The sequence below is a fragment of the Populus trichocarpa genome, chromosome 8, assembly GCF_000002775.5.
Source record: "Populus trichocarpa isolate Nisqually-1 chromosome 8, P.trichocarpa_v4.1, whole genome shotgun sequence".
In the NCBI taxonomy this organism is placed as follows: domain Eukaryota; kingdom Viridiplantae; phylum Streptophyta; class Magnoliopsida; order Malpighiales; family Salicaceae; genus Populus; species Populus trichocarpa.
In genome coordinates this window covers 8166455-8304058 of record NC_037292.2, presented here as the reverse complement: position 1 = coordinate 8304058, position 137604 = coordinate 8166455, and the positions used below count along the sequence as shown (strand labels likewise).

At 35.5% G+C, this 137604-nt stretch overlaps 19 protein-coding genes, 1 long non-coding RNA gene and 1 pseudogene across 38 annotated transcripts; 10 read left to right on the top strand and 11 right to left on the bottom strand.

Moving 5' to 3' along the window:
* The first annotated feature begins 1489 nt into the window (after positions 1 to 1489).
* Positions 1490 to 2959, top strand: LOC7482872 (probable ribose-5-phosphate isomerase 2). Its single transcript, XM_002312392.3, has one exon. The coding sequence runs from the start codon at positions 1901 to 1903 to the stop codon at positions 2693 to 2695; it is 795 nt and encodes a 264-aa protein (XP_002312428.1). The 5' UTR covers positions 1490 to 1900; the 3' UTR covers positions 2696 to 2959.
* A 2809-nt stretch (positions 2960 to 5768) lies between these two features.
* Positions 5769 to 6586, bottom strand: LOC7488387 (putative fasciclin-like arabinogalactan protein 20). The gene is made up of 2 exons (XM_024607007.2): positions 6290 to 6586; positions 5769 to 6191 (listed from the first exon to the last, which is right to left on the bottom strand). Exons 1-2 carry the CDS (start codon positions 6584 to 6586, stop codon positions 5769 to 5771), a joined length of 720 nt encoding a protein of 239 aa, XP_024462775.2.
* Positions 6587 to 7784: 1198 nt separating this feature from the next.
* On the top strand, positions 7785 to 12172 carry LOC7482871 (uncharacterized). 5 transcript variants are annotated; one of them, XM_024607136.2, is made up of 8 exons: positions 7785 to 8201; positions 9115 to 9475; positions 10593 to 10664; positions 10809 to 10873; positions 10980 to 11130; positions 11366 to 11446; positions 11543 to 11632; positions 11759 to 12172. In XM_024607136.2, the coding sequence occupies exons 2-8, from the start codon at positions 9221 to 9223 to the stop codon at positions 11846 to 11848; spliced, it is 804 nt and encodes a 267-aa protein (XP_024462904.1). In that variant the 5' UTR covers positions 7785 to 8201; positions 9115 to 9220; the 3' UTR covers positions 11849 to 12172. The 5 variants fall into 5 exon arrangements, with proteins under 5 accessions (XP_024462904.1, XP_024462901.1, XP_002312427.2 ...); XM_024607133.2 differs by lacking the exon at positions 7785 to 8201 and adding an exon at positions 8346 to 8653; XM_002312391.4 differs by lacking the exon at positions 7785 to 8201 and adding an exon at positions 8346 to 8657.
* A 464-nt stretch (positions 12173 to 12636) lies between these two features.
* Positions 12637 to 20379, bottom strand: LOC7482870 (sulfhydryl oxidase 2). 2 transcript variants are annotated; one of them, XM_002311453.4, is made up of 12 exons: positions 19829 to 20378; positions 17935 to 17959; positions 17769 to 17861; positions 17190 to 17371; positions 16526 to 16589; positions 16359 to 16427; positions 16182 to 16255; positions 15944 to 16097; positions 14711 to 14751; positions 13538 to 13684; positions 13018 to 13461; positions 12637 to 12851 (listed from the first exon to the last, which is right to left on the bottom strand). In XM_002311453.4, the coding sequence occupies exons 1-12, from the start codon at positions 20053 to 20055 to the stop codon at positions 12830 to 12832; spliced, it is 1542 nt and encodes a 513-aa protein (XP_002311489.1). In that variant the 5' UTR covers positions 20056 to 20378; the 3' UTR covers positions 12637 to 12829. The 2 variants fall into 2 exon arrangements, with proteins under 2 accessions (XP_002311489.1, XP_024462899.1); XM_024607131.2 differs by having other exon boundaries at positions 12637 to 13461; positions 19829 to 20379.
* Positions 20380 to 26980: 6601 nt separating this feature from the next.
* Positions 26981 to 27701, bottom strand: LOC7482869 (uncharacterized). The gene has a single exon (XM_002311452.3). The coding sequence runs from the start codon at positions 27555 to 27557 to the stop codon at positions 27018 to 27020; it is 540 nt and encodes a 179-aa protein (XP_002311488.1). The 5' UTR covers positions 27558 to 27701; the 3' UTR covers positions 26981 to 27017.
* Positions 27702 to 29225: 1524 nt separating this feature from the next.
* On the bottom strand, positions 29226 to 31585 carry LOC7482868 (GDSL esterase/lipase 6). The gene is made up of 4 exons (XM_002311451.4): positions 31357 to 31585; positions 30820 to 30965; positions 29851 to 30316; positions 29226 to 29758 (listed from the first exon to the last, which is right to left on the bottom strand). Exons 1-4 carry the CDS (start codon positions 31583 to 31585, stop codon positions 29532 to 29534), a joined length of 1068 nt encoding a protein of 355 aa, XP_002311487.2. The 3' UTR covers positions 29226 to 29531.
* Positions 31586 to 33975: 2390 nt separating this feature from the next.
* LOC7488385 (vacuolar-sorting protein BRO1) lies at positions 33976 to 39978 on the bottom strand. Its single transcript, XM_002311449.4, has 8 exons — positions 39196 to 39978; positions 37819 to 38769; positions 37419 to 37508; positions 36486 to 36554; positions 36143 to 36283; positions 35571 to 35619; positions 35006 to 35109; positions 33976 to 34747 (listed from the first exon to the last, which is right to left on the bottom strand). The coding sequence occupies exons 1-8, from the start codon at positions 39874 to 39876 to the stop codon at positions 34223 to 34225; spliced, it is 2610 nt and encodes an 869-aa protein (XP_002311485.1). The 5' UTR covers positions 39877 to 39978; the 3' UTR covers positions 33976 to 34222.
* A 1750-nt stretch (positions 39979 to 41728) lies between these two features.
* Positions 41729 to 44453, top strand: LOC7482866 (CAX-interacting protein 4). 2 transcript variants are annotated; one of them, XM_024607044.2, is made up of 3 exons: positions 41729 to 41896; positions 42786 to 42858; positions 43258 to 44453. In XM_024607044.2, exon 3 carries the CDS (start codon positions 43283 to 43285, stop codon positions 44246 to 44248), a length of 966 nt encoding a protein of 321 aa, XP_024462812.2. In that variant the 5' UTR covers positions 41729 to 41896; positions 42786 to 42858; positions 43258 to 43282; the 3' UTR covers positions 44249 to 44453. The 2 variants fall into 2 exon arrangements, with proteins under 2 accessions (XP_024462812.2, XP_002312425.4); XM_002312389.4 differs by having other exon boundaries at positions 43224 to 44453.
* An 802-nt stretch (positions 44454 to 45255) lies between these two features.
* LOC7482865 (fruit protein pKIWI502) lies at positions 45256 to 48698 on the bottom strand. Of its 4 annotated transcripts, none has more exons than XR_008059948.1 (6): positions 47834 to 48698; positions 47261 to 47360; positions 47056 to 47151; positions 46894 to 46960; positions 46046 to 46504; positions 45256 to 45569 (listed from the first exon to the last, which is right to left on the bottom strand). XR_008059948.1 is itself a non-coding variant. In XM_024607046.2 (5 exons), exons 1-4 carry the CDS (start codon positions 48319 to 48321, stop codon positions 46943 to 46945), a joined length of 702 nt encoding a protein of 233 aa, XP_024462814.2. In that variant the 5' UTR covers positions 48322 to 48697; the 3' UTR covers positions 45256 to 45569; positions 46894 to 46942. The 4 variants fall into 4 exon arrangements, 2 of the variants coding, with proteins under 2 accessions (XP_024462814.2, XP_002311484.3); XR_008059947.1 differs by having other exon boundaries at positions 46894 to 46974; positions 47834 to 48696; XM_024607046.2 differs by lacking the exon at positions 46046 to 46504 and having other exon boundaries at positions 47834 to 48697.
* Positions 48699 to 50065: 1367 nt separating this feature from the next.
* Positions 50066 to 53752, bottom strand: LOC7488384 (ATP synthase subunit beta, mitochondrial). Its single transcript, XM_024607043.2, has 9 exons — positions 53161 to 53752; positions 52366 to 52441; positions 52186 to 52274; positions 51906 to 52023; positions 51725 to 51828; positions 51475 to 51633; positions 51155 to 51379; positions 50749 to 51060; positions 50066 to 50551 (listed from the first exon to the last, which is right to left on the bottom strand). Exons 1-9 carry the CDS (start codon positions 53638 to 53640, stop codon positions 50435 to 50437), a joined length of 1680 nt encoding a protein of 559 aa, XP_024462811.1. The 5' UTR covers positions 53641 to 53752; the 3' UTR covers positions 50066 to 50434.
* Positions 53753 to 60777: 7025 nt separating this feature from the next.
* LOC7488383 (protein DETOXIFICATION 12) lies at positions 60778 to 70111 on the top strand. 3 transcript variants are annotated; one of them, XM_052454910.1, is made up of 8 exons: positions 60778 to 60815; positions 62080 to 62650; positions 68126 to 68670; positions 68781 to 68867; positions 68975 to 69031; positions 69202 to 69440; positions 69538 to 69743; positions 69836 to 70111. In XM_052454910.1, the coding sequence occupies exons 2-8, from the start codon at positions 62375 to 62377 to the stop codon at positions 69896 to 69898; spliced, it is 1473 nt and encodes a 490-aa protein (XP_052310870.1). In that variant the 5' UTR covers positions 60778 to 60815; positions 62080 to 62374; the 3' UTR covers positions 69899 to 70111. The 3 variants fall into 3 exon arrangements, with proteins under 3 accessions (XP_052310870.1, XP_052310871.1, XP_052310872.1); XM_052454911.1 differs by lacking the exon at positions 60778 to 60815 and adding an exon at positions 61814 to 62079 and having other exon boundaries at positions 62292 to 62650; XM_052454912.1 differs by lacking the exon at positions 60778 to 60815 and adding an exon at positions 61814 to 62079 and having other exon boundaries at positions 62227 to 62650.
* Positions 70112 to 70926: 815 nt separating this feature from the next.
* On the top strand, positions 70927 to 74063 carry LOC7488382 (uncharacterized). 2 transcript variants are annotated; one of them, XM_002312387.4, is made up of 4 exons: positions 70927 to 71092; positions 71172 to 71265; positions 72304 to 72513; positions 73194 to 74063. In XM_002312387.4, the coding sequence occupies exons 1-4, from the start codon at positions 71018 to 71020 to the stop codon at positions 73901 to 73903; spliced, it is 1089 nt and encodes a 362-aa protein (XP_002312423.2). In that variant the 5' UTR covers positions 70927 to 71017; the 3' UTR covers positions 73904 to 74063. The 2 variants fall into 2 exon arrangements, with proteins under 2 accessions (XP_002312423.2, XP_024461948.1); XM_024606180.2 differs by lacking the exon at positions 72304 to 72513.
* Positions 74064 to 76192: 2129 nt separating this feature from the next.
* LOC7488381 (origin of replication complex subunit 4) lies at positions 76193 to 80198 on the top strand. Its single transcript, XM_002312386.4, has 16 exons — positions 76193 to 76373; positions 76446 to 76536; positions 76618 to 76674; positions 76779 to 76826; positions 77104 to 77154; positions 77239 to 77282; positions 77371 to 77434; positions 77652 to 77738; positions 78053 to 78144; positions 78214 to 78295; positions 78398 to 78483; positions 78582 to 78691; positions 79146 to 79238; positions 79318 to 79382; positions 79474 to 79617; positions 79889 to 80198. Exons 1-16 carry the CDS (start codon positions 76264 to 76266, stop codon positions 79916 to 79918), a joined length of 1254 nt encoding a protein of 417 aa, XP_002312422.2. The 5' UTR covers positions 76193 to 76263; the 3' UTR covers positions 79919 to 80198.
* A 142-nt stretch (positions 80199 to 80340) lies between these two features.
* Positions 80341 to 84395, top strand: LOC7482864 (palmitoyl-acyl carrier protein thioesterase, chloroplastic-like; annotated as a pseudogene).
* Positions 82887 to 83841, top strand: LOC127905640 (palmitoyl-acyl carrier protein thioesterase, chloroplastic-like). Its single transcript, XM_052455105.1, has 3 exons — positions 82887 to 83017; positions 83102 to 83270; positions 83518 to 83841. Exons 1-3 carry the CDS (start codon positions 82887 to 82889, stop codon positions 83839 to 83841), a joined length of 624 nt encoding a protein of 207 aa, XP_052311065.1.
* A 709-nt stretch (positions 84396 to 85104) lies between the features above and the next one.
* LOC7482863 (CDP-diacylglycerol--serine O-phosphatidyltransferase 1) lies at positions 85105 to 93444 on the bottom strand. 3 transcript variants are annotated; one of them, XM_002311446.4, is made up of 13 exons: positions 92999 to 93444; positions 90480 to 90673; positions 89319 to 89384; positions 89170 to 89229; positions 88715 to 88805; positions 88475 to 88529; positions 88218 to 88297; positions 87963 to 88079; positions 87790 to 87874; positions 86596 to 86687; positions 85704 to 85957; positions 85509 to 85597; positions 85105 to 85373 (listed from the first exon to the last, which is right to left on the bottom strand). In XM_002311446.4, the coding sequence occupies exons 2-13, from the start codon at positions 90638 to 90640 to the stop codon at positions 85255 to 85257; spliced, it is 1269 nt and encodes a 422-aa protein (XP_002311482.1). In that variant the 5' UTR covers positions 90641 to 90673; positions 92999 to 93444; the 3' UTR covers positions 85105 to 85254. The 3 variants fall into 3 exon arrangements, with proteins under 3 accessions (XP_002311482.1, XP_024463574.1, XP_024463576.1); XM_024607806.2 differs by lacking the exon at positions 92999 to 93444 and adding an exon at positions 91366 to 91561; XM_024607808.2 differs by lacking the exons at positions 89170 to 89229; positions 89319 to 89384.
* An 11409-nt stretch (positions 93445 to 104853) lies between these two features.
* Positions 104854 to 109542, bottom strand: LOC112328397 (uncharacterized). 3 transcript variants are annotated; one of them, XR_008059888.1, is made up of 3 exons: positions 108692 to 108956; positions 106721 to 108542; positions 104854 to 106121 (listed from the first exon to the last, which is right to left on the bottom strand). It is a non-coding gene; the product is annotated as an uncharacterized LOC112328397 (long non-coding RNA). The 3 variants fall into 3 exon arrangements; XR_008059887.1 differs by lacking the exon at positions 108692 to 108956 and adding an exon at positions 108965 to 109542 and having other exon boundaries at positions 104854 to 108542; XR_008059886.1 differs by having other exon boundaries at positions 104854 to 108542.
* A 1351-nt stretch (positions 109543 to 110893) lies between these two features.
* Positions 110894 to 114305, bottom strand: LOC7488380 (fructose-bisphosphate aldolase 3, chloroplastic). The gene is made up of 6 exons (XM_002311444.4): positions 113949 to 114305; positions 113214 to 113483; positions 112983 to 113092; positions 112767 to 112857; positions 111961 to 112230; positions 110894 to 111518 (listed from the first exon to the last, which is right to left on the bottom strand). The coding sequence occupies exons 1-6, from the start codon at positions 114102 to 114104 to the stop codon at positions 111240 to 111242; spliced, it is 1176 nt and encodes a 391-aa protein (XP_002311480.1). The 5' UTR covers positions 114105 to 114305; the 3' UTR covers positions 110894 to 111239.
* A 3050-nt stretch (positions 114306 to 117355) lies between these two features.
* On the top strand, positions 117356 to 122381 carry LOC7488379 (2-oxoglutarate and iron-dependent oxygenase domain-containing protein CP2). 3 transcript variants are annotated; one of them, XR_008059765.1, is made up of 10 exons: positions 117357 to 117884; positions 118769 to 118816; positions 119511 to 119687; positions 119786 to 119936; positions 120043 to 120129; positions 120590 to 120714; positions 121286 to 121404; positions 121585 to 121628; positions 121924 to 122035; positions 122120 to 122139. XR_008059765.1 is itself a non-coding variant. In XM_002312384.4 (9 exons), the coding sequence occupies exons 1-9, from the start codon at positions 117621 to 117623 to the stop codon at positions 122153 to 122155; spliced, it is 1119 nt and encodes a 372-aa protein (XP_002312420.1). In that variant the 5' UTR covers positions 117359 to 117620; the 3' UTR covers positions 122156 to 122381. The 3 variants fall into 3 exon arrangements, 2 of the variants coding, with proteins under 2 accessions (XP_052310765.1, XP_002312420.1); XM_002312384.4 differs by lacking the exon at positions 121585 to 121628 and having other exon boundaries at positions 117359 to 117884; positions 122120 to 122381; XM_052454805.1 differs by lacking the exons at positions 120043 to 120129; positions 121585 to 121628 and having other exon boundaries at positions 117356 to 117884; positions 122120 to 122381.
* Positions 122382 to 130188: 7807 nt separating this feature from the next.
* LOC7482861 (E3 ubiquitin-protein ligase RHA2A) lies at positions 130189 to 131342 on the top strand. The gene has a single exon (XM_002312383.4). It carries the CDS (start codon positions 130439 to 130441, stop codon positions 130943 to 130945), a length of 507 nt encoding a protein of 168 aa, XP_002312419.1. The 5' UTR covers positions 130189 to 130438; the 3' UTR covers positions 130946 to 131342.
* Positions 131343 to 132439: 1097 nt separating this feature from the next.
* Positions 132440 to 133759, bottom strand: LOC7488378 (leucine-rich repeat receptor protein kinase HPCA1-like). The gene is made up of 5 exons (XM_052455081.1): positions 133419 to 133759; positions 133255 to 133329; positions 133101 to 133172; positions 132871 to 133005; positions 132440 to 132771 (listed from the first exon to the last, which is right to left on the bottom strand). Exons 1-5 carry the CDS (start codon positions 133436 to 133438, stop codon positions 132714 to 132716), a joined length of 360 nt encoding a protein of 119 aa, XP_052311041.1. The 5' UTR covers positions 133439 to 133759; the 3' UTR covers positions 132440 to 132713.
* Between the last annotated feature and the right edge of the window lie 3845 nt (positions 133760 to 137604).

Here is a 137604-nt window from a genome sequence, read left to right as displayed (position 1 = left end):
TCTAGACAATATACTCTCCGAAGCAGATGTCTGCCAGAATCAAAATCGTGTTTTTCTTTTTAATCTCTGTAAATATGTATAAGTTGATTTAGACATTTATATTAATAATAATAATAAAAAAAAACATGGATGGTTTTGCGTGATCCATGGGACAATATAGAGCAAAAACAAATGGTAATATTCTATGTACTTATTATTATTAATAATAAAAAAAAAAAACATGGATGGTTTTGCGTGATCCATGGGACAATATAGAGCAAAAAAAAATAAAAAAAAATGGTAATATTCTATGTACTGAAAGGAAGGGAGTCGTGGATGGCTGAGAGATTGTATCCAGTGGTTGGGAATATGCCGAGAATCATAATAAGAGCAAGACCCACGCCTTGTTCACCACTCTGTCTTTAAAAGAAGAAAAGAAAAGGAGAGCTTCATAACCTCCACTGATTGTTTCCTTTTCCTCGGGGCCTAATCCGAGAAGACAGAGAAATCACAAATGAACACCATAGTCCGTAGTGGATTGATACCAGCCATCCTTTTAGTCGAATCAATTCTTTCCCAATGGCAATTTTGCCTGTATTCTGAACTTACCCAGAATTTAAAAGACAATAATTGATATATATATATTAAAACGACAGGAAGAGTGGCTCGTATGATACGCGGTTGTCAACGAGATGAACCGACCATTCAATTAACGGGACTCGTGCAGAGCATCGAGTGTTCCGATTTGGAGATTCCCAATACCATAAGCCCGGGTGGAAATATCATCCGGACACACATGCGATAAAAACCCTCACCATCCTGCGGCTGTGCTTTTCTTCAATTCAGGATACAAAGAAACAAGCATTTCGCAGCCCCAACTTACAAGCTGGTGCATAAAATCGACATCAGCCATGTTCATGCTTGGGATTTAGGAGGCTAAAGTACGGGGGTGTGGACATTACAACAAAATCTAACTCGTGGGGATTAGCTGAAACTAAAAAAAATCAATGAAATCGAGACGACCCATGAATCTCGAGAGATAAATTAAGATTTTATCCTAAATTAAGAAAAAAAACACGTGAGAATCACATGTATTTCTCCCACGTTTGATTTAAAGTCTCGTTTGGGATTGCACCTCATTAAAAACATCTTTTAGTTGTTTTTTTGGAGGGCAGCAGCAGGTTGCCCCTTATTACCAAACCCACCCTACTAGGATTCCGTCGATAGAGATCGACGGTGCAACGAAATTTGAAAGTTATAAAGATTTAATTGAAACAAAAAACAAGATTTTGAATGATATTAACATAAGACAAGAATTGCAGGGGAGAAAATCGAGATTTAAGCTTAAAAAAAAAAGGGTAGGGGGCTGGAGTGCAAATATGATTTGTGTTGGAGAAAAGTAAAGAAGAGAACCTCTTTCCCTCTTACAATTGCGTTTCAGCCACATAATTTTCATTCCCACTCAAAATGCATAATTGCAATTTCAATTTCAAACGGACTTTATTCGTCCGTTAATAAAGAAAATATATTTTATTAAGTATTTTTTTTTTACAAATACAATCAGATATCGTGCTGGAAAAGGAAATTAATAAAATATTCTCTATCAATAGAAAGACGAAATATATCATAATCCCAGTTCCAAACAAGCCCTTTCCTTGCATTTTCCTCCACCAGGACCACCACCACCCGACTATTTCCTTCCTCTATAAAGATCACCACAAGCTATCCCTTCTCTACCACACACACCAATCTCCAAACCCTATATCTCCCCATCCATATATCTCGACTTCTCCTCCTCAGCATTCATCTCCCTCAACAATGATCTTATAGTCCCTTCTCCTTATCCTCTTTATTTATTTTTACACAAGCATTTTTTATTATCTTGTTTCTTATCAAATTACTTTTGAAAAAACAAAACAAAATGGCTATACCTTGTCCACCCTTTATTGGATCAGAAAAGCTATCTATAGAGTCAGGAGCTATGTCTCCTTCATCTCCTTCCCCGTTAATCCTAACCCAAGACGAGCTCAAAAAAATCGCCGCCTATAAAGCCGTCGAGTTTGTCCAATCTGGCATGGTCCTCGGCTTAGGCACTGGCTCTACCGCTAAACACGCCGTCGACCGTATCGCCGATCTCTTACACCAAGGAAAATTAAAGAACATTATAGGAATACCTACCTCCACAAAAACCCACCAACAAGCCGTGTCTCTTGGCATCCCTTTATCCGATCTTGATTCGCATCCCGTCGTTGATCTTGCCATCGACGGTGCTGATGAGGTGGACTCGAATCTCAATTTGGTCAAGGGGCGTGGTGGATCTTTGCTCAGAGAGAAGATGATTGAGAGTGCCTGCAAGAAGTTCATTGTTATTGTTGACCAGTCTAAGTTGGTGGCTCATGTTGGTGCTAGTGGTGCTATGCCCGTTGAAGTTGTGCCGTTTTGTTGGAAATTTTCTCAAGATAGGCTGCAAAATTTGTTCGATTACGCGGGGTGCGTTGCCAAATTGAGGACCGATAATGGGGGCGAAAAGATTTTTGTTACTGATAATGGGAATTATATCGTGGATTTGTTTTTTAAGAAGGATATTGGGGATTTAAAGGTTGCTAGTGATGCTATTTTGAGGCTAGCTGGGGTTGTTGAGCATGGGATGTTTCTTGATATGGCAACCACTGTTATTGTTGCAGGTGAGCTTGGGATCACTATCAAGGATAAGTAGATTGGGATTTAGAAGATGGAGATTTTTTTACAAATTTGAAATTTTTTAATGGGGGCATTAATCAAGTTCGGGAATTCGACTGCTTTGTCATTGTAATAGTATTGATAGAGGTCGAGGGTTCCCTCCTTAATTTTGGCTCAGAATTTTACCAGGAAAGAAGGTTTAGGGGTTTTAGGATTATCTTGGCAGTTGAACAGTCTAAGCTCATCGTATGTCAGCTGTCATCTCCTGTTATTTTCAATATGAAAATGATCTTTCCTTTCACGCTGGATGTTTTGGTTTCTTATTTTATATATTTTAATGTGTTTCAAATGCGCGTATGAGAGTCAATTTGGCTTATGGTTAAAACAAAGGGTTCCTGTTCTGTGCTGCTGGGTATGCATGACTGTTGCTCTGTGATTGCAATTTGGCATCATTATGCTGTACAGAGTGTCTATTCTGTGTCGTAACCCAGCAAGCATTTTTTAGGCCGATCGTTGTCAGGCACTGCATAGTGGATCACAGGACGAGGTCTGCCCTTCTGTTGCTGGAGTGGAGTGCCTTCTGCGCGCTTTGTTTTTCTTGTTAATGGTTGAGGTGAACAGTTTGAAGGAGCTATTTTATTGCTTGTCCTTAGAGGCAGAGGGCCGGGTTTTTATGGTTGCCAACTATTTACTCTTGTTAGTTTGTTTGGTACCTGGATTTCATAGCTAGTTACTTGCAAGTCGCAGCCATTTAAGCTTTGAATCCGGGGCTATTTTCGTTTTGTTTTAAGCATGGATATAATCGGCTATTTCAGGGACCTGTTAAATTCAGGTATGGTTTGCGACCATGTTCCTGGCCCCATGTCACTCTTTTTTTTTTTTTTTCCTGATTTATCCGGGAACTACATGGACGGGCTTCAAATTTTATATAAGATATGAAAACTGAGAATAAGGCTTCTGCTCATCCTACCTGGTTGGACAGAACCTCTGATCCAGTTCGCCTGTATTGACGTCTTGTTGTAACTCTTGCAGCATTGGATCAACAGTTGCTCTGAACGTTTCTGAAAATGTTTATGGGCCTGTATAGCGTCATTGGGCTTAAGAAGTCTTTACAGTACGGACACCCTGAAGGGCCACTGATCTGAAAGAAAGAAAGCATAGCTCACAAAAGCATCCACAAGAGAGTGAATATGACATGGTGGAGTGACTGGGCCTAAGTTCATAAAATGATCATCCTGTCACCAAGTCATATCGAGGCCTGCTTAATGGTCCAGACATGGTGGTGTCATGGCCATGTGACCATGTCTACCAATGGCGTTAAATTTTTATTTATCAAATCGACCAATGGTGGAGGAAAAAGGGATTTACTGATTATTAGGATCTGAATTCGGATACGTCGGTCTATGAGCCAAGAGTTCTTAAAATCAAATTTCTACTATAATCACTGCTCTCGCTTCCTCTGTGCAAAAGAAAGGAGAAAGGGCCACCTTCCAATCGCTAGATGCTTATAATTTTACTGTGGATCAGTTGAAAAAGACACTAATTGGACCAAAAGCAGATCTTGATAATGATATTGATGGAGTGATAGAAGTTACAGAATTTGATAAAGGCAGAAAAATGCCTTTGAACTTCTCTCAATTCGCCAGCACAGTAAGACCCTTGTCGGTCCTTTGTGACACCAAAGGAGCAGCCTTGAAGACAGTGTTCTGGGCATGAGAAAAAGCAAAATTGTGCGCTTAAGGATGCGTGAAGAAAACATCATTATTACACCAGGTTCATGTCTGATGTATATATGCATGTTTAATTCATAGTAATTAATGAAGAAAACCATGAACTAGAAGGGAGAGAGAAAAAAAAATGCCTAAGGAGTTATTGAGGACCCTGAACTGCTAATAAGCACCTTACTATGTTCAAATTCAAGAATTCAGCCCACTTGCTACATAGGGAAAAGGGGATGATCTCATCCTTCATTCCGTGCCATATATCCTTCTATCCTAATAAATTGATGCGACACTGCACATCCACCGGGCACTGCTTAAATTTCATGGATCATCAGAGATTTTAGAGCCCCTACACTCAATGGGTTTTCAAGATCAAGGTATTTTCAGTGAGATTACAACTTATATTGTCACTGAAAACCACAGCCAACTTGATCAAGTGCATCATTAGTAACTCAGACACCAGAGTTTGATCAGGTAAAATGGAGAAATATAATCTAGGTTGGAAAATATCATATCAAAACGGCTAAGCATGTATAGCTTGTTATGATGCTAAGCTGCCGTTCAATACCAGAGAAGCAAGAAAGAAGAGCTATGCACTGTCTTTAGTCAGTTTTCAGCGATAAGTACACTTGAAGTCAAATTTCTCCACCATATTCTAGCAACGACCTCCTAAAATGAGGTAGGCTCAAGACTTGATATCACTTGAAGAAAATGAAACCTGTAAAGGTAAACTGGATGCAAGTTCATGAGCCTCTAAGCATCTGCCCTTCACTTTGTTGAATGCATCGGATATTTAGATGCAACAGAGAAAAAAAAGGAAAAGGCAGCTATGTCTTAATCCTAAGTGGAAAATTCCTACATTTTACATATTGCCGAATGAACTGGCTAGCCTATAGTAATCAATTCAGTCTTCGTTACGCTTTAGGATGTGACTTTACCCGCTATAATCCACCAATTTGAAGCTGCGCCATTGAAAAACACATGCTTGAATTCATGTTATAGATGCTCTGGCAAGCCCAGGACTTTCAATGGCAGTAACAGAAGCATGTCAGTGTAGCTTTCACCTCCCAATTTCATAATTAACAGAAGTAAATAGAAGTCAAATCCTTGGACCATGCCTGCATTTTCTAGTTTATCAACTCAATTCAGATATCATACCACGCATCATGTAGTATCGTCATAATCTGGAAAGGAAACACCAGCAAAGAGTTGAAAATCAAGTCATGTAGATTAGATATCATGAAATGAAGAGGCTTCAATTTCTAACATCACAGCATCATTGGAAGAGAGTGTCTTGAGCTATATCTATATCACATAAAAAAGAGAGTAGAAAACTGCAAAACCAAGAACCTCATGACAACGAAAAAGGCATTCAATATCTTGGCAGCCTTAGAATTCATCACCATCATCCAAGAAACTATATTCACTCTCTGGTTCCTTAAGTATCGATTGGAGGCCATGAATCACAAGCCAGTCATTGTGATACATGTCTGGGAAATTTACTGAGGCTTGATCATTAAGCATCAAATTATCACCAGATGTTGAGACAGTAATCCCAAATCCCTCCAAATAAGTCTCTAAAACAACCCCATCATCAAAATTAACCAAATCGCCCCACATAATCTTGCAAGGAACAGCATGCTTGAGAAACATTGAAGAGTACTCCCTCAAATCCCAGAGAAAAGCCTTTATCACTTCATCAACAGGAGCAAAGATTGTTAACGCAGTCTTGTCCGTAAAGCCCACCATTAATTGCAAATCAAGAAAAGAGGCCATAACAGAGTAGCCTTTTGAATTCAAAACCCTACTAACCTCATTAAACGAGTAATAATCGCCTTAGCAGAACATCCAAGATTTTGATCCGAAGACCCAAAACCCGTATCGAAGAATCTATCAACCCCGAGAATTACCAAAGAACCATCATCATAAACCGGGGAATCTTTAATCTTGACCCCATTTAGTGAAACGTCATCGCCGGTAGAAGTGATGGTAAGTGAATAATTTGGAAAAAGAGATGGGATCTTGGCACCTAGAGAGAGGGACTCGAGGGAATTGAGAGGGAAAGAGAGTGGAGAGAAGTGGAGACGGAGGATAGAAAGAGGGGGTTGGCCTGATTGAGTAAATGCAGTATCAGAGGGAGAGAAGATTGTGAGAGAAGGAGTGTGTGGGATTAAAGAGTTGGAGACTAACGGGAGGGTTAGTGACATCGATAGGTAGCCGGAATTCGAGAGGATTACAGCGGCTTCACGGAGGGTTTCGGTGGGAATGGAGGAGGAGAAGGAGAGGAAGGAGAAGAGGAAGAAGAGAGAGAGGAGAATTTTGGTTGCTGCCATCGATGGCGGTTTCGGAGATTTGTGTTTTCTTGGTCTTGGTGAGAGAGAAGTAAGTGTATATGGAATGGGAAGGAAGGAGTTGGCGGGAAAGAGATGAAACGTGGAGAAATGGGATTTGTTGAGGTGTTGAAGTTAGTTATGGATACTGGAGACAGTTAGGCTGTTCTTAACAGAGTGGCGGGAATGCCCTGAATGGTCCGAGGAATGCCAGCGGCAGTCACTGAGACAGCCGCTAGCTAGCAACACTGGCTACAAGAATAAAACACGTACGTTGACAATAGTAGTTTTTTACGAGAAGCAGCTGAATCTTTTTATTAATGATTCTATTCAAAAGTGAATGCATGATAATAGATGGAAAGAAACATATATATAATAGTTTATGCAGAGAAGGAAGGGAGAGTCGGATTTATGAAACAAATTACTCGTTAAATTAAAAAAATACAAGGTTTTACTGTACTCATAGAGACAAATCACAAATAATAATCTGATGGAATTTCCTCTGGCTCAAAAAATCTTTAAAATAGATATTGGAATCAAGGTGATATTATCATCGCAATACAGTTTGTATTTAATAATTTATACAGGGTTAGGGTTAGGTTAGTAATTTTATCTTTTTATATGGTTAAATTATACATTTAACCCTATAGTAATAAATTAAAATGCCTTAATCAAAGGTGTTATAGTCTTTTTTTTTTTGAAATATAAAAAATATTATCAACTTAACTTTATTATAAAGGTTTTTTTTATCATTTTATATTGGTTTTATTGTTAATATTAATGTTACTCATGAGAATTATTGTATTTGATCATTTAATAAATATTTTTTAAAAAAATATATTAGCTTATGACACGTGCTAGTGAGTGAGCAGCCCCAACACTTCTTGGATGACACGATGACGAGCTATCTTTCACGGCTACATTTGAAAGGTCTTTAAATCACTAATCCTGTCTCAAATGCCTAAGTTGATGATTTGCTTACTCGAAGCATGCTCATAATCATGTGTGACCGATAGGCTTCCAGCCACAATATGCATTTAACAGACATCCAATCTGTCACGGCACAGAGATTTTTGGGCACATAAAAGAAAAGGATAGGATGAGAGGCGGCCACTTTAACGAAGGCCTCTTTTCCAGAGAGAGAACTGTCTAGAATAGGAAACCTAAGCAATGCATCTCATGACGAAGCTATATCCAAAGCTTGCAAACCCCATTTCGAACATGAGACGAGTCCCCAATCCAATCTATTGCTTATATTAAACATCGATATGTGTGCATCATGAGGAGCAGTGTAGTGTGAAGATGGAAACCATCATATTTGCCATTAATTACCCGTCTTTTTCTGTGGATTATGTAAATCATCTTACTAGCAGGTGGTTGGTTAATACATATGCATGCGGTGGCAGAGCTTTTTGCAGGGGCGAGAGCAGGCATTAGGATGAGAGGGCCCTGACAACCAAACATTTAAAAGCTTTACATTTTCATCCTTCAAGTTATGTGTCATTCCCATTGCTTTTTCATTCTTATTTAATTTTCATATGCATCCTAAAATTTGTTTTTGTTATCAATATATTAAAATGATTTAAGAATATATATAAAAAAAATTTCAAAAAAAAATAATTTTTTACCGAATAATATTTGTGCTGCATTTCCGGACACTACCGGCGTGTCAAAGTCGCATAAAGTAATTAATTAGATCAAATGGCAAGAAAAAAGAACAAGCAAATCCAAAAATAGAAGAAGAAAGAAGAGAAATGGGCAACAGGGGAGAAAAGAAAAAAAGAATGAGTACATTGAAGTTTTACACTTTAAGATTATAAAATTATCTGAAAAATCCTGACGAGATGAACCAAAAAACCTAAAGAAAGCTACCACCACAGACCACTTATAAAATTCATTGTAAGACCTATATTCTTAGCTTGAAGAAATTACGATCCCTTTCTTGTACGTAAGTTTCTCCTTTCTTTCCTTTCCTGTCATGTTTTTCGTTATACCGCCTTTTCTTCTGCTGATTCTCATTTTATTTCTTTTACCTGTTGAATTGGTAAAGTTCTTTCCTTTTCGTTGCATCTGAGAGCTTTCTTTCTTTTGATCTTTGTCTTTCCCTTGTCCCTTTTTGGGTTTTCTCTGTTTCTTGTTTGTGGTTTTTTTTTTAATGCTTATAGTTGTGTTCTCCTCATCTGGGTCCTTGCCATTTCTTGTGATTGTTGGTCTCTTTGTGTGATGCTACTTGTTTGGCAGTTTTGTTAAAGCCCTTTTCCACAAAGTTGTATCTCTTTTTTCTGAAGTTGGCCCTCTTTCCGCCTTATATTTATGTCCGTATTCTCTTTTTCTGTAACATTTTTTTGGTTATTTTTGTTAAAGTACTTAACCTTCAAATTTTCCATGTTTTATTCCAACCACAGTGATTATTTATTTTCAAGGGGGCTCACAACAGCTTGGTTCTGGGCTCGGATTTCTTGAACATTAGTTGAGATTCGTCAATTGGTGGTTGTTTTGGAAAATTGAGAGATGGGGGATCATTTTGTGTTGCTGGTGAATCGGCTGTTAACTGAATCCACATTAGAAGCTGCAATTGAGAGCAGAAACCTGTCGATGCAAGCCACAGCATCAACAGTTGATGACACTAAAATTGATAAATCTTTCCAGAAAATGGATTTTGGTGATATATCGACTCCAAGGAAATTGGTGGAGTGCAGGATATGCCAGGATGAGGATGATGATTCCAATATGGAGACACCATGTTCTTGTTGTGGCAGCTTGAAGGTTCGTTGAGCTTTTATTTTTCTTTATCAACCAAAAATAATTTTCATTTATATTGGTGCTTTTTGGAAAATTATGAATTCTTTTCATGCATATGAGAATGAGTGTTAGTCAATTGTCAAAGTATAGTTTCGTTACTTTCTTTTTATCTACTCTGGAATTCAAAGTAAAGTTGCCAATTGGTCTGAAGTCAAAGTCATTAAGTTTGAAACTCAATGCTTCCGTCTTTCTGTACAATTGTTTTGCCTTTTGGAGGGAGAATAACTCACCAGATTGTCTGGAAAAGTTCATCCTCACTGCTATGTTCTAGAAGGCTTCCTTTCTTTCCTCCAAAAAGACCACAGCCGATATTCTCTTTCCTCGTGTAATTGGACCGTTCGATCGTTTGGTTTACTGATAAGCTGATTCATATAGGCTTCCATAGTGAGATTTGCATGAGAAACCCTTGTCATCGCTCTTGCTTAACTGGCATGTACCGTGGATCACATCTTATATGATACAGTCATACAGCAAAAAAAAAGAAAAAATAGTTAATATCATGATCATTATACACTTTCCTTATTTTCCTGGATGGAAAATGGAAAGTTTGGTAGATAGCTAATAGCTGAATGACTCAAGCATCAAGTTGGGTTAGTTGATCTGATTTTGCTTGGTTGAACTTGGAAAAATATACTGAGATTTGCCTAACTCAACCCAGTTGACCAGTTTTCTTGTTTGAAGTTAAAAAATATGCCTAAATAATCTACCACAGGGACATGTTTGTTGGCATGGTCCAGAAGGTGTTGATTTATTAATTTATCCTATTCCTCCCTCGGTCTTTATGTAGTTGCATTGCTTCTTCTTCTTTTTTCCTTTTACTGTTTCGCGGTTTAGAAAAACTGAAGGTGTTTTCCTGTTTCCACTATACAAAGATCAACATCTTAAACATCAAAAGTTGAGTTGATGTTTGTCGTGTTATTAAACCAGCTTGAAATATCAGAATGTCATATAGATAGGGTATGCATTGGTCTCCTAGATGAATTTGCCAACTGTTTTAGTGTAGCTTGACTTAGCCTTCAATACGATCACATGTAGCTTGCCCTTTCTGACAATGTTCATGTCTGATTGTTCATATTCGCAGTATGTTCATCGCAGGTGCGTACAGAGGTGGTGTAATGAGAAGGGTAACACTATATGTGAGATATGCCACCAGGTACATTTTGTTCTTACATTTTCAGCTTCAATCTAGTTACTATCATTGGTTCTGGGGAATCTTTGTAGTTGACATGAGGTTATAGTCTTTGTCACCAACAAATTGGACCATAGCTTTAATGGTACAAAATTTCATTGATTTCAGGAGTTCAAGCCTGGTTATACAGCACCACCTCCCCTGTTCCAAATTGGGTTTCCAGTGAACTTCAGGTGATCTTGCTTGCTTCTTGGTTTTCATTAAACTTTTGTTCTAATTGTATTTCCATTTCACTAGAACTTCACCAATGTGCTGATTGTGCTCCAACACTTTAATCAGGGGAAATTGGGAGACTTCCAGAAGGGAGTTAAATGGTCCTCACTTCATAGCAGTGGTCTCAACTGAACGTAACTTTTTGAACAATGACTATGATGAGTATGCAGCTTCAACTACAAGAAATGCAATCTACTGTCGGTTAATTGCTGTAGTTGTAAGTCTCTCTCCTCTCTCTTTTTTTGGAATAAAATATGAAAGGAGATTTTCCAGGAGAACCTTGAAAGAGATACAACTGTCGTGTTATGGACATTCATTTCTCAGAAGCTAATGTTTCCATTTTATTAGACCGTGTTCTTATAATTTCTTTTCCTTTTATAACTATATTATTCCTTTTTTCACCATGGCGTTGTCCCTTTAACAATCTCATTACTCTATTTGTTCTCTTGCAGTTCATGGTTCTTTTAATTCTAAGGCACTCTCTTCCTCTTGTTCTTAATGGAACCAACAATATCTCATTCCCGGTATTTATGGTATAACAATTTGAAATGCTACTACAACTGGAAAAGACATTGATGAAAATCATGTGTGAAAAGTATAGACCAACACTTTCTTACTTTGTTTGACAGTCGTTATTTCTACGAACTGCTGGGATTATTCTTTCAATCTATGTCATGTTAAAAGCAGTGACTGCCATCCAGCGTTGCTGCCTCCATCAGGTCGGTTCCAGCCACAGTATACGATCTCGTGCTTCTTTTTTTATGTTTACGATATGCTGTTGAACTATAGACTCATGCTCATCAATTTTTCTTTGCCTATTTTTTGGTTTCATTGCTGATCAACAGGAGCCTCCAAATTCATCATTTCATTCATATGATGAAGATGCTGAGCATCCAACCCTGCAGCCTCGGCCACATATAATAAATGTTCATTAGAATCTGCCAGATCTTCAAGTTACTAGTTTGTTTCAAGGTAGATGGAGATAATTTCATTCTCAAATGTGAAAAAAAGATTGAAAAATCAAGTTTCCAAGGTGGCTTCCTCACGGGGCAAAGTTTAATGGGTTCTGATTTCTGAAAGAGCACGGTATCTTGTTTGTTGACAGTGACAAACAAACGACAGTTCCCTGGAAGACAATAGTGATTTAGATTCCTAGATTTGCATTTTCTTTACTTCTCCATCATCTAAATGCTTTGTACAGTTAAAAAAGGTTCCAATGTATATACAAACATTTATACGAAGAACACAAGCTGACCTAACGAGTGCAAGTCTCTATCTTTCCATCCCTAGCTGCTAGAATTTGAAATCTAATCTCATGCAGCAATACCAAATGACTTGTACGCAAAGTAGTCAATCAGCTAGATTGTTTAACAGTCAAGTCTGGAGTATAGAAAAAGGTATTATCCACTGTGAAAAACTTTCCTGTGCAAATGTTTTACACGTTACAGATATCTTCTTTTTTTCACACCATCAAATGCACATAAACAGAGCCAAGATATGGTACTTGCGTTCAAAAAACTGTACACTGAATTAATCTCACATTCCAAGAGTAAAATCCAGCGGATACAAAGGAACAGTCATACCCTCTTAGAACTGCAGCATCCATTCTATCTTAATAAGATCCATGCTCAACTGTGAATCGTTGCAGTTTTTAAAAGTGAGGAGAATAATAATAAAGAAAGAAAGAGAAAGAAAAGGCAAATAAAGAGAGGAGAAACTGATCTCTTGTAAAATTGAAATTCTAATATTAATCTGTAGAATCCAAAAGTGTGCTCAAAAGGAAATGTCCAGAAAAGGGTACAAAGGAGGACCTCAAAGCAGGTCAGTAAGATTGTAATCTGGATTCCTATTGAGAGTCTGATTGAACCCCAACTGGGCACCTTAATGACTGTATGGTTTTGCCCTTTTTAAATATCTTAGTTCCAGCTTCTCCTTGGCCTGAAATGTTGGGGAAGGAAAACAAATAAGAAAATTCACCACAAAATTTTAAGCATCTCACCATCCTGTCAATTTTCTTTTGGTTAATAATTATATCAAATTTGAAAAAGCTCATCATCCTCGTTAATATCAGATGTTCTTTAAAGAGTGTAGTTGGTGGTAATACTTTCGGTTTTTTTGCTGAGAACGCCAGTAGCAAGCAAGCGCTCCAAATGCACAGCTAGAAAGCGCGATTGCCAACGCAGCCCCAACAGGCACCACCACTGCATTCGTTGAGGCCACTAAATCTGCAATAGCCCCATCATTCACTTCATCCCCAAGACGATCTTTTTCCTTGTACAAAGATGCAAGAGTTTTGCCATAATAACCAGTCAAGAACTTGTATACTTCATTCAAGTTCCAATCTATTTGACCAAATCCATTCTCTCTGTGGTTACTAGAGAGATGACATGAAGAGCAGAGCTGTTTTGGAGGCCAAATAATCTTTGGGAACTTGGGGTCACCAGTTCCTACAGAAGCTTCTTCCTTCATTAATCTCTCATTGACTTTATTATGGGCACTCCACAACCAAAGGGCAAAGTCACGGGATGTATTGAAAGGGGCAGTGACACTGCAAATTGGAAAAGCCTATATAAGTAGGAAGGAGCTTGAGAGCCTAAAGGTGACTTATTCTGAGTTGATTTTACCTTGAACACATTTGATAAAAATGTTCACGGCACTCCTCGCATATAAAGAAGTTGTTGATAAAATCACATACTGCAGTGAATGCAAACTGGCTCTCTCCATCCTCAATCCTCACAGAGAGTGAATGCAGTACAACCCATAAACCACAGCTGCAAATGACAAAACAAACAAATGGAACAAGGAAGATGATTGGTTAAACAATTCAACAGTAGAGAAATTTTATAAGGGTTATAGCTGTTCAAAATAAAAGAGTTTGGTTTCCATGGCATGAGAAAACACTACTAGAGATGCCAAGTTTTGTATTACTGTGTAAGCTGGAAACAGATGAGCCATTTTTTTATAAGAGAAAAGATAAGCCTCAAGCGGCAGTAAATACTAGATACCATCTCACAAACATTATAATAGAAGCTATCATAAGATTGCGCATACATATGCATGGATAATGGCATACAAAAAGTAAAAACAATTTATGCTTTCTTTCTGAATCCAAAAGGTTAAACTGCCATGCACTTCAAATTTGCTATTTTCAGAGCAGATAAAGCAAATTACTGCTTATCAGCAGAAGGAAATGATTCTTAAATCTGAAAGAAAACTTAGAGCTTCTCTGGACACTAGCATCTATAACAGTACATGCTATCACTAACAATCATTGCTACCACCTTAGCGATAACTGCATCCACCACTATCACCAAGATGTCTATTATTTCCCTAGTAACCACACCGCCCATGTATTTAACAGTCCCAGAGTGTGGACTGCCACTGTCATTCTTGCAAATCTGCATTTTTTTTAGTCAAAGATCTTGGAAAATGGTCAAAAAAATGAAGCAGTGGATCAGTCCTCAAATTCTGACATACCCAGTGATGGTACAATGGAGATAATGGAGAACATGACAATGTATGAATTCATATTTGTCAACTATACACAGCCTTTCCAAGCAAGCTGAATAACTCATTACAAGAAATGCTCCAATGTGAACAAATACAAGACTAACAAGAGACTATTTTAGGCTTAGTTTGGATGCACCTTGTCATATCAAGTAATGTAGCACCACTACACATGAACTCGCCATCTCTAGTGTATCAATAACTGGGTAGAGCACTATAGCAAAACTTAAAACATACTGAACAAAGTGTTCATCCTGTAAATAATTGGAATAAGGAAAATATGCTGTTACCTAAAGCCCCTGGTATCATTCTTGCTGCCACGGCAAAACATCTGACAAAGAACACACAGCCATTTCAAAATAATATATTAAGAAAATCAATCCAGCAATTTGACAAGTAACAAGATGAAAGCCATAGTTAAACACATGGCACAAACTAGTATTAGCTAAGCTACCACAGGTAAAAGGGCAGTAACAAGTAACATTTTCAACAAAAATAAACCATACATCATTGCTTGATCTCACAAACAAATTTTCGGCTTCTCAAAAAAAATTTAAAAAAATATCTAAAAAATATACAGTGGAAGTCAAATTGGAATGGATATTTTAAAAAATCACAAACTTAGTTCACTCTTATCATATGGATCGGTGGGCGCTTTTGCAAACATTAAAATTACTGAATGGCTCCAGAAATGTTAAGATGCCATTTTCAATATTGAAAGCATTGAAATAATATTATGTTCCACCAATTCTTACTTATTCAAAGCAATGGCTAGATGAAAAAAACAATAGTCCAAACTAGGCACTAACCACACAATAATTTTAGAAAATGAAATTTAATAGAGCAAGTAATAACTCAATAATTGTCAATTATCACACAGAAATTAACTGACATGATACCATTTCAAGAATGGCACACAAAACAGTTCAAAAAATGCTGATATTTGAGTACAGTACCCCACAGATCAATAAATGGCATATATCCCAGAGACACAAATGCTCACGTGCAATCATTAGATGATAGATTTAAGCCTCATACACAAAGAAGCTTCATTAAACTTATGCATTCAAATGCCACTTTATAATTTTACTTCTTAGACAAATCAGCTCAGATTATATCATATAAGGTTAGCGAGTGGCAACATTTTTGCCCAAAATGACAATTTTGCTTCTATTTGTAGAAGAATACAAGTAAAAGGGTGACAATTGCTAAAGAAGAGAGGGGCTCCGTTAAATTTTTGAGTATTTTAGAGGAGCTTATTTCTGCAGTAATCTTAGATTTAATATCAGAACCCATCAACAAAAATTATATATAATTAGCCTCTCTCCAAAATATCAAAATACATCAGTCAAAAATATATACATGCTAACCACTATTAGTAAATGTCAAAACATACCTAAATAGTTCAATTTGACTACACTACACTTCAGTCCTAAATTGGCCAGGGCGGACTAATGCTTGATATTATCAAAATATAAAACCAGCAAACGTTTCCTTCCTTAAGGAAAGAGAAAAACACCTACCCAATATCCTCGAGGAACTTCTTTCCCACAAATCTGGAAATTCCCCAGCATCCCCTTGTTATCACTGACAGCTTCCTGTTTGTCAGGTGACCACATATCTGGTGGGCACAAGTCATCAAAATTCACAAGCACTTCTGCACTTCCCTTTCGGCACCTAATACAAATAATCTGGAGTAGATCAATGAGGTAATTACTGGTTTGGGTATGGAAAATTCCATTCCAAAAAGATGGTGTTTACCTCTTTGAAGGATGATGGGCCACTAACAGTTGAAGAAATTTAATAAGTGAAGCCCGGGTGTGTGGTTTGATCATCTGCAGAGCAAGCATATAAATCATGGGTGGAGAACGAGCAAAGAGAGACAATGCAAATGAGCATGCACCCGCACAAACATAACCAGATGGGGAAAATGTCTACCTTGTGTTCAAGTATGATTTCAAAGGCAAAGAATGTAGCCTCCTCAACATCATACACAGCACGTGCAATCTTTCACAAGTTATGCAACATAGAAGTTAATATCTTAAATTAATGAAAGAATTTATATTGAAAGTAACAAAGCAAGTTTGAACTATGCAAGCAGAAACCTGTCCAAGGTCTGATATGTTTGAAGGAAGATGCTCAAATTTCTCATCATCCAAGCCATATGAACTGCATAAAACCATGAAAGGTTGTAACAGGGCAGCAGACTGAAGCCAAAATCCAGTATCGAAGAAACGAAAAAACATACACTGCCAGAATCAGAAGCCTTCAACAACAGACTTCATTGAAACAAAATAACATAATTCAATGAACAGAAACCCATTTCTCTGAATCCAGAATAACAGAGCCCAAGGAACAAGCGCTTAGCATATCTAGCGCGTGCAGCATCTTCTGATTGCTTAGTCAAGATGCATGCTGTAGTTAAGCACTTATATCACAAAACTGACAAAAGACTTTATCATGTGCATGTCACTAACACAAAAGCAATAAAAATATGAAGTATAATTTTTTTCTACTAATAGTACAATAGAAAAGAAAGAAAGAAATCAACTAACTAAAAGGGAGTACGAGGTACACTATCAAATGATTATGTGAAACATAAAATTTATCCAATTTCTTTCTACTTCTAGAGAAATTTGATACATGATTCTGTTTCGTAGGCACACTATTAACAAATTTTAACATCAACAAGCACATTTGAGGAAAAGGCATGTAAATTACAAGATGAAGATTTCACTTAAACAAGCAGTGGTTAGGAATATCTAATACCTGCCCAATTGCTTGTTGATCCAATTAAGCAATCTTTCAGCTGTCCGCCCATCATCAATGACATGTATTTCACTCTTCTCTTCTTTGGGCTCCCAACCACCAGATGCAAATTTAGAAGGTGGGCCCCAAAATAACATAGGATAATGACTCACGGAAAATTTATCACAGAGTTTATTATTTATCTGTGCTGCCAAACAAGTTAAAGAGGGACTAGTCACCAAGCCACCCATGTATATCAATTGACCGAAACAGAGCTATAAGAGCCGCAACTTTACAAACATCATCACTAATAGGAAAAGGTTAAACAAACAGTTTGATGAGGTTAGAAAACATTTGTGCCAATATGAATAACTACAATCCTTTTCCCTGTTCACCAATCATTTGAAATAGTTGGAAACAATATTTTATCAAGCTTCGTTCTTCTCTTTCAAATCTGTGGAGATGTAAATTTTTGCAAAGAAAGCACAATTTAAGTGCTAATGGAAACAACTAATTTCCTGTACATTGCAAAATAATTTAAAAGGAGTAGAACATGACCACAACGTGTATTAAAAGAAATCAAGAAGACGGTATATATACCTTCAAAGCACAATCCACCCTTGTCATCAATGCAATACCAGGATGCACAGCATCAGGCCCATTGAAAAGTCTTGCAACCTTTTCGTATTGGGGCTGCGTATTTGAAGCTCAAGAAATAAGAAAATAAACAAAAAAAATGTTAATGCAAAAGTGTATCATACAATACCTTATAATTTCTGCAAGCAGGGCACCTGAAAAAGACAGTCATTGCAAGGAGAAACCAAGGTCATATAACTTACTGTTATTGTTAAAATAAAATGAGCAAGAGATGAATCACACAGAAAATGTAACAACCATCATTGCACAAGGCATGATTCAACAAATAATCTGCATGGGAACATGGTGTGCTGTATTCTTTTACAATTTGATAATTTATGAATTTTTCATTGGTTCAGTATAATAGATATTCAATTAATGGTTATGCATACAAGCAGATTAACCTGATTTTGAGAAACCAACAAAAATGCGGTTGTGGACAACATAGAATAGACCAAGTAATAACTTGGTCAGCAGATACATGATTATTTATAGTTTAAGCAATTTCAATCTTAAATTGTTTAATTGGCCCATGAAACTAAGAGGAAGATCCTTTTGACCTTCAGCTCAAAACATCAGTACAAAAGGTGGCTGTCTTAGCTTAAAACCATGAACTGAAGGATCACCCCGCCCCCCGCGTTAGCTTATAACACCAGGGCCAAGGTGGCCTGTGACAGCTAGCTAGCTCAAAAAAATACCATTTAGAAGTGGTTTGAGTCCTAGGAATGATAAACAAGAATAGAAGACAGGTTTTATTATTGTGAAGTTCTTCTATCATTTCAGACCACAAATCTTTTTCTCAGTTTTAGTTTTAGAAAATCAACACAAATATAGGAATAATACAGGCCACATTACCAATTATCATATGCAAAATGGCTCTATTATAACTTAAGATAGAAAACAGGTTATGCAGAGGAAATAATTTACAGGAGAGCATTCAAACAGTGGAGCAAGAGATGATATCAAACTTAATATAAGGTAGTGAGAAATTGAATCTCAGGGGAAAAAAGTTATGAGCACTTGAAACAGTCGCTAAATAAACAAGTATGTTGACCCCAATGTGGCAGCAAGTATCGAAATTAATAATTGTAACAGGCATGGAAACGTTAATTTTATTCATTGCACAACCCCTATACACTTTCCATCATTTACTCAGTCTTAATACCTTTCTCAAGCTCCTGTATATACAATGTTCTATGGTTAATGTATCAAATATAACAAAATGTTATGTGGAAGGTCTAACAGACACAATATGAATCAGACACAAGAAGCTGATTGTCGTGTGATTTAAACAGATCCAGTCCAAATCTCACATTACATGTTTTGTCAAATAGCTGGATTGCAAACTAAAAACTGAATCAGCTTTAGGAGATGAAAACAATATTGGTCATACAGGGGAAATTCTACAATGCTTCCCTAAAAGGGAAGTCATTGCAATTTTTACAGAATTTGGTGTATGTTTTGCAAAATCTTCACTGAATTCTGCAAAAGCTCACTTTTACAGTCACCGAATTTTATTGGATATCATTTGGTGATTGTATTACTGAATTCAGTAACCAATTTTTCGAATAACATAATGCAGTGAGTATTTCGCAGAATTCAGTTGAAAAGGTCGTTGCCTTACTTTATTAAGAAAGGCATTATAGAAGCCACAATCAAAATAAAGACAGCACCAGCACTTTAAAGTAACAACCCTTTTACACTATAGCTGTCTTTCTTTTTCCTCGGCAGACTTATAACTCAGCAAATGATGGAGTCACGTTATCTGATCAAACTAGTGTATGAAAAAACAAATTATATTTACACTAGTCACAATTCAGTTCTTAATCATCCCTCTAAAAAACACAAACAGGAAAATCCATCTATAGTTCTGTGCTAAAAATCACTGCTTTATGAATTTAATACATAAAATGATAAAATAATTTCGTAATCAAGACTAAAAATTTTGAAAATTAAAGCGCTTCATTTAATAGATAAATAGCAGAAAGTAACAGCTAGGTGGTTTGGGATGAAGAGAAACTGACCAGTGAGCAAAGAACTCGACAATGGCGTGAGCAGCGGGAGTGTTACGGAGAACAGCATCGAAATTCGTGCTATTCAAATCAACAGCGTAATCAACCTGCGCTTTGTTTTCGCTGCTTACAGCTCGGAGGATCGAACGCGATCCCGACTGAATCGACGCCGCTTCCTTGGAGCTAATTAGCAAGAGCACGATCACAGTCAAAATCACTGATGCTTTAGACATAGACATGGTAAAATTATTACTGTACAATAAGAAGAAGAAGAAGAAGAAGAAGAAACTCTGGTTGTTTCGATATGGAAACCCTTTCAGTGTTTTTTGGACGAGGTTTAGACAAGGAAGAGGGAGATCTGTTTTTTCCTTTTTATTGTGTGTAAAGTTAGAATTTAAAAGTGGGTAGGCAACAGGGTGGTGTGGTGGGCGTATCCGATAGATGTGGGTCAATTTCCGGCCGAAAGCCGAACGGCTTGCTGCTGCTATGTGTACAGTGCATTTTTGCCCATGGGTGATTTGTTTTTATTTTGGCGAGAAAAACACCCTCACGCCCTTATGGTTGCGGCAAATGTTCCTCTTAAACACCTATTTTTTTGATCGATTCACACCGAAATTCATTAAAATGGCAAGAACTGCCAAATATTATGATGTTAGAAATGTATTGAATTAACTTGAAGGGTGTAGGTAAATTTATCAGGTTCTAAATTTATTTTCTAGATGTTATCTGTTCGAGTTTCACAAATCTCAGGATCATTTAAAGCTTATATGGTTGTTAACTTAAGGGCCTGTAAGTTTAGTTAAAGTACACATGAGTTGATCCAACGCTATATTAATCACCTCGACACTTGGTCTTTGGTGTGAGAATGTGGTGGCTTCCGTTTTAAGATGTTTTTTTGAATATTTATATGCATTGAAAAAATATTGATTTTTTTTAGTTTTTTTTCTATATTTTAACGTGTTAATTATGATTTTAAAAAGTAAATTCAAGAAAAATACTTGTAGTTGTAATTTTAAAAATACTTTATATCACAATCTCAAGTACGAGTTAGGTGACCATAACAGCAATGATGAACTAAGTGTGTGTTTAATATTATGATAATTTATATGGTTATTATTTTAAAAAGTAAATTCAAGAAAAAGTATAGTTACTATTTAAAAAAAATCCAGTTAAAATTACTGTGAGATTGATTTTTAAGTCTCCATTGATAAAAAGCAATTTATTTAAGCTTCTACAAATATAAAATTTAAAATACATTATATACGAAGTCCAATAAAAAAAAACATATAAGTTATTCAACTAATCAAATAATTTTATTTTTTTCAATGCAGTTCAGAAAAAACAGAAACCGTCACGGTAGCTAACTATCAATAGTAAACAAAATGCATAGAGCGGGGAGAAGGGGTTTCGAGAGAATCCAGTAATCCTTTGTATTTAAAAATTGTAAATCCCTTGTGTATTTAAAATTTAATAAATGACAATAAAATAACGTAACAGTAATAATTATTTTAGAAATGAAGTTTTAAGAATTAAAAACCCTTGAACGTGGTTTATTTTTAAGAACATTGACAAGACAAATAATTGATTAAAAAAACACCTGAAATTAAAAGAGAAGAGCAAAACAATAAATATGTGTAAATAAGGGAGTATAAATGCACTCTTGACTTCTAAAAGAGTGGACGGCCACCATAGGAGAAGAGGGAGGGGGATTTTGCCAAAAATTCTTCAAATTTTCCTTTAAAAATTGCAAGAATACACTAGAAAAATAAAGATAAAAGGGAGCTAGGAGAAGTTTAGCTAGGGAATTGAAGAAAAAATCAAATAACAGAAGAACTAGAAGGGGCGGGTTTTGGGAAAAGGAGAGGAAGAGGAATAGAAAGAAGGGGTGAAGGAAAGACTAGTTTCCTTGCCATTGTTCTTTTATAAAAATCACGGTTAAGAGGTAAGGAACACTAATCAAAACTTATTTTTGAGTTTTAGCGTGATTTTAATGTAGTTTTCAAGGGGCGTAGCGTGATGGCAAAAGGTTTGAAATCTGCACAGCAGGTCTCGAGTTCGAGTCAAGGTGTGCATCTCTTGTAAGAGCCTGGGATAATCGAGGTTTTATTCGCTCACCTAAGTCCATAAAATACGTTTTTTAAAAAGTGAAATTTCCTCGAATCTAAAAAAAAAAAAAGTGATTTTAATGTGTTAGGAAATGTTTTGTATCATGGAAAAAAAAGATTAGAGGAGTTGATTGTGTCAGTGGCTTGTTTAATGCTTTAAACATAATTATTATAGTAGCTTAGCACTGAGTAAAGCGTCTATTTGAGATGAAAAGAAAAAAAAAATCATACCCCCACCTTAAGCACAGGACCGATCATGTGTGATGCATGGCATAGGAGAATATTTTTTAAATTTTAAATTTTAATTGCATCGTGGGTTGTGTTAGTGCCCGATGATGATAATTAGTGTGAAAAGTTTAAAAGAAAACAAAAGGGAACTCACGGTTCCCTTTATTGGACATATCGACAAATAGACCATGAAAGGTGAAAGAGGGAAAATTATGCAGATAATGTGTGAAATTATCGTGGAAAATGTGCTAGAACTGATTTGGGTTTAGTCAATATAGAATTTAAAATTTTAAAATGAATATATATATATATATATATATGATTTTGGGAGATAAAATTGAAGAGTGTTATTTAAGAAAATTGTGCAATGATTCGATAGTTCAACGGGAATAGAAAAAAGAATTAATGATAGTGAAATTATCCTGTGATGATAAAAAATACTACTGCAAGCAGCTGGTTTTTTTTTTATAGATTAATATGGATATTCGAGTTAGTTTGTGTGTACCTCAACTAATTTCACGGGCCTTGAAATTAACGACCATGTAAGCCTCCAGTGGTCTCGAAGTTTATAAGTCTCAAACTGGTGATTTTTGGGGAGTAAACCCAGAACCTGACCAGTTGAGCTACACCTCTCAGGTTTAATTGTCTAGTATAGAAGGTGATGAACATGTCGTGTTTTTTTTAATAATCGTAAATGTCTTGATCAGTTTACGCACATTTTAATTAATTCTTGAAGTTTTAAAGTTAATAATCATATAAATTTCTAACTTGAATTAATAATTTTTTAAAAATAAATTTAAAATTTAATCAATTAATTTTTTTTATGTGGTCACGCAGCGGAGATTTAAGATGAATGATACTCGAAGGTAGTAATAGTATCAGTGATACTTACCAGCTAAGTTCGTTGTAATTTTTTATTATTTATATAACTGTCTATCTCATTCCACAGCAATAGATAAGGCAATCGAGTTACCCCTGGCAGGGTCCCTGTCACCCCAACGAACAACAATGACACTGCCAGGTCACATGAATATCTCAGCATTTATGAAGGGATCTAAGGAGTAGATTGCAAAGGTTGGACTTTCAACTAAAAGACAAAAGCATTCATTCATCATATTATATTAAGAAGTAGGTTGAAGGAGGTTGAAGCGTTGCGGTGGTTATGGTTTGATGTATTTTTTTATTTAAAAATATATTAAAATAATATTTTTATTTTTAAAAAGTTATTTTTATATAGTATATTAAAACGATTTAAAAATATATAAAAATTTAATTTTAAATAAAAAATAATTTTTAATTTCTTTGAAAATACAATTTATACTGTGTTCTCAAACATTATTTAAGTTAATTCACTTGATAAATTTAGACCTTTTTTGTTTATTTAAATTTTTTAAATTGTTTTAAAATAATAATATCAAAAATATTTTTTAAAAAATAAAATAAAAATTATTTTATATATTTTTAAATAAAAATCATTTTAAAAAATAACAATTACTACACTTCTAACTTCCAACTCTACACATTTGTGGAGAGTTTTGAAAATTTTGAAATGATTTAGAATTTGTATGACCCTCATTTGAAATTAAAAGTAAAATTACCACACTTTATTCAAATGACGTGGATCACCATTCAGACATTAAATAATTCATCAATTAAAACACGAATAAATGTGAATCGGCAATTTAATATTTTAGGAATGCTGAATTATTTATTGGTCGTGCGGGAGAAGGTTTTTTTTTGCTTATACAAACTAGAAGACTAATCATGATATCTTCCACGTTTTATCAAGAAATGGATGCTCGGGATAAGCTCGTGCTCGGAGAAGAATGCCATTCGGGGTTAGGCCCCTTGTCTAGGCTGGAGAGCAGCCCATCTCCCTCCTCATGCAAAGACCTTATCCGGGTCCGCTTTCAAATCCATTGGTGCTCCAGGCTGTCTCGTACCGGGTGTAAGATTAGGCCATAGGCATCTCGGGTTCGAGACCATCCCGAGCCCATGTGTGAGATATGCGCCCCTGGAGGGGATGCATAAATTCAGGTCTCAGGCGCTTTACGGTTAGATATATTTGAATTCGCTTATTTTATCAAATCACTCCGCAGTACCAAACATAATTTATACTTGAATTCCCGCTAAAACTTAGGGTTCACTCACATAAGCTAGGGCTTTTATTTTTTATATATTTATTTTGTGATTTTATAATAAAAAATCTCCGTGTCCCTTTTCAGACACTAATATAAAATTATTTTCTAAAAGAGACGTAAGACCGATGCATTGTGAAAAAAATACTACTCACGGCTTAATTTGAATTTGAGTCCAAAATAATAGACTTGGAACAATTAATTTACCATGTGAAACAAATGATTTAAGTATCATCTTCATCGTCGCCGCCAATCTATCAATGAATTTTTTTTTAAAATTTTGTCACCGGAAGTATTTTCAGGTCGTTTTTTTTCATATTAAAATTAAATAAATCATTTACTAAAATCATGGGATTTCATGAAAAGTTTTGCTAAAGCATCCTAGACTAATTTTTTAACTATTTTACTCATTACGTATAAGAAAAGGGATATAAAAAGATTTCGAACAATCCACCCACAATTTCTTGAACTATCCAGAATTAATTTCTTTCAACTTTAACTAGAAAAAGGTGGGTTTTCCAAGCATGTATAAAGTATTAGGGTGATCATTTCTTATTCGGTTTGGTTTTTATAAAAAAAAAAACCAAACTGAAATATTTTTTTTTAAAAAAACCGAAACCGGTTTAAACCAACCGGTTTCGGTTCGGTTTTTTAGGATAAAAACCGGTTTAAACCAACCGGTTTCGATTCGGTTTTTTAGGACAAAAACCGGTTCAAACCGGTTTGGCTTGGTTTTTCCGGTTTGGCTTTGTTTTTTTCCGGTTTGGCTCGATTTTTTTTTGGTTTTTTTTTTGTTTGAGTTCAGTTTGGTTTTTTCAGTTTTAGGCTTATAAAACCAAAACCGAACCAGCCAGTTTTTTTCACAATTTGGTTTTTTCGGTTTTCTTGGTTTCCTCAATTTTTTAATTTTTTTACTCATCTCTAAAAGTCATGATCAATCATGATTTTTTTTTCAATTAGGATGGATTGATTACAAAAATCCATATTAATTGTTTTCTTTGCCGTGATGATTTTTTTTTTTAACGTAGGTGTTCGGGTCAGCTTGCACGCATCTCGACTAATCCCACGTACATAATGGGGTTAAGTATACCTTGATATTTATAAATTTTCATATTACACCCATTCTATTGTTGGAACTCGAGGTTTAATAATATATTTAAAAAAAAAAAAAACTAATTGCCTGGCCAGGATAACTAGATATTTAGAAACCAGTTAATGTCTTAAGTCCTCTAACATGTATTTTATACTATGTTAAAAACATAATGGAATTAATTTTTAATTCATGGATATTTTATTTTATGTTTCTATTTGCTAGCTGGATGCTTTTCCTTTTTATTGGAGTTTATTTTACAAATTAAAAGAAAAGTGTGATTTGAATTTGGCCGAGAGGTAATTATTTTTGGTTTGGTTTGGTTTTTACCTATAAAATAATTAAATTGATTTTTTTAAAAATATAATAAATAAAACCAAAATCGAACCGGTTCTAACTGACCGGTTTCGATTTGGTTTGGTTATTTTATATCAAAAACCAAAACCCAACCGACCAGTTTTGGTTTGATTATTTTATATTAAAAATAAAAAACTATATTGTTTTTGAGCTTTTTTTGAACTTTCTTATGAGTTTTGGTTTGGTTTAATTGTTTTTGGTTCGGTTTGATTCAATTTATTTTTAATTAAACCAGTTCAATTTGGTTGAAGTTTTTCAGTTTCAGGTTTATGAAATCAAAACCGAACCAAACTAAATATTTTTTTAAATATTCTAATCAATTTAATCGGTTATTTTTATGATTTGGTTTTTTAAATTATTATTTTTTAGTTTTTTTAATTTAATTAATTTTTTTACTTACCCCTAGGAATAAGTGCTAGATTCACATTTCCTTGACTCGGCTATCTATCTAATCCAAGTACTTAGACTTGCTCTCCTGCCTATATTATATTTTAAAATACATATACTCATCGGTAGAACCGTAGAAATGTATTCTTCTATCCTCGTTGTCCTATAGGCTTCGGACGGAAAGCAACCTAGGAACGTTGCACGTTATCTTTCTTTTCTATTTTTCTCGATTACACAGCCATACACGGTTTCTAGAATGGTCCAATACGCCCCCCCAGCACAACAGAAGAAACTGCAGCCCACCTTCATTGAATGTGTTTTTTCTCTCCTATTCATGCATGTAATTCACAGAATACGCGCATGGCTTCTAACATCGAAAACTAAACTTGCGTACCACCCTTGCCATCCTAGTTAGAAGAATTCCAATCCTAGTAAGAGGAGCTCTGACCAACACCCAAGTTTATTCTGACTGTTGTCTTTCACAGAAGGATAGATAATTAATCATGTAGAATAATGCAATAAACAACCGGCACATAAACGAAATTAATGTTGTGCAATGAAATAATGATAATCATGTTCGGAAGCATGTGCTGTGCATGGATAAATCTTCCCTCAACCTGATTTTAAACTAATCAGATCAAAACCTAGCTAAGTCAAATACGGTTCCTGTGCGTGTGGGTGTGTATTTCTACATTAATTTTGACCACACGGTGTGATCACCGATAAAAATAAAATCAAAACCAAACTCTTGATCTCACCATAGATTATATTCTTTAATATTAATCACCAAATCAAGCTAATCATCCTCTCTGTTGGCTAAAAACTCAGAGATAATATGCAAAGAGACAGGAATTAAGAGTTATCAAACTAAAAAAATTAATTTATTTAGCTACTATTCATCTTGAACGAACAGGTTCTTCATTTATAGTTTCTAACATAGGCTTCCTTGATCTACAACTAGATAGCCTATACTTGTATTCTGGCAACGGAAACCCCTCAACTTCTTCCAGACTCAATCTTGCTGCTCCATTTTCACTTCCCTTTGGGCTTTCTCGAGCGTTCTGATCACCACCGGATTCCGGCAAGACCCTAGTTATATTATTTCCTCCAGATATTCTCCTAGCAGCAGAATTTGCAGTCATGAAGAAAACAGCCATGTCAGCAGCGGTGACAGTAGAAAAAACTCTTTTCATTGGAAACATAAGGTAAACGTTGCCAAATTCCAGCTCCTCATCAGCGCTAAGGGCAGAGAACCTCCTGCCAATGTGAAGAGATTGTGAGTTTGCTAGGAAGAAGTTTGGGCACTCTAACATGAGCTCTGCTGCTTTCACGGGCTCCCTGAACTGCCTAACTTCACCTGCTGGGAAAACAACCCTTGCAGCCTTGGAGCTCTTGATCAAAGGCGTTGCTAAAGTGCATGAAATATAGTTGCCCATATTGAGAAGAGGCGATCAAAGTAATACAAGATAGAGACCAGAGTGATTTCTTTTGGTTTAAGAGAAGAAATGAAATCGGTTAAGAGTTCGTTGAGGAAAAAATGTGAGGGAAATTGTGGGCTTTATAGGTACACAGGGAATAGAAGAGCCAATGGCAGGATAATCACTCTATGGAAAAAATAATAATAATAAGTATGCAAAGGCGTGGAAGTTGTGCTGGATTGTTTTGTAAGAAAGACGAATGCGACGAAAAGATGCGAAGGTTCTAATGGTTCTCCACTCAGTCTTGGCTTGGCTGGTAATTGCGCGTGGGACCTAGATCCCTTCAAAATTGCAAGGATGTGCTTTTGTGACCATGTTTCACCAGCTACAAGGTCAGAATCTTGCATCTGAGATAGCAAAAAATTCTTTCTATATGGCATACTATTTTTTTTTAACTAACAGCGTGATTGATTTTATGTTTTAAAAAAAAATTGAATATTTTTATTTTGTTTTAAATTAAATTTTTTTAGATTTTTTTAATTTTTTGATGTCAAAAATAAATTTTAAAAAATAAAAAAATATTATTTTAATTTATTTTTAAATAAAAAATATTTTAAAAAACAACAACTACAAATATACCTAACAAACTCTAAGCGTACATGTTCGTTCATAACCTACATTTACATTAATGCGCATTTGTCCTCCGTGAAAATAAAATAAAATAAAAAATAATTACAACTATACTTTTAAAAATAATTAATTTAGTTGAAACTCCGTTACATTATATTATATTGACTTCAATCCCTAACTCCTGAACAACGTTAGGTGATTTTCCACTTCTATAGTTTTGTCGGGAAATAGTTGACGCTTAAAACCGCCGTGACAAGTGGATATTATAATTCAATTTTCGGACACCTACGCTATTTGATTTTTACTATGTTCAGCTAAGTTAATAAAAATTTGGAGGCAAAGACACAGCTACTGTTACTGTAGGTCTAGAGAACGGAAATTGAAGTGCATGCATTAAATCTTCACCGAATTTGGTTTTGAAATTTGGCACACTTGCAACAATTTGGCAAGGTTTTTAAACCTGACTGGGTAGCTGATTGGTTGACCTGGTTTAAGATCTGAATCATGAATTTTGCTTAAATTATTGAATTTTAACATGGTCACTCGAGTCAATTTTATTTTTTTAAAAATAAAAACGATGTTATTTTGGTTAAAAAAATAAATAATTAATAAATTAAAATTGAATTTTTAACCAGATCTTACTAAATCAATCATATTAAATTATCAATCTATCAAGTCAGTCGAGTTTTTATTTTTTTTTTTTTTTCTTAAATCTGGTTGGATTTCAGCTTGGATAAGCTAAATCTCGAATCGACGTTAGAAATGGTGCCGACCGTTACAACCAATAAGGACAAGGGGTGCTGTGCACTTTATATATATAAAAGCAATATGTCGTAGACAAAATTAGACCCCCAAATGAATGGTTCGCCCTCTGTGACTGGTTATCGCGAAGTCTGCAGTTAATCAACTTGAATCCTGTCTGGGAATATGCTGGTTTTTTTAAATCTTTTTCGTTTAAAGCTATGGTCTGGACTTTCTTATCAAAACAGTTTTTACTTTTGTGGAAAAAAAATATGTTGTTTTTTTCAAATTTTTTTTATATAGGTAGCCAATTAAATGATAACTGATCAGGTCACATACCATTAATATTCGATGCGTATAGACAGAGACATCTTTGATTTTTTCTTTGAGAAAATCAACAATCTAGAACGTAACCTTGCGGTATTTGACGGCAGAATTTGTGAGTCCATTCCGAAGCATGGAATCAGAAACAATTGATAGATTCAAGGGATATATAAAGAGCTGTACGATGATCACATAATCCAGAGGCGAAATTTCTCAACACATCAAGTAATACTTTCGTGTGCAACTTCATCAAAAAGATTTTTTTTTTATTTTTTCTGTTTTAAAAAGGGACACGTATCAAGGTGTGCTGGCTAGAGTCTTCAAATTGACTGGCCTGATTCTTGAGTTTTTCCCACCCCACAGTGCCTTGGAGATGAGCTTGTAAGTATGTTCGGTTGGATGAAAATAATCCCAGAACAAGAACGCATTAGGGTTTGGACAAATCTTGTAGCCTTCCCTGCCACATTGTAGCAATCCTCCAAGAGTTCCATCACCACAGCATGCATTAGTTACATCAGAGAAGCCTGTGAAATAAAATTAAAAATGAGTCATCACTATTATTTGATTATATATTTATGTTTTTGTTTATGGTTTTGAGAGCCAGCTGATGAATTACGATATTGTGCTGGAATAGCTCGAAATCTCTGTACAATATCATAAACAGCACCAAAGACACCTACTGCACCAGGGTATTTAATGGGCATATCATTGACCAAGCTCTCCAATCCCTTGTTATATTTCTTGACCATCAAATTCATCTTTCCAAAACATTTATCAACCGGTGCGCCTGGCAAGAGGGCCCTTGCTGGAATACACCCAACAGGGCCTAGTGAAAATAGAGCAATGCGGCGAGCACCAAGCTTGTAAATTTGGTCGATCAAATCCCCAACTTCAGTTAACATGGCTTGCACGAAGGCGCCAGGATCAAGAGTTGGGGTGTCATAAGGGAGGAAATAGTTGAAAATGTCATTGGATCCTGATTCCACAAGGAACAAGGATTTTTGGACCAGGTCTTTGTCAATCTGATTTTGCTGTACCAGTGCTTGAAATTGTCGCAGCTGCTGCTGGATTGATATCACTCCCTGTCATCTTATAATCAAAATGTCACCACCATGTAGGATCAACTAGCACTTCAAGTGAATACTAAAAATATTTTTTAATAATTCTAAACTGTTTTCAAAAATATACCTTTGGAATTCAAAAGTGAAAAGACAAGAGCTAAATCACATAGTGTCACGTGTGTCAATTCCGAGTCATGCAACGTGTGGTCATATGCAGTTTTTCATTCGTCATTCGTTATTTTTGCTTCTTTTGTGTGTGTGTGTGTGTGTTAAGGTGATGAGGTCTTGAAACTATGACACAATTCCCATGCTTCGTGTTTGCGTCACAGCTAGAGTTCATTCTAAGCTATTTTTGGCTGCTTTCAAGTTGTTTTGTATGCATAACTTCACACCAAAGGCATGTTCACCATCACTGCTGCCCTCAACGAATGGCAGCAGATAAGCTAGGCCGATAAAATTTACCAGTAAAGATCACACAGGCCACTCAAATTGAGCAGTTGAAGTTTTATATTAGAATTTCTTACCCAGTCCGGGTTTGTTGCCTGCAAAACACCGCTGCCAGCACTTGCAAAGTTGATGCCATTCGATGGATAGTCCTCCCTGCTTCCATTCACAACTGCAAGTTGTGCCTCGAGGAAGGGCTTTTGGAACTCGATCCCCAGAAATTGTGCTTCAATTTCGAGAAAATATATATTAATTGAAAAAATTATTTAAGCGAGAAGAAATAAATTGATACAAAATTATCAGTTAAAAAGCTATGCAGGGGTATGTGCTCAGCATTTTGCAGGCCTGGTTTGAATACTAAGACTCCATCTAAATATATCACCAATTAATAGATGTTGTACTCTTTTAGAAGATACGGAATGAGGTGTTGGATTCTATTGCTGCTACTGAGATCTGAAGAAAATAGCATTTAATTAAGTACTCCTGTCTTATTATTATTATTATTATAACTGCTGCCTATTAATTATTATAATTATCATTATTATTTACAGAAAACTGCCTGTGGGGGAGAAGAAGAAGAAGAAGACGAAGAAGAAAGATTAATACATATAACTCACAAATGAAGTCAGCTACTGTTCTGCCATTAGTGAACCTCCCGGTGGGACGGTGGAAAAAACTTGATCCATAAGGTGGAAAATCGGCCTGAGCGGAGCAGTTCTTGTTGAAGTGATTGTTCCCAGCATCAAAGATGGAGTCTCCAAATATGAAAATTGCAGATACATTGGCGGAGGAGACTAACAAAGAACAAGATGAGAGGAGGAGAAGTATGAGAAATAGCTTCTCCATGTTGCTTGCTAGCTAGCTAGAAAGGAAGTGTTGATCTAGTATTAAAGGTGGCTGCTGCTGGGCTAGCTAGGACTGGAGAAAGCAAAGACAAAATTGATGGAACAGAAAACACGAGCACGGTGCATGATAGTTTTGTCATGGTTGCCTTTATGGATTGCTTTTTGTGGTTTTCATGATTCTTAACATTTTTGGTCCTGTTTTGGCGTGTGATCATTTTGCCCCAAGCTAATGTTTCTTGTTTTCTTGTCCAGTTTTTCTGGATTGTCTTTCCATGACAAACATCTTAGCTGTTATTTTTCTAAGAAAATAAATTATATGTAATCATATGAGATAGGAAGTGTGATGCTCTTATTTCAGTCTCAAAGGAACGCTCAACCTGTTTAATTTTGCATAAATTTAGCTGAGAAGGCTACCAAATTTGCTCGAATTGATCAAAATCATGCTTAGTATGAAATTTATAAAACAATATTGTTGATTGATCCTAACTCCTAATGTTTGGTTTAGAGATTTTTTTCACTTGCATTTATATCCTGTAACTTTCTTCTTCTTTTTCGGCTTTTCAGGAAAGGACCTTTATTAATTGTGCAATGGAGCAATTGGGTCGCCCAAAGCCAACCAGGTCAAACAACAAGAAGTCCACGTTGGATATAAGAGCAGCTCTTGAAGGATCCATCTCGGAACGGTTTGGAAGTGAGATCATCGATGAGCTGTTTGACCGCTACTTGGAGAAATTTGTTGAATCTTGCCTCTTCTCAGATCCTAGCTACCTGCCTATAGAAGACTCGTTTGTTCTTCGAAAGGGCGTCAACATTTGAATATTTTAATGGTAATATGTTGTTAAAAAAGAAGAAAAATGCCTCCGCGGGTTATCTTCGGCAAGTATCTGTGGATTGTGTTATGGTGATATATATATATATATATATATATATATATATATATATATATATATATATATATATATATAAAAGCTTCCGTTTATGAATCCAAAATAGATAATTTGTAAGAGTTGCTTTGAGTTAGTTGATTCAATAAAATAGTTGTTGAGTGAGTATACTGTGAGATACATGATCTTTATTTTCTGTAGCCTGCTGCAGAACCACTCGGTTAGAATGGTCTTTATCTAATACAGAATACGTGGATGTCCCGATGTTCAAACTTGATGGAAAAATTGATTTTGAGTCAAGATTCGGACACCGTCTTTCTTTGAATATCGATCTGATGTGCTAGGAAAAACTAAGATAGCTTGAGTTACCTTAATACAAGACGAACAAAAGCGAGACGGAAAATAGAGAGACTGGAGTTGCAAGCGAAGTGAAGTTGAGTTTAACAATACTGCGAATCTCTAATGCAGTTAAGGTTAAAATGCCCAAGAACAGGAATATTGAACTAAACTGGCAGGTTTTGCCTCCTTGAGTATCTGTGGATTGTTTTTCTACTGTTTTCTGAATTTCTTAGCCTGCCATTTTCTTATCATAGCTGCGAGGGGCAAGGCTGGGCAGGCCTCTGAAAATCAATCCACTGATTCCCCGGGAACATGTATTAAGAACTCTTAGGTAAATAGATACAGGTAACAATGTCTATTCTTAAAGAGTGTATTTGCGCCGTGTTTCTAAAAATTTTAAATTTATATATATATTTTGCTAAAACTAATTTTTTATATATGTTTTTAGGTTGTTTGATGTACTGATATCAAAAATAATTTTAAAAAAATAAAAAACTTCTTTTTAATATATTTCTAAGCAAAAAGCATTTTGAACCGTCACCGCTACCACAATCTCAAACAGTCACATATAGTTCGGTGTAAACATGAGTGTTTTTGTAGTGGCAACTCTAAACACCACATTAAAACTTCTGAGAGAGAGTGAGCTAACTTCTGTTATTGCACAAAGTTCCATATTAGGTATAGAACAAGGAGAAAGAATACAACAGGAAAGTCCCTTAAACTCGTCAAGACCCGCAAGGGGGCATTCCTGAATACACAAGAAACTAGAATTTTTGGAATTCACAGCTCAAATGTTTTAGTGGTTAAATCACAAACTAACATGTTGTGCGTGCTTATATAGATGTATCAGCATGCCATACGAAACAGGAATTCCAAATTAAATGGGAAAGAAAACAAATCCTAATAATCAAACTCCAAGTTACAATAATAACTGCTAAACAATAGAGGAAAGGCTAGTATGCACACTTAACATGTGAATGCTTGTTTAGACATTTGATTGTGTTGAATATCCGACCCCACCTTGTAATATTCAATCTATACTCTTGGTTGTGGAATATTGATGAAATGGCTTAGAAGCACGTTCCCACATCAGCCAACCCAAAAAACAGATCAAGTTCCCAAATTGCATAAAAGTATTGAAAAATGAATTTGTAAAATTACAAACAAATTAATGAAAACTTCTCTTAGTACTGCATCACCTCCATATTTTTAAGTTAAACAAGCTATACATATGCATAACATGAACAAGAACTATGCAACGCACATACAGAGATTATTCAAAGCCAATGGCTATTCACGATTGTTATGCCTTGGAACCAAATGCTGTGACTAAATCCAATCTATTCCACCAAGGATGAGATCAAGCAACAAAAATAACACACAATAGATTATCAAATTATCAAGTCAAAAGAGAACTATTGTTTATAGTAGCCTTGGTGAGGAGGGTATGGACCTGGAATAGTGTAAGGAGGCCGAGGGAGAGATCCAGATTGTTGTCCATGGGCATTGTAATATGGGCCCCGCCACCCTGGATAGGCAGGCTGGCCATACTCCTGGCTTGTTGGTTGTTGAACCTGTGGGGGTGGGTAAGGAGCACCAGGAGCGGGGGGGATATGATAGGGAGGTGGTTGTTGTGGTGTTGTATAAGGGGATGGAGGGTGGGCATAAGCAGGCATTGTAGATTGCTCATGAGGCTGGTAGTACGATGTTTGGGAGCGAGGATGTGGAACATTTTGAGGATCCGATGGAGGCTGCGAACTGGATCTTGGAGTCTGATGGGGCTGGTTTACTGCAGGATAGCTGTACGAGCCTGTGTTTTTACGATCTTGAAAACTTAGTCCAGCCATTTGTCTTTGCACATCTTCAATCATTTCTCGACACTGGATATTTCTGGTCATCACAAAATCACTGCACTGCTGTTTGATATTGGTGATGGCGTCCTGTTTCAACCATTATGTTTCTTATATCAGCCCTAGGCATGTAACCCAGCTAAACTATTTAAATATCCATAAAATATAATACATAGTGTCTGAGTACAAAGGAAAGGCATGGACACAAGGGTGTAAATTCAAAAGCATACAAGGAGAAGGGGAAAAATTGCAGTAGGCACTTAAAAGAAGTGAGCATGTCTACTTGATCATAAGTTCAGGAGTTTACATCCCGAACAGCCCAGATATAAGCAGCAAGGAAGGGTTTACCTGAAGAGTAACATAAAACTTCAATCCCTCGTTGATGTTCTCCTTTATTTCTCGATACTTGGCTATGGCAGCCTGTATTTGCTTATAACACTTCTCACGAGATGCTGAGACAAATTTAGAGGGAGGTTCGTGTCAAAAGAGCATGCATTTCATTTACACTAAGCATGTAAAGGTCAAGCCCAGTACTAGAAAAAGAACATGGTCTCTCAGTTTGAGATAAACTAGCCACCTTCAGAAAAAAAACATATCATCAGAACACCTAGGGATAGAAACTAATCAAGTATTATCAAGAAATTAAAATCTTCATTTCTTTTTCTTAGAAGTCTAGAAATTTTTTTGTAACAATAGTTTGATAGAATATACAAGAAAGTTTTCTAGAATGATTGTGTTCCAATTTTCTACAGGAGCAAAATAAGCAGCATAGTGGAAATATAAACTCTGCAGTATTTAAACACAAAGGAAATCAACATGTGGATCAAATACATGTATAATAAGCATTCCCATTCAAGAAACCTGTTCAGGCAGTATTGAAATAACAGTTATACAAAAAAAAAAAAAACACTACCTTTGTAATCTTCAAGATTGAAGACAGCAGAAAACTCTTCATTTTGAGCCTGTAAACAAGGATAATCTATAATTTTAGGAACCAAAATTTGCTTCATAACAGGCTAAGAATTCACAAAACAGATTGACAAGTGAGTGCTGAATTGTTTTCAGCACATTGAAACCTAAGGTGGTCAACTTCAGTAATAACTGAATGAATTTAAGAAAAACAAGTTTATTTATACATGCTGATTTAAACAGCATCCTATCATTGTTGCCAGCTAATTTAGTCAACTCATTTGTTAAAATTAGCAGCAAAAATAAACAGTCTCAATACATATTGCCCCTCAAAATGCAATCCGTGTTAGCCACTGTTAGGTAAACGTTCAACAGCTTCAGTTACCAGCTTATGCAACAAAGCTTGGGCAAACCGGTCTAAATAAATGACGCACATTCTTGTAGTTGTTGTAAGTTTTTTTAAGTAGGTAGGCTATACTCGTCTTAAAAACATCAAGAAAGATAAAAGAAGATATCCTGATCTCAAAGAGAGACCAGAAACTAGCTCCAAAAGAGTACCGAGTAAAAGAAATACACCTGAATTTGCAGCAACAACTGTTCTTGCGCCTCAATATTTTGTGCAATGTCTTCACGGATGGGATCATATTTTGCTATCTCTTTCCTGAAAAGATCTTCATAGGACCCAGTGGATGTCATCAGCTTTGGCAGGACATCATCCTGAAACCATACATGTAATATAGCCTAATAAACATGCTCACCAGAAGAAGAGAAAGCAAAACACAAAGGGAAAAAAAGAAGAACAGAGTACAAGAGAGTGAGATTCGTGCATCCTCATGTGTCAAAATTATTCTGGTTTTCTCAGATTCTTCCAAAATATAGAAGTAACCAAGGACCAGAATCACTAGATATTTAATCTCACCTTCCGTTTCATCTCTTTGAGCATGTCCTCGAGACCAGCTCGTTGAGCGCCAAGAGTCTCCAATTGCCTCTGCATAGATGAGAAGACATATACACTCACAATTTTTTAGTTGAAAGTAATTCCTATTAAAATTACAAAAATGGAATTCATCAAGGACCTGGTTACAATATTCTTTAGCTTGCTTTGCCAATAATTCAGTCTAAAACTATCTTCTGCAATATGTTGCTCGTATATTGAAGTTTTAACTGTCATTTATGTCTCTAGATTATGTCATATTTAAAATTTGTTTTAAATACAATGGCTAGGATTAAACATGCCAAAATACTAGGAAATTTTTGCTCCACTTGCCAATGACAATGATTAGGCAATTCCACAACCAACTGCCCTTCCTTCTATAGGATCAGGATTCCATTGTCAGTAATGACCTCAAAATTTGTCAAGGTCCTTCAACATTAAGACTAGTAGTTATGTATCCAAACAGGTAAAGGAATGTAAAGCTAACTCTAAGGAATTATAGATGTAAATTGTTTTATGCAATTATTCTTGCCAGCTTGTAAACTAGCCATGCCTAAAGAATCCCTTCTCCGTCAAAGCTTGATAATGTTGATGATGGCACAAAATAACATGTTCTTACCAAACCAGCTGTCAAGAGCATCCCAGCAAAACTGAAATATATATCAGATTACTAAGACCTACTCAAGAAATGTCTAGGGAAACCAACCATAACATAAGCTATGGATGAGGAGTAAAAAAGAAAAACAACTAGAGAAAGAAGATGCAGCAACAGAAAAGCATTCAGTTCATTTTTCTACTTATTTTCATTATTAGAGAGGCAGGGTTGAGTTGAGTTCATCAGGGAAAAGGAAACGCCAACTCAACAATGCAACACCAAATTATTTTGAAAAACAAAAAGTTTAGAAAGAAGATACATACCAAGCTCTGCTTCAAGGCCCCCACTATAGCATCTTCATTAGCATCCAAAGACATTATTGGCCTAGCTAAAGTTGGAAGTGCAGATTCTATCTGATGAGAGCAAAACAGATATAAGATTCCTCCACAGAATAGAGCATCTCTATTCTTCAAAGATCATGACCAAGTTTTTCAGCACAAGAAAAGGTAACAAACAATGAATGCTTTTGATGCATATGGCTCTATTATTCAAATGATTGATTTCCCACCACACAAGTACATGAATGCAACCATTTTCATAAATAACAATGGGAGCATTATTGATACCCAATAAACCCTAGGTCATAGCAAGAGTAAAACTGATACATGTTAAAAAAAAAAATTGTTACACAGGCAAATAACAGATGCAGTTCAAAAGACATACCGGTCGGCGATCAAGAATTGACATGAGCGCAGAATGATCCCTCACTGAGCGCTCAATTCTGGCATCGCTATCTGCAGCTTGCTTTAAGTTGGCTGCAAACCTATTTAATCTATCCTGCAAGTTCTTTGTCAAAGTGCTGGATTGGGGCCTAGTCCACCGTGTCCCAAATTGACTTCTAAATTGGGCATCTTCTGTTGCTTCCTTCTGCAGAAGTTCCTCGGTCTGAACCAGCAATTCATGGTTTACCCTCCTCAAATCCATAAGTTGCTGTAACTCAGCTTCAAGGCCAGCTGGGCCCCCACTAATTTGCACTGCTTCCACATCTTCTTTAAGATCTGTTGGAAGCGTAAAGTTTCCTTCCAAAGAAAGAATTGAATCTGGCAGGTCCATTTCTTTGAGCCTCACTCGAGTTAGCTCACTCCCTTGTTGCAATTTTTCAGCTTGTGTCCTGATAATATCATCGACCATTTCAGTGTACCTTGAAAGAGCTTTTGCACTGCTGTCTGGAACAAGACTAGCAAACATCTTTTCCTTGCTGGCATCAAGTACCTCGTTCATTGGCATGATCTTTACCATGGAAAATGCTGGGAGAGGGGGTAAGGAACTAGGGGAAGGAACCCTCATGAGGTAAACTCTATCATTTTCCTTGACAGCCCTGTCCAGATTGCGGTTGATATTAGCTTCCAGCTTGCTAATTGCATCCAGAATCTGTGCTGCAGCCCCCCTTGAACTTTTCTTCACCTCTGCTAACGTACTAGACGCACTCTTCAACCGTGCAATTTCTTCTGCAATTTCTTCTTTCTCATGAAGCTCCAAACTATACCGGTAACAGGCTTCTGCATAGAATAGAGCTGCTTTTAGTTGGACATGGGCAATCCAACCCTTGTCAAAATGATCTTTTAGAGATGCAACATTCAGTGCTGCTAAAGCTTCCTCGTAGTACAACCCAACCTACATCACAGCCATTATCAAAACAAATGCAAACAATCACCAAAAAAGACCCAGAATAACTAACACACAAACTCACACCATTTACAAGGAAAATACAATCAAACCACCAGAAATCCATAAATGTTCTATTCCCAACTCAATGACATCCACATTTCCAGATAGAAACAGGGTACAGCATCCCGAGCCATGACAAATATAACAAATTCATCATCAATTCATTACAAATCAGCTAGATTTACAAACTTTTCAGTAATCACAAGTCCTCTTAAGTTTACCCTTAGAAACTTCCATGCGAATTCACCACCAGGACACTAAAAAAAATCCAAAATTCTTAGCACTAAACAAGTCGATTACAAAAATTCACTTGCAGTGATCGCACATTTATTTGATCTAACCAATAATAAATAAAAACAAAATTAGACTGACCTGCCGAGAAATCTTGGCACAAACACCCGGCGTACTCCCTTTAGCAATAGTATTCTCAAAAACACACTCCTGCGCTTGTGCAAGCATCAACCTCTCCAACATCCCAACACACTCGACAGACAAATCAACCGTCGTACTCGTCCCCATGGACGCTTTCGTTGCCGCATTATCTCTCAAGAAAGCAAACGATCCAGCGGCAGCAATAAACGCATGAATCGCCTGTCTCCTCCCCTCCACCGTGGCCCGATCAAACGACAACCCCATCTGACTATAAACGGCACCCAAATTAAAAAGCACAGCAGCCTTCTCTAAATGAATATTCTGTTGCGACGCTTTCTGTTTTTGCTTAAACGCATCGTACCAGACAAACGTGACCGTATTGATGTGATCGCTGTCGGGGGAGATTGGGAATCGGGTTTCGATTAAACAGAGGGCTTTAAAGTATTTTTGGAGGAGGTCGCGGCGGGAAGTAGGGGACGGGTCGGGTTGGCGTTCAAGATCGGAACGGTACTGTTTGACGGTTTGGAGATCGTCTTCGAGGTTTTGAGCTTCGCGTTCGGAGTAAAACATGGAGATGTAGTTGCGGAGAGGACGGTAGAGGTCGAGGGAGGTTGTCTTTTTCTCGTGAATTGCTAGCATGATGTTAGTGGCCGTAGATGTGGATGAGGATTGGCCAGCCATGGTGGTGATGGAGCTGCAAATCTGGGGAATTTGTCTGTGCAGTCGAGGAAGGGTGTTTTGAGAGGCGAGTCTAATTCATTGACTCTGCTGATTTTGCTTTTCGTTTTTTTTTTTTCCTTCTTAGCAAAGTAAACTAATTACGTGGACCGTTTCATCGGATGTACACGTTTCTTTTTGTATTTTAAAATTATTTTTTAAAAAAATAAATTTATTTTAATTTTAAATTTATTTTTTTATATTTTCTGATTTTTTTATTTACTAATATAAAAAATAAATTTTAAAAAATAAAAAAATATATTATTTTAATATATTTTTAAACAAAAATTATTTTAAAAATAATTATTATCCCAATATCAAACTAGTTCTTCATGGTTATACACACACATTATGCATAGCAGTTTTATAGTATTTTTAATGTTGTTGTTTGTTTTACTAGGTAAGGTAAAGTGAGTGCAATTTTATCTTTTAGCAAACATTAAAAATTATTTAAATAAAAAAGGATGTTGATACATATTTTGAACAGCACAAGCAGCATTTCACGGTGGTCAAAAATATTTTTTATCATATTATTGAAATTGTTGTCACATTTTTTTCTTATATAAGCAACACGTGTCAATAGCAACGGAACAATTTGTTATCTAAGATATTTTTTTTATTTCTCTCTCTTTCTCTTAAAAAATTTAGAATTGTCATAGTTATTATTGATATTTCAACTTTAGTTATTGTTTGTTTAAATTTCCATTCATCTTATGATTCATTAGTAAAAGTTTTATTTGTTTTTAATCTCATATTATAATATATATTTTTTAATTTGATCCATATTCAAAAGAAACCATAAAAAAACCTAATTCGAAGTAAAAGGAAAATTATTTTTTTTAAGCGTAAAAAACATTATTTAAGTGACCCAGACAAAATGGAAAGGCTAGCCCAAGCAAACTGAAACGAATAATTTGCCTAGGTTGACCAAGCGGGTTGTAGCTTGTTTTTAGTGCCCGTTTGTTTTGTGATTTTATATCTTTTTAATGTGATGATATTAAAAATATATTTTTTAAATATTATCTTATTGTATTTTTAAACAAAAAACACTTTAAAAAATAATCGTTACCGTAATACCAAATAAACACTAAAAAAAAGCTATAACCCGCTTGGCCAACCCAAATAGATTGCTATCTCTAGTTTGCTTGGACTAGCCTCTTTGTATTATTTGGGTCACTTAAATGATATTTTTTTAAAAAATAATTTACTTTTTAGGTTTTTTTATGATTTTAAAAACAAACATGTTATTAATAAGAAACCTTTTTCTTAGAAATTCATCAACATGGATGGCTTGGAATCAAAAGTCTGGAGATAATGTTTTTTTCTTCAAATGCTCCACAACTGAATCTAAATGAATTTGTAAGAAATATATATTTCTAGCAACTACTTTTGTCCAAAGGAAAATACTAGTCAAGCATTGATTGATAGGTGAAAAGGTTGTTGAGGTCGTTTTCTAACCGAAAATATATATTTTTTCAATTCTAGCTTTCTATTTTTTCTGTTTTTCTCGAAAAAATGAATTGTGACATCATCACTGAATACACATTTTATTTTTGTTTTCTATTTTCTATTTTTCTCTGGTCTATTATTCGCTTTGAATTTTAGTGAGTTTTATCATCAATAAAAAATATAGATGGTTAGTATACGGAAAAAAAAAAGATTTGGATCACCGTGTCCGCTGTATCAAACTATCAATTGAAAAATTGAGAGAGTGTCATTGTACGTGTCTGAAAGAGAGGGGCACGCGTCTCACACGAGTGAAGTGGCGTGCGCGTGCCGACTCCACTTTCTATACAGCCCGCACATGTAAGATCATTCTAGAAAGAGAGAGCGCGTTAAATTGGCATGCCGCCTCAGTTGAACTTGAAAGGTCAAGCAAACAGGAAAAAGAAAGAAAGAAGCAGCTAGTTGAGGCGAGGCGGGGAGAAGAAGCTACTACCAATCGGAAAGCGATTCATTCTCTCTGATCTTAATATTTCTCAAGGTACGGATTCAGCGATTCATTTTTCTTTCATTTCTAGGGCTTAGGTTTTGGTCTTGGTTGTTTTATCTTTCCCCATGATCTTTTCCCTTCTCTATTTTTCTTTTATTTGCTAGTTGAACCCATTTGTTTGATCTTGCAAATCTAGTATTATTTGTTCTTTTTGTCGAATTTCTATGATCCAGGGTTCTTACAGCCGATAAAAATGTTAGCTGTCGATCTTGATTACTTAGTTTCTAAAGATTCATGTAGGTTGATGATGAACAATTAATTTAGGCTTCTGAGGTAGTCCCCTGTTGAACAGTCATTTCCTTTGCAGAAAAGTGAACATATGTGTGTAAAAGGGGAAAAGGAGCAGACTGGGTATATGGGAAATAAACTATTGAGCGGACTGGGTGAATGGGAAATGAACTATCGATGGTTGTTTTAACTTGGCCCAGGAATGTATCGTTCTGGCTTCAGCATTTAGTTTTAAGTAATCTATGATGATAGCATTCTTTGTTCCATTTGTAATGGCTATAACCATCACATTTCAGTTTCAAATGTGGTTTTCTTTTTTTTTTATTTAATTTAAATGGATAGGGATCATTAGAACACTTCTTTAATAACTACAATATACAATAATTGGTTTCATTGCTGTAATTTTCTTGATTCGGTCAGAAATGTATTGAAATCTGTTGAAGGTTTATGTTCTTGTGTGTACATGTGTATTTGTGCTCAGGAAATGTCTTTCCATGAAAAAAAGAAATAACTACGTATTGCTAGGATCACTTTTTTTGAATGTTTAAAAATTTGAAACTCTCCCATTCTCTTTCTGCAATTTGAGTCTTAAGTCTGCTTCTAAAGTTTAGTTTTCTGTTACTGATTTAGTTGTTTTTTGGTAACCATGTAGACTTGCTTTTCTTACTGTTGTGGAGAGCTAATAGCTCTGGGTTTGAAGGAGGCATTCCTTTTCTGCGCATAAGGTAAGAAAGTTCAATCAAATTTGCCTGATGGTATACATTGTTTTGGGTTATTATCTTTCATAATTCTTAATATATATTGCTTGTTTCTAAGCACCAATAATCTGCTAACAGCGTATTTTTTTTTTTCTTGAACATGCATTAATTATTGGTCCTTTTCTACAAACATTCAGTTCATATGCTTTTAGTTCTTAACAATTGCATGGGTAACTACAAATTGTTATAATCGCTGTTTCATCGTTTACAGTCTTGTAGCAGCCCTGTACTGAAAACAAAAACAGTCCCATTTGCTTTTCTGGCCATCGCGTTTTCCTTTTAAGCTTATGTTGGTGATGGAAGAACTAACATTGTTTTTTCTCTTCTTTGAGATGTACTTCTGGTCATCATCGTACCGGGATGCAGATATTGAATTGGTTTTTATAAATAAATGGACTGCAAGAAGTTCATGCAGTTGGTTGAGGAAAAAAAGAAGAGAGCTTTGGAAAGGAAAGAAGCCCCTTTGAAATGGGAGCAGAAGTTAGAAGCTGCTGTAAAGGCGAAGGCTGATGCTGAAGCCAAAGTTAGGAAGCAAAAGGCTGCAAAGCATAAAAGAAGATCTGTATCAAACTCGGATACTGATAGCGATAGTGACATCAGTGATGGGAGAAAGAGTAGGAAGAGAACTCACAAGAAGCACCGGAAGCACTTCCACTCCGATTCAGGTGAGAATGAGAAGAGGAGGGAAAAGAAACCCAAGCACAAGTCAAGGAGACAGTCCTTAGTGTCAAGTGATGAATTCCAGTCTGATTCCGAAGAAGAGAGGAGAAAGAGAAAACATAGAAGACACAGACATCATCGCAATTCAAGATCAGATTCTAGTGATAATGATTCTTCAAGCCATGATGATGAAGCTGTCAAGAGGAGAAGCCGATCAAAGCATCACAAACGACGACGGCAATCAGAATCCAGTGCTTCAGATTCTTCAAGCGATGAAGACAATGGTGCTATCAGGAGGAGAGGTCATTCAAAGCACCACAAATGCCACCATCGCCGGTCTGAGTCATATGATTCAGGTTCCTCAGGCGATGAACACTGGACTAGTCATGCAAAGCATAATAAGCGTTGTCAAAGATCACACAGCATGGATTCAAGGTCGTCGGATTCTGATGGGCTTGGGCATGACAGGAGCAGATCTTTAGGAAAGTCATCAGATGACAATGTTGAAGAAGCAGACAAACTATCAAGGCACAAGAAATCTGGTCATCATCGACACAACCATGACAAGCCCAAACACCATCACTCTGATGATGAGAAAAATCACCATTTGCACCGAAAAGATGAAGATCATTCTCACCAGCATGCGGAAGAGAACAATGGAAATCATGCAGGGCAAGCAGATACAATGGTGGTCTAGAACAATTTTAATGTTCGTAGTGTTCAGAATGCCTAGATCATTTTCTGCCAAAAATCCGTTTTTTTTTTTTTTTGTTCAATTTGGAGGAGCACGAAACTTAATCGTGGATAAAAACTTGCTGTAATTTGCACTGAAATTGTTGGACGCCTGCAACTGCCATTTTTTTTTCTTATATTTAACACAATTCAAATTATCTGATCAACAATTCGCGGGCCGGTCTTTCATGCTTCGTCTTTGCCGTGTGTAAATCTTGCTTTGCACTAGCCCGTTAGGCAGCGTCATATTTTCAGGTTTTGTGATGTATGATTCTAGAGGGCCGTTGTGTACAATCTTTTAGGTTTCCAAAGATGGACGCCAAATCGTCTTCGGTTTTCAGTCTCCCATATTACTCTCATCAGCAACTTGTGATAACAATTACATAGTAAAATTGACTGTCCATTAACTAGTTTCAGATAACTTGTTTCTTTTCCTTGAGATCAATTTGTGCATCGTACTGTTTAATTCATCTCGGAACACAACCATATGGTGAATGAAGACTATAAAGTGTGTATGCTTGGAATGGCTTTCCATCCAGCACAGGATGTATTGCAGGTAAGGTTTGTCATTTGTATTCCAATACATAATTGCTAAGAGAACCCAGTCCTTGATGCTCGCAGGCTTCAGGTATCCAGTTCAACTGAAGCATCAGTATGACGCCCATAGGCAAAAAGCAGAAACGGGGTTCATTTGCTTGGCAGATGATCAAGACACCTGAGGAAAACCAAGACTACTGCTCAAGAATTCATCTATGGGATATAGTAAAATATGGGAATGGGTAACTTGGCATCCCTCGTAACGAAGTTGATATTTTAAATCTTAAACATATAAAGGAAAATTTCTCCAGTACATCGGTCTTAAAAAGACAAGTTCCTGGAGTGTATTTGCTTATAAAATTCCCGATCTTTGGAACTGGAAAAAAATTGTACAGGCGGCAGTTTCATAAAAACTCACATCAAAAAGTCCTAATCTGGATCATTCAAGATGACTCGGGATTCTGTCATAAAAAAATAAGGGGTTTAAAAACAAGAGGTGTGGATCCTGTAACTTATCTGCTAGCAGTTACAATTTGTCAATTTCAACAAACAATGAAGATGCTCAAAATTCCAAAATTGGTTTTATTAGCTGAGTGGCACATTTTATCCTCAGCAGTGGGAATAAAGAATCACTATCAATTGTTGCTCCAAAATAAATACAACAGGATGAGCCTCGTCTATAATTTTCAGAAGTTCTTCAGAATTTTCTCACTTGAGACTCCATCTGATACAAGAATTGATGTTATTTCCTGCAAAGTGCAATCAACATTAATGTTATTACTCGCGTAAATCTAGACAATAATGACACTAAAAATGGGATTGACGTTGCATTCACTAGATAAACAAACCACTAGACAACATCAAATTATGCACATCAACAGCATTACTATGTCATTTGAATTAGTGTAGAATGGATATCTCCTCAACAGAACAGTTTGCTTACAATAATAGAAGAAAAAAATTCCCAACTCACCAACAATTACTAGTTTTGCAAGAATAGTATTTCCAGAGGCAATAATCCAAACCCTCATCAAACCCATAGCCATTTATGCAAAATCAATATGCACCATATATTCTTATTGTGACAGAATGATTCTCAAAAAGTATATCAAGCAGCTCCCCTTACCCTAGTAGGCCAAGCTGGGCCTGCAAATTGTCACTCATTCAAAAGCTACGAAAACATTTATCAACAATTTTGCTGCCTTCAACGTCTTATATTACTAACCTTGTCCTTTCAGTTCAAAGCACCGATGCTTTCTAGCCATTTTACTCAATCAATCTCCTCACCATGAATAGCTGTTTTAGTATTAGAACACAGCTAGGCCAGTAGCTAAACCATTGCAAACTCGTTCAGATGATTGATGTCTTATGCAACTGCTCCCTAGCAGAAGGGACAAACAGCTCTAAGTAAATGTCAAAGGCAGGACCTCAGAGCCCAGAACCCCTGCTTGAGGAATGGATAACTACTCATTAACAAACTTAAAAGTGTGCTTCTCACATGGTGACTCTTGGTTTGGGAAGGGAGTCTCCACCCTTGCTAAGTATCAACCTCCCAAAAAATAACAACCATCATCTATGCTTATTGAGATCTACACTTTCATTTTATTTTCCTCGTCGTCTCAACAATTCACTCTCCGTGCAGTTAGTTGAGGTCATCAATTGTTTCAAGTGTCAAGCATAAATGCTTCAAAGAAAGAAAGAGGGGTTGGAGAAAGAGTGTAAATTGTGGGATGGCATGATTAATAAAATGAGAAATCCAATCAAGAAATAAACCCAAAAGAAGTTGCAGCATGCTCTGGCATATAATGAAGATTTTTTCCATACATCATATACCATCTGCATTAATTTGCAATGATTTGATGAAATGAGGAAAAATTCCATGCTGATGCAAGGCAAAGCATGCACTTAATAATCAAGACCACTTTCCTAATTTATAATTTGCAAGTAATGCCCAAAGTTAGATCATGAGTAACATGGCAAATGAATGAACAACGCATTTTTAGGAATTATAAATGCAGGAAACATTATGAGAAAACAAAACCGAAGACAAATAAATGAAGGCTTATAACAAACCTCAGTCATCTGTTTCTGCCCACAGAGAACAACACCAGTGCCTGTAGGACTATAAATTTGCTTGGCCCTGGAAAAAGCAGCCTGAAAAACCAATGATATGAATAGATGTTAATCTGATTTTCCCAGATCAACAATCTTAAAAAGCAAGTCTGCACAATCTACCTGTACATAGTTACTTTCACCCGTCCAATTATCATCTGGTTGTGATAACACTGGCACGATCTTAACACCAGAAGACTCCCAGTCTTTAAACCTATCCTATAGGAGCAAGAATCACAAGCTTCAATCAACTCCACCAAAAGCAACTGGACAAGAAAGAGCAATTCCACAGCAGTATGCCATAAAGAAGAGAAAAAAGCAAACAAACCTGGTAAGCCATTCTCTTTACGTTTCTAGCCCCATAATACAGCCTCACATCAGATCTTTTATCAGCATTAAAACCTGACTCAATAAGAGATCGAATTGGACTGCAGGAGAGAAAAGAACGAAAATAGTACAGAAATTGACAAAGTAAAAGCATTTATTAAGAATACTTAGAGTTCAGATGTTGAAGAAATCAATGGCAAAAGAAATCAATGGCAATGAAGCAAGGTTGCTAAATGCCAAAACAAGAAACATCTAGTACTGGCTAAATGGCACACTCTACTTCTACTTCAGGTTTACTACAAGCCAGGATTTGGCTAAGAAAGTGTAACTTCTTCTTTTGATGGCAAATGATGCTTGTGTTAATATATCGAAATGCAATATATTAATTATCAAATTGCATCATCTGATGTTAGAAATTATCCTATGGAAGGCAAAAGCTCATGAAACTGAATAGCACTAATGTTCCATTCTAAGATTTTGTGTACAATAATTTTTTGGCAGAAATGAGCAAAATTCACAGATTCATTTCTCATCAAGAGAGCATCGAAAACAAAAGGAGAGAAAGAAATCGCACCTGATACCAGATCCAGTGGCGAAAATCAGAACCGTGGGATATTTCTCGGCAGGCTCAATTTGTTCAATGTCGAAACCTCTACCCATAGCTTGGCTCAATTCCACCACATCTCCTCTTTTAAGCCCGCACAACAGCTCTGCCGTCGATCCAGCCACGCTCTTCACCAAAAAGTCAAACGCACCTTTTGAAGCTGCGTCGGACGGCGGCGAGGCGATGGCCAGGAACGATGGCTTCTCCACGTCGGGGACGCGTAGCTGTAAGTACTGTCCAGCACGTGTGTGTGACGCTGCGAGGTCTGGAGAGTCTAAAACGTCGATTCTCACGTGGAAGAGTGATTCGGCTGCTGGTTCGATCCCGGAGAGAGGCGCTTGTGTCCAGACTGTTGTGTCTTGCCATACTGCAGCGGCGACCGTGGCTAGACGCCGCATGCGGTGGTGTCTGAGGTGTGTGGTTAGGTGGTTTGGAGCTAGGCGGCGTAGGACAGTCATGGAAAGGAGGGGAGGGCAATGGTGCGCATGGGGAAGAGGCGATGATAAAGAGAGAAGAGTAGAAGGAGAGATAGAGACTTTACGGTGGTTTATGGGAGAAGCGGTCGGTGCTAGAGGTTGGCGGCGCTAGAGGTGGCAGAGATGGCGTTTGATAAAATGCGCCGTTGGTGAATTGTTTTGAGTGAGTTGCCACTTGTCATGTCCTCGAGTGATCCTGTAAATATATATGCTAAGTAGTGGGCCCGTGAATTTGTTGTCTGCTGCAGTATAGTTTTATAAAGGGAAAGTATACTTTACCCCCTAAAGTATTATTTTAAATATCAATCAAGTCCAAAACCTTCTGACCTTATCAAGTCTGCCCAAATATAATCTAAGTAGAGAGGTAGATGAAATATTTGGTGCAATTAAAAATTTTATGGTTATACTATGGAAGTGATTATTTAAAAATATATATATATATATATATATATTAAAATAATATTTTTTTCAATTGTTTTTAATATAAGTATTAAAATAATCTAAAAATATAAAAAAAATATTTTTTTATAAAATTTTGGTCGAGCAACGTAGCCAAAACAGGTCCTAACAAGCACTTTTATTTCAAACGTTGAAATAAGCTTCAACCGGTCTTTAAGTAGCAACAATTCACAGTGAATTTCAATTAACTAATTTGTATAAAAAGTACAGATAAAGGCTAATAAAGTAGAAGAAATCTATTATGATTCTATATTAAAATTATCATTTATAATAAATTGAATTTTAATTTAGCATCCAAGATAGAAGTATCTAATGAAAACGTGGAAATTGGATGTAACTAACAACTGATAAATAGAGAGGTGACGTTCTCTAGCATCAATTAAATTAAAAAAAATTGAAATTTAATTGATAATAAAATAATGGCGAGGGAAAAAAAACACAAACCATGTATTCAAGTTGAACTTTTATTATAAACACAAACCCACAGGTCATCAAGTGATTTTTTTTTATAAATCTAAAAAGATGTTTGTGTTTTTTTTTAAATAGCTATTTTGATATATAAAAAAAAATCCACAGCACGAACAACATCTAAATCAAGCCCCGAGTTGAGAGGTCACAAGGTTCACCACCCATACCATGTCGTGTAACCCAGGGGTCATAGCTCATAAAGCTGTAACTTGTTTTCTACTTATTTCGTTCAAAGGTTTCATAATCTTTAATCTCTTCTTTCATTTGCCCAATCCTTGCTTTTATTAATAACCAAGCTTCCTCTTGCTGCACATGTAATAAAATCTTAAATAACAGATGCACATTTCAATGATTCTCAAAACACAAACTTTCCATAAACGCAAGGGGTAGAATATATACAAGCCATCTCGTTGCCAGAACCAAAACCTAGACTTTCATAAGACGACGTTTGATGCCAGCGAGTAACATGTACAGGTTTTTTATTTTTCAAATTGAGTTTGCAATGAAAATTAGGTGCGGACACATTTCAAAGGATGCCCTTTCACTGCCTTAACCAAATCATTCCCGTGGTCAACCTGGGCACATGTTGCAGACATATACAGAACTCAGGTCCACGACAAACTACTATACGAGCCTATCATCGTATAGTACTCACCAATAAACTCTAAACTACAGAATAATCAAGATGCAAACAGAATTTCTGATTACCAAAACCAGAAACTATTCCGTTCAAAAGCCCTGTCCAAACAAATTTGTACCAGCCACGCTAGAACAAGTTAACAGACGTGCGGAGCCACACTAGAACAAGTTAACAGACGTGCGTTCAATTGAACCAGTTTTGCAATATTCAAAACAGGATTATCCGTAAACGCTGTCAGAAAGATTCTCAAGAGATAATTGACAGTTGATAAAGGAAAAATATACAAGCCCACCTCCCTCTGTTGCCCCCTCATTCAAGCAACACGGAGAAAGGGGGGCTTGGCTGGACAGGTCTCAGCTCTATTCCTCTTTCACACTCTGCAACAACATTAAAACAGAAATTGCAAATCCTGACAAATTTGATCTCAAAAAATGAACATCTTGTTGCTAGCATCACCAGCACCACCTTAATTATTGATTTTTGCAATTATCAGTTGAAGGGAAGAAAAGGAGAAAAAAGTTGGTCTGTTTAAGCAGTAGCAGATTCCTTGGAAATCTTTTCAGCCTTGGCAATAACCTCCTCAATACCGCCAACCATGTAAAATGACTGCTCTGGAAGGTCATCGTATTTCCCGTCCAACACACCCTGCCATACAAAAAACAGAATTGCCAACGAATTAAATCTATGATTAGTGTAGCAGAACCCAACCAGACAGCAAATGTCATCTAGCCAAGCAAATGCAATATAAGAAAATCTGACAGACAGGACCAACTTGTGGGTTCATGTTTATGCAAGTGTCACAGATAGAGAGGGGCAGAAAGGACAAGGATAAGGAAAAGCACCTGGAAGCTTTCTACACCCTCCTTCAACTCTACGTACTTTCCAGGAGCACCGGTGAAAACTTCTGCAACATGGAAGGGCTGGCTCAAGAACCTCTGAATTTTACGAGCACGGGCAACTGTCAGCTTATCATCTTCACTGAGCTCATCCATTCCCAAAATGGCAATAATATCTTGCAAATTCTTATAGTTCTGAAGAACCTTCTGCACACCACGAGCAGTGTTATAGTGGTCCTCGCCCAAAATATGAGGTGAGAGCATACGAGATGTAGAATCAAGGGGATCCACAGCAGGATAGATACCAAGCTCAGAAATCTGTCCAATAGGAGTGGCAATATAGCAATTAGGATTTATATTAGCACCACAAATGCTGTGACTGCTAGCCTACTTCAAGTAAACACAGCCATACCTGTCGTGACAGCACAGTTGTGGCATCCAAGTGAGCAAAGGTTGTGGCAGGAGCTGGATCTGTCAAATCATCAGCAGGCACATAAATAGCTTGGACAGAAGTAATAGAACCTTTCTTAGTTGTTGTAATCCGCTCTTGAAGACCTCCAAGATCTGTAGCCAAGGTTGGCTGATAACCGACAGCAGATGGGATACGACCAAGCAATGCAGACACCTCTGAGTTAGCCTGCAGGACAAAGAGCAAAATAAAAGATTTGTAACTCAGCAACAGGAAACAAGTTAAGATGTTTCAGCCAGAAATCCATTGGCATTGAATTTTACCTGGGTAAAGCGGAAAATGTTGTCAATGAAGAGAAGCACATCTTGCCCTTCAGCATCACGGAAGTGCTCAGCCACAGTAAGCCCAGTGAGACCAACACGAGCACGAGCACCAGGGGGCTCGTTCATTTGACCATACACAAGAGCACATTTGCTCTCGGACTGATATGAAGAGAGGCAAATTACAAAATTTCAGTAAGTATTAACTTGAAAATTAAAATAGAAAAACAGATGAATGGCCAATTGTACTGACCTGCTGATCCCCTAGCTTAATGACACCACTTTCAATCATTTCTCTGTACAAGTCATTTCCCTCACGGGTACGTTCTCCAACACCAGCAAAGACAGAGAAACCACCTGATCACAGAAAACCATAAAAATCATAAGAATGTGGAAAAAAAAAAACTTTGTATTACTGTAGGAGCCAAACAAACCATGAGCTTTTGCAACATTGTTGATAAGTTCCATAATAAGCACAGTTTTTCCAACACCAGCACCACCAAACAGTCCAATCTTTCCTCCTCTTTGGTATGGTGCAAGGAGATCGACAACCTGTAGGGAGGAAATAAGAGAGCATAAATTCCAAATGCTAGAATCAAGTTTCGACTGTTGAAGCACATGAAAACAACATCCATCCTGTTTAAAATGGATGAAAAAAATAAGAACCTGGGCATCAACTACAATTCTAAATAAGACTATATATATGTCGGTTACCTTAATACCGGTAACAAGGATCTGTTGCTCAGTTGCTTGCTCAACAAAAGCAGGAGCCTCCCTATGAATAGGCAAGTAGTGCTCTGTCTCTGATGGGGATTAAAACATAGTCGTTGAAAATTTTCACATCATAATAGTATACTATACTGATCAAATGATTAAGGTTTGCATATATCTTACTGAGATCCCCCTTCTCGTCAATGGCTTCTCCAATGACATTGATGATACGACCAAGGGTGGCCCTACCCACAGGCACCTATAGAGCGTATGCCAGTAAAGAAATCAGCTTAGAAGATGCAACTTTTAACAGAGACATAGCACAAATAATACCTACTTGAAAACCACAGACAAACCCCGCAATAACAAACCAGAGCAATAAACAATAAAACATTATAAAGGAAACACCAATGCATAAGGGGTAGATACACTAGCCAAGCATCAGAGTTTTGAACTTAGCCTGCACTAAAAAATTTATCCTTCAAGTGTCAGCAATCATATTTCAAATAAAACCTTGATCCACATCAACACCACATCAAAGAGATCACCCAAAAAAACTAAACAGTTACATAAAATCCAGTAACATATAAATCCGCAATTGAACCTATTAGATTCAAGCCTTTTTTCCGGTTTGCAATCAAATATATCCTTTATTTCATAAAATAAAATATCCTTTCAACTTTCCCATATTCCTGCACTAAAAATAGAATCACACCAAACAAAAAAAAGAACGAAAGAAAACGGATCCCAATTTCCAGAGTTTTCTATTTCCATAAACCCCTATTCCAATTTTATCGCTGCAATAATCATAGCAAACAAATACCCCAGATCTACAATAAAAAGAAAAACCCATCTTAACATGGATCATCACACTCTAAAAGGAAAATCGAAAGACAACAAAAGCCCAGCATTTCTCATCAGATACCATGAAATTGAAAAACAAACACAACATAAGAAAAACTGAACGAATTTTCTTACAGTAATTGGGGACCCAGTGTTTAGCACAGGCTGGCCTCTAATCAAACCTTCAGTACCATCCATAGCAATAGTCCTAACAACACTCTCACCCAAATGCTGCGCCACTTCAAGGACCAACCGGATCGAGTGTCCCTGAACCTCCAACGCCGTCAAAATCGGAGGCAAACCCTCGTCGAACTTCACATCCACAACGGCACCAATAACCTGACACACATGCCCGATCGAACCCTTGCCGGTAAACTCATCGATGATCTTCCCCTTCGTTCCCTCCGATTTGGCAGGAGGCGGTTGTGACGAAGGCGATGCGGCGGCTGCAGAGGTTGCGTACTCAGCCGCGCGGTTTAGAAGGTAGCCGTAAGGTGACGCGCGGCGCGTGGAGGATGTAGAGAGCTTAGGGTGAGAATTTGATAGAGTAGATTTGGAGAGAGATCGGCGAGAAGTTGATCGGAGAAGAGAAGATAAAAGCCTGCGTGAAGCCATGGTTAGGGCTTCAGAGGAAGATGGAGACAGATAGGGAGGGGTGAATGTTAGGGTTTGTGAGACCGATATACTGTTATATGTAGCTAAGGCTCAGCTAATAGTGGATCTGATTCACTGCTTTACTGTTACTGACTTACTGTGACCTTATATTGGAAAATTCTATTTATTTTTTTCTATTTTTGAATTTAGTTTCCTTCGTTTGTTGCTGCTGACAAGGTTGTAATGTAGAGCCATACGACTGGGAGTGAAACGATGGCGTATGGGGCATTGACGAAATCCTTGGCCACTGCGGTTGATAATTTCAAAGAAGACACGTGGCGAGCAGTTGGGATTTGATGGATGCTGTAAACGGCGTCGTCTTTGTCTGGAAGACAAGTTGCCCTCTCCTTCACTTTTCGGGGCGCGTCTTCAGATCAGGTTTTCATGGAGTGAGTTCAGTGACTAGAATTTTATTAGTATACAGAAATACCATTGTAACCTTGACTTCTTGTTACAAATAACCTACGAGGAAACAAGAAGTTAAAGTCGTTCGGACTAAACTACCCTTGTCTCCGGCACCCATCCGAAAGTTACGGGTGGGGGGAAATGTTGTTCTTGATGATTGGTTTCTCTTTTCTTTTTTTTTTAGAAAGAATTTATTGAATTGGTCAAAAAAAAAAAAAGAGAGAGAAGGAATAGCAGTCTGTGGTGTGTTTGGTGGAGACCTCTGAAATCAGAGATTCGTGACTACATTTGTAATTTAGAGCATGGATTGGTAATACTAATATACATTACCAATCCATGCTGTCAAGAGAAAATTACAAAAGTAGTTTGTAATAATTATCTAAATGGTTATTCAATGATAAAAATTTAGGATTAAAAGATTTATTCTCTCTATGGTTTCAAGTTCGAGCCCTGTAGTTGCTCATATGATGGTCACTAGAGACTTACATGGTCGTTAACTTCAGGACTCGTGGGATTAGTCGAGGTACGTGCAAGCTAACCGGACATCCACGTTAAACTAAAAAGAATATATATATATATAGACACACACATTTGTAATCTCATTTGTTTCAACCCCTATGATTAATTGGTTTTTGATCGTTATATTTTCTTAATTTTTTGAGTTTTATTTATTTATTTAGAATGATGTACAATCAAGAAAAGCAAAAACAGAAGAGTTAAATTATCCATGATTTATTTAATTTAAATCGCAATCGGAATTGTCAGCAGAATAAATCAGCATGAGCATGCATAATAATTAGATATCATTGTGTCAAGCTCATTTATAAAAAGCATGGTGGATCTCTTCTTGATGAAGCTCCCACCTCTGGGCCTAGATTGCAGTAGATTTACGCTGTCACATCTCGAACATCACCCTTGTGTTGATTTTGAACCGTCTATCAGAATTCGAGCCCACGTGGTCAGTTCAGGCCCAATCATACACCTGACTTTTGCATTTTTAGCCCACAGTGATTGTCCGCTCAGGGCTTGGGTTTCGGAAAATACACTCAGTTGGCTGACTAACTTTCATACCGTTATTCGTTTTTTTTTTTTTTTTGATTTACGTGGGGTGTCCGGGCCAGCTTACGCGCACCACGACTATTCCCCACGGCCCACTGGACATCCTGCAAGCCCAGGAGCAGGTAAGGCACCGCGGGGGTGACAGGCGTGCACATAGAGGGTCGAACCAGGGACGGGGGCGGAACAAGTCACACGGTTGACCACAGCAGCTAGACCCTCAAGTGCCGTTATTCGTTTTTTATTTCACGCACCGTTAGCCTCGTATAATAAAAGAGAGATTATTAATATTTTATAAGTTCCATCTTAACTAATTTCTATAAAATTATAAGGAAAGGCTGTGTGCTTCGTATTTATTGTTCTATTAAGATAAACTTAAATTTAAGGGTTCAAAACCTCCTCTAAAAACTAATCTCTTTTAAGCCCAGCCAAGAAAATGATCGACTTTTTTTTACACAGCTATATTTTAAATAATGTTATCTCTGTATTTATTAGGTATATAAAAGTTCCTAAACAGCCTATTATATTTTTATTAATATTAATATTATATAAAAAATAACGTGTGAAAAATAAATTCTTACTGGTACTATGAAAAGATACTCTCTAGGTATTCTTAAAATGTTTTAATGATTTAATCTGATAACAAATAAAAAATTAAATGAGAACAGAATAATTTCATAAAGAGAATAAAAAAAATTAAAACTCAATTGTTGGCAAATCTAACGCTAAAAGATGAGTTGAAAAAAAAATATCAATTCAGGTTAATTTGACTAACATTTGACCCAGGATGTGAAATTGAAATAAACCCATATAAAAATCATGAATCTAAAATCCCAACAACCTAAAATTAAAGAATGATAATGATTTTTTTTTCAAGGAACCTAAAAAGAATTAAAATCAAATCAAACTAATTTTTAAAACTCATCCATAATCCAGGTTATAAGACCGGGTTATCTCATAATAGGTAAATCCATAAAAATCACGAAGCAGAATTTTTAGTCGTTCAAAATTAAAAAAACAAAAAAAAACAACAATAAAGTGATTAAAGACCAAAGTTAGTATAAAAAAATAAATGAAATAAAACAATAAATTATTAAATTAAAAAATAAAACAAATCAAAAAAATGCTAAAAACATAGAAAAAACAATTAAAATAGTGAAAATAATTAGAAAAACATGAAATGATTATTATAAATGACGTGTGATCACTTTTTATTTTTTTAACCCTGTTAAAAATTTGAATTGCCTCTTATTTAAATTGATTACAATTAAAAAAACCTTATAAAAATACTTTTTAATATAATTTTAATCTATTTTACTTTTAAGAAGGAACAGTTTAGTTATTACATTTTCAATCAAAACATAAAAGAAGTAAATACCCCTAGACCCCGACATGACTTTTTTTTTAGAAGGGTATTTATGCATAAAACTAATCTGCCTCTAATTATTATAATAATGACAAATAAATACCGTAAAAAAAAACATTTTACTCTAAATGACCAACTCATTATTCTTTGCTGCTAAGGGCAAAATCACCGGTTTACCATTGGAATCTCCTGTTATCAAATCCACCTCTGGCAGGCTGACTTCATATTCGGTTCATCTGGTGGCTGGATCAATTTAGATTTAATAAAAAATCGGTTAAGATAATAACTTGATAAAACCCGGGCAACCCAACAGGTCAACCCATGACCCAAGGGAATATGGATAAGACCTGGTTTTTTTTTTCTTTTTAAATGTGGGATTTGAAACTCATTTGTATATATATTTTATGTTTTCAAGAAAAAAATTGTGTTTTTTCAACGTGGGATAAAAAACGTTTTGGTTTAAATACTTCAACTTAAAGGGACAGCATAATATATTTTTAATGTGGGATTTGAAGCCCTTTAGTATATATACTCTATGTTCCCATGAAAAAAGTTAGGTTTTTTTAATGTGAAATTTGAAATCTATTAGTATATATATTTTATATTCTCAAGAAAAAAATTATATTTTTTCAATGTGGGATTTGAAATTTATTAGTATATATATTCTATATTTCAAAGAAAAAAGTTATGTTTTTTCAATGTGGGATAAAAAACTTTTTGGTTTAAATACTTTAATTTAAAAGGATAACATAATATTTTTTCAATGTGGGATTTGAAACCAATTAGTATATATACTCCATGTTCTCGAGAGAAAAAATATGTTTTTTCAACGTGAGATTTGAAACCCATTAATATATATACAATATATTCCCAATAAAAAAGTTATTTTTTCAATGTGGGATAATTTTTTTATAGTTTAAATACTTCAACTTCAAAGCTTAACATAATATATTTTTAATGTGGAATAAAAAACTTTTTAAAATATTTTTTAAAACTTCATTATTTACAATATGTATATCCTATATTTACATGGATTTTTTTTAATTTTTTCATATGAAATATTAAAGTTTTAAATATATTTTTTTAATTTTTTCAAGTTGATCCGGATTAACCTATAAAACCTGTGACCCAACTTCTTAGTCGAGTTATTTCCAAACCGGGTTTAATAACTATCCGGAATCCCTCAATCATTTGTCTCCGAATAATACAAAATTACAAGTGGCAGTTAATTTGTCTACTTTGCCCTTGTCTCCATGGTATTTACTGTAGTAGTCTAGGGGTAGATCCCCTATTTCCTTCTGTCCCTGTGGAACAACGCAGATGCATGCAATTCGTGGAGATGTTGCTACAGTGGAGTGTTTTGTGGTTTTAATTATTTTTAAAAATATTTTTTATTTAAAAATATATTAAAATAATATTTTTTTATTTTTTAAAAATTATTTTTAATATTAACATATCAAAATCTGGAAACATATAAAAAAAATTAAAAAAAATTAAAATTAAAATAACAGGACTTGTACGGTAATTATCATCCCGGTCCCCGGCAATTGATAGAACCACTAACACGAGTGGCTTGGGAAATTTCCACCTATTTTAATGATTTCTTGTATTTCCTGTCACGTCCATTAGTGACTTAACATGTGCTCCACTGTAGAGTGTCGGTCAAACAGTTTAAATTACTTCGAATCCCAACCCTGAACAATTTTTTTTTAAAATAGTTTAGAGTATTTGCATAGTAAAATCAATCATTAAATATTAATGATGTGAGTGGCAGACTCACTAATTGCTATCAGACAAACCACATGTCGAAGACAATCTCTACGACGTTCCCAAATAACTATTAACTATCAAAATATCTAGATGATGATTTAATGGTAAAAATTTAAAAATAAGAGATTTGCTTTCTCAGCGGTCTTAGGTTCGAGCCCTGTGGTTGCTCATATGATGGTCACTGGAGACTTATATGGTCGTTAACTTCAGGGCCCGTAAGATTAGTCGAGGTGCACACAAGCTAACCCGGACACCCACGTTAAACTAAAAAAAAAATATATATATTAACTAACGAAGTTACCAAATAACTATTAACTAAATTAAGTGGCGTCACCTTATTAAATTATTCATTCACAAAAACTAAAATAATGCCTGTATAATATTTTTCCTGGGACATTGACATGGAATTAGATTTTCTAAATATTTAATTTCCCTTGCCGATCCCTTTTAGTAACTCAAGCATCACATAACTCTCTTGCAATGCGTTTTCTGATTAACGAAACCTTTACTTCCTGTTTAACAGTAGATTATTATCCTGTTTGGGGTGTAGTTCCGATTGTTTTTCAAAGTGATTTTTACTCATAAATATATTAAAATAATATTTATTTTATTTTTAAAAAATTATTTTTGATACCAGTACATCAAAATGATTTAAAAACACTAAAAAAATATTAATTTAAAAAAAAATAAAAAAAATTATTTTTTTTAAATGTTTTTAAAACACAAAAATAAACAGAAATATATCTAGAGTAAATTATTACATATAATAGCTTGAATTTTGATCATGTAAAACAAAACACTAAAAGAATTGTGGTGCTTGAATAGTGCAAATCATGGTTTGCACATATTGTGCTGCACTGCACGATTACAGTGTTCATTCCATAGTCGATTTTCTCTCTCTCTCCTGTCATTGAATTTTTTTTATATATATAATTTCATTTTACTGGGTTATGTTAGAAAGTTCAATTTTTTATTTTAGTATTTAATTTATCGTTTCTATTTTTTAATTTATTTATTAAGAGTCAGTTTTCTGTTTTTTAATTAAAAAAATTATAATATCAAAAACCATTTATAAAATTGATGCCTTTTATATTAAAAATTAACTTGAAATGCTATGTATGAATAGTTATTTGTTAAAACTTAAAATAATTGAGAGAACATGCAAATGGGTAATTTTAGTCCACGTCAACGAAGTTTTAAATTTGATTCCTTTTTGTAGTTGGACAGACTCGCCCGTACTGTTTCTGTTGGACTCATCTATGATTCGAGTCTTTAAATTTAAATTAAGGTTGTCTTTTCTGTTTTGTTTTATTTATAATAGTTGGTATATTTCATTTCAATTTAATAAATAAAATAAATCAGAATAAATTTTATTTTTTAGGTTATTTCTGGGGATTTCATCTCATTTCCAGTTAGAACGTTTGGGTTTCATTTCCATAATTTCAGTTCGGTCAAGTAATATTATTTTTTTACTTTTTTTTAAAAAAAATATCATCTAGTTTTATAACATTGATTTTATCTCTCAAAATGACTATTATATAGAACTAAAATTTTACAAGAAATCTCCTTACATATTGTTATGTTTCGGTTAAATTTTTTAAGGTAATTGGAGTTTAGAAAGGTCTTGAGAGATCATTAATGATATTTTTATAATTTTATTCAAAAAAGTCATTTTATAACATTCTATTTTTAAATTGATTATTTTTCTCAACTTCATCATCTAACAATGAGTTTATTAGTAATTGAGTTTTATAATTTGTTTTGATTTGTTTTATTTAGGGTTATCATAGTTTCATTATCTAAGTTACGAATTTAAAAGGTTAATCGATCCAATATATCATCATTTTAATATTTGTTTTTTTTTAAGATGTCATGAATTTTTTTAGTTAAACAATATTTTTATCTCTTATCGAAATTGTTTTTAGACCTATCAAGATAATCAAGTCATATTAGTTTAACTCCTATTTTTTTATTTGTGTTTAAAATTTAAATTGTATAATTTCAAGTTAATTTATAAACTCTACTTTGAACGTAAGGTTTATGTTTTCTTATTTATATTTAATTCATATTTTCAAATTTATTAAATTAAGGGGATTAATTAGCTTGGTATCTCCTCTCAATAACAAAAAAAAAGGAATGGGCATAATTCCATCCTGTCATTTTCGATACAAACATTGATTTTCTCTGATAGATGATTGGTCTGATGGAACTCTCCCAAAAGCCCAAAGATTGCTCGCTAAGAAATTTTTTGGGAACGCGTTGTAAATTATATTTTTAAAAAATTTATTTATATTTTGCTAAAATTTAATATGATTTATATGTTTTGGATCGTTTTGATGTGTTGATGTCAAAAATAATTTTTAAAAAATAAAAAAATATCATTGATATACATTTCAGCACGAAAAGTTATTTAAAAAACAACCGATACCATACTACTAAACAAACTCTTTCAGAGAGACTACTTTTTTTTTAAAAGGCTCGAATTCAAAACCTCCAACCGTATTCGTCTTTATCTATGAATGAATGACTGTACGTAGAGGTAATGAATGGCTTATCTTGATTGTAATTACTTTATGTTTCCTGGCACATCAAGGAAATAATGCATTAACACCTTCTATGCATCAACTCGATATTTTTATAATTTTATTTAAAAATATCATTTTATTATGTCTTTTTTAAATTGATTTTTTTATATAATTTCATTACCTAACAACAAGTTTATTGATAATTAATCATCATAATTTGTCTTGATTTATTTTATTTAAAGTTATCATAATCTCATTACTCGGATTATAAATTTAAAAAATTGAAATGCATCACCTCAATATGTCATAATCCTAGCATTTATTTAAAAAAAAGATGTTGTCATGAATTTTTTAGTCAAATAATATTTTTACCACTTATTTAGATTGTTTTTGAACCCGTCACGCTAATCAAGTCATATTGCTTTTCAATTTCAATTTTTTTATTTTTGTTAAAAATTTAAATTATATAAATTCAAGTTAGTTTATATTTAAATCTAAATCTAAATTATATTTATTAAATTAATATTTTAAATTGCATATATATTAAAACAATACATCCTCAAAATAGCAAGCCGAGACACGCCAAAACGAAAACATATCTTTGAAATTGAAAAAATAAGATACCAACCTGAACGTAATTAATAACCTTGGTTCCGCACCGAGACTTGTGGTCCAGTGGCAGAGGTAAGGTTTTCTTGCCTCTATCACCTGGGTTCGAGCCTCAGCGTGCACGTCTGTCACCTCTGCGGTATCTTATCTGCCTACTGGGCTTGCAGGGTGTTTAGTGGATCCGGGGATTAGTTGTGGTGCGTGTAAGCTGACCCGGATACCTCGGGTTAAAAAAAAAAAACAAAATTAAAAAAATAACCTTGGTTCCAGCTTTAAGCGCAGTAAAATGGACCCACTGTTCATGCATGTGCCTTCAAACACTATATCAAAAGTTTTTAATTAACATATTTCTTAAGACTGCACTGTTTCCATTTTCAATTCTTATTCCCACCCAATTAAATCACGAATTGACCAAATTAATCTTTTTTTTCTTTACAGTTAGATTTTAATGATATTTTAAATGTCATATAGGAAGCATAGCTCGCTGTAACAAACAAAGGAACGGGCATAATTCCATCCTGTTATTTTCGACACAAACATTGATTTTCACTGATAGATGATTAGTCTGACGGAACTCTCCCAAAAGATTGGTGGCTAACAGTTGAAAGGCTCGAATTCAAAACCTTCAACCGGACATTCATCTTTATCTTCGCATGAATGGCTGTAGAGGTAATGATTGGCTTATCTTGATTGTAATTACTTTATGTTTCCTGGCACAATCAAGGAAATAATGCAATAACACCTTAATGCATCAGCAGCACTTCAATATTGATTCTTTTTTCTTTTTTCAACATGCCTTTTTTCTCTTCCCCGAAGATGCTGAAACTCGATCAATCTGTATTAATGTCTTTGGTGATATATATTCAACTGTCAATCTCCAGTCTCCAAGAAAAATCAAAAAGTAGAAGAAAGAATCTCCACATCTCTAAGAATAGCGTGACAGGCAACTTATAATCCATCATCCATGGAAAAAGACACGAAAAAGAGCATGGAAGAGCGTTTACTACTACCAGAAAAGAGATCAAATGAGGGAAGAGAAGGTATAGCTCAAACATGGCGTGAGTTTACTCAAGAAGTGAAAAGGCTAGCTTACATAGCAGGACCCATGGTGGTTACTACGACAGCCCTCAACTTGTTGCTGGTTATTTCAAATATGATGGTGGGTCATCTTGGTGAGCTAGCTCTTTCTAGTTCTGCCATAGCTATCTCTCTCTGTAATGTTACCGGCATCAGTCTTCTAGTAAGTCTCTTCTGTTATAATATCAAAGATCTTGCACAATTTAACTGTGAAAATACACTTTATTCAGTAGTGTTCCTTTGGCTTAAATAACCATTACAACTTGGAATCAGGGAAAAACAAACCACATCTTCTTAGCCGAAGATTGTGGTAACAGAACAACAGAAAAATTACAAAACAATGACTTAGTCATAGTCAGCACTAACAAACTATACTGACTTGCACTAACAAACTAACTTACTGGCTCCTAAAAGACAGGAGCTTTATTCTAACGAAAACAACTGGTTTCCAACATATCCTCCCCTAAACTGCACTTGCTAACAAGTCAGTTTATAGTTTTGATGCTCTGCATTCCCAACAGATCACGTAGCCTTGTAAATGATTCCAACTTCAAAGGTTTTGTCAAGATGTCTGCCACTTGCTCACGAGTCCCACAATGAATTAATTCTACAGCACCTTCCTTTACCAGATCACGTAAAAAATGAAATTTCACGTCTATGTGTTTTGTTCTTCCATGGAGAATTGGATTTTTTGATAACTTTATAGTGGAACTGTTGTCGCAAAAAATCTTAACACACTTGCAGGAAGAGAAACCAAGACTGTTGAGCACTCTTTTCATCCAAATACTATGACATGCACATGCAGCAGCAGCTACATACTCTGCTTCTGTTGTGGAGAGAGTCACCACTGGTTGCTTTCTTGAGCTCCATGCAACTGCACCTTCACTTAGAAAAAAAACATAACCAGACGTGCTTCTTCTATCCTCTACATCGCCGGCATAGTCACTGTCAGTGTAGACTTTGAGATCATCTTCAGAATTCTCTGCACTTCTTCTATAAAACACTCCTAAGCTGGTAGTTCCCTTCACATACCTGAGAACCCTTTTTGCTGCTGCCATATGTGATGTTTTAGGATCAGTCATGAATTTGCTTAACATGCAGACAACAAACGCTATGTCAGGTCTGGTAACTGATAGATACATTAAGCTGCCAATTATTTGCTTAAACAAGGTTGAATTCTCACTGTCTTCTCCACCATCTTTTATTAATTTCGTGCCTGGCACGATAGGATTTTTTACTGGATTGCAGCCTCCCATTCCAAATCTTTCTAAAATTTCCCCAGCATACTTCATTTGACATAAATGTATTCCTTCACAGCTCTGTTGAACCTCTACTCCTAAGAAATACTTCATTTTCCCCAAATCACTCATATCAAATTCTAGTTTCATTGATTCCTTGAATTTCTCACATAGCTCCACATCATTTCCTGTATAAATTAAATCGTCTACATAAAGGCTAATAATTAAGCATTTACCTCCATTTGTATGTTTAAGAAACAGTGTGTGTTCATGACTGCATTTCTCAAAGCCTTCCTTCATGAAGAACCCTTCAATTCTACTATACCAGGCTCTTGGAGCCTGTTTCAAGCCGTAAAGAGCTTTTTTAAGTTTCAACACTTTATGCTCTTCTCCTTTGCTAACATAGCCTTCTGGCTGCTCCACATAGACAGCTTCCTCTAATTCCCCATGAAGAAATGCACTCTTGACGTCTAGCTGGAAAACAGTCCATCCTTTCTGTGCTGCTAAAGCTAAGATTAGCCTTATGGTGTCCCAACGAGCCACAGGTGCAAAAACTTCACTGTAGTCGATCCCATGTCTCTGAGCATATCCTTTTACTACCAGGCGTGCTTTGCATTTATCTACCTCTCCCTTTTCATTCAGCTTGGTTCGAAAAATCCATTTTACACCAATTCTCTTTATCCCTTCTGGTGGAATCACTAGCTCCCATGTCTTGTTCTTTATTATAGCTTCCATTTCCAAATCCATGGCTTTCCTCCATTTCTTCTGTTTTACTGCTTCATCAAAGCATATTGGATCATCATGTACCATAAAGCACATTGAGTCGTCAGGAAAACCAGCTCCATGAACATAATCATCCATCCATCTAGGTGTCCGTTTAATTCTTCCTTGAGATATAGAAGAATTATTTTCCCCTGGTGTATCATTTTCTGGTGCAGCAAGACCATTTTCCCCTGAAGTGTCACCATCTTCATCTTCCAGTACCTCAACATTCTCCCCTAATACAGTATCATCATTTCCACCTTCTATTTCATTATCATTTTCAACTCCCTCTGTACCCAAATCATCTCCTTCTACTGATTTCTCATCATAATCACTAATTTCTCCATCATTATCTGTATCTTCCCAAGTAAAAATATCACTCACACCATCATCACTCTTCCTCCAATTCCAGCCCTCATTCTCATCAAACACTACATCCCTACTAACAATCACCTTTTTGGTCTTAGGATCATAAAGCCGATAGGCTTTAGATTCTTCACTAACACCTATAAACACACATCTATGACTCTTCTCATCTAACTTTGTCCTCCCTCTGTCAGGAATATGCACATTTGCAATACAGCCGAAAATTCTAAAGTACTCAACATTGGGTTTGTTTCCACTCCAACACTCTTCAGGAGTCTTTTCTTTGACAGCCACAGTTAGACTCCTATTTAACACATGCAGTCCCCATCGAACTGCTTCTGGCCAGAACAGTTTAGGCATTTCCTTCTCTGAAAGCAGGCATCGAACCATGTTTAATATAGTTCGATTTTTACGTTCTGCCACTCCATTCTGTTGAGGAGTGTAGGCAGTAGTAAGTTGCCTCTTGATGCCATGATTAACACAAAACACATTGAATTCTTTGGAAGTAAACTCTCCTCCCCTGTCTGTCCTCAAACAGCATATATCACATTCTGATTCTTTTTCCACAAAGCTTTTAAATACTTTAAACATGGCAAAAGTTTCACTCTTCTCGGCTAAAAAATAAATCCAAGCTTTTCTGCTGAAATCATCTATAAAGCACAATAAGTACCTTTTTAAACTGTTTGAAGTTGGAGTGATTGGACCACACAAATCTGCATGCACTAGTTGAAGTCTTCTTGAAGCTTTCCATTGACTCTTCTTGGGAATGACTGCTCGATGTTGTTTGCCACGATGACACACTGTGCATGCTGTGTTTGTTGCTTTGAATTTTGGAAGGCCTTTGACAAGTTGTTTGCTCTCCAAGGTTTTGAGACTCTTGTTGTTCACATGGCCATAGCGACGATGCCACAGGTCTGATAAGTCATCCATACTTGCTATTAAACAGTTTGAAGGTTGAGTAATCATAGTGGCTAGTAAAATAAACATCCTATTTGCTGCCATAAGAGTTTGCATAATAAGGCCTCTCGTAGGATGATATATTTTACAAGCCTTATCCTTCATAACAATAGCAAGTCCCTTCTCTTGAAGCTGTCCAATGCTTAATAGGTTGTTCTTAAGCTCAGGAATGAAAAATACATCTCTTACTACTTGAGTTAGTCCTGCAGTCACAAGTTTAACACTTCCTTTACCCATCACCATCATTTTTGCTCCATTGCCCAGCTTGACTGAGTGTCTGAACTGCTCATCCATTTCTATAAACCAATCTTTATTTCCTGACATGTGATTAGAGCATCCTGAGTCTAGAAACCAGACCTCTTCTTTGCTTGTTTTCTTGTCCTGAACGTAAGCCATTAGTAGAAGTTCTTCCTCTTCATCCATCTCGGCATAATGTGCACCCTTTTCCCAACTAGGACACTCATTCTGAAAATGTCCTAGTTTGTGACATTTATAGCATTCCACAGTAGCTCTGTTAAAACTATGTCTTCCTCTACCACGTCCACCTCTCCAAGCTCCTCGTCCCCTTCCTCTGCCTGCTTTGTCTTCATGAGTAACTTTAAGAACTTGCTCTTCTTCTCCTTGACTTTTCATCCTTTGCTCATGCACCAGAAGACTGCTCTGAAGTTCATCTATAGTCATTGTAGTCATGTTGTTAGATTCTTCAATTGAACAGACCACATAGTTGAATTTGGAGATCATTGATCGAAGAATCTTTTCTGTGATCATTGTTTCATTTAGATTTTCACCATGAGCCTTCATTTTATTGGCTATGGATAAAACTCTAGCAAAGTAGGCATTTACAGTTTCTCCTTCCTTCATACGAAGAATTTCAAAATCACAGCGTAATGATTGTAACTGTGCTCTCTTAACCCTTGTTGAGCCTTGAAATTTTTGTTTCATGGAGTCCCAGATTGCCTTTGAAGAGCTTCTGTCAAGAATGGTTTCAAGCATGTCTCGTTCAATTGCTTGATACAAAAGATTCTTTGCCTTTAAATCTTTTAGCTTGTTTTCTTCATACTCCTTCCTTTGAACATCTGTGAGTGGACGACTTTCTGATACGACTGAGGAGAAAGACCTTGCTTCTCCTGTGACATCCACCATGATGCCACGATCTACAACATTCCAATACTCTTTGGAACGAAGCAGATTTTCCATCAGTTCAGCCCAATGATCATAGTGTCCCACAAACTTAGGCACATAGCTGTTGCTGCTTCCTTCTGTCATTTTAAAGAAACACTCAAATCTTTCTTTTCACTCTTGTATTCACAGTCAGGCCTTGTTAAGAGGCTCTGATACCAATTGTTATAATATCAAAGATCTTGCACAATTTAACTGTGAAAATACACTTTATTCAGTAGTGTTCCTTTGGCTTAAATAACCATTACAACTTGGAATCAGGGAAAAACAAACCACATCTTCTTAGCCGAAGATTGTGGTAACAGAACAACAGAAAAATTACAAAACAATGACTTAGTCATAGTCAGCACTAACAAACTATACTGACTTGCACTAACAAACTAACTTACTGGCTCCTAAAAGACAGGAGCTTTATTCTAACGAAAACAACTGGTTTCCAACATCTTCTGTATTTCCATTTTAATCTCCTCGTTTCTTTTATTAATGAATAGATTAATTAATTTCATAACCAAAAGGAACAACTTAGAAGGATGCGATCCTGCTTACATTGCTGAATATGGACCATCTGAACAGATCTTGTTGGAGGCCATACCCTGTCATTATAAATTATCGCAGATACATTTGCTGTATAGCATTGCCAGTTCCCCTTATGACCCTTTGTCCTAAAACGTTTTGATCGATGAGAGGCCCAATAGGATGCAAGTAATCCCGCCAGAAAAATCCTTCTCTGCGCTACCAAATAACCCAAAGACACTGATCCCAAATCCTTCTTAGATTCGGCACTTTTTGTCTCCTGGCTTTTTAGCATGTTGTATAGTTTTTTTTTTAAAAAGCAGTTTATCAATTAATCCAATAGAATGTTAACGATCTTCTTTTAACCACCAAGAATATATATTTTTCTCTAGTTAGTTCTTAAATCATGAACTGCACTACGTAATGCTTGATGAATGAAATTGACAAGCCGCACAACTAATGCACTAGCCACACCTTTGATATTGCAAAAATTGTGATGGTAAATTGATGTGGACTTTCTTGCACATTAAGCTTTTATTACCATGTAGAGAAATAACTGAAAAAACATAACAAATTCATGGTGCACATAAATTAATGTTGTTGTTGGATTATATGCCGGACAGAATGGAATGGCAAGTGCACTGGAAACTTTATGTGGGCAAGCTTATGGAGCTCAACAATATCGAAAAGTCGGAAACCAAACTTATGGTGCCATGTTCTCCCTAATTTTAGTTGCTCTCGTTGTATCTCTGGTTTGGATCAACATGGAAACGCTGCTCATATTAATTGGCCAAGATCCCATAATTGCACACGAAGCTGGCCAGTTTACATTATGGCTCATTCCTACCATTTTCGCTTATGCAATATTTCAGCCACTTTCTCGATACTTGCTAGTGCAAAGTATAATCATTCCAATGCTTGTAAGCTCTTGTGTCACTCTCCTCTTACATATACCTCTATGCTGGCTTTTAGTATTCAAGTCTGGACTAAGAAACCTTGGAGGAGCATTAGCTGTCGGTATTTCATATTGGTTGAATGCAATTTTTCTTATATTATACGTTAAATACTCTCCCGCCTGTGCCAAAACCCGTGTCCCAATTTCTATAGAACTGTTCCAAGGAATCGGAGAGTTCTTCCGCTTTGCTATACCATCTGCAATGATGATTTGGTAAATAATACGTTCTCTCTTCTCCCTCTAATTAACATAAAGATACCAGTAATTCTAAATATCAGAAGGCATGTAACCTTTCATGAATTTTGTCTTGTTAAAACTTGTAGCCTGCAATGGTGGTCATATGAGATTGTCATCCTGCTATCAGGGCTCTTATCAAATCCACGACTTGAGACTTCAGTCCTGTCTGTATGGTATGCTTTCTTCTAGTTTTTTTTTTTTTTTTTTTTTAACATTTCTTTTAAAGATATGTGTGAATGAGAATATCACCAAATAATTTGCTCTCCAATTTGTTAAGCAGTTTAACAACGATCGGAACACTCTATTCAATTCCATATGGACTAGGCGCAGCAGCCAGGTTTGTGCTGCGATACACGCTTAGATAACTTCTGTAGATCTGCATACTAGCTCACTTCAATTCTATATCGAAAAAAGGATTTCTTTCTTTGTTTCTTTTTTTTTTTAATGATGAATGATGCAATTGATTTTTCATGTCTCTATTCGTTTCTTCTTCATCTGTGCACGTAGCACTAGAGTCTCAAATGAATTAGGAGCTGGGCGCCCGCAAGCAGCACGTATTGCTGCCTACTCTGTGATGATTCTTGCAATAATAGAGTTATTTGTTGTGAGTGGAACCCTCTTTGCCACGCGACACATTTTTGGTTACAGTTTCAGCAATGAGAGGGAAGTGGTGGACTATGTCTCCAACATGGCCCCTCTGGTTTGCCTGTCTGTTATAATAGATGGCTTACAAGGGGTGCTTTCAGGTTGAATTTCACCTTCTATATCGACAAACAAATTTTTTTCTGAAGATAAATATTGGCATAACTCTACCTAGTATCCGTTGTTATCTCACATCTGCAGGTGTTGCAAGGGGATGTGGTTGGCAGCATATAGGGGCTTCCGTCAATCTTGCAGCATTATATCTATGTGGCGTTCCCGTTGCTGCCATACTGGGCTATTGGTTTCAGTTGAAAGCAAGGGGCCTTTGGATTGGCATACAAGCCGGTGCCATTTTGCAAACAGTTCTGCTGTCTCTTGTAACAAGTTGTACGAACTGGGAAAAACAGGTTTGATATCCAGACTTAATCTATCTTGAAGCCTTATCGGTACCTTTTTCTATTGAGATGTTTTAAATGTCTGGGTTGTCTTATTGCTGCAGGCAAGGCAGGCAAGGGAAAGGGTATTTGAGGAAAGATCTTCAGAAGAAAACACTTTAGCGTGAAGGAACAGGGGCGACGAACAAGTTTAGTTTCTAGCAGTTTTAAGAGACAACAATTAGATTAGCAGCTTATGCAACTTTGTTCCCAGTCTTTGTGGCACCAAAGCTTCTGTATTGAAGATGAGATTTAATGTCCATCCTGGATTAACTTGATGATGAGACAATGATAAAGAGCATGCAGTTTTAATTTATCATGACGTGATATGCTTATTATTAGTATGCTGGTGTCATGGTACTTAAAGCTATAAGGACTTTTGGTGGCAAGAAACAGTTGCTGGGAGGGAGGTGTGCATGATCAAATGTAAATTTTAGCATGGTAAAAAATCCGCAGCAGTGCCGGCATGGCTGGATCAAATTGCAGCTATAGTTGTCCACCTCTACGGAAGCAGCAATAATAGCTTCTGAATAGCTTTAACTGAATATCTAAATATTCTGTTTGTTTTTTAGTTTTAAAAATATATTTTAAAAATTTTAAATTTTTTATTTGTTTTAAATTAATATTTTTTTAATGTTTTAAGAACATTTTATTGCGCTAATGTCAAAAATAATTTTTTAAAAATAATAAAAAATTTATTTTAATATATTTCAAAATAAAAAATATTTTAAAACACAACCATAATCATTACTTTAAAATACATAAAAGTATTTCAATTTCCCTGGCATTCAATGCTGACGCTTTCCAAGCAGCCTAATTTACTTTAACAAAAATCAACATTAATCTCATTAGCAATTACAAGCAATGTTTAATGATTTCTACAAGAAAATTGTTTTTTTAAATATTTTTTATTTTTAAAATTAACACATTAAAACAATTTAAAATTAAAAAAAATAATTTAAAATAAAAAAAATAAAAATTTTCTGCAAAAACAAACATACTCTAAATATACCAATTATATTATTAGCTATGTGTCAAAGAAAATAAAATTTAATAGATATTACTGTAAAAAGGTGTAATTAAAGATGGCTAGAAGTATCAGTAGATACAGTTTGAGAAGGGAAAAAAAAACATGGGAAGTTGTTAGGGTCAAGCAAACGACACCGTTAAGTAGAGTATAAATAAATCGGACAGAAGAACTGCAGTTTATACCCCAAAAACCACAAGATTGATTGAGAGAGACAGAGATGGGAAAAGCGGAGAGAGAGCGTCTGAATCAAAGTCTGAGTGGGCACCTTAACACCATCCACGAGACCCTTCAGGTTTTCTTCCGCCATTTCAGATTTTAATTGAAGTTTTTTTATAGTTTGCTAATTTTGTTTCTTTATGAATAATAAATAGCTGTTGGATCAAACACCAGCTTCGTCGCTTGATAAACTGTGCTGGGATGATGTTGTTAAAACGGGTGATCAAGTCTCCAAGCAAGCTACTATCGGTACCACTCTTTAACAACTTCCATCTCTCTCTCTTCTTTAATGTATTTTCTTTTAAATTTTTAGACGGCGTGCATTTTTTTTCATAGTACTACATTTGCTTATTGAAAGTATCTCAATTATTGTCTTGTCATATTTTAGCAGTGCTTCTTTGTTGGGTGTTCTTAGATGTTTGGGGACATCATAAGGATTTGAATTTGGTTTGTTCTATTTTGATCATAAGAAAAGGAGCAAGTGGGTGAAATTAGAAACTGGATAATACGAGGAAATACAGCAAATTTTCTTCTTTTTTTCTTTTGGATTGCCTGATAACCAGAGGAGGAGAAAATTGGTTGTTTCTATTGAGTATGCTGTCATTAAGGTATCTGGCTGTAAGTTGTTTTGAATATTCATTTGAAAAGTTGGTTTTTGGTCTATATTTAGATGTTATGGTTGGGTTCCGGTGCATCTGCCATCCCATCTTATTGTTGTTTTTACAACATTATATAGTTTGGTTGTTATAACTCGTGATGAGAATGATAGCCATACTAAGGCTGTTTCTTGCTGACGTTTTAAACTCATGATGAGAAAATTGCCCATACAAAACTGTCCTCGTAGTCAGGGGCGGACCTAGAATTTAAGAAGTGAGGGTGTCAATCTGAAAAAATTAAAGTAAATTTTAAACTAAAATTAGGGATGATACACAATTTACAGGGGTGCAAAATATATGTTTTATACAAACTAAGTCTTAATTTAAATGGTATAATTAAAAGATTTTCAAAATATTAGGACTAAACTTAAAAAAAATTAAAATCAGGGGTGCAATACAAACAAAACATACCCAAACAAACTAGAAGAAAAATGGGAAGGGGGGGGGGGCACCCTCATTGATACTAGTTTCCCCCTGTTCATAGTTCTGATTTGTCATCTGTCCCATGTCACCTGAATGACATTTTGGACCTGTTTCCACTTCAGAAGAGCTAGCTTCCGTCCTTTCACTTTTCCTACATGGCATTATGGATCAGATTTGTGTATGTGACGGTGGTTCTATTATGGTGCAGTTGGAATGCTTTGGACTGGGGAAACACCAGAAGCTAAAGCAGTTGAAGAAAACATGGTAACATACTTCAATACACTGCAGGGTCTGCTTCTGCTTTCTCATGGAAGTATGGTTGGTGCAGGACCTACTCTTTCATCTGCTATCCATGCATCCATTAAGCAAGTTGTTGACTGCAGTTTTAAGTTGATGATGGAAACTGTCTCCTCATATGGTAACATCTCTTTCTGTTTCACACAAACAAATGCACTCAACGCACCTGTGCTCTAAACAAACACATTATGCAAAAGAATGCATGTGTGATCCAATCAGTGGTGTTCTTTTTGAGAGATCGGTGCATCTATTTTATCTCAGCAATGTCCTTGCAACACATGACTTGCTATTTAAGTTGGGGAAACACAGTGTGTTGATTATACAATATTACAAAAGAACGAGCGTAGGTATTGTGATTATACACTATCACTAAGTGTTTATGACCCAAAATTTTATTCCAGTAATGGAATTAAAGAAACAAGTCAAACAATTTTGGGATGATTGAAACAAAAACAGGAGTTCGAAGGAGAAATTGCAGGAGTTCTCTAGAATCATTAACGAAACTGGAGTTGGCTTTCAACATGTTTAATCTTTTCTAATGAGACTTTCAATATGTTTAATCTTTTCTAATGAGACAAACTGCGATTGATCACTTGATGTCCCATGTGATCTCAGGAAGTAAACTTGACAATAAAATATGCAAGTTCCCACCATGATGCTTGTTTCCAGGTGTAGACTAGTTTTACAAGGTTATTTTGGTCATGTTATGCATCAACATGATTGTGTGGTGATTTGTCATGCCTTTTAAACAGATGGATTTTGATGCTCTTTATTTCTTCCTTATAAAATGAACACTGGCAGGATCTCGCAATAAGGACTTCAAACTTGTAGTACCACAATTAGTTGGTGCGGTATGGGAAGCATGCGATGCTCTTAAGAAGACTCCGGCTTCAAATATCACAGCAATTGGGCGAGCAATGACACAGGTTGCAGTTTCAGTGAAGGATGTTCTTCGGGAGATGAAGGAGCTCAAACCAGGTCCTTCCAATCAAACAGAAGCAGCTTCTCATGATGTTGCTTCTCATGATGATACTAGACTCAATGACAATGATAGCCTGAGTGATGATCTAGGCAATGACTTGTCACCTGAGGAGATGAAAGTTGCTCAAACAGCTATTGGGGTTATGACTGAGACAGTTGTAGTCCTAAAAGAACTCATCCGCACTATTACTGGTTTGCTTAAACAGGAAAAGCCTAAAGACAGTGGCAATTTCGTGGACACTCTGGAGAAGTTATTGAAGCTGTGCCAAGAAATCGGAGTGCAGATTGATGAGCTTGGAGCCTCTCTTTATCCCCCGCAAGAATTTCCAGCTTTGAAGGCAGCTTTGGAGAAAATATCTAGTATTATTGATGAAGTGCGGTCGAAGGTGGAAAGTTTGACAAGCCCTTCGGAAGCTATTTTCCAGGCATGCAATGATTTGAAAAGCTCAATGAAACAAATGGAAGTGACGCTGGATTGCTGTAGCACCAGCGAAATAGAATCCATAATGCAGAATGTTTCTCTAGGCTAAGCTGTTAGAGGGATGGGGGGGGGGGCTCGCACAGAGTTTGTTTCTGAGCTAGACTTGTCCAAATACATGTTTTCTAGTATCTTTCAGTACGTAATTCTGTCTGATTCGCATTCGATTAAAACATTTCCAAAGTGAAAAATAAGGATTGCATATCGATCAAGGTTTGCTCTGAATTACTACCCTGGTAGCTTAACTTGAAACGTAGCATTTGAGAGAGACAGGGGGTCAGCACATTCCTGGAAAATAACCGAAGTATACGAGACCGTAGTCCGCTCATGGGTAAAACGGCCAGAGTACGCAAGTGGGAAGGGGAAATCGGACATGAGATGTAGGGGAAAATATATGAATCTGTGACAATCCTTAAATTGAGTCGTAGTTTAAACTTGTGGGGTTGTAATTTCACAGACTAGGCTTCGACTGTATTTCAGACATCCTAAAATCCAATCTTTACGAGTCCTGTGCCGTGGAAATTCTGCATATCGAATCCCAGGGTCATTAAAAAGTCTTCTGTAGTGGAAGCATGCCTTGTCCAAACATAACAGCAATATTGTTGGTCTGAGTAGTTCATATCAGTATATGCTATGCACATGATTTTCATCAAGACAAAAAAAAATCATAATTCAAAAGTACAAATGCTACAAGATGACTTTTTTTATGGCATCATCATTTCAACTCAACAATTATTCATGGTAACCCAATGACAAAAACTTGGGACCAAGAAGTTTGCTCCCTCTGTGGTCTCAGGTTCGAGCCTTGTGGTTGCTCATATGATGGCCACTAGAGATTTATATGGTCGTTAACTTCAGGGCTCGTGGGATTAGTCGAGGTGCGCGTAAGCTGACCCGGACACCCACGTTAAACTAAAAAAAAATATATATATATATTCACTAATCACTAACAGCTATCACCCCAAATGATTTCTTTTAATAGGTCTTCAAGTAGGTTGATCATTCATTTTTTTTTAGTTTTTTTTTTATAGTTTTTATATTTTTTTTTTCATTCATTTTACCCTTGTCTCCATGTAAGTTGGTAGGATTCATAGCTGTATAAGCAGTCATGATCCCACTGTTGCATGCCACATTTTTTTCTCTCTAGTGCATGAATTTGGTGAATGCTCTCTCACTTCTCAAACAAAGAATTAGAAAAAATAAATTTTTATACCAAAATTTAACTGAAAAATAACAGAGACCAAATAGATATGACATGTGAGATTTGAGGATTGAAGTGAACTTTTTGTAAGAGTTTCAAAACTATCACTCGTTTGTGGTGTTCTTTTTACTTTGATTCTCTATTTTTCAATCTTGTCATCGGCCAACAAATTTGATTCAATTTTCTTTTAATTTGGTCCAAAAAAGATGCAATTATGCAAAAATAATTTTTGAAATCAAAATAAAAAAATAAAAAATTTCAAATAGTAAATTTACATTAAAATGTGAGAGAATGAAGAATACATATGTACTGTAAAAACACCCCACCATTAAGCGTTTTCTATAATAATAAGTATGATACTTAGGGGAAAAATGCCACCATCAAACCCTTAACAAAGACCAGCTAGAATTAAAGGTATTGAAAAAAAACAGTCTATCTATAATATTATATTATTTGACTTGACCAAACTCATTAAAGTCGGATAATATGAATATTATAAATAATAATACATCAAAAACTTAAAAATATAAATTACATGTTGGATGACGGGTTGAGAATTTTGAAACCCGGTCAACTAAACTCAACTTGTATACCCTGTACCTTTTTGTCTTTATATTTGATAGTTTATGGATTTAATATTTATTTTTATTTAATTTAAAAATATTTTGATTTTAATTTTTTTGTAAGTGGGCTTCTTATTAAATTGTTTTAATGCAACAAAAAAAAAAAGGTCTCTAGTGGTGCAATGTATGAAATTATACCTAATACTATAATACCATGACACCAAAAATCCATAATGCAGACCTATCTTTAAATATATACCTATAAAAAATAGCAATATAAGCTAAACATGTGTATATTTATAATATAAAATAAAATTGCAAAAACTTGAGAGCAGGACAAGCTTCTATTTACTGAACTGAAAAACGATGCTCTCAACAATTTTTGTAAAAAAAAAAAAAATCAAAACCAAAACATAAAAAAAATGTGAAGATCAATTTTCACAAATGTGATCTCTTACATGGAACAGCCCAGCCCACCAGAGCAAGTGCCCACCCAGAACCCAGGGAGTTATCCGTAATTACACCACACTCTCCCTTATATATACACGGACCTTTCCTTGCCCTAAGCCTTAAGCTCTCAATCTTTCCCGCCATTTCCATCATCTTACTGTACCTTTTTTCTCAATTTGCTACAAAATAAATCCCAAAATGGGAATCGAAAATCTAGCCGAGAAAGCACAAATTCTGATAAGGAGCAGACTCTGTAACCCTAATTTCATCTTCAAGCCTCTCTCTGATTCCCCTGACAGCAACTACAGGTGCGTTTGATTGTCTTGGCTTTTAGGAATTCCCAATAATTTTTGTTAAAATAATGTGGAATAAATTTCCAGCAAGTTGAAGTTTATAATATCGAGTTCAATCATGGAGGCTTGCAACAATTCTATTCTGCTTCTTGGACCCCGTGGCTCTGGCAAAGTCGCGGTATGCATTACCCTTTTCTTTTCCTTTTTTTTGTTATAGATTTGCTATCGAGAACATAGTGTTAAAAAATGATTTAATCAGGTATTGGAGCTTGTTCTCAGCGACTTACTGGAGGAATATCCCGACACAATCACTGTCGTATGCATTTATAACTGAATTTGTTTATTTTTTCTTTATTCTCTTCAATTATCTCTTTTTTTTTTTCTTTTTTTTAGATTCGCAATGACCTTTTTGTGATGCAGATCAGATTGAATGGGCTATTGCATAGTGAGGACAACTCTGCCTTCAAGGTCATATATCCTTTTTCTCTCCTACATCTTAACACCGTTCAGATCTTGCAATATGATGGTGTCATGATGTATTTATTTGATTTACATTGATTAGGTATTGTTGTGGACATTGAAGTAGCCATTTTTTTTATGATGATTGGTAATTTTGCAAGCAAATCAATTAAAATATGTAAATACTTAGACCGTGGATTTTCTGGAGGTTAAGTGGGGCTGTAGGATATGCTAATTCTAAAATATGTAAATATTAATATGTTTGTAATGGTTATTGATCATTCAGGAAATTGCCAGACAACTATGTATGGAGCATCATTTGTTGTTCTCAAAAATGGTAATACAAAAATCTGTTTTTGTTGAGAATAGTGACTTATGATGTAAGGATTCGGGTTTCCTGATCTTGGGATGATTTTTACAGGCTTCTTTTGACGATAACTCCCAGTTTATGATAGCCATGTTAAGGTGAGTTTTAATATTTTGTTTTCGCAGGCCATTTAAGGCTATCGGACTATCTCAAACTTGGACTAAATGTGTCGTCTCTTGCTGCCAGGGAGTGTGGATTAGCACATAAAACAGTTATTTTTGCACTTGATGAGTTTGACCTATTTGCCCAGGTATCCTTTATCTTTTCTAGTTTCTCAAGTTGACCTCTCAAGTTTAATGTGGCTAAGTATTATAGTTTTATGATAGTCCATGCAGGAAATTTTTTTCTTGGAAATTTTTAATAGGGACTGTATGGGATAAGGATTTTTTTCTTACACAAAAGATAGCAAGCTTTCTTCAGTTGGAATCTCAAATTAATATATATTTTTTTGGTTTTCCTCTTTTCAGGGGAAACAACGACTACTTTATAGCTTGTTGGATGCGATGCAATCCGTAACATCTCAGGCTGTTGTTGTTGGTGTTAGTTGCCGGTTGGTATGTTAAATTATTTTTCCTTACATTGTTTTCTTCCTCTTTTTTTTCCAGTATATAGCATTAGCAAAGAGATGCTTATCATAATTATTTTTGAGATCTTATGTGTGAAAAATTGTAATTCTGTTGGAGAAAGCGGAAGCTAGTCTCCCTGTAGTAATCTTTAAACGTAGCACTTAACCAATTGGCAGTAAACTAAGCAGAAAAGCATAGATGAGTGGAAAATTAATGTCAATTCCAATCGTAGCACATTGATTATGCATGATCATGTTAGTTTTAACTTGTTAAGAGCCTTAAAAGTCAAGCTGTAAGTGCAGGATGCGGATCAGCTTTTGGAAAAAAGAGTGAGATCTCGGTTTTCTCATAGGAAGTTACTGTTTCTTCCTCCATCTAAGGAAGATGTACAAAGGTACTTTCCCATTGCATGAGTTAGAAGTGCCATGATAAAATCCCAGTTTATCACTTTCTGGCTATGCAGATTGCTGGAGCACATCCTATCTTTGCCAATGGACTCAAGTCTTGCCCATGACTACGCTGCTGAGTTCAATGAAAAGCTTCAAGTATATGTTATCTGATGCATACTTTTTATTAGATAGCAGTATCATGGTCCTTTCAGATATGTAAATTCATATTTAAACATGTATCGTCTTGATGTTTGACAGAGTATTTTAGCAGACGAGAGATTCAAAGAAATCATCAGCAATTATCTGAACTCCAATTCTACCACCAATCATTTATTGAGATTTCTGTAAGTTTAGTTCTTGCACCTGGAAAAATTGAATGTTGTGAATTAATAGTTTTTGAGGTTATAATACTTACCCTCTTCAACTTACCATTTGATGCTAGATTTATTGCCATCTCAAATATGGAATTGAAATCGGGGTTCTTGTCACTTGAGAACTTCAAAGCTGCACTTTCGAGCATCCAAAGGCAACCAAAGCAGGAATGCATAAAAGGTCTGCCAATTTGAAATTTCTTTGGTACTTGTTTCTTGCTCAGATGTACCTTATCTGGTGGCTTATGAATGGATAGTTTCATAATTATTAGATGCTCTTGGAACTCATCTGCTATCTCCTATCTTGTCTCTTGGTTGCTGACATTACCTAATCATCATCCCCACATATTATATCCTGCAATGCATCACGTGTGATCTGCATCAATTCCTTTTATGAGATACTGATCCACTTTTAGATTTTGGAATTTATTCAAGTTTACTTAGGTGTACATGTCAGGTAGCACCGAATAAAAAAGTGCAGAGAACCATGAATAATACTGCTGCATGAATTTTTGAAAAAATACTTTCACATGAAAGCATGGGAAGTATAATTTTATGTCTTGTTGATGCAAGCACTGGTCTTTTTTATTTTTTTCTTTAGGTGCAGAGTTTGATACCATAACATTTTTTGGCAGATTGCTCCATCTTGGAACTCTACATCCTTGTATGCATGAAAAGGTTGGAAATTAGAGAGCAAAATTCTTACAACTTCAGTTCAGTAATGAAAGGTCAACTTCACACATTTCTTGCATTTTATTACACCGTATTATCATTTTAATGTACTAAAACGGTTTTCATATTTGGCAGAGTACAAAAGCATACATGATTCGTTCCCGACATCTGATTATTATGCGCAAAATGTTTGCTTACGGGTCTGTATAAATCTCAGTGAAACTTCTGTTATGGTGTTCAACCACGTCTGCTCCATCACATTTTGACAATGTTTCACCCTAACTTCTGCAGGCATTTGAACACCTCCTTCAACGTGAGTTAATTTGTTTCACAGACAACAGAGGTCACAGTCAATCTATTGAATTCCGTCAAGTGAAGCTTGTAGTCTCGTATGCTGAACTACAAGAGGGGCTGAAATCGTATCGATCCTGTCCTGTAAGTTACTCCCAGAATAGTACCTGTTTCTGGAACTGCATATGTCATGTCATAATATTTCGTGTGGTTTAGGTACAGCAATGTATTTGTTTAAAAATTGAACCAGTCAACCCTGTTATAGATTTATGTAATTATTTGGAGCTTGCTGGGGTGTCCTCGCATCCAGTTTTACTCTTGCCATGAAATCATTGATTTCTACCACTTTCCTCCCTTTTGTTATCCGTTGAAATCTGCAATGATTGATGAGTGTGTTATTTTGATTTTCTGGCAGGCCATTCTTCTAAAATTAATTGATCGCTGAAGGCGGAGCAGCTGTGCAGAGACAATGTTGATGGCTGATTAGCTTCCACAAGGAATTCTCATCTGCTGTTTTCTTTCAAGGCAATTCCACCAAATTTGCCGAAAATAAGAAATTCATTGCTAGTTCTGCTGCTGATAATGTTAGCTTAGATATTTGTTATTTATCCCCTGATACTTTGCTCATTGTATTGACTGCTAACTGCCATGTAGCTTTTTCTTGATGATCAGGAATTCCTTAATTCCAGAATTTTAAAAAGGTCAAGCTCCAAATTTCTTCCCAAGTTGTATCTGTTTGATTTCAAGATTGTCACTGCTGCTGGAAATCTGGGAGAAAAGAAAGAATGATATACTTTTTAATGCTAGACTACATGACATTATGACTGCTGCAAAGCTTCAATGGGTATGAGGTTGATGTTGGTACATAATACTGCAAATATATAAACGTCCAGAGATCCAAGAGTAGTATGCAATTCTTGTGCAAGACTTTTTCCATTTTCACACCAAAATCAGCTATGTGATTTTGTTTTATTTAATTATCCTATCTTTACCCCTTGATGTGATCATCCTATCCTAGGTTGAGATGTCCTGGGATCTGTGTCTCTTTCTTTGTTCTCCCTATTCTCGCCCTTCTACGTTGATCTCCTAGATGATGGAAAGTGGAAACAAAGCAAGAAGAGTCTGGAAATAATTTGTAAATGACTTTTGCTCTCGTTCTCATCCTTCTATTCGTCTCATACCAGATGGACACAAATAAAAAGAATCTCTCTGGGTGGCATGCGCATGCACACATCTGGAACAGCAGGACGAGTTCTAGCAGACCTGGCTGCACGCGGACGGATGCGTTGGCTTATTCTAGTATTTCATTTGTTCTCAAGCATTTTGAAAAGGAGGTGGAAAGAGTACCGCTGCAGGTATCATCTTCCCCTGAGCATATCATCAAGAAAATTCAGACTTCTTTTTTTTTACCGAAATGAGACTATAGTATCCAAGCTACTCTTTAACTATCAAATCAAACCCAATGTTACCTCATAATTCTCATGATGAGGCAAAAAAAATGTTTGGTTTTCTGAAAAAAAAAGGTTATAGAGTGACATTCTCTACACTTCCTATCCTCAAAACAAGGAAAAGAAACTAAATAGAGAATATCCTCTGATTTCTATCCTCCCAATACAAGGTCGAGTGCTAACACTTCTACTTCCTAGCTTGCAGGCTCGTGGAATACAAAGCCAGTGATGATTGTTAAGATAAAAAGAGTCTTTCATAACGAGAAATTCTGAGCAGAAAAGGAGACTTCTCTTCTACATCATAGTCGAAGGTTCTAATTATTTGTTTTCTACGTATTCACTGGGGAAGAGGAAGAAATGGAATCTGTCTGTCTATTCCCACCGTATCCTTTGTCCTGCTCGAAACTTAACCAACTAAGAGACCCAACTTCTAGGGACAGTATAACTCCCGAACTTTACAGAAATTAGGCAAAAAAATTTACAACACGGGCATAAAATTATAAAATAATCAATGCCAAACTACCCTCTTTTGTCTGCTTCACGGGTCGATCACTACTAAAAATACCCCAGATCAAATTTCTTTCAGCAGAAACAAGGTTCTCTTTGACATGTTCACTAGTTCTGTAACAAGGCTCCATAAATTCATCCTAAAAGGTTGAAAAATTTCCCTTGACAACTCCTCTACATTGATTCTATAAATGCATTTCAATACCCATTTCATTCCAAACTTTCCACGTTTACATAGAGAAAAAAACAAATGGCTTCTTTCTCCTATGCAATCCCCTTGCCTATCAGGTGCTCAACCGGCAGTAACAACCAAGATCCTAATAAGCAAAGTCTGAACAAAATCAAAATTACTGGATCTCCAACGAGGTCCCTTAAGGTTGATATACTTAGCCAAACTGCTGGGGTGGCAAAAAACCTTTGTTGCTTCTGTCCAAAATGACCATATCTCCAAAGAGCAGATACGTCAAAACATACCGACAAAGAAGCAGCTTGTTGATTATCATCGGCAAGGCCTCATCATCAAAGAAGGTGTCGGGTACAGACAGACTGTTGTTATTAGATCTTATGAAGTTGGTTCTGATAAACTGCTACGCTCGAGAGCATCCGTAATCTTCTCCAGGTAATAATAAACTCAACTTGTTACACGTTAATTTATCCATCTCATGCATAAATTCAGCGATGCCTTGGCGCGTCGCTTATCTATAGCCAGGGAATTCGTATGTAATGTCAATAGTATTCTTAGAATTGTTCCCAAGTATGTAGGAAACAGCATTGAATCATGTATGGGTGTCGGGACTTCTCAGCAATGGATTTGGTGCCACGCATGAAATGATGAAGAACGATCTCATACGGGTTGTCTCAAGAATGCAAGTCCAAGTGGATCGATACCCAATCTGGTAGTTCCTTCCACCATTAACTACACAGTGAACATTAGGAATACCTGTTTAGAGAAACTTATAGATTAACAATAAATGGAAAGTCTCTGTATGCTAAATTTCCCTTTTCCCGATAGTTAACAAGTGTTTTCATGGTTTCCTGTTCATCAAATCAGCAGTTTGTATAGCATGGCTCAGGCCTAATAGGGTATACTCACAACAACAGAGAAACTGTGCAGAGGATTTCTGCCGTAGGCATTTATCATGTACCCGCGAAAAGTAGAGATTGTTTGGTTTTTTTTTTTTATTCTTGAAAAAAAGAAGACCCATTCCCCGCTTCCCATATGGTCATGAAAACTGCTTGAGACATTTCCAGCTACTTGAATCATTTAAGGTTTAGAGTTCTTTAATTAAACAAGTTACCAAGGACGGAAACTTCCTATTTATGTTTCTGTTCCTTTCTGAAATAAGCTACAGGTTTTTCACCACTAAAACTGACTTAAAACTTCACTATATGGGATGTTGACTATGAATCTCTTTCTAATACAGAAGCTACAAGCGACTAGTCATGACTAATGAATAGATGAACAAGTCTTTCAGGGGAGAGATTATGGAAATCGGCACATGGGTAGGAGCGCCAGGGAAGAATGGAATGCGGCGAGACTGGCTCATTCGAAGCCAAGCAAAAGGTCACGTCTTTGCACGTGCAACAAGGTTGATTTCATAACTCAAATCATAATTTCTCTGTATCATCCTCTAATTTGATCATCCTGTACTGACGACTTCAACTTGAAACAGCACTTGGGTGATGATGAACCAAAAGACAAGGCGCCTCTCAAAGATGCCAGAGGAGGTCATGGCTGAGATTTCACCTTGGTTTATAGAGAAACAAGCTATCCAAGAAGATGTCCCAGAGAAAATCTCTAAGTTGGACAGCAAAGCAAAATATGTGAACTCAAACTTGAAGGTGAACTTCACAAAACCAAACATCGAACGCAAATGCTACAACTAAAGCAGCACCATATACATAAACTAACATTAAGAACGTAAGATGGAAGAAACCAGGGATTTGGACATGAACCAGCTTGTCAACAACATGAAGTACGTAAGATGGATGTTGGAGGTAAACATTAAACACTACCATCTCTCTGATCAAGGAATATCGAAAACGCTTCTTGAAATGTTTATTCTTCCTCTAACACTTTCATCTACAGACTATCCCTGACCAGTTTTTGGTGTCTCATCAACTTTCCAGTATCATCTTAGAGTACAGAAAGGAATGTGGGGGTTCAAATATAGTTCAATCACTCTGCAAACCTGACGAGGACGGCATCCTTAATAGTGGTTTGAAACAAAATAATGACATGAGTCCTCTCAATAGGTTCTCTTTGGCCTCAGAAATCATGGAAGGCAATGGACTACTAGGATCATTGGATAATGTCCCTCTAAGATATACACATCTCCTTCAAACCCAAGGAGAGACTAAAAATGAAGAGATTGTTAGAGGAAAAGACCATATGGAAGAAAAAGCAATCTAATATTGAGGTGTCTAATATGCCATTTTCCATTTAATAAGAAGCATTTCCTGAGGGATTTTGCAAGCTGATCCTTGTGCAACATCGCTGGGTGAGAGAGACATCCTCAATACAACAAGGCATGCCTAATAATTATCAAGTGAAATGCATATGGACATACAAAAACAGAAAAAGAAAAAAGAGCGCGCCTACATTCCCAATCTTTTGACATTCCGATCCTGTTTTTAATAAGAGCTGAATGGAGATCTCAATAAAGGTGCCAATAGCATGAAGTGAGGCTTTGGGAAGGCAGCAAGAAGGCAACAAAAATCAAGGATTGTTTTGTTGCCTATAGCATGAAGTGGGGCTTTGGGAAGGCAGCAAGAAGGCAACAAAAATCAAGGATTGTTTAATTGGAATAACCTATGTACATGGCTGTGACTATCAAAAATACCTTTAGGCTGTGTCGAAAGACTAATCCAAAGTTCCATCTCTGCCTGTATAATGCAAGATATTATCATCAAGTAAAGAGTGTGATGTGATTATTAAAGATTTAAAAATACCAAAAAAGAAAAAAAGATTTGTGCATCCTTCCCCTCGTGGTGGAGAAAAGAGGAGTCTTCAAGTACTTGTTTTCGAAGAAGATTGGCATTTTATGTCAAGGGCTTACTGATTGCAAAAACCAACATTGAGAATGACTGAGAAGTGATTGAGGGGCAAGAGAAAGAGCTCTTTTCTATTTCCAGAAACAGATATACATTTGATGCAAACAATACACTGGCACGAACTCGGAAGAAGAAAGGAGACCTAAATGTTGTAAATGAACAGCAAAAATTGTTCCATCTTCAACTGATTAAGCTCCAATTATTTGCATCATAGGCTTCATTACAGTCAACAGGTGTGAACATAGATCGTAAAGAAACTGACTCATTGCCAGGCCACTTGTGGCAAACTAACTACACAACAACAAACCACAATAATCCCTTTAACCACAGAAACAGCGAAATATCTGCTGCTAGTACTTCAGTTGAATCACAGTCCACTGCTTATATGCATGCTATAGATCCGATGCAAAAATACATCGTTTATTTTAAACATTCTGATAAAATGCCCCCATTAGCATCAACCATTGCATTGCATAATGAAAATTGCGAGGTACATGGAGAACTTAGGTGTTAAAAATTTGCTCAAATCTCAGGTAAGCAGGAAAGTTTTTGCCAATTTGGTGTTTGCTGCAATTAGAAACTCATGAGCCTGCCATTATAAGCATTTTCCAACTACCTATCATAAAATAATTGAATACTCTATTGAGAACTGAGATCCACTAACCTAAGAGAATAAGCATTTACAATTCCATGAAGTGATAGGGTATTCACAAGATGGATATACCGATAAGAACATGAAGGAATAAAAGAATAGTGTAACATGCTAGCGAAATCATCGTCTCTTCCTTCCCAAACTTTTCCATGACCACATAATCAGGAATATTACGAGGCCAACTCCAACAGATGTCCAGAAGATGGCCAACCACACAGGCATTGGTTTAGGATAAAGACCTGGCCGAAAAAAAAACAATAAGTAATTGCAGCAGGACCAAGCTTAAAAGAAAATCATTTTGGATGTTTCACCAATACTGCATAATTTAGCTAAGTGGAAACATAGAGATAACAAGATATAAATAGAGAACATACCATGTCCAAACTTGATGCAAATGAGAAGTTCCACGATGCAAATAGCAAGGGAAAGCCAGCAAAAAGCCCCAACCTTTTTCACGGGTTTTCTGATGAATTGACATAGATTCAACAAGGACAAGCATAAAAGTAATTTAGCCATCGACAACCCTCCATAGAACCAACAGAACAACATTGGATGGGGGGAGAAAGTACCGGTCTTGGAGATATGAATTGTATTCACGTGTTGTAGGTATCGCAATTAGCCACCACAAGATCAACCTGTACACTATCATCGGGTTTCGAGGAGGAACCCAAAGACAAAACTTCAAAAAGAATGTGTTAAGCTCTACCATCAGGAAGACAATACAGAGAGTAAGAACTTGGATAAATCGCCATGGACCAAGCAAGGGATGCCATTCATCTTTGTCCCATTGTGCTGGTGTAAATTGTCCCAATGTTCGTTTGACCTGATAAACAAGCAATCACGGCTGCATGGTTACAAATCATGCAACAGTCTTCATTAACACTGTAAAAATATCTTCAAAGCATGGAATTATTTGAACTCAGATCAAGCAGACGTCACAGTAACAAATAAGGAAGCAAAGAGCGATAGTGAGAAACAATGAGGATGGCCAAATTGCGGGGGTGTTTGAAATTCAAATAGCATTTACTAATCTCTGGTTTGTATAGGGAAATAAAAAAGTCAAAAAGTCAATTGAACTTGGTTGTTAAGTCAATAGTTCACTGAAAAAAAAAAAAAAAAAGTGACAACAAATCTTCTTCAGACAGATTAAGGATGATACAGTCACGTAAAAGAGTTTTTTCTTCCAGTGCAAGGATACAAATGTTTCTCATAATAATTTTCATTGATCTACTTTTCTATCCTCAAAAGGATGGCAATTTTGGCCTACCATGAGTAACATTTTCAATGTTGTCTGTAAGAAATTCCTTGGCACCAGCATATATAAACATTGTGAAGAGTTTCAATGACGGATAAATTGTTCTTAACCCAAATGGCATGCCTGATATTGCCATAGTGCTACTACTAGCAAGTAGAAGTGTGCTTATAGATGACACTGAACCATAATGAAATTTCAAAACATACCCTGCCCATAATATTAGGTTGGCGACTTATACCAACCCACTCATATGTTTTTCCATCAAAATACCTGACTGTATGCATTCCGGCCCAAATGCCTACAAAACAACCAAAAAATTCCACAATAAGCTACAATGAAATAATTAGAGTCAACCTTGATATTAGTTTTAATTTGAAAGGCAGAAAATATCACCACTGCTCCATCAATATTCTGAATGTATTCTACATCAATTATATGGTCCTTCAGTTACACAAATGGAAGCAACCGCCATACAATCATGTTTCAGAGGACATGAGTGAGTTGATGCCTAACCTTATAGAGCATATATCAAGCTACTTCAATATATCCTCAACTAAAGTTATTAGAAATTTCAACCAAGCCATTCAATCAAGAAGTACTTTGCAGATAAAATCGAGTTTCTTAGTCATTTATATTAACTAGCAAAGTTAGAACTGCATCATTGAACTGCTCAACGGCCTAGCTTATTCGGGCTCCATGCGCACCTGACTGATCATATACTAAAATTTTACTAAATAGATTGTGCTATCAAGATACCATGATTAACAACAATCCCTGAAGAAAAAAATTAATAATTAAATAGCCTGATACAGTGCTCCAGTTATGAAGAGTGGATGTGGATTTGACATGTTATGACAGGGGTAAGGTCAAGGTTGATGGTTTCCAACCCGTGCATCTAAATGGTCATATGCTGCATAAGGACATGCATGCCAAGAAAAGAACTTCAACCCCACCTGACCTTTTGTCAATTCTCAATCAGTGAGATATTTAAATGAAGGTTAAATGTTTTGCAAAGACAAATTTGGATCACCACCAAGCAAACTACCATTCCGTTTGACAGATATTAATGTTTTTTATTTTGGTTCATTCAGGGGCCAACTAACCTTAGGCTAAACAATGGAGGGGTAACCCTCCTCAAATCCTTAGATTCCCATATCACCCCTCCCAAGATTTGGATGCGTGACTTCCAAGTGGAAGTCCAAATTTTAGTCACTTCAGTAATCTAGAATTCCTCTCCAATCAAAACAAACTTCATCAAAACTTCTTCAAACACCTGAAACCTCCTATCACCAGACTTTATAGCCACAAACAATTAGCATTTCAACAAAATGACAGTTTAAAATGGTACAGCTTGACAAAGCAAATAAGAAGAAAAGGAGCAGCAGATCAAGAATTCTCACCAAACCAATTGCATATCAAAATATCGAGAACGATACTGTCCCACCAGCACTCATTGAAGTTTGGTAGCATGTGGCGGAAGGTAAACTGAAAATACCAGTAATGAATTAGTGGGGAGCAGAGCAGATTGAACATATAGTTAAAAAGAAAATGTTGGTATGAGCTAGCTACTAACCTCCATCAGCTCAAATCCAATTGACAATACCCACAGAAGTGGCTGATTACGGATTAAAATAGCCTTGCCCCACCATCCAAAGATATGCGCTAGAACAAATTCATCAAAAAGAGTGTCCTAGAAAGAACTAAAGAAATCAGAAATCGGTTTCATCCAGATAATGTAAATACAGAGAGAGAGAGAGAGAGAGAGATCAAGAAGGGGGGGAGGGGGGGGGGGGGGGGGGCATGGGTTTCTAACACAAGGAGATCATACCCAAACATTCTTAAACCTGCTTGTAGGATTTTCAGGCACATAAAAGCGGCAATCAGCACCATATGATCTTTCAGGTAGTTCTGCATAAAAAAGTGCAAACAATAACTGAGATAGTCAAACAAGATGTCAATATCCCACCAAACATGAGAATGAGATGTTAGACAACTTTCAAATGTAATGCGAGTGCAGTACAGAATGATTCATCAACAACTAATAAATTTTCTTTCAATGGTTTTGGTAAGTCACGAAGCATTTACCAACTCCAAGGTCAGGGTGGAGAAACTTCATAAATTGCCGAGCATCATCACGCTTCTGCGACGAAGAAATTTAAACCTTCAATCAGTAATTATACTTTAAATCGCACAGATAATCTAATAAGCCTGTAAAAAAATTAGTTCATGAAGGGTGCATAAGAAATGAAGAACATCTGGTTAAATACATGCCAAAATACAAGCATGCACAAGAAGGGAAGTTAATTTCACAAAAAGAAAACCAACCTGAAAAAGCAAAAATGTTAGGGCAACAAGATAAACAATAGCCAATCCATGAACCAAGCGCCAAATTGCTGGATGCGGCCTTATTAGAATCCTGTAAGAAAACCAAAATCTGCATGTTTCAAGAGCTTACTTGAGAATAATTTCAAACCTAAATAGTTTGCTGCCAGGTTCGAGAACCAGCCAGATGAGTTAGATCCTCTCTGTTTTTGAAGTTTATCCATGCAAATTAGAATGCCTTTATATTAAAACCTAAAAGTACTGAAAAGTGACCATCTATGATTAGATATTGTTGGTCCACTAAAGCCCAACAAATAAATCAAACACTTACAAGCAGAGCTTCAAACTCTCAAATATCAAGTGACAAAAGAACCATAAGATATGCTTAACAGTTCAACATTCAGTAACAAGTAACAACATAAAACCAAATTTCATGATAGCTGAATCCTGCAACTTACGTCGAGGGGGCCTGTAGCAAGCAATAACCAAGAAAAACTGCAATCATTGCCCATACACCCCTGTGAGAAATAGCACACCAGGCATTTAACATAAGCTTGAATTTCATAGTATTGAAGCAAAAGTACAGAATTAACAAGCATGCACAAACCTTTTCACAGATGTAACAACATCACCAGATGTGCTGATCTCTGGATCAAGGGCTCCACTTGCCCATCTAGTCATGACATACGGAGACAATGAGTAAAACTTGTGTGAAGAATTACAGTACTTTTTGAAATACAGTAGCAATGCATGACTTAGGCTTTTTTTAAATAAATGCACGGTCATCTTCTGCATAGACGGCAACCAGTTATCGGAAAATCTCCTATATCCCATGAAAAACAGACAAACACTCATAACTGAAGCAGACGGCTTTTAGGTAGGCACAAAGCATCCCTCGATGGGTAAACTAATAAGAAGCATACACACAGAGCATCGATTCATTCATTTGCGTTCACATGATGTTAGGGGAGAAAGAGACAAAACTTAGAGAAAACAGCAGATTTCCAATATCAACGACAGCTTAACCTAAAGAAAGCATCCTCTGACAGTCCGAAATTAAGATGTGAAAGTTGAAGTTACATGCTCCATAATATGCTGACACTTGTTGCTTTAACATTTTTCAAGAGAAAATAATATCAATCAGATTCTAGAAAGGCTCCATCATATGACAAAAGCAATTTGATACATTACACCCAAATATAAAAGAAACCAAATTAATTTTGAGAAAAAGCAAATCTCCACAATCAAACTAGGCACAACAAGAATCTGAAACCAAGGACAACATTCTTTAGTTAAACTTAGAAAATCCTATGATTAAGATTATGAAGAGCATCGCCCTCTGTTTGATACAGGCCAAAGAATTTCACGTGAACAGGGAAACTTGATTTGGAGTGGCTTTCCGGACCTATGAAAGGAACTGTAACAGCAAAGTGCATCATCCCTCATTCAACCAGGACTAACAATTGGATACACCAATACAGTTGCAAAACAATTTGTGATTTTGACTAATAGATGCAAATGCTTTACTCCATACAGACAGGGGGGGAATAGAAGATCCATGGTGATAGCAGATCCCACAGGCTCTTTGAGAGAAACAAAATTATTACAAAGAGAGAACAATTCAGCCACACTAGAAACACTTGGGAGGTCAAGAATCTACAGTAAACCATCTACAATACCATGTTTTAATTTACCAAAGAATAAAGAGGTTGATTGACCAACTTAAGATACTAATGAAATTGTAGTAACCATCTGAAAGGACACTCACATTAGAAAGCAAGCACCAATAAGTAACAACGAAATAGTACGAGGCTTATATGCCCATGCAGTCCAGGGATCTACAGCACCAACACTTGCTAATGCCAGATCACCATTTGTTTGATTAAGATGGTCCGTTCTCCTCTCTTTCTTTAGACCATTCAGCTCCATGATCGCCAGAGCTTAGGAGATGCAACTTGCTCGCTGAAATCATAGATAAAGTAAGAGACAGAAAATGGTTCCATGAAGGGGGAGGGGTTTCAAATTCGCCCCTCTTTACCCATAAAAAAATAGCTACTGCAAGCAATTGAAAAAAAAAATAGCAAGATTGAAAACAAGTCCATTGCATGTGGCAGTAAATTATTTATTTTAGAGCGGCAAGGAAACAAGAAAAAAATATTCAAAAGATGAGCAACAACTTCCACTTCATATCAACAGTACATGCGTGCAAGAGTCTTCATATTACAGGGAGAGGCTAATATGACTTCCTTCTGTTGTGAGTTCAAACACTGATCAACAGTTGTGAACACGTCACGATTGATTTCCTCTAAACAGCTAGTTCCAAGAAGGAAGCAGGAAATGTAATTGAAAAGATTATATTGTGTCCAGATTAGACACCGTAACGAGGACCAATACAGGAAACAATACAAATTCCTAAATGGAGTTCATGAAATGAGAAAACTAAAGACAGACAAGAAGTTTTTGCACGGCAAATCTGTTTTTCATTTTCATGGCCCCAATCCATGATGGTTTTGCTCTTCCAAGATTGAATTCAATTCCAATGGGACTACTACACATGACCCACATTATTGATACAACGAACATAAAACATTACAAAACATAAGGTACAAGAATTCAGAAACATTCCACTCAAAGTAATTAAGCATAATACCAACCACGCCATCCTGCATAAAAGTATGGCCCCACAGATTACCCTACAAGTAATTATCGTCTTTGATTGACGTTCTAAAATAAGAACGCAACCCATTTCTTGTAAGCTCTCATCTGAAAAACCAATATTTTATACACGTAATCGATTCACAAGAAGATTAAACAGGGAAGTAGGGATCTAATAGCAGCGTATCCAATTCCAAAACTACCTCTTATGTTGTTTGACTAAATATACAGAAACTTTGGTCAACAAGACCCTTAAAAAAGATCCAAACTTTAAGCTGAGTTCCATTACTCTCTTAATCATCCATCTCTTTTCCTTTTTTTTAAGAAGCCTGGTGGTTCAAGGATAAATTTGACAGTGTAGAAGACTTGTCAAAAAACTCCAAGCCCCTGTACTAATATAGCCAGAAATGAAGTTCATCTAATTCTTTTACAGTCTCAAAAATCTGCTACGGCTTAACCATATTATTGTTTGAAAATGTAGATATTACAATATTTTTTTTATTTTTTAAAATTTATTTTTCATATCAGTATATTAAAATGATTCAAAAATATAATAAATAAATAAATTTAAAATTTCTAAAAACATGATTGAATAGAATTTAGACTAATTACAGGATTCAAAATCCTAGGCATTAAACTTTAAGAGAATAAACCGAACTGAATCTCATATTCAAGAGAACACATTAACCTTGTACACGAGTTACAATATTAAAACCCATTAATGATTGAAAAGGGTTACTACAAGTGGTCAAAACTAAGGCATAGAGAGAAATAAACAACCTTTTTCTTTTTTCCTTTTTTTTTTTTTTTTTTATTACAAGGCTATTAAGCTTACAATACATGCAAATCAGGGATTAAAATAAATAAATAAATAGTACAAAGAATAAGACCCCACAGAAAATATGAGGCAGTTAGTTACCTAGTAGTCATGTAACTACCATATAAAAGGCATCTTTACTCCCTAAAATGATATACCCCATCTTCACAAACAAACCAAAATTCATGTGAAAAAAGACCTTTTGAAATGTTTTTTTTTTATTTATAAAAAGGAACGTTTTTAATGTCTTCATAAGTAACCCAGAAATCTCGACAGTTACAAGCCATTGTAGAATTTACAGAAAATCAACAATGGTTAGAACAAAAACCAAAAATAAATAAATAAAACACACCTGCCACTTCAAATTGCAAAAGCAAATTCACAGAAGAAATATGATATGATTAAATACAGAACTATATAACAACTTAAGGTATCAAATAATTCAAAATTAAATCATTGCATGCAATCAAGAAAGCCTTGAAAAGAGAAACAAGAAACGCCCCATTTCTAAAGAACATATGCACAAACAATCACGTGCACGTATATTTATGTAAGATTCAGAAACCGAGAAGAAATGACAATAACGAATAATATTATTGTATATTGATAGAGTGAAAAATAAAAAAACAAAGGTCATGTTTTTGGAAATGGGTTTCGGTATTTTTATTTAATTGAAGATTGAAATCACCAAAAAAAAAAAAGTGTAGATATTTAGTTTAAAGGAGAAAGAGGAAAAACAGATGTACAGAAAGGTGGTCTGAAAAGGTAAAACGGGCTTTTCTTTTCTTTTCATTTTTTTGTTGTTGTGCACTTACGTAAGAAAATAATGGCTGACAAAAAGAAAGATCCCTGGCCGTACGACTTTGCAGTAGAATATAAACAAGATCGTGACCGTCCGATCAGATAATCGAAATCAAGAACAAAGAGAGGAGGAGGAGAAGGAGAAGATGTGGTAGTACTGGTAATTCAAAAAAAACAGCTATATGGGTGGGTCTCTGTCTTTGTCTGGCTGGAAATAAAACCTGAATCTGCGTGAGGTATTAACGGGAGAGAAGAGATAAAGAGAGGCATATAATATCTTGGTGGAGGGGAGGGGAGAGGTGTTAACACAAGGGGAAAACGCTTGGCTTTTGGTATTAATAAATAAAAGAGCGAGGGAGGTGATGATGATGCCGAAGGCGATGAGAGGGAATCGATTACTAATCTGCTACTTGTTCAAAGTTAGAGAGAGAGAGAGAGAGAGAGAGTGAGAGAGAGAGAGTACGATGGTCAAAGATAGATTTTGCGATGTTTTATTAATTTAGATAGATATGCTTTCTCTCTCTTAGATAAAAGGGACGGCCGGGCTGGGGGACTTTTTACCTAAAAGACTGTTACAGAGGTTGTTTTTAAATTATTTTTTTATTTGAAAATGTTTTAAAATGGTATTTTTATTTATTTTTTAAAATTTTATTTTTAATATCAAAATCACCCTAAAATTCTAAAAGAATTATAATTTGAATAAAAAAATATTTTTTTTTCAAAAACATAATTAAACCGTAAACAATTATAACTTTTAATCCCTAGCACTCTTATAAAGCAGTATATCAAAACCTCTACCTTTGAAAACTAAATGCCCACTCCCTTTGTGATTTAATTATGTTAATAATTATGTGGGTTTCGTGGAGCACTGAGCCATCATTCAATTTAATATTTTTTTTTATTCTCAATGCCCTTCTTTCTAAAATAGAGGTTCGAACTCAGAGACTCTTTGAGAGAATGGCAGATGCTACTCACTCATTAACGAGGTTTTTTTTTTAATTTTTAACGTTTTTATTTCTATTTTTTTTCTTTTGTATTTGGACTATTGGTCTTGGTTTTTTTTTAATATTTTTTTTATAAAGTTAGATCTCAAAAAAATTGGTGACTTGTTCTTATTTGTTTGCTTTTTATTTATAATGTTTTAAAATAATATATTTTTTTATTTTTTAAAATTTATTTATAATATCAACCCATAAAAACAATCTAAAAATATAAAAAAATTAAAATATAAAATATAAAATATAAAAAATTAATATTTTTAAATAAATTACAACTCGCTGTTCTCGTCGAGCAACTTCTAGGATATTCTATACTTGCCCAAGGCATAATCCTTGTTTAGATGCCTTCTCCCCCTCTTTATTAATTTCGTGATGATGTTGGTATGGCTACTTTTGAAGCTGCCTTCGGAAAGGGGGTATTTTGGACCGTCATTGGTTCCAATCATAACTTCGCCAGCTACAAATACAAACCAATTCCCTCCCTCGAGCTCTTGTTTTCCTACTGAATTGTTTTGCGAAAATAAATATTATATAATTGAATTCAATTAATCTTGTTCATTTTATTACTAAGAAGAGAGTAATAATTAAGAAAAAAGACCGGTGGATGACTAGTTTGGAACTAAGTTTTAACATTAATCTCTTCTCGTTGGTGTGGTAGGTTGACTTCTTATTTATTTTTAGAATTTAATTATTGATTAATTAAAATAATTTAAAACATAGAATCTCATTAAAAAAATCTTAAATTGAATTCAAAGGATACATGGTACATGATGGCTGTGAAAAGGGGACATGACATGGGCTTAGAAGACGTGGAGGTTGCCTGTTATTGTTGGACAGCTCCTTGCAATGTTTTGGAAGTCTGCATAATCGTAATAGTTAAATTTCACATAATATTCCGTGCACTTGGTACACAATTTGCCAGACATTATAACCATTTTTAAGTTATTATCGTGAGTCCACTCAACATTATAATTTATACGACTCGGGAAAGAAATTTACTGTGGCTAAAATATCTACTGTGATTTTTATGAAAACTACATCTCCTAGAAATCTGACATTTCATATGTTATACTATTTGCAATTTTGCATAAACTTAAACAAAAATCACAAGAACTTAACTCTATAATTAAAAGGAAAAAATGCAGATGGCTAAGATTTTTTTTTCAATTAGAGAAAGATAAATGTATCGATCTATATATATTCTATATATTATTGAGTAAGAATTTCATCTAGACACATGAGGTCACTTAGGTAGTTAGTAATATTTTATTCTTTTTTTTTTTTTATAACCCGGAGTGTTCAGATCAGCTTACGCGCATCACAACTAATCTTCGGATTCACTGAATACCCTACAAGCCCAGTAGATAAATAAAACACCGCGGAAATAACAAGCATGCACAAAAAAATCGAACCTAAATGCAGTCTCTGTCATGACCGCTAGACCATGATCCAAGTGTGCAATATTTTATTCTTGAACACACATGCATGAGGTGAGCAAGAATTCATTTAGCATGACTTATGAGAGAAGCAGATTTTCACCTTAAATAGTGAAAAAAATATTTTTCAATATATTTTATGAAAACTGAGTCAAATAAAAGCATGTTTTGCTAAAAAAGATATTTAAAGCGACTTTATTGAATAAATAAGGTAATATAATTAGAACTAATAATAAGTAAAAGTTAAAATTAATTTCTTAGCAGAGAAAAGTTTTCACGTAATATTATATATTTTTAATTCATGTTAAAAAAATATCATAACTAAATATATTTATTTATATTCTTTAAAAAAAATTAAAAAACAATCAAGGACTTCATGAAAAGCCCGGGTTTGTTTTTAAAAAAAAAATCTACTAACGTTAGAGGAAATTGTACTTTTTCCCCCCATAAGTTGATGTTTTCAGGGAAGAAAAATATGTATAATACCATTATCAATAGCTGTAACTAGTCAGTGTAGTGGTATTATGTTGTATATAGGTGATATCCGCTGCTGGAAAACCTACCGCCGAAAACAACTAGGCTTTTCAAGGGGAGAAGTATAACGCACTGTGCTGGGAAGAAATTAAGTTCACAATCCAAATCTAAATAAAATAAAATAAAATAAAATAAAAAGCAGCAGTGGTACTAACTTATGATTTAAATGATATCCAAAATCGCATTGATGATGGGATCGGATTCCGTTTGACCACTGATTTGTTCTTACTATAGTCTTTGCCTCCTCCGCCGTCCATTTGAAAGGGCATGTTCTGTTCAAAACAAGCGTGATCCAGACAAGGTCATCATCCTAATTCCTAGGCTCTTGGCCGCATAAAAGAGATGGGCTAACGAAGTGTTATTGTCCTCTTGACTTCTCCTTTAAAAAACACTACGAAATGATTAGTATTAATATAGAAGTCAATCATGGGTGTTGACGTCGGAAAATCAATGCAATTAACTATGATGTTTATCATGAAAATATTCAAATCCTCTACGCATCTTCGGGGGGGGGGGGGAACCCCGACAATGAGCAGTTCGAACTCTGTTCGAACGTATTGCCAGACATGAACCTAGTTTGTTGAATGTCAAAATCACTAAATTGGCTCATATAATTGAAAGAAAAATAATGGATTTTTTGTTCTGTGTACATATAATTTGTAATTAAATCTCTTGTATTGAAAATAAATGAAAAAATATATATTTATATATATAATGAGTCCGTACGTGATCTATTAAACTAAGTTCTCATAACCTATTAGAACAAGTTTTTTACATTAAAGATAACGTTCAATATCATTATATAAAAACCATTACGCACACAGGTTTAATGTAGATATATATGGAGACCCATGCATCTTTTCAAATACAATGAATTCCTTGACGAACTATATCGAACTCGACGATTTAGTTTGGGACGAATGACGACAATAATATTTTCTTGAGAATATTTCAGATTCAAATTGTGAAAGAGGCAGCAGGGAATTTGAACGAAAAAACGAGCTACTCTGTCATCTTTTAGTCTAAAGAAAATTCATGAAGGTCACTGGAGGCTTACATGGTCATTAATTTTAGGACCCGGGGGATTAATAAAAATACACACAACCTGGCCCAAACACCCACGTTAAACTAAAAAAACAAAAAGTTCATGAAGCCTTTTTTGGTAAAACACAAAAAAAGTCATGTGCATTTTCTTTAGGTAAAAAACAGTCGTCGTAGGTGCAAGTAGAGTGGTCTTTCATTTGATGGAGTTACCGTTGTATTTGAATATGAAGAAAAGGAAGGTATTTTAGTTTACCAACATCATGTAGAAAAGTACTGGCCAAATAACATGAGTAATTTTATATATATATATATATATATATATATATATATATATAACAATATAGTTTGGTATATGTCATGATTGAGAAACATAATGAAACATAATGTTTTAAAACATCGCTAATGAAAAATATAGTAATTAAAAAAAATTGTTGAATGGGTTGACACATATTATAATGAGAAGAGAAAAGAAAGAGACTCCCGAGGCATACTGAAGTTTGGATTATGACACCGTCAATACCATTGAAAAGATATCGACGAAATGAATCTAACAAGATCAAAGAAAATTGCTAATGATGATAAGAGTGAGTCACACTCTTCATTCAAAAGTAAATGAGCACTTACAATGAGAAGAGAGGATAAAAAGAGGAAAAGAGAAATGAAGAGATTTTGGATGCACACCGAAACTCCGATTATGACACCACCAACACCATAAAAAATATATTGACAAGATGAATCGAACTACACAAAGAACTATATGTCGCACTTCTGAAGCGTGACAACTTAAGATGTCGCTCTTCACAAGCATGACATCAATTAAAATTTAAACAGATCGAACACTAGCAAAATACATAGACATTGTCTCTCTCTCTCTCTCTCTCATGGAATAAAACCACCGACGCCCTCATTTATCTCTTAAAAAACTTGTCAATCACTTAGATTTTTTCCTTAAAACAATCAAAATTGAACCCATCCTAATCTCTAAGCATTCTTTGATGTTTTTATGTTGAAAATCCATTGTTCCCTTTGTTGCCCCCGCCCCAACCCTTCTTGTTGTCCTATAAGCAAGGTAAACATGCTACATTGCTATTAATTTGTATTTGGTTTGGTTAAGATCAAATAATTGTTTCTGTTGAATTTAAGGCTTATGGTGAATTTCAGGTTTGTTGAATCAATGATAAATTAGTTAAGAATACAATCAATTAGAGTCTACTTGATATAGTTGAACATGAAAATAAGTTGAACTAATTATTTCAATTAATTATGTGTTTCGTTTAATTTATGTTAAGTTGCTAAATTAAGAATTTTGTATATATTATTGGAATCGGCTAATAATATAGTTAAATACGCACACATGTTCATGCAATAGAGCATAGATGCAGCTGAATGACGACAAATTATATTTTCATTGAATTGTTGATAAGTTGATGAATTTAGTGTTTTCTTTAAATTATATTAATTTGCATTTGATTTAATGCAATAGAGCATGGAAATATCAATTGATAATGTATAATGAATTGTATTTAATTTTTGGTTAAGTTTGCTTTAACGTTAAATTTTAGGAATTGAAGAAAAACATGTTCTAATTGACAATGTTAAATCATGATTAGATCAAGCATAGTACAGGTATGACATATGCAATGACACAAGACATAATAGAAAAACATGTCTTAATCGATGTACTAATTTTAACCTAAGCAAAATCTAAAAAACAGTCTTTTCATTATTAATTTACTTTTTTCCTAGTATGCAGTGTTTAGAATCTCTCGTTACAACAATCAGAATACCTTATCAGCCTATTTTTTACACATATATTTGGAAGTGCGATGAAAATTATTTTTTAAAGTGTTTTTTGTTTGAAAATATATTAAAATAATATTTTTTTTATTTTTTAAAAATTTTATTTTTGATGTTAGCACATTAAAACAATTTAAAAACACTAAAAAATTAATTTAAAGAAAAAAAATTAAATTTTAATAAAAAACAGGCTGAACCGCAATCCAAAAAAGATCATAATATTTTTTTTTATAACCAATGATTTTTTTCTTACAGCGAATTATATTCTTGATTCAATTTGAATATCAATTAAGATTTTTTTTAATAAATCTCAAAACACAACATCCCCGATACGTTTAATTATTATTATTTTTTTTTTACAAATATCGATTTTGAGATTTGAATCTTAAAAAAGTAAAAAGTAGAAAGTAAACAAACTTTTTTATACCATCAAACCCGTCTTTCAGAGTCACACGATAAATCTTTAACAATTGCATAACACACAACATTGTCTCTGTAAAAAAAAAGAGAGTGCACTGTGTCCAAAAGCAAGAAAGAAAAAATCTATGATGAACTCTTTAGTCAAGAATTTAGGATGGGGAAAGTTAAGAGAAAGTGGTAGGGTCTCATTAATGGTTTAGGTGCCATTAATAGGAACATGTACCAGTAAGGTCAAAATGCTGTTCTACTCTTACTGCTGAGCCTGCCCTCGGACCTGCCTGTACGAAATGAAAAAAAGGGACATCTCAGAAGGGTTTGTTTGGGACAGGAGAGAATAATAGATTTATACCGGGGAACCATTTTTCTTTTTATTCCAAAGAATGATAAGATAATATAATTTCGCGTGTGTTTTTATTATTTAAAAAAAAAAACCTTTAAAATGACACTTTCAAGTCCTGTGTTAAAAACATCAATAATAGAACTATTTCTAAGTTCAATAGCTCTATCGTGTCTTCCTGTATTAAAAACAAGTCCGGAGTTCGCTTTGTTAATAAAAAATAAATAAACAATGAACAAAACATTTTAATTCAGGAGTTGTTCGGTATTATTGTCTTTGTTTTTGTTTTTAGAAAAAAACTTAACACTTGTTTCCTTTTATTTTTGTTTCACAAAAATAGAATTTAATTGGCAAAATTTCTCAAATCCCAACAAAGTAGTTTTCAGAAATTGCTATAAAAAGATTGTTTTTTTTTTTAAAAAAAATAATTCGAAACAGACAGATTTTTTCTATGTGAAAAAAAAACTAAAAAAAAGAAAAATGAAAGCCATAAATAATACTTAACAATCCCTTAATTAACTTATCCTACTCCATCAAGTATTTTTACTAACTCTTTAGCGAACCAGTAGTATCTATTTTAAAACGAAGACATTAAATTAATTATTTTTATTTAATAATAATAAGTATATTTAGATCAATTTACACACCAACCAATATTAAATTCTTTGTTTAAATAATTTCAAAAACACATCTCCTATATTGACTTAACACAATCCAAGAAACTAATAATTTTTTATAAAAACTTCTATCGAACTTTAAATAAAATAAAAGGTAAAAAAATTAATCCTTGAAGACAGGGGGGCATGGAGGCATCAAAGTACTGCCGCTCCAATTGGTAGAGACAACAAGACTCACGAGAGAGATGCCAAACAAAAGACACACGCATACAGACAAAATTGGTCAACACAAGAGTCTCATCCACAATTAGTGTCACCAATTAAGACTGTATTATTGCTCCCACACGTATTCCTGTATTAAGTCCTCTCCCTCCCTCTCCCTTCCCAGGAGAACAGTACCCGTGTGCAGCTCTGTCCGGTGTTTTTATGTGGGGCTTCCGGCCCTGAAAATATATGATAATACTTATTGGGGGGGAAAAAAGTAGGAGAAGGAAGAAAGAGAAGGCATATTGTTGGTAGAATAATCCAGCTGTGAGAATGAAATCTTGAGTTGTTGTGCATCAAAAACTGACCTGTAATTATAGAAAGGGGCTCCACCGCAGGTCAATTTTGGTACGTGCCTCCACTTAGGTAAGGTTCCTTGTACATAATCCTCTCTTTTTTTTCCCTCTCCATCGAAAAACTCACCAGGACTCGTCTGCTGATTTCGCAGTATTTACCACACGTCTGCCCATGAAAACGAAATTTTAACAGCTAGAGATCATACATGATTGTGCTGCCAACTCTCGCCTTGTAAGATGCATGATAAGTTCAATGCTTTGGATTTGACATGATAGGAATATTTTTCCATCATGTTTTTCTTTCCAGAAACAGGAACCATATATCGGGAATTGAGAATCTTGTTCGATAGGGAAATGCGTTTCCAAAGCCTGGCAAGGCTGGTCATGTTATCAGGCATCAGAAACCTATATCAATAAATTCCCATCTAACCCTACACAGCAATTATAATTCTGCCATTCTGGAGCTTTTAGCTGTTGATTCTATACCTAGACGACTAGACCTGATACATTTTCAGAGGGTTTGAATGTCACGGTGAGAGATATAGCAAGTCCAGGAAGAGAAAATCCACCTAGTTGGTGGTGGTGCGGTAGCCCTTGGTTCACCCACGGAATAGATCCGGGGAGCTTGAGTCTTGTTCATGGTCTTGCACTAAGCTAAACAGGCACTTGATCTTTTCTCGGGTCTAGTTTATAATAAATAAGTTGAAAAAATATCAATTATACTTGAATTAAATTAATAAAAATAAAAAGTTTAAGAATTAGACGTTTGAAACTAAACCTACGTGCATCCCTGATTATTCAGGTTGGTAAAGTAATTGGTTGATTTTATTTTAATGAAGTACTTTAACTTAAGCATCAATGTTTACTTGAGGATATAAAAAAACCTGGAGCGTAACTTCAGGAATTTAGACCGTTAAAATCTAATTGAAGACTACAAGACAACGTGCCACGTTTTATAATCTAGCCATTTTACCTGAATAATGTTATTTATTTTTAAAGAGATTGTGTAAATCGTGAATATATTTTAGGTTTAAAGGACGAGATGTCTGTGATTGACAGAAAGCTTCTTTGATTGATTGATTGATTGATTGATTATTTTTTTACCAAGGACAGTAAGTTATAATTAACTGTAAGAAATACTTTACGGCATCGCATATGGAGAGCCGGTTGCTCGAGGAGCCATTTCCATTAAACTAGTTCTTCCTTTATTTTCTTAATGAATGAAAAAGAAACGTATTCTTCTTGAAACTCTCTAGGACAACATGGGATAAAAAGGAGGTTCCTCCGACCCATGCAAGAGCACATGACTGCTCCCGTGGATTTGTGGCGTCCCTAACATGTGAGTTCCCCTACACCCATGAACCTTCTTCAATTCTTCTTCTTCTACTTCTTGTTTTTTTTTTATTATTATTTTTATTATTTCCATGACCCTCTACATGAAACCTTCTTAGGCGCGGCAAAGCTTCTTTGCATTTTCTTCTATGTTCTTTTGTCTCGAAAGTTAGATCGTAAGTTACAAATACTGACAGAGCTACAGTAGCCCATGTGTGAGTAGGTTTGTCTAATCTTCATCCAAAACTCATAAATGTGTTGTGTAACTAGTTTAATTAATAAACTACTAAGCATTAATTATGGCCATGATCTGAGGTGAAATTAAGTTATGCTAAAAAACGAGATGAATTAAGTTATGCTAAAGTAAGTTATCTAATTACAAAGCCCTAATTAAGTCCATTATGCTAATTACAAAAATTGAGTGAATTAATTGCAGTAACCTATCTAATAACGTCACATTTTAGAAACAATAATAACTCTCATTATCTTCTAAAGGCTCTCTCTTTCTTTTTTTTTCAATAAAATAAAAATGTTCTTTTATTAAGTTCAACATTTACTTCTCATGCACCACCTAGTTTAAATGTTTAATTTGATCTTCATTTGATGCTAGTTAACAAAAATATATTAAAAGAACCCAGATAATGTACAGCAATAATGTTTTGGTATCGCTTTTTGTTTTTTTTTTTGTTTTTTTTTCAATAAAAAAAAATGATATTCAAAACTGACTTTTTACACTATTAACATGTGATTTAGGAGTTATATCAAGGTAATATGATTATTGATTCTGAGACTTTTAAGGTTGGATTCCAACCGAATGCAAGGCACCCGGAGGTAGAGCCAAGACCAAAACCAGACCACCTGGGGTTAAATGGAGCCGAGATCGATTCCAAGATGGTCAAGATTGGGTTCGAAGCTCCGAGGGTGAAGCCGAGACAAAATCCATGCTAGCTCTAGACCGGTGTGTGTAGAGATCAAGCTAGGATAGCTTTCAGGTCGTGTCTGAGGCTACAAAAAAAAAGGCACAAAATTGGGTATGAGGGATCGAAGGACTCATGTAAATAATTTACTTGTTAACGTCTTTTAATCCAAATAAAAACATCACACTGATCATTAGGAATTTAGGATAATATCTTATGATTATTTGCTTATAACATTTATAGAGGTGCTGATGAATTAGTGCTAGTTGAATTGAAATTTAGATTCATTAGAACATCACGTATTTCTGTAAAAAGAAAATCATAAATTTCGTATGGTGTGTGTGTATATATCTTTTAAAAAGTGGCTGTAAGTCATCAATAATTTTTTTAAAAGAACCTCGCAAAAAGAGAGAGAATGCTGATATTACACCAAAAACTACGCCTACGCAGAAAAGCAAAACAAACAGGAAAAGAGTTCTTCACCCCTGGCAAAGCTGGGCTAAACAATGTGGAACCAGAACTAGAACGTCACATCCTTCCGAGGACAGACGAGGCCATACTATCACCATCGATATTTTCATCTACCAGCAAACTTCCCACTTGCCCTGCCCCGTATGTTAAAAGTTTCGAAGAAACATGCATGATCCCAACTCTTTCTCGGCCTATTAAAATGCCATGGGATTGTGATTGTGATTTCAAACTAGCAAAATGAGGCCCAAGGAGCTCCTCATTCTTGCAACCATTGAAAACGATCCACACAATTTAAGACATGGAACAAAACATCACGGGACCCCTAACACTGATATCAGTTCCTCCGGGCATTTAACTTTTGTCAATTTTCGAATGGCCCGACACCCCGGCAACGTTACAGCGTAACGACGAGGATGCTTCATCACATGGTTAGGGTCACATTCAATCGGGTCAATTGGGGCACTAACCTACCAATACCTCATAAGTTGTAGTAACAAAGTACAATATATGAGGATGATGCGATTCCAGACAATAACACTTCTTTGCTTCCACTTTCTGACTTCCAGTTTCATCCCCCTGTAATGCCCAACAAAATTTAATTTAATAAGTTATAGAAAAAAATAATTTTTCTTATGAGAAAAGCATCTTGACATCAAGAGCAAACCTCGCCCAACCTGTCTCGTAGTCTTGCTGTCAGACTCAGATTCCACTCTTTTCAAAATTATTTTACCTAATCAACCTTGGCCTGTACCGACAGCAAAATCAATGTCGCCCTTCGAGGACGGTCATGTAATTTTATAATACAATTCAAGAGATCGATCCCATGACAAGTGGTGGAGAAAATCGGTTGATGATGAGCTTCAGTTTTATTTTTTATTTTCCTTTATCTTTTAGAAAAAAGTCAAGAACGATTCCTTTTTTATTTTATGTTTTTTTTGCTTAGATTTGGGAAAGTTAATTTTATCTCTAGTGATGCCCGTGGAAAAGAATACAGTTTTTATATGAATCAACAGATCTGTCGATGGTCTCAAAGAGTCCCCAGTAAACAGCTCATCTCCAATATCACATGCAAATGCAACAGATGCCGTGGGCTGTGTGTGTGTGTGTGGAGGATATTTTTATTATAGTCACGGACATGCAAGCCAGACCCCAGTACAGGACCTCCCTAACAACAGTTTGTGCTGGCTTCACTTGGAAGCTTAGGCACCGAGGCAGTCATGTTTTGATCAGTTAGAATGAGACTTGGATCAAGCTCAGTCCGTTACTGGTCTCAGTTCCACAAAAGCATGGCACGTCTGCGACATGTAAAGAAAATAATAGACGGTGTATTAGTCTTAATCTCTTTTTTAGATTCCCTTATCAGTACCTTCTTGTCGTTATAAAATCCAGACAGGAGGCCTTCGATATTGTAGTGGTCACCCATTAACGATCAAATTAAGATGACTGGTGACAAAGAAGTCAATGACATTCAAATCGAAACTCAAAACATCTAATTACAGCTGTGTAACCAATCGTCATCTCAAGACTCAAATCCCCTGTTGTCAAGTCAAATGGCCATCAAAAGCATTTATAATGACAGTCAAGTCCCCCCCTTACTCGGTTCTCCGTGTACAATTGAGCACCGAGACTGGAAGAACTTCACTACAGCCACCCTTTCCAAATAGAAATCCAATCTACCTAAATGAACCGAGCACAAAGCATTGATCAAGCAACCACGACCTAAAATCTCCTCGATTGCGCAGAATTTGAGTAAAGGTGGGGAGGTTTTAAGGACCCCACAAGGTGGCTTCATTCCTATCAACACAAGCCAAATCTGTAGTACAAACTCGGATCCTTCCGCTTTCAACTTAAAGACAACAGACATGCAAACGAACGATATGATGTATGCAGAATAACAGGTCTGTGGACACTGGATCCTTTCATAACAAGGAAAGTTGCTTAGTACCATGTATAAAAAATGGACCCATTCGTATACACAACCCCCAAGATGTTCCGGACATCCTAATTTTTTTTTTCATCTAACTATACACAAATCAATCAAAATGAATAATGGACTCGAAATAGGGGTTGGCTCTGACTCCTATCTAAGGTCGGTGTGTAGTTTCATTGATGTAGTGAGACCGCTCAACAGTATTCAGTCTCAGATCACGCTTTCAGTCGCCATCAATCATGCAGCTCCAACAGCAAAAGCATAAACTGGATAGAGTAGAGAAATCCATACCAGTCCTCTCAATGTTAACTATTCAGCTCAACTCCATGTCTAAATGCAGGTTCTTTCATATTCCAAATCACCCACAAGTTATCACCGTTAGCATGCAGCTCCTGTGGTGGACTGAAGAATCTGTCCAACAGCTAATGGCCATAACCCTTTAATAAGATAAGATTAGGTTTATTAAAGTGACATTGTTGTTCGACCATCCTTTTCATCTTTAAGAAGGGAGAAAGGTAGCTGGACCTACATAACAAGAAGACTACATTTCCTTGTGTTCCAGAATTGCTAGGCACCAACAATTCAGCTAGTGGCTCTCCAAAAAAGCAGTCTATAGGCAGCTTCACAATGCTTTCTAGTGATGATCCTTTCTGCTCTTCTTCAGCAACATTGACATGTGATTGGTATTCTTGGCTTGTCTGGGTCCCACCCATCAGCCACTGCTGCGTCTTTTTCTGCACTCTTCTTCAGCAACATAATTTGCATAGCACAAAACAGACATTAAATGATGTCCAATTGTAAGAATAAAGAGCAAAAATAATCAGCAGCACATCTGACTTCAGTATCACTATGCTGCAGTCACACGCTCCAGAGAGTTTTCAGATATCTTCAGGCAACCAAAGCATCAAAGATGCACGGTTGCCAGCCAGTATTAGTAGTGGCGGCAATCCAACTGCTACCGTGCCAGTCACTGCTATGCTAAATCTATGTCAGGACAGAAGCTGAGCAGATGTTTAGTTACTCCAATTTTAGCAGTGTCAGTTGTTTCCCACTTCACTATATATGGTGACAACCACTTGCATGCCATTTGGTAGTACCTGAGCCTAAGTGCAATCTTGACAAAAACAACTTGAGAGAAAAAGATGTGCGCTCAATCACAATTCATGAGTTATTAAGAAAAAAGTGTAATGCATTTATGTGCAGCCCATTGAATCCAATAGCGGACCCAACCATAAAATTTGAAATAAGACTCTTCAGGAGAAAAAATATTGCTTTTATCCTAATCAAAGCACACAGAGCATACAACTTTCATCGAACAACATAAGATTTGGAGGCTAACTTACATCTTTCTTGTCCAATGGCATCAAGAAATGATCTCTAACACTAAGGCCTGTAACAACAGTCTGTACTGGATCCAGACAATTCAAAATAGCACCTAAAATGAGCATCTTTCCAAGCTTAGGCTCCAGTGGAAGTATAGTCAAATTTCGACCAGCCAGGAGATAGTCAGATTGAATAAAACTAAATCTTAGCATCAATAAATCTTTTTGCAATAGCATAAGTTACACAAATCTTAAAAATGATAAAGAAAATATAGAGAAATTTAGATCTACCTAGAACAGTCAAATTTTCATTCTGATCCAAGGCTCCAATGATTTTTAACTATTCAATTGCATTTTGAACCTATGATACATAAATTGAAAACAAAAGGTAAAAGAAGTAGGCATGGGAAATCTGCTTGAGTGAAGGGTGAAGTTCACAATAATTTCTACAATGGAAAAAAAATAAAAGGAAGCCCAAGCATGTCACATTAATATAAAAGAAAGGAGATAAAATCAAGGGTACCGCTAATAACTCTGGCGACTAGCCCTAGATAGAAAGTCAGAGATACTTCCAGGTTTTAGACTTTTGATTTGTAGACAAAGAGACTGCAAAGGGGTTCTCAGAATTTCTGGCAATTGGTTACTATGCAAAAGCATCATTTATCTAGGATAGAGGTGATAACATTCTCCTGGCTGGACACAGCCAGCTCTTCCTCTTCACTACATTATACAAAATATAAAAGAAAACCAACATGGTTTGTAAACATGAATTTGAAGGCAATTTTGCAATGTCAGTTAAACAAACAAACAAGAAAACGGCATTCTTCCAAGATCCAGAAATAGTCACATCCCGTCCCACCAAGATCCAGTAGTCACATCCCGTCCCTCAGATCAATTATATGACATACTGTAAATGTTTAAGCAGATAGTCCAGCATCCCTTTTTCTAGCTTCTTCCTTTTATGTATTACAACTTACATGAATAGTGTCCATTATTTTGTTCCTTTGCCCTTTTTTTTTTCTATTAACCGTGAACTAACTATAAAGGCTATAGTTTCATGTTCTTTCTACTAGATAAACTATCTTCAACCATTGAGTGCCCAGGCTTAAACGAGAAGTTGCCCAAAGAATAACTAATCTGCTTTAGCCAATAGAGTGGGCTAGCCCAAGCAAGTAACCAGTAGGCCAACGACTGGGAAATAACTACATTGCTTCAGACATATTTTTGGGAAAGAAATGGTAAAAATTAAAGGTTTACATAAGATCAATAACAATGGAAATACCCCGAAACCGCACCATCTCAACCAAACAATGCACCTTTTTTATATGCACAAATTGAGAAGTTAAAAGCCATTTGAACAGACTTTCATTTTTTGACATGCGGCCAAACTCTTTCCCGGAGTTTTAGAAGTCAAATGATCACTTTTGAAGGCTTTTTGGTGTGCTGTTTCTGCCTATATTTGTATACCAATATTGCATTTTATCCACAACCGAGGCAGCTCACATTTTCAGTTGTTACAATGAACTTCAAAAGAGTTTTATTACTAGGAGAGATGGATTATAGACAAGGAAACTCAAAATAATATAATAAACCAAGTGTGAGCTCTTAACCATTATGCTGAATACATTCATTGCTTAGAAACACAGACAGATGCCTTCATTCAACTTAATCAATGCCCACAGATTTCCATGTGAAGTTGCCAACAAACAACTTATAACGAAAAAAAAAAGACCTGTGCATTACCATCCTGATTTTGTGAAATGGCTTTCAATATGGCATCCTTCTATTTGTAAGCAGAAAGAGTCTTTCAAAATTCAAGCATTTTGCTGCCTTCTGGAGATTCCTAAAAGCAACGAGAAAACAACATTCACTTCAATGATTTTCTGAATTTAAAATCAGAAACATACCACAAAGAATTGCAGAATTTCAGACCTCAAAAAGAAATCTAAACATCTTAAGTTATATTATAATAAATAATGCATTGTGCCTAACCAAATTATGAATAGACATTAGAATCTCGGACAATCTTTGCAAGCACTCTGACTCTCTGCATATATTTGTACTTGGGCAATAGAGACCTTGCATCATCCAGACTTATTCACAACCTCAGTGAAGAGGAGAGTTAGCATGTCTTACGTCTGGACCAGTATCCACTTGTAAGAAGTGGTTTTGGGTTAGGATATTATATACCTAATAATAGACTGCATGAACACACACTAGTAAGGGCTTGAGGGACAATTGTTTCCCCATAGCAGGGTTACTTACAAACTATATGCAAGCACAAGGATGCTCCAAATATGGTCTGCAACTAATGATATCATTGTCCAAATCTTATTTGCAACCCCAGGGAAGATACTTCAAAAATTCCTCTGTGGTCCACCACATTGTTAAAAAAATGCCAAGTTGAGCTCTCTGCCACATGACATTTGACAAGGTGCAATCCAAACCTTCAAGAACTTATCACGCCATGACCGCTAGTTAACAATATGGACACAAAGCCTCTCCACCGACAAACACATAAACAACCCAGTTTAATGCAAAATGAACCTGCAATTATCTAAGTTGAGATACTAAGCAATGCAATAATAAAATAAGCCAAATATTATCTAAGGGGAAAAACAAAAAGAAATCTTTAAAAACTAACTCTGACATCAAAAGTGATGGTGTCATGAACAGAGGTTTAACGAGGGTCTGCCAGTGTAATCCCTGGGACATCATATTTATTAGGAATATTTTTCTAAACTAGTTTTCATCCCAAGTGCTTTGCACGTATATATTCAACTATATAATTAATAGTCTTCATAATTTTTTCATAAATTGATTCAATATTTAATACTTGAACATCTCATTTATATTTATCATAAGAACTCCTAAACTAATAATTTTAAAAATATCATACAATTTTCTTACATGGTTAAATTTTTTAAAAAAATATCCTTGGGTTGGTTTAGTATTTATGTGAAAAATATTTAACTTTAGGAAAGTTAAATCATAAATGTCATCAAAATAAAAATAATTAGGTTATTAGTAAAAACTAAAGTGTACCTATTTTTTTAGGAATAAATTAGAAATTGTATTTATCATGAACATGGTAACAAGGGTAGTATTTATGTGAAACAGATTTTATGTCAGTAAAGTTGAATATCATCATAATAAAACATAACAATTACCTTTAAAAATTATAAAATAAAAGCAATATATATATATATATATATATATATATATATATATATGATATGATATGATATGATATTAGGGGTATTTTGGTCGAATCAAATATTTGACACAGGTTCGAGCTTAGGAGATGTTATTTGTGAAAAGGTGGAGAATATATATAATAATCAGTGATGATGGCTATTAAATTGAGATAAATTTGATGAAATACATGTAACTCTCTTTTTTCCTGCAAAAAGAAATCCCAAATCACATCCAATTTAAGAAAAACCTGACAAAAACTAATTTTGATATAACATTTCTAGTGTAGAAAGGTAAATCAATTATCCACTTCAGAATTCATTAAGTACATCAATTATATGAAACTTGTATGCAAGTGTGGGAAAAGAAAGTGGAAAACCAATACTATTTATTTATTTATTTGCATGAGAGATGAGAAGCCACTTTCCTGGCAGGGGTTTGAACTTTGAACTTTGAACCCCCAGCTGCGGCAAAGTTGCTTTTTGATAAATAATAAGTCATTGTGTTTACAAACCATCTTTCCTCATAAGTAGTTAAAGAAACCAGCTGGTTGTTCCAAAACCAGAATGGATCAACTGGATTTTCTCCACGGGTTTTTCTTGAGGTGGGACAAGCCTAGTTCAAGGTTAGCTGTTTTTCTTTTTAGAACTATGAAAATAAAGGGGCCAGCAACCTTCCTCTTTATCCACTCAATATTTTGTGCAAAGTACCTGATATGAGAAAAGTTGTCTCCTTGAGTCTTTATCCCTGACCCTGACTCCCCGAAACCCCACCCACAGTACCACCCCAAGTGCCCAAATCTCAACACCAGCGCAGGCAGCTGCGCAGCTGGTTCCACAGTGGTTTATTGAGTAATACAACGGTACATTGCATTATTGAAGTTTTTTATTGTCGTTTTTTTTCCCAATATTTAGTATTATTGAAAATAGCATAAATTCAAATCAAGGGCCAATTCGCGAACAAAAATGCTGGACTATTTGATTAATTTGAAAAGAAGGATAAGAAAGAAAAGCAATTGGTAGCATTTAATTCTTAACGTTGAAATACAAACACACTGATAACTCACCCAGGGAGGAAACGGGATGGGCTGCATTTATGGAAACGAACAAGAAGAGTCTCTAGGGTCCATGGGTATTCTTCCTCTCACCGAACCCACCTCCTTGATCAAAGTTTGTAGAAGTTCTCCTTTCACACGGTGTGTTAACCACAAAGGAGAAAGAAACAAAGAAGCTTATCCTCTAATGTTGCAATTTCTCAGCTTGCATTGCTAGCACACAAAAAGGAACAATGAAAATCGCAGATTACACGCTAATTGGAACCCACAAGCTAGTTTGGTTAATGCTGCTCAGTAGGTGTAGCCCTTTACGAACATTCCCTTCTTAGCTTCCTCGCTTTCACCCTCAGCGGAATATCTACCAAGCTGGGCCAGCGAGTTAGCCTTGGCACGCACCAAAAGTGATTTCTGAGCAGCTTCCACGTTCTCAGGGCGTCCCTGCCATGTCTTGAGCACGGTGTTCTGCAGTGCACGTGCATATGAGAAGGAAACATGCCACGGGTTGGGGCTTTGGTTCATTGCATTGAGATTGAGTGTTGCTTGCACTTCAGATTGTCCTCCCGACAAAAACTGAAAAGTAAACAGAAGCAGCATACATGTCAAACAACTCTTAGATCATTGTCAATGACTCAACAAAGATTCAAATAGACTGTATACAGAGAATTGCACAGAGAACTTTACTATCTTTTAGAGTTTTACCATCTCAAACCAACATGTTTACCCCAATAAATTGGATCCAATTTTCAATAATTCAGTATCCATCTCCTTTCACTAGCAGAAGTTTAAAATCTCTTGCAAAGGACACTTGGCAACATTCTAGACCAAAGTGTGAATAGTGATTGGGTCAATCAGCATTCAATTTATAAGCCCGGTCCTTCTAATAGGATGTATGCTAGGCACTTAAGACCTTAACGATTCAATTTCACATGGTAAGAAGAGGGAACTTAAGTATACAAGAAATAACGTATATCATTTTAGATTCCTGATGAAAATAGGGTTCCAGCAATCTTACCATTATGCCAGGAACTGCAGGAGGTACTCTCCTTTTAAGCATTGTGAGTGTATATTTGGCTATGGTATCTGGGGAAGCCTTCTCCTTGTGTTCCGCCCCTGGCGTTACCATGCTAGGCTTAAGTAGGATGCCCTCAAACACAACATTGTTTTCAGCCAAGTAGTAAAAGACTTCTGCCCAGACCTTCTCAGCAACTTCAAGGGTCCTGTCAATTGGATGGTCCCCATCAAGCAGAATCTCAGGCTCAACTATGGGCACAAGACCATTATCCTGCACATAAAATTTATCATCAACAAAGGATAACAATGCACCTCAAAAATTCGAATTATATAGTTTTAAAATGAGGAGTGGATATAGTTTAACTTGATAAGGACATGACATTGCCTACTCAAACCGTGTTCCCTTCAATTTTGAAATTTTTTTTTTTTCTAAAAATTATTTTTTTTATGTTTTCAGGTCGTTTTGATGTGCTAATATCAAAAAATGATTTTTAAAAAATGAAAAAACATTATTTTGATGCATTTCTAAGTGAAAAGCACTTTGAATCACAACCGTTACCACAATCTCAAACAAGCCCTTGTAGAAAGAAAAGTCAACAAATTTTTCTGAGTAAAGTTCCCACCAACATTCCAAATTGCTAATCACTTGGAACTAATTCTGAGTAGCATTAATCACCAAAGCCACAAACTACCCCTACCTCTCCCACAAAAGAAAAGAATATGTACAATAAAAAAACGAAAAAAAGACAACATTGCAAACAGTTTTGAGATGTCAGTGAGTAATGTGCCATGAAAATGAAAGAATACCTGAGAAATGGCAGCATATCGTGCAAGTCCCCATGCAGCTTCCTTGACAGCCAGAGCAGATGGGCCACATGGAATGCTGACAACAGTCCTCCTGGATATTCCATGTGATCATGCAACAATAAAACATGAGGCATATAGAATGCTGTTGACGTAGTAGACAAATTAAATGGATAAACAAAGGCACAACAAGGTAAGAAAGCACTATAACAGACTTACCACTTAGCAAAACGTGCGCCTTGCTTGTAATATTCAGCAGACCTTGAGGCCAATCCATCCAAACCTTGGCACCAAGACTCATTGTTTGATCCTGGCAGGGGAACTAAACCCTGAAACAATAAAAAGATGCATAACCACACACATATAAGCTCATTATAAAAGTAAAAACCAAGTAAGATTAAATCCTTCGGATACATGATTTATATTTTGCACGTTCTTTTGACCGTGTACCTTGTCAACTTTGATGCCAGGTACAATGTTCTCATCACGCAGGCAATCCACGAACTTCCTTCCATCAGTTGTAGACTGGTATAGTGTCTCCTCGAAGAGAATGGCACCGGAAATGTATTCACCAAGGCCAGGAGTGGTCAGTAGAAGTTGTCTGTATGCTTGTCGGTTGGTTTCAGTGTTATCCAAGCCAATAGATGCCAACCTCTTCCCACAAGTTGCATTTGATTCATCTATGGCAAGGATACCACGACCAGGTGATGCAATGAGTTTCTACACCATCAAGCAAGAAGCCAAATTCAGTTTCGCAGAATAAACTAAGTAAATAAAACAAATGATGTCACAATTCTTTCTTTTCCTTTTGGTTTACTTCTCCTTCCATTCTGAGTAAAAAAAAATAGAAATACTGAAGCAATATACAGAACCGAAAATATTGAAAGGAATGAATGACAAAAATCATTGACAAATACATGCAAATATAGAAATAATTACATTTTAAAAAGCAAAACATGTATTAAAAAAATATAATTAATTCAACAATCAAGACCAAAAAAAAATTATTTACGATGCCTGAATTCAACCGAAGCTTAATAAACATAAGAATAGAAATATTCCAAGCAATCTAATTATAGGCAAGTTCGAACAGATATTCGAATTGTCAACCAGCAGATACGACCAAGCATCAACGATGTAAAAAACATATCTAAATTTAAAAGAAAAAATAAAGATAGAACTAACAGCAGTTTGGACGAGCTCGTCAGTGTAAGAGCTGGCGCGGATCGAGAAGGAGACTCGGCGAGTTGAGGATCCCGGAGATCGCTTACCGAAAGAAGACTTTTGGCCCGTCCATGAAGACGACGCTGCGTTAAGCTTTACAAAGCTTGCACAGGCCATCACTTCGATAAATAATGATTAGATCGGGGGGGGGGGGGGGTTGGTTTTCGACGCCTACGAGAAAAATGGCTTTCGCGGTCTGCTAAGGTTTTTTCGATTTGCTCTCTCTCTCTCTGTGTTTTTGGTTAGGTGGGATTATAACACGAGTGCGAGAGTGGAGGCTTTGTTTTACCTCGGGGGATCCGGACTGAGCTTTTGGAGAGGGAGTTGGACACGGAACATGCGGGGATACCAAGCAGCCCCAAAGCTTAGCTGGATTTGTTTTTGTTAGATGTTTACCAGATTGCCCTTAATAGTGTCTCCAAATGGACAGCATGGTACCACATTGAACATGTTGATGATTATTATTTTTTTGGCTGCAAGAGAGAAATAGCATGACCTGAGAATGAACCACCGCACCACAATCATCAGCCAACATTATAAACTTTTTTTTAAAAAATATGATTAATAGAATATTTAAGAATAAATTAAAAGTGAGATTTATTATTTTTTAGTTAAAATTTTATTCAAAAATATTTTATAACAGGAATTCTTTAATGTAATCAAATCATATTGTAAATAAATGATAAAATAATATCAAGTAACTCTTTGTTGAAGTGTTTTTATAGAACACAAAATTATAGTTTATGTAATGAGAAGTTTAAAAATCATAAATTAATTAAATTAATAGAAGTTTTTTTATCTTGATTTATAAGCTTACATGCAATTTTAGTCAATCATACTTTTAAATTAAAGCAAACAATACCTGAAGATTGTTGCCAAATCAATTTACAATTATGTTGCGATCCTATTTCCGCCAATACAACCTGCGCATTAACCCCCTTCGCACAAAACAAGTCATCGAAATGCTCTAAACTCTTCTCATCAGCCCCTTATAAACTAATTTTTCTCTATTGAAAAAGAAAATCAAAGATTTTTTTTTTATTTGTATAGAAAATTTATAAATGGAGGTTGGATGGTTTAGTTTGTTTTGCAAGGTTTTATAATAATTATTATATTAAAAAACAATAAAAATATTAAATCACTACGGGGTAAGGTGCACCCGGTTTTCACTCAAATTGAGTAATATTTATTAGGTTTTAACTAGATTTTTTTTTAATTCAATCAAGTTAGATAAAAAGTCAACCCAGTCAAATTGAATGATATCTTATAGCTAGTATTAGATTATTGGCCTGCTATAAGTCACGAGTCATATTATTTTAAGATTAAAAAATATCAATAACCTTGAAAAAAATTACAAAGACATTGGAAATTAAAAAAATGATGCATATTAGATTAAATAAATTTTAAAATATTCAAATGGTAATATATTTATGATATAAATTTTTAAAAAATATTAAGATGCTGACATATTACCTTGACTTGGGCTAACCATAATTAACTCATGAAACCCGCGATCTGGAGCATGAGATCATAATAACTTTATGAAATCCAAATCAAAACAAAGTAGAGAACGTAATTCTAGTTGACCTAATATTCAAGATTGTAGATTAAAACAAAAAAAAACATCTAATTAATAAAAAAAACAAAAAAAATTTATATCCAAGCAACAAAGACATCATGAACTGAGAATAACATTCTTGTATCTAAATAATTTAATTAATTTAATTTAAGACATAAATTTCTTAAAAAAACTACATTTAGCAAAGAGAAACAAATAAAAGATATGAGATAACCTAGGTAATTTTAAAAATTCATGAAAAAATCTATAAAAAAAAATATAGTTTGATCACAAATTAGATCAAGTGCTGAATGATGGAGTTAAAAAAACACATAAACTTAAAAAAAGAAAAAAAAACAAGTGAACTAGACAAATCTTCTAAATATGGGTTGAATGGTGAAATTAAAAAAAATAGTTTAAAAATTTTACCAAAACAAAAAAAAACAATAAAAAACAAAGGAGGATGAAATCATAAAAAATAATTAATTTTAAAAATAATATCAAATAAAATAAATAGTGATAACAAACAGGGATCAATTTTGATACATTAAAAAAATTAAAAATTAAAAGATAAAAAATAAAAATAAAATTTAATTTTATAAAACAAATCAAATAAAAAAAATATCAATCAAATTCAAGGAGGCAAACCCCACCGTGAGTAATAGCAAAAATCATGGAGGCCTGCTTTTGGTTGCCGCACGCGTTGCTTAAGCTCAAAGAGGTAACTTACTTGTGATGACATAATTTTTTTTTTGTATTTATTAAAATAATAAATTGCCTCTAAAACTAAATAATAATAGTAAAAAAAATGAAAGTACAAATAAAAAAATAATAATAGTAAAAACATTTCTATAGAGTTATCTCAATATTATGTCTTGGATCATGAATTTAGCAGGTTCAATAGAGTTGACTCAAATCTTTTTTTTTATTTTCCTTTTAATATTTTTTCAGCATTTTCCTTTAATACCAAGCTGATAAAAGAATTGAGTTTCATGATTTTATCAAGTATGTTTTTCACGGGGTTATCCCGGTCCCATCACTGGATTATAGATTTGGTTTGATTTTTGCTCAAACTAAATGATAAAAAATTATCATGTCTGGTTCCTATGATTTTTTTTAATAACTCACCTATGTGATGGCTCGAACAGACTCAAGTGATTTTTTTTAAAATTATATTATTTTTAATTTCATCATCGTTATTTTATCTGTTGGGAATTAAGATTTTTTTTTTCATTTTTCTTTCCATGCAATTACTTGTTTTCAATTAATTTTATTTTATTAATAAATAAGATCACCAAGATATTTTAGAAATATTATAAAGATATATTTTTATAATATTAGCATAAGTATTTATTGATTTTTTTCGCTTTATTTGTTACCGATATCTTATTTTTTAATTATATTATTAAATTAGCAGAGCTTATTAAACACATTTAAGTCAATAACCATGATCTCATTGTTTTCTATAATATTTACATCATCTTGATATCATTTTTATGCTGGAAAAAAAATAGGTCGGCTCGCAGAGTAACACCAACCACCTGTCTGGTTGAACCCTAAAAGACTGATATATTTATAAATAACCTATTATTGTCAAATTTATCAAGCAAGTAACCCACAAAGTTGGATCACATGACTAACCATTGACGGTAGAGGGTCAAATATGATCAGATTATGCGTAGAAGTATTGATTTGACTAAACGGTAACAGTGAAGGGACTACCAAGTGATTTTTTGCCGCTGAATGTCGCAAATGGGCACCTCAGTTTTTACTGGAGCGCTATCCAAAACCCCAAACAAAACCTACACTTGCTCGTTACTTCTCACTCAAATCGAAATTCTTTCATTTTTAAGTTTTCGGGTCAAACTGGAAGCTGGGCCCGGGCCGAACTGATTCCCCAACCATAGTCCACGTCATCCAGGAGGAGGAGGTAGAGAAGGACGACGACGACCACAACAACAACCAACAAAAAAATACAAACCGCAACTTGCAGCACAAACCACCCCCTTCAACATCCACAAACCCTAATTCCTCCCTCTCAACGGATTCATATGCATATATGTATTGTTTGAAAAATGTCTACGGATGACGCGACTGAAAAAGCGAGAGAGAATGGGAACGGCGTCGAATTGCCGTCAACGCAAAGGCTGATACCGTTCGAGAACAAGGAGCACAACCCGGAGAGCTACGAGGACATGCAATTGGATTACAGTCCTCTCCTCTTTAGCTCTCTAGAGCGGTACTTGCCTCCTAACATGCTCAATTTGCCGCGTGATCGTAAAGTCCACTTCCTGAGTGACATTCTGACTCGCTACTCTCCTCAGGGTGAACACACTCGCGTATGCCTCCTCCTTCACTTTTTTATTATTTATACAAATTGGATTTATCGACACAAGTATACTTAGATTTCATTCGTTATCTACAAGTGATTTAGGGAAACATAAACAAATGTTGCTATATTTGTAGCTCTTTTCGGTTTCTCAATGGCATGTCTCTCTCCAATAGTCTATGGAAATGCGTGTTCTTTATTTCCAATATGTTGAAAATTGAATTTCAGAAAATTATTTGTGTAATTTGGGAGATAATCCGTTTCTTCATGCGTGGAGTTGATTATTACTAGTATGAGTTGGAATTGGATTAAGACCCTGTTTGTTTGCTTTTCAAAAAAATTGATTTTTTCTCTTAAAATTAATTTTTTTAGTGTTTTTTTTAATGATAGTTTTGATGCTGATGTTAAAAATGAATTTTTAATTTTTAGAAAACAAAAAAACATTGTATTGATGCATTTTCAAGCGAAAAACACTTTGAAAAGCAATCATTACCACAATGCCAAACACTACCTAAGCTGCTAGATTTTTCTTGATGTCACCTTGTTTGTCTGTCTATTTTACAGTCATCATGATGTGGTTGAAGTTGAGCTTTGAGATTTTTATTTTTCTTTTGATGAGAAACCATCTTTTGGGGGCATACTAATACTTAAACATTTTGTAAAATAAAGGTTGAGATGATAATCTTCTCTCATCAATCTTTAATTATTACTTAACATGATTGTATCCATGTAGGTTCACAACATCCTGAACTGCTAACAGTACAGTGAGAAACAATGCATTGCCAGAAATTTTGATGCAGCTATCTAGTTCTAGTTATTTGTCTTATCATGTCTGTTCCTTTTCTTTTCTAAATGGTCATACTGTTATCACTGATTTCTTATGCAAACTGGCAGGTTCAAAAGCATCGAAAGTACAGACAGCAGATTCTATCAAACTATGAGGTACATTTCATTTATGAAATTTTTATTGTGAAGTAAACTTTGAGACAATTGTTGCACATGGGATAGGATAGTTTTCCTTTTTCTTTGGTCTTATGCTTCAGGTGCTTTTAGGGGAGTTCCCTTAGCTGATAAGCAGAATTGGGCTGCTTTTTTATGATATTTCTTTTCCTTTTGTATTTGGGAGGATGACTTACTCTGCTTTTGTAATTCTATTTAGTTATCAATACAATTTTCTCTCATCTGTTTTTTTTTCCTTTTTCTTTCAATTCAGAAGTCTTATGCTCATATTTAATGTATCCTTATTTACCAGGTTTTATTTTTGTCTATGGTCTTTTCGACATCAGACTGATTTTTGTCATTCCTAGCATTACTTTTTTAGTATAAACCTGTGTTCATTAACAGGAACACTATCTGAGTGCAAAAGTTTCTCCCACTGCCTATAATGTCAATGTTTATGCAGACACTTACCCTTCTCTTTAAAAAATGGAAAATGCTTTCATAATAGCTGACATTACATCCATTTTGTCACAGCTGAATGACTGATGGTTATAAACTGAATGACAAGTGCAAATTATTTACCAAAATTAGATGAGATCTTAATCTCCATGGAACCGTTTCGATTTTCATGTTCTGACATTAGTTTTCAGTCCTTTTTTTACTTTCAGTTTATAACCATTTGAAATTCTTGTCACAGCCTAGACATAAGGAGCTGTATACTATGAATGCTGCAAATTTCTTTGTTCCTTCATTTCTCAAAGCAATCAGTGAGAACTCAGAAGAGAGTTTCAGAAGCATAATGGTGGAACCTACACCAGGAGTTTATACATTTGAAATGTTTCAGCCAAAGTTCTGTGAAATGTTGATGGCTGAGGTTTTATCTTATTCTTCTTGTCATTTTTTTGTGTGTAAATAGCATGTTTTTTTCTTGTATCTTAGTCTGCATTTTCTTGCAACGTTTTGATTGCTTAGGTAGAAAGCATGGAAAGATGGGTGCATGATCAAAGGTTCCATATAATTTGTCCGAACACTATGAACAAATATGGTGTTGTTCTTGATGACTTTGGACTGGAAACCATGCTTAACAAGTTGATGGATGGCTATATATGTCCCATGTCTAGAGGTGATGTATCTCTATTCAATAAGGCTCTGTGCTTATAAATTAGAACTCACAACTAGCATTTATAAATATAGCAAAAGCTTATTTTGGTGCTCTTATTTCTATGTAGTTTTCTTTCCTGAGGTGGGTGGATTAACTCTGGATTCTCACCATGGTTTTGTTGTTGAATACGGAGTGAATAGGGATATCGAGCTTGGTAGGTGCTTACTTTAAAACTTCCTTTTGATAATGCCATCTGTCTCTATGAATAATAATAATTTGTCCGGCCTGTTACGTCTATCTCTTATCATTCAGTAGTGAATGGAACTAAAAGAAGTTACAAAGACCTGGACCTTTTCTCATCACTGTTTTGATTCTTCTGTTCCAAAAGCACTGCATGAATTTTTTTCCACATCCTCAGAACTTGTTAGTTGGATAGGACCTACATCTCACATCAATGCTGACACTTGGTTGTTTGAATCATTGTTGATGTCATTTATTTCCTGAAAATGGTTTCAGTTTCTCAGCTGCTAGTTAATGTTTTGCCTTTTCCTCTCTATCACTATTTTTCTTTTGAGAAGCTTTCAATCACTAGTATCAAAAGAGTAATTTGCCCCCTCCTCCTCCCCTTTTTTCCCCTTTGCTTTTATTTGATTACCTTAAACCCTTCTTTGCAGGTTTCCATGTTGATGATTCTGAAGTTACCTTGAATGTTTGCTTGGGTGAGCAATTTTATGGTGGAGATTTGTTCTTTCGTGGTGTTCGATGCGATAAACATGTGAATACAGAAACCCAATCAGAGGTATCTTAATTTTCAGGATCAGAGTGCTGCAGATTAACTCGAGGCAGTGCCTTTTCTTTTGTCTATATTATGCTGGCCTGACATGTAGTGATATTTCATTCAAGTTTTCAGTTTCCTTACAAAGTTTTCTTAAAATTATCACTTATTATTGCTCAATTGGAAATAATATGAACTTGGAAAATTAAAAGGGCATGCTTACCTGGTCAACAGTGCCCTTTTTCTTTAAAAGAAATAGGGTCAAACTTCAAATCCAATAAGCAACTATGATTTCAACAATTATTTATAATCTAGCTCTAAGTTACATGTGAACAGTATCTGTCAATTATTTAAGCTAATGGTTGTGTGCTCCTTGTTTTCTGGAATTGTTCAAGATGCTCAGTAGGATGAGACTTTATTTATTAATCTAGAGCCCAGAGAAGGGTAAAAAGGAATTTTTAACTAATTAGAGCCTTCTTCTTTTCTAATGGGTATTTTTGTTCCCTTATGACAGGAAATTTTAGATTGTTGAAAAATTTTAGGTAACTAGAGCTTTGTGTGATTTGGGGTTTTTTATTCACCTTATTCTGAATAGGAGGTTTTTGATTATGCCCACATTCCGGGACGGGCAGTTCTTCATCGTGGTCGCCATCGGCATGGTGCAAGAGCGACTATTTCTGGGCACCGGGTCAACTTGGTTATATGGTGCAGAAGGTATCTTTTTCCTCTCCTTTGTTCTGCACTTAGCATCCCCTCTTTTGCATAAAAGGGCTCCACTTTAGGTACAACTTCTTTGTCTCAGTGGTGACATAGTTTTGAACTAGTATGGAATCTCAGAGAATTTAATTCTCAGGCTTCCTTTTAACATCCATTCATGATTCCTTCCCAATACAGTTACTGCATTGACCGGGATTGAAATGCAAACCTTGAAATCAGAGGTATAATACTAGCTAATTTTCTAATTCTACCTTATGAAATAACTATAAAACAAACACTCTAAATGCCGCATGTTGGGGCTTAGAGGATGAGACAATGCGCTTCATGGTTTAGATGAGCAGAAATATAGAGGAAGTTAATTTTTGTTTACAGTTGTAATGCTTTCTTGCATGAGAGCTGCAAACTTTATCTTATTTTGCTCTTAGTGGTTTGGTGCTTTGGTAGCATGGAAGTTCAAGCTGTTTGCTGAATTGTCTGTCCTTAATTTTTTTCTTTGCTGTTTTTAATACTTTTCAGTTCAGTTTTTCGAGAGCTGAAGAAACATCAAAACGATTTTTCCAGCTGGTGTGGAGATTGTCGACGTGAGAAAAAAGAAAGACAACATCTGTCAGTTGCTGCTACCAAACTGGTATATGTTGTGATGTAAAGATGAATAGGTTGAAGAAATTGCATCGGTTGCTATGCACTAATCTTTTGATATCTGCTTTTGTAGGAATTGCTGAAGAGGGATGGTATATCTGCATCCTGAGTCATTAATTTCTCTCAAGTTTTGCTTGTGAAGCTGTAAGATAGCAGAATTCTCACCCTTGCCAAGTGGCAATTCTTTCTTTCTTCTTTCTTGCTGTTTCAGTCCTTTTGTGTTAAAATTGTCCTAGGCTTTTGTTGGTTATTAATGAAGGGTGCATCTTGTATTCTCTCTTTCCAAGTTGGATTGAAATCTGTCTAATGCAATGTTGTCTTATTTGCTTTCAAAATTGAAATATGCACTAATCTCTGGTGCAATGCAATCATACAAGAAGAAAAATGTTCTAGTTAAAATCCAATATTCTACCTAGCATTCTTTTTCATGCGAGAACTTTATAAGATAATTCAATTAGGGGTTAAAGCAGAACTATAATCAATGACCATGACCTAGCATCCTTTGTCATTGTACAACTCTCCTGGAATTTATACTTTGGTATACGGTGCTATGCCCCACCAAATTCTCCATCCTGTACCATGGTCCAAGCTGTGCTTCAAACAGGTAGACGCTCTCACGGGACTTGCTTACTGGAGATGATCTTTCAACAGGCCTTTTTTCCTACCGTTATTGTGCTTCTTTGCTGCTGACTGCAAAAACACAGTTAGACCTGCTTGCAAGAAGGCGTGGCAGTATTTAGTGTCTGATTTGCCCGGTGCATAAAATTTTTCTCAGACTTGCTGTGTCTTATGTTTTGATTTAAAAGAGGAGGGCTTGTTTTTTTACCTTTCCTCTTGCAGGTTGCCGGCTTCTTTTCATCCCAGTGTTTTTCCATGGCCATTAGGGAAGAATAATTCGAACTTTGATCTTGTAGTAGTGGTCCATGAAGGGAACGGCAGGTTTGGTGTCTTGGCCATGGAAAAATACTGATGAAGACACTTGGATGGCCACCAGTTGTAGTTGGCCTTTTTCTGTTACTAATAAGGTGTCCATTGGTGTACAGAGAAAAATATTCCAGGACTTCTTCCGGATAAACCGAGTTTAATTTTGGGTGAGCGAGCTTGCACCGATTCATCCATTTCTTTTACGAGAAACCTTGTACTGTTCTGACTGACTGAACCCTTTTGAAATATGATGAATTTTCAGGCTTCTGTGTAAAAAGAAAATTAATCCGTGCATGTGATGTGTACGTAGATGCCTTATCGTATTTTTACTATTTTCGCTGCATAGACTGGTGTAATATTTTTTTTTATGAGTAAATTATGGTTTCAAGAAGCTATATAAATAGTCCTTTTCTTTTCTTTTTTTAAATTCGTTAATAACTTGCGTTAAGGTTACCGTTACTGAACTGTTGCTAACTCTAGTTTACCTTAAAATACCTTCCTTTTATTCATTCAAAATTTTCAATTTCGTGTAAAACATTGAATCGCCAAAAAGTTTCCCTTTTTCTCCTTTCTCCTTCCCTTTCATTTCTCCCTCCACCTATCTCCTTTCCTTTTCCCTTTTCTCCACCGATGCAACAACCATTGCTTGCTTCTACATCCTCGTCTCTCACCTTTGTCTCCTCTTCCTTCTTTTTCTCTCCCCTACCCTCCCCTCAGCCCCACCCTCCTCCCCTTTTTCCCTAAAAAATATTATAAGCAATTTATTTTTCTTCTAATTTTGTTAATTAACGCAATAGCATGATTAATAAATGCTCATAAACGAAAGATACTTTAGAAAAAAATGCAGCCAATTTTGTATCTATATGTAATTTTTTTCGATTCTCTTGCTTGATTTATAGCTGTTTTTCTCTTGTGGCCCCCAAGGACACCTACCCCTCTCTCTCCCCGCAATTTCTATGCTGGTAGGCCTACCAATCTGTCTCCAATGCCGAATTGTTTAAGAATCTTCTGGACTCCCAAAACTTCTCGCAGTATATCCCAGATGATTTCATGTATACAAAGCTTCCAGCTCGTTGCTCTATCCTTTTAATTTAGGTTATAGTCTAATCACTTCTGTGACGGAATCAAGGTTTAGTTCTTTCATGTCGTTATCAGTGGCACTATCGTCATTATGATCAACCAAATTCAATCTGGACTCTTCCATGAGCTAATGGACAAGTTCATGATCTATCATTGATTTCTTCAAACGCAATATGTTGGCAAATGCCATAAACAGTTAATTAATTTTGTTGGAGTGAGAGAATGGACCGCTTGTTTTGTCAACATTCTTTGTCTTTCCACATCGGGACCGAGCTATCCTTTTTGAGCCTCTGTTTAACGTTTTACTCTTTCTTGCCATAACTTAAGTGGTGTCAAAGACCCTTCACCTCTGTTGAGGAAAAGAAATAATTATTAAGCACTTAGGACAGAAGTTGTTGCACTTGCACCTAAGAAAGACTTGATGTTCGTAGCGTGTTTTGCGGGGTCATAGCCTTCTTTTCCTCAATAAATAAATATTCTAATATGATAAAAAAAAAACACAAAAATAATTTTAAATTAAAAAAAATACGATTTCGAAAACGTTAACCAAACATGTTTGGATGGACGTTGTAATGGGATTTTGGACTCATAACGGATTAGTACATGGCTATCAAACTCCTAACATGGTTTCGGTAGCTTTCACACAGCGTGCAGTGCATTTGCATTACACTCTACCTTTCCCAGAAATCCCAACCTTTTTTGGTCCAAACATTAAGCACGAATACGCTTCCGATAAGGCCTTGATATTTATTTTGGTGAAGATATTTTAGTATACTGTACTATGCTCCGCAGTATGTTAATAATTTTTTTAAAAATATAAAACAATATAAGAGAATGTTTTTTTTTTTTTTTGGATCTAATAGTCATATTAGACTAAATGATAGGGATTTCGCTGTAATACTAGACCCAATAAACTTGGATTTGGCGGTCATAATAGGCCAAAAAAACTTGAGTCTAGCGGTCACGACATACTTAAGTGTCTTGGATCTTGATGTCATGCCAGTCCTAAGTGATACTTGAGCCTGAATGTTATGCCTAATTAATTTTTTTATATAAAATACATATTTAAATTATCCTTGAAGTATTTTAAACAAAAATTATAATTAATTTTTTTAATAAATTGTTTTTATTGTTTATAAAAAAATATTTAACTACCGTAAAAGTATTCTAAACAAAAATGCTAATTATTTTTTTATATTTTTTTATAAAAAAACATTTAAATTATATTGAAGTATTCTAAACAGAAATCCTAATTAATTTTTATATATATATATATATATAATTTTTTATTAAAAAAAACATTTAAACTACCGTTAAAGTATCATAAACAGAAATCATAATTAATTTTTTATAAAAAAAATATTTAAACTATCATAAATAATTTTTTTATAAATATTTTCTATTTTTTATAAAAACAAATTTACACTATCATTAAAGTATCATAAACATAAATTTAATTAACTTTTTTAATTTTTTATAGGCTCCTGAGTCTAACGGCCATGCCAGATCCAAGAGTTGTCATTTGGGTTTGACAACTATACCAAATTGAAACAAACAATAAATAAACAGAGGATAAATATGCACTTTAATTGTCATGAGAGACAAAAAAAAGAAAAAACACAAATAATCAATAACCGGTGGCAATCCAGCCATAATATGTCTACACGTGCAACGCCATGTGGAAGAGGGTATGTCTGCGCATCTATCTAGATGGCAAATGATCAGATTTGACCACCGAGAAGCATCTCGCGCCTCCTTAATTATACGGGCGTCGCTCACTCGCTGGGGCGTGTGGTACATGCGCCAATAACTTTTTAAATAAACAATAGAAAAAACAATATGACAATACTAAAACGCTCTCATAATTCTTTTAATTACATACCATACCCAAATAAATTTTATTATCACAATCTATAGTAATATATATTTAGAGCTATAGTGAAAACCCTTGCAATTTAGCTTTTTTTTATATAATATTTATATATCACAGGGAGCACATACCTCTTCCACTACTAAGACAAGTTCAACTCTAGAGAGTGTTTGGAAATGCGGGTTAACCCGTGTTTTTAAAAAATTTAAAAAAATATTTTTTTATTAAAAATTAATATTTGTTTTATGTTTTGGATCGTTTTAATGTACTAATCTTAAAAATAATTTTAAAAAAATAAAAAAAATTATTTTGATACATTTAAGAATGAAAAACACTTTAAAAAATAACCACAACCATACTCTCATCCTAACATCAACAAAAAGGGACGTCAGTTTAACCATTAAATTGAATAAAATAGCAAAAGAAGATCTGATGGATTTAAAGTTAATAATCTGATGGGTCTTTTGGGTTTGAAGACTGGTTCTAGGGAAGTTGTGCGTGCCATCTCGGATTCTTTATGTTGGCTAATGTCATTGGTTTTCTTGTTCAATGAGAATGGCACTGTCTCTAGTTCAATATGTATCACGTGAAGGCAACCAAGATCCCTCCTGATTCTGTAAATAATTTTAAATAAGTTCTACATAATGGTCCCCCGGCCTGGGTTAAAAACTATGCAACCTTTGCCTCCCCCAAACAGCAACAACGATGATATGACGACGATGACGACGGCGGCGGCGGCGGCGATTTAAGACGTGATTAACGTTGATGATGACAAAGTCAGTCTAGATAAATTAAACCATATGCATCAGATAGTGTTTGGTTTGGAGTATCGGACCAAAAGGACAAGGATGGATGTAAATAATCATGCTTGTTTAGCTTAAGATGGAGATAGAATTCAAAATTACCTGTCACGGGGATAAAAGTGAGTGAACTTTCTTCCCCTTTTTTTTTAGAGGACACTTGGGACAGAGGCGAAGATAGAAATCATTATAAAATTGAATCCCAAATCTATTTTCATGAACATTATAAGATTTCAAGCCCTGTCCTACACTTTCTAATTCTGTATTTATCTTTATGATATATTTCTAACTTGTTTTTATTTAATTTTGTTATGATATAATGGGATATAACTGGATGATTTAATGACAGCTGAAATTTACTATTAAATGAAAACTAAACAAAGATGATTTTAAAAATAAAAAAAATGATACTGGCACAAGTAGAAGAAACAGGGGAAAAACCAGTACAAAATCAAGAACACCTGAATGGCAAAAGGAAGGAAGATCAGGAAGTGAAGCTTTTTGTAATTTGCTTGTCTGCTTCCTCGATGAATATTGTACGACCATAGCCCCAATTGAAAGTGTGAACAGAATTCTCGAGGAAAAAAAAAAAAAGGTGTGAAAGGAGGATACGCGGATCTTTATGGACAGTGGAGATTGCATCATGACCCCCTTTAAGGCTCTTGTCTCTAGTAATGTCTTTTTTTTAATCAACATGGTTTAATTCTCCGTCATTGTTTAGTATTTCTCTAATCTGGATGCAAGTCACCGGAGATCGTGGAAAATCTCCCTCAACAGGGTCGGTCCCCGTCTGAATATGTCTTAAGTCTTAACCCCCCCGCCCCACCACCGCCCACCCCAACTCTTAACCTATTACTTTATTAATCACATGCATGTTGGTCTCTATGGTGACAGAACTCTCACTTACCAAGCGATTAGGGGACCCCTTTCTCTCAAATCAACCAACACCAATTACCTTCATGTGTGTGTATATATATATATATTTTTTTTTGCCCCAACTTGATATTTTATTATTATTATTATTATCACATAAAAGTTGAAGAATTAATTATGTTATTTATATATAGAGCAATAATGACGAACTAACTAAAGTAGAAGAAATAATTAAGAATATTTAATTAAAGATCAGCAGTCAAGAGTTGCATGTCATGCGCGGTGCTTCTAGTTGTTTGAATTAACTAGATGCTTTCCACGTTCCAACCTATAATTTGACCAGGCTTTTTCATTATTTTTCTAGATCACTAATTAGAATGATGTAATGATCACCCGGGAGGTCTCGGATCACTTGTTTTTTTATTTTTCAAAAAATTCAAAACTACAAATGATTAGCTAGCTTAATTAAGAAATAGAGTTGATTTCCTTATTTTTACAATTGTTATTATTTTACATGCATAAAGAATTTAAAATATAGCTGTTCACATATCATTTTGTATCCCTCATCACCTCAGTATGTATGTATGCATGCATGCATGCATGTATACACAGTTCGAGGGTAGTTTTATACTTAAATGAACCGAGTTGTTTAACGGAGATCCAAGTTTGTGCGAGCGGATATATCAAATCATTTAAATCTAGATTTTTAAAGATAACGGAAATTTGGCTTTCGAATTCTGTGATCTTCGATGGTGCGTGGGGGCTGCTTTCCGATCCTGACAGGCTGTTTGTATCGGCTGTGTATAAAGTTGGATCAAACACAAGCATATATTGGTGGTAAAGATATAAGAACGGAGTGGAGAATCCGTACAAGATGTTCTCTTTCGAAGTCTTTCACAGACTTTGCATTTCTTTTTTTTTTACCATTCCGAAGGACCTTGCAATTCTAGCTACATCCAGTAATCTTTTTTTTGCCGCGCCTAATTCACCTCCTCCTTTCTTTTTTTCTTTGTTTTTCCTTGCAGGATTTAACCTAGCCCATGCATGTCCTGACGACAGTATGCCCTGAGAACTTGTCCTAATGAAGCATGTACAGACGCAAAAGCTCCATGGTTGTTGTGGTCCCTCTGTGACAAACTCAAGGAGACAAAAAGGCTAATGACCACCGGTTTTTTTCCCCTCAGCACGTGGCTGTGGTCCTTCGATAGTCTGGTTTCATCTGCTGTTTATTGTAGGATAATTTGGTTCTACTCTTGAAAATATTTGAGTTTTTTTTAGTTTTAAAATTTTTAAATATTTTATTATAATTTTAATATACTAATATTAAAAATAAAATTTTTAAAATATATTATTTTAATATATTTTCTAATAAAAAATACATTAAAAAGTAACCTCTACTAAACCCGGTATAAATATTTATAAAAAAACAGTTTTTTTTCTCAAATAGTGCATTGCTATGTGAAAAGAAAGTTATAAACTTATATTAAGAGGTCTCTTGCCTCTCTCACGTGTATATATTTTTTTAATTAATATGGGTTACCCTCACGAACTTAATTTGCTAGGTGGTTAGTGTGCGTATTACAAATTAGGAGGGACCACCCTCGAAATATATTTCCACGCCAAGAATTAAACAAAATTGTACATTTTGTCTTTTATTATAACATTAATTGATAACTCTTTTTTTTTAAAAAGGAAGGTGTCCAGAAACATCATCGATTTAGATTACGACATCTTTAATTGTTAATAAGGAAAATTCCTTCTCAATTTACTCAAAATTAACAATTCATTTTTGAGAATGTATGAATATAACTTTTCTGTAAAACAGTAGAAGTTGTGAGTTTTTCTGGACGCGACAGCTTAACATTCACATTAATTAGAGCAATAATTGAAACAGGAATTGATCGATTTTTGTTACGTTACAATTTCTGTGATGATAAGTTTTCATTGCATGATCTGCCCCTCTTGTTTCCATGTGCCAAACTCTTTCCGCGTCAAATACAGGATAATAATTTATTTCAAGTGCAAGCATTTCCTATCAAATTTAATTGTAGTTAATTATTTTTCGGTAAATAAACTATTTAAATATAGATTAATCCTTGTTTCTCTCACGCAATTTAATAATCTTTTTCGTAGTCACATGTAATTCTTTTTTCTTACAATAGAACAATACCTACAATACAAGCAAAAGGTGTTGAAGGTTGTGAGATAAGAAATTGTGTTCAGTAAAAAAACCCTTTTTGTTAATCTTACGATAGAATTCCCTCGATCATTGCCATCTTAATTAGAGTCCTTTCCAGGGGGATCCGATAGAAAACTAGCACGACATGCTATAACGATGAAGCATATAAATCGAGAAATCAATGTCATCTAACTGGCATCGATGGACGGGGACCGAATTTCTCATCGGAGAAATATTTTTTTTAAAAAATAATCACTCTTTTTCGATCGTGAAAAACGTATTAATCTTCACTTGCAGGCGTATTGACTAGTCTCTCGTCTGTTGAGCTCTATAAATTAACAACAATAATAAAAAAAAAAAACTTTGAAAATGTATTTGCTTGTAGTAAGAAGTATTTTCCACAGAGGAGAGGAGAGGAGAGGACCCACCACACATGGCCTTTGAGAAGACCCAAAATCTCCTTCCCACTCTCTAGTCCCGCAAACTTCGACATCCATAGCATCGCCTGCCCTCTAAAACCGAATTCTCTCTCCCTCCCCCCCTATCTTTGGCTATTTATCAAACACCTCTCTATAAATCAAAACCATCATCCTCTGTCTCTCTTAATCACACAACCTAAAACACTGTGAACTCAACCAAAACACACACACAGAGGAAGAGGATAAGATGGGGTTACAAAACCAGCTGAACGATGTGTCTTCTGAATCGATCCCGTTACTCCTTATAGCATTCATAGCCAACTGTGTTGCCTGCCTTCGCTCTTTCTTTTTCAGCGTTTTCCACTCCGTGGGCGTTCACCGATTGGACCAAGCCCACGTTATGGATGATAGGCTGATGGGCTCAATGGGCTCTGGTCTTGCCGGCCTGATCGTGCTTGCCGAGCAGCGTAAACTCAACCGGGTATTTGCTTACAAGTATTGTTGCGGTCGTGATGATGGAAATGACAAGGGAGGATCGGATTGTGTGGTGTGCTTGTGCACGCTAAGGGATGGGGACCAGGTGAGGAAGCTCGATTGCCGCCACGTGTTTCACAAGGAATGTTTTGATGGATGGCTTGATCATCTCAATTTTAACTGCCCTCTTTGTCGGTGGCCGCTTGTTTCCGATGAGCGCGTTGAAGAAACGCGAAGGCGCGTGGGGGAGAACTTAGTGGAGTGGTTCTCCCTGAGATGATGCGTGTTCGTGATGACGACGAGGATGATTATTCGATGATGATGATTGGTGAATGATTTCAGGGATGTTTATTTTTTTTTAATTAGATTGATTTTGAGAGGGTTCGTGGCAGTTTTGACTAGCTATGAACTCTCTTTTTTTTTACTTTTCTTTTTTCTTAGAATTTCTGAGCCACTGTAAATTTTTTGAGAGCCCTTGAGCCCTCGAGGCCTTAGGTTCTTTTCTGTTTTTTTTTTACTGCTGTGCATTTTTCAAGTTTTAGTATTTGTCATCGGAGGGCACTCTCCAACAAACCCTTCTCTTACAAAATCACCATGTTGGTTGGGGCTGCTGTTTAATGATTTCATTTAATTTTTCATGTATTTTATATATCATTATTATTATTTTTTGTTTTCAACGGGACTGGATTATTATGTTTTTTTAATGCAAAAAATTAAGATGGAGATCTGAATTTGGAAACTCTAACCGAACTTTTCAGCTAAAATTTAACTGAACTAGGGTCTTAATTGTTGCTTAAGATAGAAGTCATGTAGTTACAATGGTTCGGGCACTGATTGGACAATGATGATTGGGAAATTGGTTTATCTATAATACCAGATAAATCGACAACAGCAGCAAAAGGACAATTTAGAACCTATCTATCTATCTATCTATCTAGGTTAAGGTCAAGATTTTCAGGCTCTGCCTGCCTGGCTTGAGATGTATAATAGTTTTTCTCAAAATTATAAATGATGTTTTTTAAAATATATTTTTATTATTTTTTAAATGTTGAGTGATATTCCTTTTATATCTGAATTTTTTTATTAAATAAGTATAATTTCTATTTTATAAAATATAATTGATAAATATACTTTATATAATCTTATTTTTTTTTTATTAATTAGAGATGCTGGATCATTGCTAAAGTTATCTTTATAATCTGGCCGGCCCTGTTTTTACGGCAAGCTAGAACCCGTTATCATGTGCTTTTTGCTTCTGACAGGAATGATCATCGTATGCTACCACCGTGTTGAACATGAAAGAGATGGGGTGAGACGAAGGATAGGAATTTGTCGTCAATTTTATTTTTCCTTGTTTCAACTAAACTGGAAAAAGGAGACAGCAGTAATAAACACACGTTGCTGTTATGGTGGGAGACTTTTCTTTTATAAAAAGCTCAGACAGAAAAGTGAAGAAATAGAAAATATTTGGTAATACCACGCTGGTTGAATGTAGAATTTGCTGTCGCCTCCCCAGAAACCCTCGCAAGCATAAATTCTCTATTGCTTTGAAAAAGAATATAGTATTACTATTACTTGTTCTTAACCTCTTAAAGCGAAAGCCCATAATCCCAAAAATCAAAATTTCGGTTCACCAAATTGGTTGTGGGTTGCAATTCGACGAATTCTAACAGCATCACCAAATGGCGGAAGTTCCAAAGACTTGTATTTCGAGTTTGAGCCTTTCGCCGTCTTTGTTTACATTTTAGTTTGATTCTTTGAAAAAAACCAGGAATTAGTTGCAGTTTCAAATTAAAGGTATGGCTCAGGCCCAACTCGATAATCTTTGATAATTATAAAATCCAAATGTAAATGAGAATAAAAATGAAGGGTTCATATGAAAAAATTTACCTGCAGGAAATTGGGAATTGGAAACAAAGGACTTAAAGAATTCAAAACAACGAAGAGTCAACTGAAAGCTTGTACAGCTATGAATAACCGAATTTAGCATAAAAAACGAATCAAGATGCTTGCTATCCTTCCTCATGTGGAGATATTGAAATCATCTGCTACGGTTGACAGAAACTAACATTTGGGAGACCAGTGCACACAGGGTTTCCCACAAGTCTGAGAACATGATAATGAAAATTGAGATTAATGGTGAGTGGTTGAAAGAATTGATTCATTTTTCATAAGAATAAATGTAAGTTCTAGAAACTCGCTTACATTAGTTTGTTTTTGTAGTCAGCTGACAGTGTTACGGCGGAAATCTGGTTGTTCTGCAGATCAACGAGTTGAAGTTGTGGACTAAAGCTGTCATCCAGGTCAAAGGTGCCATTGAATGCATTGTTCCTCAATAGCCTTCCAAATTTTAAATATATGAATGATTAATTTTGCACTTTCTAACAATTTTTTTACTAGCTCAATCGACATTTGGAATCCGAAACAAAACTTACACTTGCTGTATATAGGGAAAGCTGAAGACTTTTGACGTTAAAGTCCCTTGAAGAGGTCCATTTTCTATAACTCTGCACCATAATGGGAATTTCCAAATGAGAAAACAATCTATAGGTTTCTTGTCAATACATTTCTGATGTGATGGAGACTTACAAGGTGGTGAGAGATGGTAAGGTTGAGAACCAATCAGAAGATTCTGAAGAGTCGAAGGAATTGTTACTGAGATCCCTGCAAAAATAAATTATGGATCAGAATTCGGTAACATGAAAAGAACAAGTTAAAAGAACAGAAGGGATCTTCCAATTAAATTGACTTACACGTATCTGAGGGAGTCCATTTTAGTTAAATCTGGTAAAGGGCCCGTAAGTTTATTGTTTGCTAAATTCCTGGGAGTTAGGACGGAAAAAGTATCATCATGTTTAACAGACCGAAACCACTTGCCTTTATAAATTGTGCGAGTAGATTAAAAGTACCCACAATTCATTGAGATTCGTGAGGTTGTTCAGATTTTTTAGAACCTCCCCAGATAAAGCATTTCTATTGAGTCGACTGCGGCAAACAAAATGAATTATATCAGTCCTAATTGAGCTCGCAACGAGGAAGACAAAACCGGGGCAGTTTTCACTTACAGAACCTCGAGTCTGAACTAGACCTAATGTGGAAGGAATTTCTCCTTCAAGTCGATTCCCATCGAACAATCTGTCATCAAAGAATCACAAATCAATTAGAAGGGCAGAATTGGGGTGAAATAACATACTTGAGGAACAAAACCATCATGTCGTTACCAACTTACACGTGTATCAGCATCATATCAGAGCTGAAAAGTTCAGGTGGAATGAAGCCTGAAAGCTGGTTTCTATTGAAATGGCTGCAAATTCAGAAAATTAGCTATTATTTATGCATCAGGCATTAATTAACTGCACTTATAGAAACATTTAAATACAATGCTGCCTCATCTTCCACATTGAAGGTGTTTAGGAAAAATTTGCTCACAAGTGCTTAGCATTTAGTAGCTGGTCCAAGCCTGGGCTGGAGTTCTTGGAGATTGGGATTGTTCCTGTCAATTGATTTTCTGCAAGGTCCAGCCAGTAGAGTTTGGAGAGTTTACCGAGCGAAGCGGGGATTCTACCAGATAAAATGTTTGAGTTGAGAGCCCTGTAAACAAGGTTAGTGTTTAATATAGTGAAGATATAGCATCCCTGTTGATTCATGTATTCATAATTATCACAAGTTTAACGACTCTTACAAGAAGGATAGCTCAGCAAGATTGCCCAGCTCATCTGGAATACTACCACTGAAGCCACAGCCAGCAAGAATTCTGAAAAGGCGCATGAAATACAGTTGCTATGATATGTTCAAGGAAGAAGTATATATGCCGGCTGACCATGTAGAAAATTGAGTACTTCATCTTACAGGATTTTCAAGTTTTTCAGATCTCCTAACCGTGGAGTGAGGGATCCTGTAACGTTTGGATTAAATGACAGGTCCCTGCAATAAAAATACCTCAAAGCTTGAATGTTAAGATTTTAAGATAGATTATTGCACGCATCTGACCATTTGTGGAAATATGTAATGTTTCAATGCTTAATTATTAGCAACCTTGCTAAGGTAGAACTACAATTTGAATTTGCTTAAAATAAAGAAAATAGGTAACTTACAAGGATCTCAATTCGGTTAGTCCTCCAATACGATCACTTAGATTCCCTGCGAGGCTCATGCATGGTAACTTCCTGAAATGTATAAAATTCTTACTGATGATCAGAATGATCTTGCTCTTGATCAATCTTTAGACACGGTGAATAATAATTAGTTACTGATCATGATGAGGGATTCAGCACTGACAATGAAGTGATCCTTGAATTGTTGCATGTAACTCCTACCCATGGTGCTCCGCATGGATCTTCGGTCTGATCCCAGCTTGGTGGTGTATTTTGCCAATGACTCTTGAGGGATTGGAGTTCTGCCGCTGCAAATACCACACAAAACCATTGCTCAAATCATAAACTACTGGTTGTTGGCTTGATAACATGCAGTTGGAAATGAGATAAATCCAATATAGACGATAAAATATGGATCGTAATCATAATAATAGAAATATCAAAGAAATAAAATGAAGTTACAAGAAGAAGAGGATAGAGGAAGGAAAGCTGTTCAATTACCATCACCAGGGTCTGTGGCAGAGAGATTGAGATGAATTCCAGAAGCAAAGAAAGAAAGGAGGAAGAGCAACTGGGCTGTGGCTCTAAATCCCATGGCTGCAGTATTGAGTGAGCTGTCGAGTTAATTTCAAGCTATATACTACCACCATCAACTACGTACCAGAAGAACTCTAGCAGTGATCTAAATTGGAGCCGGCCTGGCCTTATTTGCCTCCTTGTTCCCCCTAACATACTTACCAGGAAATTGGCCATAGTTAGACTGCATCATTGTCACCTCTTTCCTTCTCTATGCCTCTTTCATAATCATTATTAGCATAAAACAAATTTAATTTGGACGTACGTTTTCATGTTTCCTCTACCATTATTGTTTTTGAGCGGCCAAATGACAATGGTAGATGTTTTCTTTCCCGTATCGATTCTTGGAATGCCCGCTGTTATTTTTGTTTTCCATTAATGCTGTCCATTCCAACAAGTATTCCATGATTTAATCGAAACACAAATACTCCAAGACATCGACTGAGTTGACCCCTTGTAACCTTAACAATTATGTTTTTTAGTGCAAAAGCGTCAAAGCATAATTCTGCCTCTCCATTTGTTATCCTACTGTTTATCCAATCCCCCACCCATCTTTCTTGGAGAAAAGAAGCCATGACCAAATGACAAAAATGATCATGGCTGACAGTCTCAGTCTCAGCCCTCCAAAGTATCAAATGAACAGCAAATTGAAATAGGTAGATTAAGAGCGTTATGCTTCCTAAATACTCCGAATATTACAAGCTTCCTTTTGTATAGTGTATGGGGATGTCTGTACGGGTATGGACTGGTCCTCCAAGTGGGAAGAGGATAACGATGGTCGTGTGGAATAGACAATCATCCATGGCTTCTATATCTTCATATTTCAGTGACACCTGGACCCAAATCACCAGCAGTGATCAATGCCCGTGACGTCCTGGCGGTCTGACTCTATGAATCTCTCACACATTTTGATTAATTTGTGTGAGCAAAAAAAAAAAAAAACACTGATAACAGGGAACTTCAATTTGAAGCATTCAACAATGACTTCAGTTCGACATCAACTTACAAAATCTGTTGAATCCCACGCATGAAAGATGTTCGTCCTGACACCACAGTAGCTAGCATGTGGATTGGAGTATTATGAACACATGACATTACAAAATGGAATACAGCTTTATATATATTTGTAAGAAAATACTTATCAAAAGAGAAAGGGAACAGGAAAGGGTAAAGAAATTAAAATGAAAATAGAATGACATAAACGAAGGATATAGTTACATGTAACCATTTTTTTCCCCTTACAATGAAGATTATCCTTAAATCAGATTATGTATCAACTGAGACTATGTCTTTTATCATATAATGTTAAAGACATGTTATTCACATTCAGTCCTGTGTGTTAGATTTTTTTAAATGCACCTCCTTTATTTTCTGGATAAATTCGTGGTGTTATAAATACGAGGATTTTAGTACTTTGTTCAGGAAACAGAGAAAATGTTAAACAGAACAGGATCGAAACAGTGAGGCTAATACTTGCATACCAAACCCAATAGCGAGGTTCTAACTAGTAAAGAAAGGTTGGGGTAGGCTTGGTCTATTTACAAATTAAACAGAGTTTGAGATCTTGATTGAGAGGTGTCAGCTCCTGATGGGCTAATAATTACCCAATGGAAAGTAGGTTTGGCCCGTTGAAATTAGGGCAATCTAGTTTCCTCTCTCGGTCCACTTGCCTATCATAGAGCTAACCATTTGGTCTATGGACCTTTTCGTTCTGGGGTAACTACAAATTAATCCCCAAACAATTATAGATTCCACAGGTCAGTCCCCATTTAATGTGTTGTATCTAAATCAGTCCCCGCAGCTAAAACAAAAACCCGACCCATTAAAAACCAAGTGTAATGACCCTGCAAATATTGATCAAGCTGATGCATCGTGAATTGATCCAGCTAAAACAAATGTGTTTTCATGCGCATGGTTTATGAATATAATCCTCTTTTTCTTGATTATTAAATGACACAACAAGTCAAGATTACTAGAGCCCTTGTTCAGCAGCTGGAAGAGATTGATTAACACTCCAGTTTCTCTTAGAAATCTCAAGAATCTCTCATACTTTGACAGACAAGCTCGAAATGTACCCAACACTTCCTCATGATCAAAACCCACTTCTCCATTATTTGATTATACTAAACCCAATCAACTGAAAACCAAGCCCGTGAGATAGATTCCAATGTTTGAATTTATTGATTGTTTTAAACTCAGAATAGACACAGCAATTATTGGTCCTTAAAGAAATTTATATTTGGTGAATTGGTCGTGGAAATTAAAGAAA

Coding starts and splice junctions, on each gene's coding strand:
- LOC7482872 (XM_002312392.3), top strand. CDS start 1,901: ATGGCTATACCTTGTCCACCCTTTATTGGATCAGAAAAGCTATCTATA.
- LOC7488387 (XM_024607007.2), bottom strand. CDS start 6,586: ATGTCACTAACCCTCCCGTTAGTCTCCAACTCTTTAATCCCACACACT. Junction 6,192..6,289: donor TTTATGATGATGGTTCTTTG/GTAATTCTCGGG, acceptor TCGTTTAATGAG/GTTAGTAGGGTTTTGAATTC.
- LOC7482871 (XM_024607136.2), top strand. CDS start 9,221: ATGGGGGATCATTTTGTGTTGCTGGTGAATCGGCTGTTAACTGAATCC. Junction 9,476..10,592: donor CTTGTTGTGGCAGCTTGAAG/GTTCGTTGAGCT, acceptor TCATATTCGCAG/TATGTTCATCGCAGGTGCGT. Junction 11,131..11,365: donor GTCGGTTAATTGCTGTAGTT/GTAAGTCTCTCT, acceptor GTTCTCTTGCAG/TTCATGGTTCTTTTAATTCT.
- LOC7482870 (XM_024607131.2), bottom strand. CDS start 20,055: ATGTCTATGTCTAAAGCATCAGTGATTTTGACTGTGATCGTGCTCTTG. Junction 16,590..17,189: donor ATCAACAAGCAATTGGGCAG/GTATTAGATATT, acceptor GGTTTTATGCAG/TTCATATGGCTTGGATGATG. Junction 13,462..13,537: donor TTTTATCAAATGTGTTCAAG/GTAAAATCAACT, acceptor TCCAATTTGCAG/TGTCACTGCCCCTTTCAATA.
- LOC7482869 (XM_002311452.3), bottom strand. CDS start 27,557: ATGGGCAACTATATTTCATGCACTTTAGCAACGCCTTTGATCAAGAGC.
- LOC7482868 (XM_002311451.4), bottom strand. CDS start 31,585: ATGGAGAAGCTATTTCTCATACTTCTCCTCCTCTCATCTTGTTCTTTG. Junction 30,966..31,356: donor AACAGTAGCTGACTTCATTT/GTGAGTTATATG, acceptor TCGAAATTGAAG/CACAATTTCTGGGGATCGAG. Junction 30,317..30,819: donor AGGCAACAAACCCGGACTGG/GTAAGAAATTCT, acceptor ATAAGATGACAG/GGAGTGATATCAATCCAGCA.
- LOC7488385 (XM_002311449.4), bottom strand. CDS start 39,876: ATGGCTGGCCAATCCTCATCCACATCTACGGCCACTAACATCATGCTA. Junction 38,770..39,195: donor GTGCCAAGATTTCTCGGCAG/GTCAGTCTAATT, acceptor GCTGTGATGTAG/GTTGGGTTGTACTACGAGGA. Junction 35,110..35,570: donor CAATCTTGAAGATTACAAAG/GTAGTGTTTTTT, acceptor AATTTGTCTCAG/CATCTCGTGAGAAGTGTTAT.
- LOC7482866 (XM_024607044.2), top strand. CDS start 43,283: ATGGACTGCAAGAAGTTCATGCAGTTGGTTGAGGAAAAAAAGAAGAGA.
- LOC7482865 (XM_002311448.4), bottom strand. CDS start 48,321: ATGACTGTCCTACGCCGCCTAGCTCCAAACCACCTAACCACACACCTC. Junction 47,152..47,260: donor TAAAGAGAATGGCTTACCAG/GTTTGTTTGCTT, acceptor TTGCTCCTATAG/GATAGGTTTAAAGACTGGGA. Junction 46,975..47,055: donor GTGAAAGTAACTATGTACAG/GTAGATTGTGCA, acceptor TTGGTTTTTCAG/GCTGCTTTTTCCAGGGCCAA.
- LOC7488384 (XM_024607043.2), bottom strand. CDS start 53,640: ATGGCTTCACGCAGGCTTTTATCTTCTCTTCTCCGATCAACTTCTCGC. Junction 51,634..51,724: donor TTAAGCTAGGGGATCAGCAG/GTCAGTACAATT, acceptor TCTTCATATCAG/TCCGAGAGCAAATGTGCTCT. Junction 51,380..51,474: donor ACATTTTCCGCTTTACCCAG/GTAAAATTCAAT, acceptor TTTGTCCTGCAG/GCTAACTCAGAGGTGTCTGC.
- LOC7488383 (XM_052454910.1), top strand. CDS start 62,375: ATGGAAAAAGACACGAAAAAGAGCATGGAAGAGCGTTTACTACTACCA. Junction 62,651..68,125: donor TTACCGGCATCAGTCTTCTA/GTAAGTCTCTTC, acceptor TATGCCGGACAG/AATGGAATGGCAAGTGCACT. Junction 69,441..69,537: donor CTTACAAGGGGTGCTTTCAG/GTTGAATTTCAC, acceptor TCACATCTGCAG/GTGTTGCAAGGGGATGTGGT.
- LOC7488382 (XM_002312387.4), top strand. CDS start 71,018: ATGGGAAAAGCGGAGAGAGAGCGTCTGAATCAAAGTCTGAGTGGGCAC. Junction 71,093..71,171: donor CCATCCACGAGACCCTTCAG/GTTTTCTTCCGC, acceptor AATAATAAATAG/CTGTTGGATCAAACACCAGC. Junction 72,514..73,193: donor GGAAACTGTCTCCTCATATG/GTAACATCTCTT, acceptor GAACACTGGCAG/GATCTCGCAATAAGGACTTC.
- LOC7488381 (XM_002312386.4), top strand. CDS start 76,264: ATGGGAATCGAAAATCTAGCCGAGAAAGCACAAATTCTGATAAGGAGC. Junction 77,283..77,370: donor TTTATGATAGCCATGTTAAG/GTGAGTTTTAAT, acceptor TCTTGCTGCCAG/GGAGTGTGGATTAGCACATA. Junction 78,484..78,581: donor AATCATTTATTGAGATTTCT/GTAAGTTTAGTT, acceptor ATTTGATGCTAG/ATTTATTGCCATCTCAAATA.
- LOC127905640 (XM_052455105.1), top strand. CDS start 82,887: ATGAACAAGTCTTTCAGGGGAGAGATTATGGAAATCGGCACATGGGTA. Junction 83,018..83,101: donor GTCTTTGCACGTGCAACAAG/GTTGATTTCATA, acceptor AACTTGAAACAG/CACTTGGGTGATGATGAACC. Junction 83,271..83,517: donor ATGTGAACTCAAACTTGAAG/GTGAACTTCACA, acceptor TTTCATCTACAG/ACTATCCCTGACCAGTTTTT.
- LOC7482863 (XM_002311446.4), bottom strand. CDS start 90,640: ATGGAGCTGAATGGTCTAAAGAAAGAGAGGAGAACGGACCATCTTAAT. Junction 88,298..88,474: donor CCACCCTGACCTTGGAGTTG/GTAAATGCTTCG, acceptor TTTTTTATGCAG/AACTACCTGAAAGATCATAT. Junction 86,688..87,789: donor TTTGATATGCAATTGGTTTG/GTGAGAATTCTT, acceptor GTTGTTTTGTAG/GCATTTGGGCCGGAATGCAT.
- LOC7488380 (XM_002311444.4), bottom strand. CDS start 114,104: ATGGCCTGTGCAAGCTTTGTAAAGCTTAACGCAGCGTCGTCTTCATGG. Junction 112,231..112,766: donor GATATGCTGCCATTTCTCAG/GTATTCTTTCAT, acceptor TTTTATGTGCAG/GATAATGGTCTTGTGCCCAT. Junction 111,519..111,960: donor CTGCAGTTCCTGGCATAATG/GTAAGATTGCTG, acceptor TTTACTTTTCAG/TTTTTGTCGGGAGGACAATC.
- LOC7488379 (XM_002312384.4), top strand. CDS start 117,621: ATGTCTACGGATGACGCGACTGAAAAAGCGAGAGAGAATGGGAACGGC. Junction 119,688..119,785: donor GTGAAATGTTGATGGCTGAG/GTTTTATCTTAT, acceptor TTGATTGCTTAG/GTAGAAAGCATGGAAAGATG. Junction 120,130..120,589: donor GAATAGGGATATCGAGCTTG/GTAGGTGCTTAC, acceptor CCTTCTTTGCAG/GTTTCCATGTTGATGATTCT.
- LOC7482861 (XM_002312383.4), top strand. CDS start 130,439: ATGGGGTTACAAAACCAGCTGAACGATGTGTCTTCTGAATCGATCCCG.
- LOC7488378 (XM_052455081.1), bottom strand. CDS start 133,438: ATGGACTCCCTCAGATACGT. Junction 133,173..133,254: donor TTACCATCTCTCACCACCTT/GTAAGTCTCCAT, acceptor ATTATGGTGCAG/AGTTATAGAAAATGGACCTC. Junction 133,006..133,100: donor TTTCCCTATATACAGCAAGT/GTAAGTTTTGTT, acceptor AAAATTTGGAAG/GCTATTGAGGAACAATGCAT.